Source organism: Hemicordylus capensis, chromosome 5 (assembly GCF_027244095.1).
Source record: "Hemicordylus capensis ecotype Gifberg chromosome 5, rHemCap1.1.pri, whole genome shotgun sequence".
Taxonomy (NCBI): domain Eukaryota; kingdom Metazoa; phylum Chordata; class Lepidosauria; order Squamata; family Cordylidae; genus Hemicordylus; species Hemicordylus capensis.
This window is the reverse complement of record NC_069661.1, coordinates 41,097,136-41,210,053: the sequence shown is the minus strand read 5'-3', so window position 1 is coordinate 41,210,053 and position 112,918 is coordinate 41,097,136. Positions and strand designations below refer to the sequence as shown.

General features: G+C 44.3%; 1 protein-coding gene and 1 non-coding gene across 8 annotated transcripts; one reads left to right on the top strand and one right to left on the bottom strand.

The window, feature by feature from the left end:
- Positions 1–388: 388 nt before the first annotated feature.
- On the bottom strand, positions 389–88,724 carry LOC128327611 (formin-F-like). 7 transcript variants are annotated; one of them, XM_053256605.1, is made up of 4 exons: positions 88,552–88,724; positions 72,056–72,204; positions 8,673–8,736; positions 389–5,967 (listed from the first exon to the last, which is right to left on the bottom strand). In XM_053256605.1, exons 3-4 carry the CDS (start codon positions 8,723–8,725, stop codon positions 4,755–4,757), a joined length of 1,266 nt encoding a protein of 421 aa, XP_053112580.1. In that variant the 5' UTR covers positions 8,726–8,736; positions 72,056–72,204; positions 88,552–88,724; the 3' UTR covers positions 389–4,754. The 7 variants fall into 6 exon arrangements, with proteins under 7 accessions (XP_053112580.1, XP_053112584.1, XP_053112582.1 ...); XM_053256607.1 differs by having other exon boundaries at positions 389–5,964; XM_053256602.1 differs by lacking the exon at positions 72,056–72,204.
- A 21,655-nt stretch (positions 88,725–110,379) lies between these two features.
- On the top strand, positions 110,380–110,486 carry LOC128328647 (U6 spliceosomal RNA). Its single transcript, XR_008309356.1, has one exon. It is a non-coding gene; the product is annotated as a U6 spliceosomal RNA (small nuclear RNA).
- Positions 110,487–112,918: the final 2,432 nt, after the last annotated feature.

Genomic DNA, 112,918 nt, shown 5'->3' with positions numbered 1-112,918 from the left:
TGTGTCAGTCTTAATTTCACCAGCTTAACTGCACTGCCTGCATTTTTAATTAAGTGAAAGACAAGTATGGAAAATGGAACACAAGGAACAAGGAGGGAAAGGATTATTATAATCCAATTGAGACATAATTAAATGCAGAAATAAAAAACGACTCATTGCACTGCACAGAACCTGTTAGACTTGAGGTAGATGTTTGTGCCCAAAGCTCTCCTGTACCTTCTTCATATTCACGGGTTTTTCTTCTTTTTATAATAATGAAGTGGGAAAATGGCTGCTGATCAGTTAGTAAACCAGTCAAAATGAACCAAAAGGAGTCCCCCCCCCCTTTTAAAGCACCCTATAAACCTACACTGCAGCAAAAACTCTTTGTACCCAGACCCCGGCCCAAGAAGACACAGAGACATTTTTTAATGGGAGAAACGGGCCACGCTTTATTAATATTTAACAACAACAGGCATGGCGGCCTGAAACAAGGTGATTAATCACCAACTTAAACAGTGCGGGCACCTAGGCATGGGCTAGGATTCAAAACGTCCTACCCATTGCCCGCAAGGGCGACACACCCTGGCTCAGGAAAGAGGCAGGCAGCTCCTGCCCAATTCCTTCAAAGCCAACCCCCCCTTTTAAAGAGGGGATCTGAACAGCTTCGGATCTTGACCGCCCCGGACCGCACAGCCCAAAGGTTGGTGAAGCCCTGAAGCAGGTTTCTTGGCAATCAAAGTCTTCCCGTGCCGCACAGGCCACAAGGAAGCGATTGACCAATCCACCTAAAAAATGCCCAAGGGTGCTCACCTAAATCTATACCTCCTTACCCCACAGCCCGCACTGTTCCTGCCAACGTGGCCAACCTAAAACCTAACTGTCAACTGACTACAGAACGGAGTAGGCGAAAAAACTCCCAACCACAGCCAATAAGTTGAGAGCAAAAAATTCCTACTCGGCCCCAAAGGCGACCAGTCGCTAGACCTGCTCTGCATCAGGGAGGGAGGGAGGGGGAAGCCAGAAAGCGACTGAGAGGCTGAAGCGAAGAAACGCTCAGCCTCTCACGGAGCCCCGCCCACCACGGGCCAGCCAGCCAATGAAGGCTGCTCCTTGGGCCTCGTGACCCGGGCTGGGACAAGCACCCTCCCACCTGCACGAGGCAAGGGGAGGGGGATTGTACCCAGACCCCGGCCCAAGAAGACACAGAGACATTTTTTAATGGGAGAAACGGGCCACGCTTTATTAATATTTAACAACAACAGGCATGGCGGCCTGAAACAAGGTGATTAATCACCAACTTAAACAGTGCGGGCACCTAGGCATGGGCTAGGATTCAAAACGTCCTACCCATTGCCCGCAAGGGCGACACACCCTGGCTCAGGAAAGAGGCAGGCAGCTCCTGCCCAATTCCTTCAAAGCCAACCCCCCCTTTTAAAGAGGGGATCTGAACAGCTTCGGATCTTGACCGCCCCGGACCGCACAGCCCAAAGGTTGGTGAAGCCCTGAAGCAGGTTTCTTGGCAATCAAAGTCTTCCCGTGCCGCACAGGCCACAAGGAAGCGATTGACCAATCCACCTAAAAAATGCCCAAGGGTGCTCACCTAAATCTATACCTCCTTACCCCACAGCCCGCACTGTTCCTGCCACCCAGGAAGGTTAGCCATCGCTTGACCTTCCTGCCCCATATTTGCCTAAACTTTCAGCAAGAGCCTCACGGATATTGTGTAAATATAAATCACAACCGTTTTCGGAAAGATGCACCCCGTCAGGGCGAAAGAGCTCGGGGAAGCGAGCAGCCAAATCCGGCTGCCGAACCACCGACCCCCCGGCTGCCATCACCAGTCTGCCTATTGCAGCTGAAATTTTTCTGCGTGCCCGCTCTAGACTAAGACCAGAGCGAGCACCACGCCAAACTCTGCGTTGGAGCCAATTAATCCAAATCACGTATACACCAGGCATCCACCTGCGCAAAATAGCCAAATCCGATGAGGCTTGCTGAAAGATGGCGAGACCAGGCCGCCGGCCCAGATCATTCTCCCCAAGATGAAGAACAAGAATGTCAGGAGAAGGAAACCTGTCTAAATGATCCCTTAACGCTGGAAGCAACTGATTCCAGAGCATGCCCCTCATGCCCAACCAGTAAATTGAAGCTTTGCGTCCAAAACCCAGCTGGGATCCCCAGCGGGAGGTGCTGGCCCGCTTGAAAGCCCAAAAGACCAAGGAATGGCCACACATCAGGACTCGGACCGGGACCGCCGCCCCACCAGCACCTGTCAAGAAAAATATAACAAGTCAACAGTACATAAAACAACCGCCCGCTGTCAGCGCACGTAACGCCTGACCGCCACGGACCTCCATCTTCCAATCCTCTGGACGGCAGACTCATGCAGCCCAATATTCGTAGCGGTGGTGGCTGCACCGATACGAAATGAATGCAACGTCAATCCCTGGAGGGGAACCCCCGCAGCCCTCAGAGCCCTCCTCAAAACCGCCAGAAACTGATACTGCGTAAGAGGAGTCTGATCACTATGACTAAAAAGACAGCTCCCTGCAAAAGGGGCTAATCCAACGTAATGCCTCAAGGCCGCTACGGGGCACACACTCACCTCCCTGGCCGCTACAAGGCGAACTGTCTGGCCCCTGCCCCTCTGATCCGTCTTAGAGCGACGAAGGAACAAGCGGGCTTCCCCTTCACCGAATGTTAAATCGGAATATTGCAAGCAGCGGTCCCGGGGGGAGGACCCACTGCGAGGGAGCAGCTCGCTTGGGCGAAAGGCCCCAAAGAAGGCAACTAAGACCGCAGCCCTAAACAACGACACCTCCCATGGCCCCGAGCAGCACCCCACCAGGCGGTCCAATGTGGGAGCCACCAGATCCAAAGTAAAAGGGCGCCTGGAATCCCTGGGCCTGGGTTCCGCCCTGGTCCAACCCTCTAACATACGCCGCACCCGAGGGTCGGCGGATGAGTCACCAACCCCCCGAACCTGGGCTTCAAAGGCTAGCGCGGCTAAATAGCCCCCCAGGGTGGACACCGCACGCCCCGCCCTATGAAGGAAAACCAGAAACTGCTGGATGTGTTCTACAGGGACAGGCCAAACATCCACCAAACCTTCAGACTCCCGAAAAAGTGAGAAAGCCTCCAGCTTGGCTGCGTAGCTCGCTCTGGTGCTAGGCGCCAGAGATGCCGCTATGGCCTGCTGTGCTTCCGCCCGCCAAGTTCCCAAAGAAAGGCCGGCATGGGTTCCGGGAGTAGGGCAGCCTCGGGTGCTAACTCTCTGAACCTGTTTAACTGAAAACGAGACAGAGCGTCAGCTATGTCGTTCCGTATACCCGGGACATGGCGGGAGCGAAAAAGGATGTTAGCCCGCAGACACTGTAAAACCAAAGCCCTAACTAAGCCCATGACCCTCGGTGACTGGGAGGTCTGGGTATTGACAATCTGGACCACCGCCAGGTTGTCACACCAGAACAAAACTGAAGAATTGGCAAACTCAGCTGACCAAATATGCACGGCCACCACAATTGGGAAAAGTTCTAAAAAGGTCAAATCACGAGCAATCCCACGCCTAACCCATTCCATAGGCCACCTAGCGGAACACCAACGTCCCCTAAAACAAACCCCGAACCCAATTCCACCTGCCGCATCAGAGTGGACCTGTAGGTCGGTTTCAAGTAGTCTATCCTGTCGCCAAAACGCGACCCCATTGAAGTCAGTAAGAAATGCTTCCCAGAGGGCAAGGTCAGCACGAACGCCCTCCGTAATCCGCACTCTATGATGGGGAGCCCGAACACCCACCGTCAAGTCACACAGCCGGCGCAAAAAGGCCCGGCCCGGAGCCACCACCTTGCAAGCAAAGTTGAGGTGACCTAAAACCACTTGCAGCTCCCTCAGGGAGACCTTACGGGCTCGACCCAGGGACCGAACCATGTCCAAGAGGACAAACAGCTTGGCCTGAGGCAGCCTGGAGCAACCAGCAATGGTGTCCAGCTCAATTCCTAAAAAGGAAAGGCATGTGACCGGCCCTTCCGTCTTGTCCTGTGCTAAGGGCACACCCAGCTGGTCCGTCAGCTCCATGAAGGAGCGCAGTAAATGGTGACACTCCCCAGAATTCCCTCTGCCTACAAAAAGAAAATCGTCTAAATAATGAGCCGTGTAGGAGAGGCCCGACTGCCCATTCCAAGAAGGAGCTAAATGCTTCAAATGCCGCGCAGGAAATCGAGCAGCCCATAGGCAAAGCCCGATCAAAATAAAAATTACCTGCAAAAGTAAAACCCAGCAACTCGAAGTCATCCGGATGCACTGGCAACAGGCGAAAAGCGGACTCAATATCGCATTTCGCTAAGAGGGCCCCTGGGCCCCTGCTCCTAACCACCTGTACGGCCTCGTCAAATGAGGTGTAACGTACAGAACATAGGCTATCAGGGATGCCATCATTTACCGATGACCCCCTGGGATGGGAAAGATGATGAATCAACCTGAATTCACCAGGGACCTTTTTAGGAACCACCCCTAATGGCGAAACCCTAAGGCCCGGGAAGGGGGGGCTAGCAAAAGGCCCCATCACCCGGCCCGTGGCCACTTCCTTTCTAATCTTCCTAAGTACAATCTCCTCCTTGCCCACCACCGATCTTAGGTTGCGGGAATTACTTAAACCCCTACGCGCCGAAGAGGGAATCCAAAACCCATCCCGGAAGCCACTCAACAAATACAAAGCCGCTGAACGGTCTGGATAATCCAACAACAACCGTTGCAGCACCCTTAACCTGACAGGGCTAGGACCCTTTATTCGAAGGGGGTGGGGGAGGGGCACCCTTTTTGTTGTTCCCTTGTCTAAACTTACCCCCGGAGCCCCCGAACTTGGCCCTAGGACAGGAGGAACTTGGGTGACGTGCCCCGCAGACACCACAGGCATGTTTAAACCGACAGGGGGAACGGGAGCACCTGCCATTGGTGTTGAATTCCCAGCAAACAAGGTGGGGTTGAACCCACTGTTGCCCCGTACCCCCCGCAGGTGGAACCCCGGACGGTTTAGAAAGCAAATGCCCACTGTCCGACCTGTCTCCCTCTATCGGCCGGGCTGGAGACATAGTAACCAGCCATAGCTCCTGCAAAGGAGCATCCCAGGGTAAGGTGGGATCCAAAGCTGCCCGCATTCTAAAACTCTCATCATATCGCACCCAGGAAGATCCGGAAAAGTCGGAGACCGCCCTGTGAATAATGTCCATGTATTTAAGAAGGGCAGGACCCCTTGCAGGTTGGGCCTGAACAATAACCCCCATATAAATCGTGAAGCCGGAAAGCCAGTTGTTCCAAGTTTTCTCAACTGGTTTCCTCTTGGTGGCTTCATGCTCCTTACAGGATTCCCCCTCCTTGTGCTTAACCTCGGGTTCCCTAAACAATAAACTAAATATGTCTACATATTCCCCCTTCAGAATTTTTTCCTTCGTAGAAGGGAGCAAGTGATCGCCTAGCGGGAGCCCCATACCCCCATAGGGCGCATGTTGTGGAGACGGCACAATACCCATTGGGTAAAAACCTGGTTGGGACCCCATAGTGGTAACTGAAGCAGGAGCCACCCCTGGGGGCGGGAGCGACCCACCGGGAGGCCAATTACCTGACCAAACCTGCTCCGCAGCACCTTGTAAGCCTGACATAACCCTGGGAAAAACCAGCGGGGAACCCACACCCCAAGATTGTGTATATGGGGGCCAGTAGGAAGCTGGGCCCCATCCACCCATGGCAGGCATCGGCCAGGGAAAGGAAGGCCACTGGCCGGTGCCGCCAGGTGGTGTAGGTGCAACTGGCTCACCCGGGGGCAAAGGAATAGCCGGATCCGTTGGCAGCTGGCCAGCCGGTGCTGCAGGCGGAGGTAGCAATGGTGAAGGCTGCTCCAGCGCTGGGACCTCAGATGCAGGAGGCGGTAACGCTGGTGTAGCAGGGCCCGGTCCGGCAGGGCTTAGCCCCCCCTCAAGTGCGGCCAACCTACTAGAAAGAGATGTTAGCAGCTGGCTTTTCACAGAACCCCTAGTCCGACGTGGGACCTTAGGAGGAGGCACGCCACCCCCACCCGCAGGACCAGCACCCTTATCGGAAGGGGCTGCCTTGGCCTTTTCCAAAGCCTCCATTATAGCAATTAACCCACGGATGAGAGTCATCTCTTCATCCTCTTCATCCGAAGACGATTGTGGGGGAGCAGGCCTCTTGGGCTGTTTGACAGGGCGCCCCCCTTTTTTACCCTTGGCCTTCCCCGGCATCTTCCTGAATAAAGGTGCACCCACAAGGATAGATCCCACAACAAACCACCCACAGAAAACCAGCACAAAACCACCACCTTTTTTTTTTTTTTAAATAATTTGTAAATTATAGCTAGAAATATATAACGGAGAACAAAAAGACCCTTAGTCACCACCCAAGCCTACAAGCCCACTCAGAACAGGGTGGGAAGGCCAACCCCACGCCCCTCCTAAGCAGGCCCGAGAAGCCCCAAAAGAAAAGCAAACCAAATTGCAGTGGCACGAGACCCTTGAAGGAAAATAGGCTGCCTTGGGGGAGAAACACCAGCCCCAACCGCCCAAGCAACCCCCCCAACGCCCAACAAACCGAAGGGCAAAAGCCCTGGTGGAGAAGCGCCCAAGATGTGCCGCCGCGGGCCCGCTAGGCCCCGAAACGCTGCAGCCGCGACCGGGCCGAAAGCCTCCCAAGGAGGTCCCCAACAACTAGGGGGACCACTGCCGCCGCCGACCCTGTAGCCCCCATGACAGCTCGCTGCCGAAATTGCTCCCCGCCCGCTTGTCGGGCGCTCCCCCCACCTAGCCTCCAAGGAAGGAGCTCTGCAAGCGAGCTCCTTCCCCCACGGAAGCCAGAAAGCGACTGAGAGGCTGAAGCGAAGAAACGCTCAGCCTCTCACGGAGCCCCGCCCACCACGGGCCAGCCAGCCAATGAAGGCTGCTCCTTGGGCCTCGTGACCCGGGCTGGGACAAGCACCCTCCCACCTGCACGAGGCAAGGGGAGGGGGATTCTCATGACCCGCTTTACTCTTTCCAAATAAGGAATTTCCTCCTCTTCCTCCACCCAACAAATCTGGACTGCCAATACGCTAAATAAATCATAAGCTCAGGTTGTTTGTGTACCATTCGCATGAAAACTGGGACGCCCTAGCCTTGTGATCATGGAAATGTCTGCCAAGCGTATGATGTTTGCCTCTTCAGACAAAGGATGCCTAGCCATGAGAAGCACAGTGAAGACAAGTCTTCCTGGTACATCGGCACTGGGGATAGGACTTCCAGAAGCACTCTGGGATGCTGTACATGGTTACAGCATCCTCTCCCCGCCAATTGTGTGAACAGGGCTAGAGTACATACAGTAAACAAAGAGCTACTGTAGTTGTTAAGAAAATTCAGTTAGAAAAAGGGGTGTGGCTATAGTTGGGGCGAGGAGCAGAGAGTTCCCCCTTTTACCAGGATGGGAGGCTGCAAGCACCTTCCAGCTGCCCTCCCTCCTTCCAACTGACTGCACAGGCCTCCCGAGTCCTGCCTTTCTGCTTCCTCCTCATGGAGGAAAGCAGGAAACGGGCTGCTTAGCAGAGAGGCAAGAGGTCCGATGCAGGGGAGATCCTAGCTCCATGTTATGTCAAATAGGAGGGAAACCACCCCAAACTGTAAGGACCATCTCCACTGAGGTCGTTTCTATTGTAGAGCTGGCAGAGTTTCTCCTTAGCAAGGAATTAACCTACGTAGGCACAACAAGCCAGCCATGCCCCCAGAGATGCAAAAACTTTCACAAAGGGAACCACTGTCATATATGTTTGCTTGGATGGACAAAATGTGTTGGTACCCAAGAAGTGTGTGCCGAAGGACGGCAGTCACGAAACCAAAAATATAAAGATGTGATTATTGTGGGAGTTTGGCTTATAGAATGCACTTGACCAGCTACTAGACCTGTGATTATTGCCTTTAGAGCAAGTAACATTATGTCCTTTCAGCTGAAACTGCTGAGAACTGAGATGCTGACGTTTGGATCCTCATTACTGTTAGGTTTGAAATGTTCATTTTTCTTAGCTATCAACTCATTATTGGTTAATTGTACAATTGCACCAGGTGCCATACTTAGTGTGGGGTCACCATTGCACTTCCCTGAAGTGAAATATACAATTATTGTAGGTTCCATGTTCTGGAAAAGTTGAGGGGGCAACCAATGTAAACAATTGGATCACTTTTAAGAAAGGAGTCCCACTCATGAGTAAAATTTCATTGCTCAGGATGAGAGTTAAGTTTATTGTCAAGAATGACAATAAAACTAAAATGAAGCAAGGGTGATTTCCTCCCTATTAAATCTATTTTTAAAGGGTTTGTGGAATATTTTTTCTGGAATGCATGAGGATTTAGTGTGAAATAATGGCTTGAGTTCATCTGCTGTCTGACTCTTTGAGGAGGAAAAAAACAGGGGACTGGCAATGAAAAAGGCTGAAGTGAGATATTTAAATATATGGGAGAGATTCAGCAGGTGTGGATAGCTGTCACTGCTAATTGTCTTTGTAGGCTAAACTTTCCAAGGAAGGAGCTGGTTATGCTGACCTTTGAATCTCATCTTGAGCAGCTCATCAATGTTCATGGGAAATTGTACATACCTCCACTCCTACCTCTAAAAGGCTGGAGAGCTTGTACCGTGTGCGGGAATCTGAGAACACCTACCTTTTGAAACACCCATTCATTGATTGTGCCATGGCCTTGAAGTCAGGTAACATACATACAACATCTGTGGATAAAGAAGGAGGGAAGTTAGACCTCATGGGTACAAAAGTATATTCCACTGCTTGTTTTTCTGCCAAAATAGCTAATTATTCTGCATGCATGGCAAAATATAACCATTGACTTTGGAAAGCACTACAAAAGGAATTGGACACTTTATCCCCAGAAGACTTCAAAAAATGATTCAAGGAAACAATGGTGAAGTCTTCTGTGCTTACATGCCAGCAATTCAGTACAGCAAAGCATCTGGTGGAAACGGAATCCAGATCCATGACAACCACCATCTCAATAAGAAGGCATGCCTGACTGCATACTGCATCTTTACAGGTGGGTATGAAGGAGAAGATTGAAGGCCTGCCTTTTGATGGTAGGGGTCTCTTTAGTGAAGAGGCAGACTCCACTATGGAGAAGTTTTTAAAAATCAAAATTTACAGCCCAATCTTTTACTGTCCACTTCATCCTACTCCATTCCTGATCTACTGAACCAGATAAAATTCAAAAAATCATTAAGGTAGTAGGTATCAACTATCATGCCCTACCAACCAACCTGCTTTGGTGTCCCCAGGATCCATGGGTAACAATGGGGCAGTTTGAATTCCCCATTGTCCCCTATGGGCAAACCACTCAAACCAGTTCAAGTTGGTTTGTAGAACTGAATGGTCAGTCAATTGGTTCAAATGAACTGGTCCACAAACCCCACAGTCTGGTTCAAATTTGGCTGAAATTCGAATTGAACCGCGGAAACTGTTCCATGTGCACCCCTACTCTACATGTGTGTTGGTGTGCAAGCAAGCTAAATGTCCTGTTCTGCCAACACTCTGCAAGCCACCTGGAAGAGAAGAAACATATCACTGATCCTCACCAATGTCCTTTCTTCCAGATCACTTTCAGAGTGCTGGCAGAGTGGAGACATTCTGCCCCATTTCTGCAGCAGCACACACGCAGAGAGACTGGAGGAATCCATCTGATTTATGTATTTATTTATTAAACCACTTCAGAAACTTTTGTTGAAAAGTGGTATACAAATGTGTTGTTGTTGAGTAGAAGTCCCAGTGGCATCCCCACAGTTCCTCTTTACATGTGCATTTCATTAGCCAGGATGTGAGCCAAAGGCTATATAAACCTAAACATACTTAATAGGGAGTAAATCCCACTGAATTAAATGGGACTTGCATCTGAATAAATGTGGATAGGATTGCACTGCATATTTAACACTTTTAGGTCCATTTATTTTAATGGGGAAGATTTACATATATGCTTAATACTTAAATTAAAATCTACTAGATCTAAGTAAACTATTTTGGTTGGATTGTACCCATGATTTGCAACCAGTCCTGTTCTATATATACCAGTTATTAATTCTGCAAATCTATGAAGATTTACTTGAGAGTACATCCCCTAGAATTCAGTGGAATTTATTTTGGAGCAAACGTGCACAGGGCCATATGTTTAGTTACTCTTTAATTCTTCATGATAAAAAGTTATTTGTAGCTTAAAAGTTCTATACTGTCTGATGCAGTGAAATAGATTGTCTTAGACATTTTAGGAACTTAGAATCAGGCCTAAAATATATGAGATTTTTTTCAGTTTTTATCTTGCATTTTCAGTATTTGTCATGATTGAGTTCAGGATTTATTTTTTTTTAAAGCATGAAACACTGAGAATCATTCACTGGTTGCCACAGAAGATCAAACTCTCCAAAGTGACTTCTTGAAGCACCATTAAGAGCATTTTAAGAGAGTAACACAGCATATCCAGTTCATGCTGAGATCATATTATCACGATGAAACAATGCACAGTTATTTTACATTTAGACAGCACTGGCACATGTAGCCTTTTTAAAATAAAAAAGTTCTTTATCCAATTAGACATAAAGGAGGCATATACTTTATTTAAAAGCTTGTGATGAGATCCCAGAAGAAAAAATGTTTATAAGACTATAAACACATCCTAATGTTTAAGATCTAGTTTGTTGCTCAACAAGATGTAGGACAGAGTTTTCTTCCCTTCACCAATACGTATGAAAATCAGGTGCTCATATCCATCTAATCTAGATTTATGTATGAAGCCTCTCTGAAGGAGGTTTATGGGCCTATTTATTGATACCAGAATCAAGCTGTTGAGTGGATGTGTAAAAGCATCCTGAAATGAGAACTGGGCTTGGTTAATGCTAAAGGAAGAAGGTATTGTAATAATAAATGCTACATGAGAAGAAATAAAAACAAAGGATAATAAACTCACACTAACAAATGATGGCAAATGCTTAAGGCCAGCTGTGTTCTAAAAGCATGGATAACTTCTTCAGATTATCACTCTTTCTAAAGATATGTGAGAAGCAGAATAGTAGACTTATAACAATACAAGTTCTTTCCCCACACAAATCATTCTGAACTGGCATAGCCCCAAGGAAACAGACCTGTTTTATAGCTGATTCCCTCATAGACACACAAAAAAAGCTTAAGTAGATCTAACTAAGAGTTTGTTCAGGAACAACTCCATTTTCTCTTTCACCTTTCCCTCCTTTTTCTTTCTCCACCCGCCACACAGTCTACAGGATCCCCACAGGGATAAATTTCTAATTAACAAAACTTTAAAAATTGCTAAATAGAATACAACAGGACTCATTTTGAAATGTTCAGAGCAGCCCACAAAAAATGAAATATATGAAACAGCAAGTTTAAATAGGCTGAGCTATAGGACTTCTCCTCTAGCCCATACCTGGCAGAAGCATAGCATAGCATAGCATAGCATAGCATAACTCTGCTCTTCTGCATAAGTCTAATACATGTCACAAGAATCTGTAAGGTATTTTATAGCTGCTTCTCTCACAAAAACAAAGTAATCTTATGTAGATTTAACTAAGAGTTTTTTCACAAACTCAATTTTATCTCATTCTGCTTTCCCTTCCTTTTTCTTTCTGACCACACACAAACACACACACACCACTCTATAAGATCCCCACTTGGACAACCTTGTCAACAACAAAACATAAAAGATTACTAGAGATGTGCATGGAACCAGTTCAGAGGCCCTTTATGAACCTCTGAACCGGTTCGAAAATCCAGCAGTTCAGCCGGTTCGAAGGTGGGGTGATAACTTTAAGGACTGGGGAGTCCACCCCTCCCCTCCGCCGCCACATTTCCCCCCATTGGTGCTGTCATTAAAATCGGTCCCATGGGGCGGCAGTATATTTCCTTGCTGCCCCAGTACGTCACGATCTGGAAGTGGCCAGAAGTGTCCACTGCGTGTGCGCATGTCGCAATGTGTGCAAGAGAGAGCGTGATGTGCTTGTGCACATTGCAACATGCACATGTGCAGCAGATACTTCTGGCCACTTCCAGTCTGTGATGTACTGGGGCAGCAAGGAGGTATGCTGCCGCCCAGCGGGACCAATTTTAATAACAGCGCTGGCAGGGGAAATGCAGCAGGGGGTAAGAGCACCCTCCCCAGTCCTTAAAGTTATCCCCCTACCTGTGAACCGTTAGTCGCCAATTCTATGAACATCCCTAAAGATTACTAGACAGAATACAACAACACATCCCCTCCTCTTTAAAACAATCAGAATTGAATTGTTTTAAAAATCAGTGACTTGAAGTCTTTAAGTCTTTTAGGTGGTCCTCTATCATGCACACTTCTCCTAATTCTTGGGTTCTCTGGAACAGGAACTGTTAGTGATGCTTTTTCTGGTACAAATGATTGTCCCTCACTTTCATCAGCTTCCTCTGTGAGGTCAAAACTGGAGTCTAGATCAAATTCCTCTCCAATTCCTCTCTGGAGATCAGACTCCCTTCCCTCTTGTCTCATAGCATGCATGCTTGAAAGTCTCAGACTGTTCCATTTCTTTCCACTATCCAATATGACAGAATCTCCTTGGATTTCAACTATTTGTTTTGGTCCAGAATAGCAGGAACATCCCTTTCTCACTTTATAGGGCAGCCATACTTGAACAAAGTCTCCCACCCAAAATGTTTGCTGTTTCGCACCCTGTTTCTGATCCACATACATTTTGTATTTGTGTTGCTTCTCCCTTAACCAACCACAAATCTCTGACTCCTCAGAGTGAGATGGCATGGAAAGCTCTATCAGTTGTTGCCATTGTGTAAGTTTGGTGGTAAGTTTGGTGCTCTCCGTAGTGATTTGCCTGTAGTAGAATGAAGAGTAGAAACATGCTAGAGCTTCTTTTTCAATGACAGAATATGTCTTCTCTGATGCACTCTGGAAACAAAGGCAACTGTAACTCCCCTGTCCCATTATTGCTGAGTCAAGACAGCACCCAAACTATATTCAGAAGCATCAATAGTTACAATAGTATGCCTGCTGGTGTCAATAAAAAGTGAGAGCAGGGTTTTCAGCAATTGTCAGTTTGATAGTCTGAAAACAAGCCTTGCAGGATGCATCCCAGTTAAATGCTACATTCTTTTTAAAAAGAAGATGCAATAGAGCAACCTTGTAGGCAAATTGTCTAACAAATTTAGAGTAATACTCACAGAGTCCTAAAAATGATCGAAGTGCATTCTTGTTGCGTAGCTCTGGTGCTTCCCAGATAGCTTTCACCAAGTCTGTTTTGGGATGTACGCCCCTCTGACATCCCAAGTGCATCACTGAGTGTTTGAAAAACTGACATTTATCTGCAGAGATAGTAAGTCCATGTTACTGGAGTTTTGTCAGTTTAGCATCATGCTTCTCAATGGTTTTGCCATACACTAAAATGTCATCATGAACGTAAGTGCTGCCATCCATAGTCCCAAAAATTGCACAAATCATTTGTTGAAATATCAGAATTGCAGAGGCTAATCCAAATGACAGTCTTTTGTATTGAAAAAGACCTCTGGAGTAATGAAGGCTGTGTATTTGCAAAAACATTTGAGGAGAGGAATTTGATAATAGGCCAAGGACAAGTCCATAGTTATGAAAACTGGGGCTTCTTTCAGAGTAAGCAAGGTTTCACTGATATTGGGTAATGGATGACATTTCACTACCATGTTGGAGTTCACATATCTTAAACCTATGCACATTCAAAGTGCACTGTTTGATTTCCACACAGGAACAATGGGAGAGACCCATTCTGATAAGCCAGCGGGCTCTATGATGTCAGCACGCTGTAGTCTTAAGAGCTCCTCTCTACGTGGCTGGCGCAACGTTATGGGTACATTCCTCACTTTCTGCTGTACAAGTACTGCACTTGCCTTGATCTGAATTTTATGTATGAAATGTATGGCAGTACCAGGAGTATCAGAAAGAAGTCTGAGCAGTCATATCACCATATGGATGCTGCATCAGCTGCACTACGGGCTCTGTGCTATTTCGGTCTAACACTATCCGTAGATCTTTCTGATGTTTCCAGCCCAATGTTGAGACTCCTTTTTGTGACACATACACTTTCCTGTCTTCAGTATATCCTTTGTATTCCAGGACAGGAGTGAAGTATCCATTTATGGCAGTAGGGGAACCTCCATATCCCCATGGGTGGATGTCTGAAGGATGCAAGTGCAGATCTCATGTAGTGAAGAGTTTATTTTAAAGCATAGGGGAAATGATAGTGTACGGAGCACCAGAATCAGCCAGCATCTGCACTTCATGGCTATTAAGTTTAACTTGACAATGTGGGAAAGAAGTCTCTGATTCTGTCACACTTAAACCGCTGTCAGGAAATGGTTCATCTACTTCATCCTTATCATATGGTGAATCAGTAATGGAGAGGACAGAAGACTTGCCAACCTTAACAAAGCATTCCCTTTTTTGCACCTGTTATAAGTGACCTTCTGTGCAGTGCAGTGAGCAAAATTGGCTTTGTGGGCAGAGTCTCCACATTGGTAGCTCCTCCTTTCTTTTGCTGCCACTTTCTGGAGCAGTGCCATATTAGAAGTTAGGGTTTGGAAGGATTTAGATTGAACAGCCTGGATTTCAGGAGTGGGTTTTTGGTTACCAAAGAGAGTGATTTGGCACAGGGAAGAGCATTTTCCACCCTCCTAGCCATCTCTACTTTTATCCAAGGTACGTTTCCGCTCCAATAGCATTTTTTCCACGCAGTTTGGAGCATTTTGTTTTCATAATAATCTGATCCCTGATCAGTTCATCAGTATAACTGGCAAACTCACAGGTTACACTTAAGACACATAATGCTGAGACATAGTGATTGATAGATTCACCAGACAGTTGGGATCTAGAATAGAACATGTAATGTTCAGCAATCATATTCAATGTAGGGTTGAAATGATCATCTAAGGCTTGGAGAAGAAAGGACAAATGATCATATGTTCTTTGGCCTTCAGGGCCCAGGCAGTGAAGCAATATAGCCTTCTGCTTTGCTGGAGTAAAATCAGGGGTCTATATGGTGAGGAGATAATTGCAGAAATAGGACCTCCATTGTTTCCAGGGAAGAGCAGGTTCTCCTGATGTGGACAAGAAAAAAGATGGTGGTGGGATCTGAGACATGCTGCAGTGGGCATCCAGTGAACAACAGAGTCCACATTTGTGAAGGGAAAAGTAGCTTCAGGGGTTGTGCAGGTCAGGAAGCTCAAGAAACCACCAGCAGCAATAGTAGAAAACAATTCAAGAAATGTAGGCCCAGTAATGCAATGCAATGAAGTTGCAGGATCATTCATACGCTTTGCAGGCTCACATGCTTAGCTGGTTCAAAATCTTATCACCAAGTATTTTATAGCAGCTTCCCTCATAAACACAAAGTAATCTTATGTAGATTTAACGAAGAGATCATTGAGAAACCACTCATTTTTTTCCTTCTGATTTCCCTCTCTTCTTTCTTTCGTTCCCCACCATCACACTCTCTACTAGGGTTGTGCGTTTTGGTTTTTTTCTGTTTTGTTTCTGGCTCGAATCCCAAACACCTCCATTTTGTTCTTTGTTTGAAATCAACCAATCCGAAACACCTCCATTTTCTCCTTTGTTCAAATCCAACCAATCCGAAACACCCCAATTTTGTTCTTTGTTCGAAATTGCAAAATCCAAATCCAAAACGTTTTGGATTCCAAGAAAATGGCCCCAGGGCAAAACTAGTGGGTGTGGGTGGGAGTGCCCAATGGATGGAAGCTACCAACCAAATTTCAGAGGAATTGGGCAAAGGGCTGATATTTGGTGAATTTTTGAAATTTAAGATTTTTCCCATAAGGAATAACGGAGGTTTCAGAAAAAGTATAGTTTCACATCGGGGGGGGGGGGGGGCTGGCCCAGAGCAGAGTGGGTGGGTGGTAGTGCCCAGTAGGGGCAAGGAAGCTGCAAGAATTATTTTGAAGGAATTGGGCAGAGGGCTGATTTTTAAAGATTTAATGGAGTTTAAGCATCTTTAAAATTCTTCCCCATAGGGAATGATGGCGATATCAGCAGCCCCATGACTGCACTTGGGGGGCACTGGGGTGGCCCAGTGTGAGTGGTGATGTAGATCACATAGGGTGCCAACCACCATGGGGTACTGGGTTCTATTGTTTCTGAGATGTTTTGAGTGTAGATTCTCTGGTAGCATATGAGAGTAGATTCATGGTTTGACATTGAAAATCTCATATGTTACCAAATAATCTACACTCAGAACACCTCAGAAACCAGCAACCCATGGGTTAGCAACCCATGGGGGTGGTTGGCACCCTATGTGCACTACACCATCACTTGCTCCCGGCCACCCCAGTGCCCCCCAGGTGGAGTTATGGGTCTGCTGAAACCTCCATTATTCCCTAGGGAGGAAAAAGCCGCATAAACTTCAACAATTCCTAAGAAATCAGCCCTTTGCCCTGTTCCTTTGGAATCTGTGTTGTGGTAGGCACCCCTTGGGGCACGACCATCCAACCCACTGTTTTGCCCCTCAGGCCCCCTTTCTGCCCCGAATCTGCCCCAAAGACATGTAAACTTCAGAAATTCTTTAAAAATCAGCTCTTTACCCAATTCTTTTGGAATCTGGGTGGCAGCAGGCACCCATTGGGGAACTACCACCTGACCCACTCTTCTGTCCCCAAAACCCCCTTTCTGCCCCAAATCCACCCCAAATAACATCGACATCACACATCAATAAAAGCAGGGCTTTGCAAAGAACCAGGCAGATTTCCAAAGGTTATGCACATCCACATCTTCACCCCCAGAAATGCAATTGATCTACACACAACAGTGTGAAACAACAAGAATGAAATGCACACTGCCCCACTGGCCAATGAGGGTAAATTTTACCCTTAAATTTATTTAAAAGGAACAAGGAGGCAATTGCCTGCAGATCAGCCCATGCTTTCGCTGGCCAATCTGCAGGCTGGCAGGGCCAGAAATTCAAACAGATGTCAAAACTCAAAATGGAGACTGAAGGAGAAAGACTTTTTGCAATTGCAAAATGGAGTTCCAAAACTGCCGAAACAACAAAACTTGTTTCCGATACAGGGATGTTTTTTTTTCGGCTACAAAATTTTCTGTTTTGAACATTGGGTGTTTTGTTTCAGGTACAAAACAGCCGAAATGGCCTATTTGGGGCACAAAACGTTTTGTATCCGAGATGAAATGCACACCCCTACTTACAGGGTCCGCCCTGAGACAAGCCTTTCAACAACAAAACATAAAATATTACTGGATAGAATAAAACACAAGGGCTATGATTTCCACATCCCCGTTTCATGCAAAAACAAGAAATAAAATCCATGTTATATCCTGCCTTTGCTCCTCAAAGAAACTCAGGGCAGCATCCATTATTCTTTCCCCCACCTTTATACTCATAAGAACTTTGTGCAGTCAGTCAGGCTGGAGGAATAGTCTCGCCCAGTATTACCCAGTGAGCTTCATGACTGGTGGAGATTTGAACCTGGGCATCTGCACTCCTGGCCAAACTCTATAACAATGAAACATTATGTCTCTCTAATTATCCTCCGTGGCATTTTTCCCTTTATGCAACTTGCCGATTATTCTCTACTATTTCCTTATAGTTTGGTATGACAACAATATAAGTGAAGAGAGAGATAATGAAAGGGAATGGGCGTTTGTGCTTGTTTGTGAGGAAGAGGCTAGGAGTGAAGATGGGGAAAGCAATCAGCGGCGATTCATCCAGACTTCATCAAATTCATCATTAAGCAGAATCTCCAACTACGAGCACCGGCATTAATAGTAATGGCGGGGCCCTACACACTGCCTAATGACATTTTGATAGACTGCCTTTCTGTAGTTAGAGAGCTGTCCTGAGATTGGACTGCATAATTTATGTTGCCAGCAAAGGATTGCCTCACAGTTAGTTAAACACCAAGGCCCTTGTCTTGCCGGACTGTGATTAACTGGAACCCTGCCCACAGAGAATCAGTGCCTGTTGATAGAGCAGGTTGTCTAAGGCCAGTGACATAGCACATTGCTCACTGTCGTAGTCTAATAGCTTGGTTATTTATGCTGAATCATCCTTCCTCTTTTTAGAAATGGAAACTGGGTGGCAAGATTGCAGGGGTTTGGGGTGGCATAATCATCTTGCTATACCCGCATAAAACAAGATGAAAAATACAGGTGAAACTCAGAAAATTAGAATATCGTGCAAAAGTCCATTAATTTCAGTAATGCAAATTAAAAGGTGAAACTGATATATGAGACAGACGCATTACATGCAAAGCGAGATAAGTCAAGCCTTAATTTGTTATAATTGTGATTATCATGGCGTACAGCTCATGAAAACCCCAAATCCACAATCCCAGAAAATTAGAATATTACATGGAGCCAAGAAGACAAGGATTGTAGAATAGAACAATATCGGACCTCTGAAAAGTATACAGTGTACTGTGCTTGATTGGCCAGCAAACTCGCCTGACCTGACCCCATAGAGAATCTATGGGGCATTGCCAAGAGAAGGATGAGAGACATGAGACCAAACAATGCAGAAGAGCTGAAGGCCGCTAATGGAGCATCCTGGTCTTCCATAACACCTCATCAGTGCCACAGGCTGATAGCATCCATGCCACGCCGCATTGAGGCAGTAATTGCTGCAAAAGGGGCCCAAACCAAGTACTGAATACATATGCATGCTTATACTTTTCAGAGGTCCGATATTGTTCTATTCTACAATCCTTGTCTTCTTGGTTCCATGTAATATTCTAATTTTCTGGGATTGTGGATTTGGGGTTTTCATGAGCTGTAGGCCATGATCATCACAATTATAACAAATTAAGGCTTGACTTATCTCGCTTTGCATGTAATGTGTCTGTCTCATATATCAGTTTCACCTTTTAATTTGCATTACTGAAATTAATGGACTTTTGCACGATATTCTAATTTTCCGAGTTTCACCTGTAAATTACAAATACTTTAATAAGTAAGGGCCATGACTATTACAGTTTGAGCACAATATTTTGTAGAAGGGGGCAGTCTTGGGGAAGGAATGGCCTATACCTGCTTTATGTTATAATCTATGCAGCATATTAAACTCCTATAACGTCTCCTTTGTGGGAGGATTATGGGCATGCTAGGAGGAAGGAACACCCAAGGAGGGAACACCCCTCGTGCTTTCCTGTCACAAGCTGACTTGGCTTGCTTGATAGCATGATCTGGTGCTGTTGTTCTGCAGGCTCACTGAGAGCCAGCATGGTATACCGGTTAGAGTGCTGAACTAGGACTGGGGGAGGCCTGAGTTCAAATCCTTGTTCAGCCATCAAACTCACTGGGTGACTCTGTCTGGGCCAGTCATTCTCTCAGCCTAACCTGTCACACAAGTTGTGAGGATAAACATAACTATGTTGTAAGGATAAACATAACTATGTATACCACTCTGGGTTCCTTGGAGGAAGAGTGGGGTATAAATAAAAAAACAAAATAAATCATGCCATACTCCTTATTCTCTTCTCCAGACACACTGCAAGTTGTGGAAAGTAGGTCACTGTAATCAAGTACCCAGAAGTGGATGGTACTAAGTTGGCTCTATAACTCTTTGACATTTGAATAAATCGGGGTGGGCAAACTTGCCTCTCCAGCTGTTGTTGAACTACAACTCCCATTTTCCCCAGCCACAATAAATTGTTGCTGGAGATGTTGGGAGTTGTACTTAAAAAACAGCTGGAGGGTCAAGTTTGCCCACCCCTAGCCTCAGAGGTGTACCTAGGTAATTTTGGAGCCTGGACCTAAAGGCCTTTGGAAGCGCCCCTCCCCTGAAAATTAAGCATCATCATGCTCAGCCAGGTGACTACACCACCTGGGACAGACTAAAGAGGATTTGGAGGCCCTGGACTTTGACCCGGAAGTCCAGGAGTAAGAATGCCTCTACCTAGCCTACATGCTTTCATAAAATAGAACTGCAAAAATTAAACATAGTACTTTATTTGTGGCTGCCTAAGAAGATTGATTCTGAGAACATGATTTCAGTAGCAGAAACTCTGGGGCCATCATTAAAATCAACACTGGCTTGATAAAGAACTTGAAGGGCATAATTTAAAACAGTGTGATCCCCATGTTGATGCAACAGAAGATGGTGGGTGCAGTTAGAAATTGCAGAATTACTTGGCTTCACTCTAGAAATAGCTCGGCAGAACCAGATGGGACAAAGAGTATTTATAGCTTTACATTCAGAGAACTAAACTCCATTTTGGAAGGCTAAACAAACCCAACTCATTTTCAAAGCAGCCCTTTCTCAGACTTTGCATATGTGCATTTGCTGACATACCTCTCCTATGTAAATTGGACATCTGCCACTCGAACAACCACCTTCCTAAATCCTGCTGTGAATTGTTCTCTTAGAACAAGTTAAGAGCTTAAGTACACTGAAATTATTTATTTCCTTCCCTGATTGCTCAGTAAAAGGTCAATTTTTCCTGACCTTCTGTTAGTGACAACCTGAGTCCTTCACAGATTTATCCTACGTAATGTGCATCTTCTCCGCACCACACATACCCTTTCCCTGTAACCTAGTTTGAATAGCTAAACCTATTGAATAACTACAATAAGAGACAAAGGTTTCGTACTGCTATTGTCTCCTGGAAAGGAGTGATGTCAGCAGAATAGTTTCTTTGGGGATGAAAACCCAAGGGACTTCAGGGAAGAAGGTGGTCCCTTCTTCTTCACTTGGTTCCACCTTTGTTCTCCAAAGGACAAGGTATACGTCTAGCCATTTTCTTTTAAAATTTAAGTTGGACTTTTGGACATTTTTTCTATATCTTTCCTTAATTGAACTGTAAATTCTGATATCCTTTAATAAATATTATTTTACTATCTGACGGAGATAAGAAATTACTGCTTCTCTAACTGCTGGTTTATGTTGTCATGTTTTGAACCTGCATAAGGGGCTACATGCATGAGTTAGTTCTCTTACATAAACTTTCCTGCTAAGCATTGGTTTAAAAAATGGTAGGCAGGGGCAGGTGATTGAAGTTATAGAAGATACATCTCTGCACCCAACACTTCATCTAGGATATTCTTATCAGTTGTTCACCCAGAGTACATAGAACTTCTGGGAATCCTTGGAAATACCTGCTTTGACCAACAATCTTACGAGAAAACTAATGTACTGTACTTCAGAGAGTTCCAGCAACTCCACAGGCTTTAGCCATGTTGTGCGCATAAACAAAGACTTCTGGTACAGCATGGTGTAACTAACAATATGGCCTAGGTCTCTGGAGCCCTTGAGCTCTTTGAATGTGTCAGATTCTGGAACCACATATTTTCAGGCATTCCAGAATTTGTATATCATCTGGACAAAATGCTGCTTTGGGTCTAGAGTTATTTCTAGAGTGAGCCCAAGTGGCAATAATAACAACCATCATCATCATCATCATCATCATCATCATCATCATCATCATCCAGATCTAAGTGTTGCATGGATTTATAAGAAGGCCTTCGATTCATTGCCTCATACATGGATATTAAAATGTTTAGAGACAACTGGTGTCAGCAAAAACATTCAGAAATTTATAAAAAAGGAATGAGCATGTGGAATACACAGTTAACAATCAATGGTGAGACACTTGGACAGGTTAGCATCAGAAGAGGTATGTTCCAAGGGGACTCACTATCCCCTCTGTTGTTTGTAATTGCCATGACTCAATTTTCACAAATACTAAACAAAACAGACCTCGGATACCAAACATCTAAAACATCAAGTCAAATCAACCATCTGCTCTACATGGATGATTTGAAGTTGTATGGACAGTTCCAATCAGAAATCGAATCACTGCTAAACACTGTCCGTATATTCAGTAGCGATATAGCAATGGAGTTTGGACTAGATAAGTGTGCCATATTAATAATGAACAGAGGAAAAATAACAAAAACAGAAGGAATAGAACTGCCCAATGGAAACAACATCAAGAACTTGGAAGAGAAAGAACATTACAAATACTTGGGCATTCTTCAGGCTGATAACATTGCACACACTGAAGTTAAAAGAAAAATTGGAAGTGAATAAATCAGGAGAGTTAGAAAACTTCTAAAGTCCAAACTCAATGGTGGGAAAACCATACAAGTCATAAACACCTGGGCTATACCTGTTATCAGATACACTGCAGGAATAATAGACTGGACCCAGGCAGAGCTAGAGATGCTAGATTGTAAGACCAGGAAAATAATGACCATCAATCATGCTCTGCACCCCCGCAGTGATGTAGATAGGCTCTACCTCCCTCGCAGCTCAGGTGGAAGAGGAATGCTGCAAGTCCATCAAACAGTAGAGGAAGAGAAAAGAGGAAAATTTATAAAGGACATATATAAAGGAAATATATAAAGGACAGTGAAGAAGATGCACTTAAAATGGTCAACAATGAGAAATTATTAAACACCAAGGAAACAAAGCAAGCCTACAAGAAAGAACAAGTAAAGAACCAAGCAGAAAAATGGAAAAACAAGCCACTGCATGGTCAATATTTGCACTATATAACCAGAAAATCAAACATCACCAGGACCCGGCAGTGGCTCAAGACAGGGCAACTTGAAGAAAGAAACAGAGGGTTTAATACTGGCTGCACAAGAACATAAGGACATAAGGATCAGGCCCAAGGCCCATCTAGTCCAGTATCCCGTTTCGCACAGTGGCCCACCAGATGCCGCTGGAAGCCACAGGAAGGAGTTGAGGGCATGCCTTCCCTCCTGCAGTTACTCCCCCACAACTGGTACCCAGAGGTACCCCGCCCCCAAGGCTGGAGGTGGCCTACAGCCCTCCAACTAGTAGCTGCCAATAGACCTCTCCTCCATGAAGTTATCCAAACCCCTCTTCAAGCCATTCAGGTTGTTGGCTGTCACCACATCTCGTGGCAGAGAATTCCACAAGTTGATTGTGTGTTGTGTGAAAAAGTACTTCCATTTGCTGGTCCTAGTTATCCTGGCAATCAATTTCATGGGATGACCCCTGGCTCTAGTGTTATGGGAGAGGGAGAAGAATTTCTCTCTATCCACTTTCTCCACACCATGCATGATTTTATAGACCTCTATCATGTCTCCCCGCAGTCATCTTTTTTCTTAACTAAATAGCCCCAGGTATTGTAGCCTAGCCTCATAAGAAAGGTGCTCTAGGCCCTTGATCATCTTGGTTGCCCTCTTCAACCAAGAACAGGCACTAAGTACAAATGCAATAAAAGCAAAAGTCAAAAAATCAACAACAAATAGAAAGTGCTGCCTCTGTAAAGAAGCAGATAAAACAGTGGACCACCTAATCAGCTGTTGTGAAAAGATCGCACAAACTGACTACAAATAGAGGCATGAGAAGGTAGCAGCAATGATACACTGGAACATCTGCAAAAAAACACAAGCTACCTGTAGCCAAAAATTGATGGGACCACAAAATTGAAAAAGTTGTAGAAAATGAAGATGTAAAAATATTATCAGACTTCCTACTACAAACAGACAAACATCTGCCACACAATACATCAGATAACTGTAGTCGAGAAGAAAGAAAAACAAGTCAAAATAATGAACATAGCAATACCAGGTGACAGCAGAATAGAAGAAAAAGAAACAGGAAAAAAAAATACAAAGATCTACAAATTGAAATTGAAAGGCTATGGCCGAAGAAGACCAAAATAATCCCAGTAGTAATTGGCACCCTAGGTGCAATTCCAAAACATCTTGAAGAGCACCTCAACACCATAGGGGTCACAGAAATCAGCATCAGCCAACTACAAAAAAGAACTTTACTGGGAATAGCCTACATTTTGTAGCAATACCTATAACAACAACAATATTGATAACAAAATTCTGGCATCCCCGGTCCTTGGGAAGGATTCAGTGTCTGGATAAAACAAACCAGTCAATAACATCTGTTTGACTGTGCAAACAAGAAATAATAATAATAAACTTTATTTGATAGCTGCCCCATAACAAGTGGTTCTTTGGGCAGCTAACACAGCATTAAAACACAAAATAAGAACAGATAGCACATTAATACATACATTCAGTGTCTTCTTCAGCAGTCAGTCTGGAGATCCCAGACTGTGATAATTCAATGAGGCCCTTGAAGTTCACTATCAAGCTGTTGCTGGTTTATATGACAGTCAAAAATTTCACCTAGTAAATCAGTTTAACATCAACCTTACATATTTATCATGTCACTGAATCATGAACTGCAATGAACTCAGACAAAATCTAGTAAGCACCCAATCTGTTCTTGTGCTGTTCTGCTGTGGATAGAGTTGCAAACCCACCACTGGATTCTATATCAAAAGAATCCAGTCCTAATTCCAGTGACATGATTGGTCAGTCAGCCACTAATTGATGCAGTGTGAGCATGGCATCTATTTATCTCCACTTTGAGGAGATCCAGCCAGTGAAAAGACACTGTTATCTCTCCTCAGTTTTATATTTTTATTTTGAATTGTTTTTTTTAATTAAATCTATGAATACCACTTTTTTTAATGGCTGACAAAGAATTTGCTATGGAGGTGATTTATAGGAATCCACCCTTTAGGCAGATACAGGTAATGGGGTCACCTCCTTTGCTTTTGAAAATATGTAGGTCATAAGGGGAGCACATTGTAGATAGAAGCTTTTTTAAAAAAGAAAAAAGTAAAAGGCAACTTTGCTTCATCAAGCTATAATTACTGCAAGACTGTTTGTAACACTTTCTTGCAAATACACAGCTTAGAGTTTAAAAAAAAAGTGCAGTGATTTCACAAGATCTTAAAATAAAGCAAAACTGGTAGACAAGCCAGTCTACCAATTGTACCTCGTGTCATTTCATAGCTGGTACCCTCTATGAGTAAAACTCTTAGCTTAAAACTCTAAGCAGTACTATCTGCACTGGCAAGGTGTGAGGTGAAGTTATTTTCCATATGTTGCTCTTTCATCACAATTGTTCTAATAATATATTTGATTAGACACATCCTTGTACCAAAGATTAACCACTTAAATTTAAAGGTTTCATCCTTAGCAAAAAGGACTGTATATGTAACGATCAGCCAGTAACAGCCTCTCCTTTCCCCTAAAGAATGAACCAGAAGTGTACCCTTTCCTGACTGACAGGCTGGTGCTCAACCAATCAGCGCAGCAGGTGAGTGGGACCTAGATAGCAGGTGGCAGGAAGTGAAGGGTTCCTTTGTTCAGTTAGGCTTGCAACACAATGTATGGCCATGGAGTTTGGCTGCAGAAACAACTGCAGATCCTTGAGAGATCATTTGCAGGACTGCAGGAAGCGTGAGAATCAATAAGAATAAAGTTTTAAAGGAAAAGGGGGTTCAGCCTAGGGAACCATTTGTTAGTCAGATTTCACATCAGAAACATATATTTATTTTGTGTGTTTTGCATATCCATGAACCTGTTCTATTTTTGTTTTCCTGTAAGTCAACTAAGTTAAGAAAAGCTGAGCCTGTGCCCACCCAGCTAGGGTGCTGCAAAAAGACTCTGTAAACTTTTAAAGGTGCTTTTGTATTTTCCTACATCTCTGTTCCTTGCAACTGGGGTGCTTTTTGAAGTATACTTGCAACTACTGAGTGTTTCTTTTACCTGTAACTAAAAGCTGAGAGAGTTTCTGTAGTATTTTCAAAAAAGTTTATTTTTCTTTTGTTCTTTACCATTTTGAAAAGCCTCTCTGGGTGTATTTTAACTCAGGAAAGTGGGGGCTGAAAAGGGTCTGGTGCAACACACCTCAATTTGATTGTTCAGCTACCAAGTTTTCTCACCATGTGTAAGCTTGCACATGGAAAGTTTTCGCACTTTTCTAATAGTAAGAGAAGAAGAGTCTTCCTGGAATTTCACCCAAGTCCAGAGGAGGTTAATCTCTGTTGATAATCGGGTGTGGTGGCAGCATATTATCTACCAGGAGTCCAGGGAGGTTTTGCGGGAGAAACCTTTGTTTGTAAAACATGGAGGGGATGATTCAGCATTTTCCATCCCCTCACATAGGCTTGCTCTAAGACAAAGGCTTAGGAATCAAAATTTGGAATGCCCAATGGTTGGTCATTTTGTGCAGGCAGGACAGTCTCCCAATGATTTTGAATTTCTTGTTATTTATAGGTACAAACGAAAAGAATTTTCTTATGCAGATATTAAAACTGCTGTCCAGCAAAGGGAGGCATTTCTTATATATCAACTTCGGACTTTAGAGCCTTTTGGCCTAAATCAGGTTAATGATCTTTCCAGTTATTTATAGGTATCATGTGATGGTTTTGTTCCCTGTTTTATTTAGAGATTCAGATGTTGATTGGGGTATAGCAGAGTGAGGTTTAACATTGACAGAGAATACATAGATATCTTTTTGGGACATAAGTATTATATCCTCCGTTGGAGAATTGGAATGTTTTACATTTTTGGTCAGCTTTCACAGCCTTTTGTATTTTGGTTCCATATCAATTTAAGACTTTAAAGAACAAAAGCCTTGTGCTTCTTTTGAAGTTCTGTGTTGGCGTTCTCCACACACGTTCTCCACACATGGATTGTCAGTGTAATTGGCCATTTAGACACATGGTTGGATAAGGATTTCATTCCTGGTGATTAATGGGAGTGAAAACATCTGGCAGGTGCCGTATGGTATATTAAGCAGTATCAGTACCATTTGAAGTTAGAACAACCCTGTATTCAGTAGGAGTTCCAAGGTGAAACCACTGGTAGGTGCAGAGGCACTTATGAAGAGATAAATGTGAGTAGCAATAAACAAGTTAACCCTTTGAGTAAATATAGTAGTATGTTGAAGGCATTTTTATACGAAAATGATATATGTATTATTGTGATTTGGTTCACTGTAGATTTCTCCTGATGAAGTCCTGCCTAAGCAGGAAGAAACAGATTAAAATCTACCCAGGACACCTGTAGAGTAAGAATCTGAACAAGAATCTGCAAGAGTAAAGACCTAGAAGGACTTTGTGGGAACCATAAGGATTGCTTTCATTTTTATTCCTTCATTATACAGCAATCGATATGCACAAAGGAACTATTGACATATCTGACCTTCAAGCAACATCATTGTGGACTTATGAATTTAGAAATTATCTCTCTCACAATACTTTTAAAATTTTGTGTGTTTCATCATTGTATACAAATTTATTACAGGAGGTTCAACTGATATTTGTGTTAAAACATTCATATATTTGGTTAATTGTATATGTTATCAGATTTATTGTATTGCAATTTTGGTTAAAAAACCTTTTGGCATAATGTTTATGCAGAATTATCTCACATGGTGTGTGTGTGAATAGATTATTATACACGGTGCATACACTCTTAGCAAGGCGGGCAGGGGGGATAACCCAGCCAGTGTTTCAATGAAATGCTGGCTGGGAAGGATCCCTAGCGGCCACTTCTCCTGTGTCCACTTCAGATGCAAGGGATGTGGTCAATGCCTGGATGGAGTTATTCATCCCCATTGCAGTGTTTCCCAATGCCAGTCAGTGGTTCATTGAATCACTGACTAGGAGCTATTCTCTCTTCAAGGCAGAGAAAGGGGCTCCCAGTCAGTGATTCAATGAGCTGGGGAAACTTCACAACATGACTGAATAGCTCCATCCTGGCACAGACCACCTCCTCTGCATCTGATGTGCATGCAGGGGGTGTGGCCACTAGGGATCCTTCCCAACCAGCATTTATTTATTTATTTATTTATTTATTTATTTATTTATTTATTTATTTAATAAAATACATGAATTTCATTGTAATGCTGGCTCACTTGGTAATGTGTGTGCAGTAATCAGTGAAGAAGGGAGCCATTGGCAGGAATTTGTCCCATGGCCGCTGGTGAGCTTCCTACATGCCTAGCCATCTGCACTGTGCTTGCTTCTGCATTATTAACAAACTTTATTTCTATATTTCAAAAGCCTTTTTCTGAGTCTGTTGCTGCTCAGGAAAATACACTGACATCGTACTTGTGTCCATATTATGGTCTGTTTGTTATGCGCACTTGCACATTCTTTTCAATTAACCCCTGGTTTGTTCTAAAAGCATACATACATATGTTGGTTGTGCACACATGTGTGAGCAAGTGTAATAAAAGACATGTGGCAAAAGTCTTGCATCTGAGGAAAAGGTTCCCTCAAGCTTTCCTCAGAAAGTGCCTTAATTCTCCGATCTCCCATCCAAACCCTCTGATAATTATCTGGTCCTGAAATCAGGGTGCCTTCTGATCCTACATTCCCTCAGCTAGCAAGTGGCTGAAGACACTTGCCTTTGTAATGTCAAGTACTCAGTCATGAATGTAAAATGTGCATGTGGGGGGGGGGGTGGAGGAGAGCTTACTACAGCTTGACAGCATCACCTAGTAGGTCTAGAAAAGGTCTCTGCCAGTGTTCCCTCTAACAAAGATTCCCAGATGTTGTTGACCACAACGCCCAGAATCCCCAGCTGCAGTGGCTTTTGCTTGGGGGTTATGGGAGTTGTAGTCAACATCCTGGAATCCTTGTTAGAGAGAACACTGGTCTCTGCTCATCAGATTAGACAATACTTACTTAAACGGGACAATAGTCAATAGCAGCTCATACCGAAAAGCAAAAGAGAAGCTTCTGGAAGCATTATCAGAAGCATGTTACAGACCCATGCATGACTGCTTCCATATTACAAAGATGCATGTTCTTGGCTTCCCAACATTTCTTATGAGAATGCAAGTATGGAAAGCTAAGACTGGATACAGTACTTGGTATCTAGAAAATGAAGTGAATCATGCATAAATGTCTACTTACGTCCTGGAAATGCAATCGTCTCTTGCAGGCATGGCAGAGGGTAGCTAAAATGGAATTTCCCCTCTTCCAAAGGGAGTTACCCATATGCATGCTTACACCTTTGAAGTGAAAGTGAAAGCCCACTTCCATGGATAGCTCCTCACAGACATAAAGCTTTTTGACTGAAATGAATAGCAGTGCAGCAGCAGGCTTGATTATTCTAGTTCTGTATTTACTTAATTACTTACATTTATAGCCTGCATGCTTCAAAGAGTTCAGAGGAGTGCACATGGTTATGTTTATCCTCACAACCACCCTATGAAGTTGGTTAGGCTGAGAGATAAGTGACTGGCCCAGCGTCACTTAGTGAGGCTTTTCACATGCGAAGCCTGGCCAGGTTAGGGGGCAGCCCAGCCGAGACGAGGCTGCGTGTGTGAAGCACTGGTATTGAGCCCAATCCCGGCACTGCCCAGCACCCATCCCTGCTTTTTAAAGCCACTGTTCAGCTGACATTAAGCACACCTGTGGTTCGCTTAACCTCAGCAAGCAATTGTCTAGGTGATTGCCACCGGGTTAAGAGGCTTCCCCTAACCCACCGCCATTTCTGACAGCAAGCCGGTGGGAGAGGCGTGGCCATGCTGAGCACAGCGGCTGTGCTAAGGAGAGCAGCCACTGCACTCATAGCATGGGGCACCCTGGGATGTGGAAGGGGGAAAGTCCTCCCACTCTCTGCTCCTGCCATCACCGCACTGTCGCTTTTGTGGGCATGTGGCATGGCAGAGAGGAGGGTGGCTGCTGCATTGCCCAGCAGCAGCCATGAGGTCATGTGAAAGACCTCAGTGAGTTTCATGGAGATTTGAAATCAGGTCTCCTCAATCCTAGATCAATATTCCCCTAATGCCTTCCTTTTCAAGCCAGGTGAATAGAAGTATGATATGGTGTACTGCTACCACCATGCCAGTTTACATAGTCTGTCTCAGATCATCTGGGTCTTGCAAAGAGCTACAGAATCAGTCCCTGAAATAGCTCAAGCCATTTAAAAACCCTGCTTCATAAAATCACAGAGGGAAACAAAAGTATGAATCAGAGTTCTTCTACTGAAGAATACTTGCAGATTGGGCTTGAGCTTTTGGGAGGTGGTTGTTATGGTTTCTCATAGACCGACGGCAGCAGGTAAAAATAGACACTCATTGCAGCCCCAGGATATAATTCAGCTAGGAGAACAGAACTACAAACTGGTATCTAAGGGCATTGCTGTACTGGTCTTGAAAGGTACCCTATGCACTATACTTTCTCAATAGATTAAAATAATAAGTCACCATTGCTTATAAAACTGGGAAATGAGAATTATATGGAAATCTCCTTTGGGGTCAGGAGAATATTGTGAATCCATCCGGCTTTTAAGAAACACATTTGATCCCCGCCCCCCATATATGTACTCCTTTTTTTCTGATGAGCCAAAGCACCAGCTGGTGTAAAACAAGAAAACCCCATTGAGGCTTGCATGGCTTGTTGAAATGTGAAATATAATGAAGTAGGAGTGTACAAGAATTTTTCTCTGTTTCATTACTCCATTATTTGCCATTTTTTTTAAAAAAAAAAAATTCATTTTGTTCTTTCATTACAGCCACCATTCATTTTGTAATTAACAGTGACCACTTTTATTACTTTGTTGTTCACATAATGGAGAGGTCACCATTTAACACAGCAGAGTGGTGGGTCTTGCTATATTCAACAGTAAAGTTGAGCAGAAGTGGCAGAATCCTTTAAGTGACTGATGGCAGCCATTTTTTCCTCACAATGCCCTGGAACAATGCAACACTTGAGGCACTGTGGGAGGCAGCCACATGAATGAGGAGGTCTGGTTGCGCTTACCACTGCCTCATTTGGTGGTGACCCCACACTGGGCCTTCTTTAAGGTTGCCCCAGGGCTCTGAAACATGCTCCCAAATGAAATCAGAACCTCCCCATCTCTGGCTGTTTTTAAATGACCTTTGAAAACACACCTATTTTTTCAGGCTTTTAGTTTATACTGTTTTAAATTTTATTGGTGGCTATTTTAATTTTATGTATATGATTTTAGGTTTTAATTGTTGTTGGGTTTTAATTATAAACTGCCCAGATTTTTCATATGGGGCAGTATATAAATATGATAGATAGATAGATAGATAGATAGATAGATAGATAGATAGATAATATAAAATAGGTCTGCCAGTCCTTTTCAAGTTTAAAATGTTTAAAAGGGAGGAAGCCCCCACTCTGCCATACTACAAAGTTACTCCTTAGTTTAAAAATAAATTAATAATAATAATACAACGCTATTTTTTATTTTTCTTCAGTTATCCTAGACTATCGGAAAGGGCCTGATAACTAAAGTACCAAATCCAGTCAATAACATCTGGTAGACTGTGTGTAAATAGATGATGATGATGATGATGATGATGATGATGATGATGATAGTTAAAAAATGAACCAAGTGGAATATATTTATATCATTCATTTAGGAGCTATGCTTGTTTATTTCTTAACAAAGGATGAAGGATCCAAATCAGCCTATTGTTCATGCATTCTAAAACAAATGCACATCCTTATGATGGCATTGATTCACTATGGGGAAAATGTTATTTTTGCCATTGCACTGCTCTGCAAACAGTGGTAATCTTTTCACCTCTTTGTGCCATTATATTCCCTTCTGTTGTATACTGTGTACTGCACATAGTGCCATTTGGCCTTTTCTTCAAAGAGACCTATAGATGCTAATACTGGAATATTGTGGTGTGGAACAATTAACAAAACTTAGAGCAATTGATATGGCAGTGTACCACAATTTATATAAATGATCAGTGCATAGTGTCTAATTTGTAGTGTAGTCAACCAAGTGGGCTAAGACCATATGGCCCATCTAAGTTCAGGGTGTATTGCCTGCTGACAAAGAAAAAAGAATACACTGATCTGAAGAGAGTATGTATCCCTGTAGGCTAGCACCTCTTGAAATAAAAACATTCAAGTACCTGGGCAGGATTTGGAGGACTCAGAAGGAAGGCTTGTGTGCAACTGGAGCAGAGACCACAAAAACAGCTCTGCTCATACATGATATCAGGCCTTCCAAGACCACAATACAATTCGGACTATAACTATGCTACAGTCAGAATGCTGGAACTAACTTTTATGCAGAGCAGATAGCTGAAAAGTCATGCCACTGACTTCCCATAAAGTTACACCAATGCATTATATGGCTACGTCATCAAGCACTTAAAAAACATTTACCCATTCTACAGATGGGAAACATCTCATATATGAGGAGGTTCAGCTGAACATCACGTGAACAGATTGAGACCCTTCATGCATCTCCTGAAGCAAGACCAATTACTGCTGAGGACTACATCACCAGGCTGGGCCAGCAAAGGTCACTGTTGAAAGTGTAATCCTGTGCACTCGTAGAAGCAAGTCCACTGAAATCAGTGGAAATTCCCGGTGAGCAAACATGGGCTGAAAGCAATTAATTCGCACTTTCTATCATTGGCAGAAACAACCTCAAGAGAGTTGCCCCACTGGCTGCTTCTGGAGATAAGTCCAAGGAGAGGAAATCTGATGTACTCCATGTCCTTGATGTCCCAGGCCTCCCCCTCTGATACAGAAGTGTCCAAGTCTGGATCCTGGGCCATAACAATTGTTAGGACAAATTTGAATTCTAAAGGGATGTAGAACTTATTGATAAAACCATAGATTTCAATGCAAATGTAAATCAAAACCACCAATCCCGAAACCCACCAACACTTGGCACGATGCTGTACAAGAGTACCACATCCTATTGGTACAAAGTCCAGTTGCAATCAAGACTTTTTGAAGAGTTGCTTGGAAATGTATCCTAACAAGGTAACCTCAGGACATGCATGCATATGCTATTGGAATGGAGGGAATGAAGCAGAGTGGAGAGGAACAGAGAGGATAGGATTGAAAAGAAGGCAAGGCAAGAATCCCTATTAAAATGGCAGGATCATTTTTCATACTCAAAGAGAAAGGTTTATTTTGCCTGTCATTTGTTACTAGGTGCTATCATGTAGATGGGCAGGGTGTGAGTTATAATGCCAGGCTGAATGAAAGGAGCATGGACAATCCCTCATTTGGACAAAGCTAATGCCAGGTAACATGTAACATGAAGACACACAAACCAAAGACATGCATAGTCAAACAACTCTGACAAAGATGTGTTGGACTGAAGTACAATGCTACCGATTCATCATCACCAAGAGGGGTGAGTTCTATGCTCCTCAAAATAAATGCTTGCATGTTTGGCTGGTTCAGAAATAGAAATCAATCTCTTGCTTTCTCAACATGACATGATCTTATAGTCTCTTACCACACAGAGAGGTTATGTTGCAAACACACTTAGAGACAGAAGTGTAATTTACAAGAATGTGGTGAGCATCAATCTCTGGACAGATAGGGATCAATATACTTAAAGAAGTGTTTCTTATTGATCTGCAAACTTTGTGTACCTTTTGCACTGCCATCAACACTGTATGCATGGATCCAGAACAATGTATGCCAGGGGAAAGGATAGCATAGTAGGTAGTTCTTTATTGATCAGCTAGATAAAAGGTCATTTTGGAAGATTTATTTCCAGATTTTCTCCTTTTATGGATATGGCATCACATTTCACCAAGGAAAGTTATATATAGGTTTGATATTTTATGAGGATAAAATGTGGGAATAAACCCAACTTAATATAGCAGAATGAAGATCAGAGTGGTCGTTCTGTTTTTCAGAGCTTGCTCCCCCCATGTGTTACTGGCCCCTTGGGATTTTCAAATAAAACTTCTGCTCCAAAATAAAATAAAGTAAAAGTAGCAGTTCAGCCTTAAAGCACTAGGTTGAGTTTTGTACATACAGACATTAGAAATGAAGACAGGAGAAAACCTGACTTTGGATCAAATCACCTGTGAAGAAGAAATCATGTTACACATTGGCTACCTTCAGACGTAATACAGAACCTAAGGGACCCACATTCCCGTGCCCTCACACACATACACACACACACTCTCCCATCCACTTCCGGACATTTGGAAAGCTGCCTCTCTACAGTCAGTGAGACTGCAGAGAGGCGGGGCTGCTGGCTGTAGGACAGCCTGAACAGCTAATAGGGCTGGAGTGAGGGAGGAACTTCCTCCCTCAATTCCGGTTCCATGGAGACAAAACTGTGGTGCCAGTGTTCAGATGTAACGCTGGTGCCACAGAACTGGAAGTAAGGATAGCAAAACTCAACTCTGTCCGAAGGTTCAGAGTAGAGTTTGAGAAGGGAAACAGAGGGCCCCTTCTTGCCCTTAACTTGGGTTTCTTCCATTCAGGTATGCGGCTTGGGAAACCGGAAGTGAAGGGACCTCTGGTTTCCTAGTATGTCCGAATTCAGCCTAACAAATCAGAAACAATTTCATCTGATTCACAGAGGCCCACTGCTTTGTTTCAGCTTTCCTGAAATCACTTTATATAGTGGTGTACAGTGACATTGACAAGCCTGAGCTACAGATCGGAACTCTCCTAGTTTGAATATTGTTATACCATGAATTCACTGGATGGCCTTAATTAAGCCCCTCCCTCTAAGCTCCAGTTGCAGTATAAGGATGGTGGCTGACATGATGCACAGCAGATATGATGACTTAAGAAGAGCTGCAGGTCTGAGGGGAGTCTCTAGTGTCCCTGCAGCAACAGCCCATTCTGCATCAGAGTGGACATTGTGAGGGTTGATGGGAAGCAATGTCCATTTCTCTCCTCCAAAAGACCTTTCCACTAGTAGGAATATGTTCCCAAGGGTTGCACACCCTCAGTAACACACTCCTGCAAATGGAAGGGGCTTTTGGAGGGAGGGGAGAGAAGTAAAAAGTGCTCCTCCATCCACCTCCATGCCTGCTTAACTATGGAATGGGCTGCAGGGACACTAGAAGCTTCCTGTGGACCCACAGCCCTTCTTAAGCCAACATGCTGCTCTGCATTATGTCAGCCAATACTCCCCTACAAAAGAGGATTCACGTGAAGTGTTTTGAACACTTAAAGCACTGTACAAAGTGGTATTTTGTATTGTGGCTCTGCCTGTTGTGTTTATTGTGCCTGTCTGAGAAGACACCATAACTAATTTTGGAAGCTGAGATTAGTGCAACAACTCAAAGATTAAGAACCATGGTTCAATCAGTTTCTTGTAGCCAAGGAAAGAAGGACTCTTCATCATTTGAAAATGTCAAATGCTACAGCGTTAGTCCAAACAGGACCAAATTGCCTAGTTCCCGCCTGCTGCCTACTGTTGGCCTAAATTGCCTCCTGTTCTTGTCAAAAGAAGCCATTTGTACCCAGAGATAAATAAGCCAGTCCTGACCTTTTCTTCTAAGACTAATCTACATGCCACCATTCAGTTGATCATGATGTGTCCCCATACATACAAAGAGGACTCCTAGAGTAACTGAAGGCTCTGGATGGAAGAAAACACATGGGTAGCTTTCACAGACTGTATTTCTTGCATTATGAAGAACTAGCAATGGGCGAGAAATCTGGCTCCAGCTTCAGAACTGTGCAGAAAAGATCCAGTTTCTTTCCTCTCCTAATCAGGGAAAAATCAGAGCATTTTCTGAACAATTTCAAAGCTTGTAATATTACCTTTCTGCTCCCAAAATGCTCTGCACAGCAGCTCCCCACCTTTAAACAACAAGCTCACTGCCCTTCACCTTTTACTTACAGATCTGCCAGATGTGCAGCAGCAGCATTTCCCTGACCCACCCTACATACAAAGAGATATCAGAGTTTGTTTTCCCCAACTTACTCCTGGAAAAACCTTTTGACACATCTTTTTATCCAGGGCAGGACAGGAGATACTGCCACTGCTACAAGTGCTCACCCTGGGGGAACTTGTAAATAAAGCGTGGGGGGGAGTTGCTTAAGAGTCCAGGGCTGGTAGGGAAGGGTGACCCCTTTTGCAGATTAGGGATGTGCATAAAACCGGTTCTCCCGGTTCGGTTCGGATCCAAACCGGGTCCGAACCGGACCAGGGTGGTTCGGTTTTGGTTTTGCCGAACCACCCCCCCGGTTCGGTTCGGATCCGAACCGGTTCGGATCCGAACCGAGCCGGTTCGGATCTCAAAAAATAGCTGGTTTGAAAGGGGACCTTGTGTTCTACCTGCCACCCAAATTTCAAGTCGATTGGACCTTCCTCTGATTTTTGGCGATTTTTTAAAGTTTTAGTGACTTTGGGGCAGTTCGGGGGCATAGCATGGGATCTGGGCAAAAAGAGTGGGGTGGGGTGGTAGTTCCTAATGGTTGCACGCTACCACCCCAATTTCAGGGGGATTGGGCAAAGGGCTGATTTTTGGTAAATTTCTGAAAATTTCATGTCTTTGGGGCAGATTGGGGCATATTGGGGCAGAAACTGGGGGCTGGGGCAGAATAGTGGGGTGTGGTGGTAGTGCCTAATGGGTGGAGCCTACCACCCCAATTTCAGGGGGTTTGGACAAAGGGGTGATTTTTTGAGAATTTTTGAAGTTTTAGTGACTTTGGGGCAGTTTGGGGGCAGAAAGTGGATCTGCCCCAAAATAGTGGGGTGGGGTGGTAGTGCCTAATGGGTGGAGGCTACCACCCCAATTTCAGGGGGATTGGGCAGAGGGTTGATTTTTTGAGAATTTTTGAAGTTTGGGTGTCTTTGGGGCAGATTGGGGGCAGAAAGTGGATCTGCCCCAAAGGAGTGGGGTGGGCTAGTAGATAGTGCCTAATGGCTGGAGGCTACCACCCATCCCCAATTTAAGAGTGATTGGGCAGAGGGGTGAATTATGGTGAATAGAAAAGGTGTGAATTCTCATTCTATCATAGCAAATGAGATATTTTTCAATTAAACAACTCTCATGACCCCACTTTCACTTTTTCACACTTTCCTTTACTATGAATAATATGAGGAAGTAATCAATTTAGCACACTTCACCTTATGAAGACAAACCTCATACAAATAAATTCACCATAATTCACCCCTCTGCCCAATCACTCTTAAATTGGGGATGGGTGGTAGCCTCCAGCCATTAGGCACTATCTACCAGCCCACCCCACTCCTTTGGGGCAGATCCACTTTCTGCCCCCAATCTGCCCCAAAGACACCCAAACTTCAAAAATTCTCAAAAAATCAGCCCTCTGCCCAATCCCCCTGAAATTGGGGTGGTAGCCTCCACCCATTAGGCACTACCACCCCACCCCACTATTTTGGGGCAGATCCACTTTCTGCCCCCAAACTGCCCCAAAGTCACTAAAACTTCAAAAATTCTCAAAAAATCATCCCTTTGTCCAAACCCCCTGAAATTGGGGTGGTAGCCTCCACCCATTAGGCACTACCATCACACCCCACTATTCTGCCCCAGGTCCCACTTTCTGCCCCAATATGCCCCAATATGCCCCAAAGATATGAAATTTTCAGAAATTTACCAAAAATCAGCCCTTTGCCCAATCCCCCTGAAATTGGGGTGGTAGCCTGCACGCATTAGGCACTACCACCCCACCCCACTCCTTTTGCCAAGATCCCATGCTATGCCCCCGAACTGCCCCAAAGTCACTAAAACTTTTAAAATTCACCAAAAATCAGCCCTTTGCCCAATCCCCCTGAAATTGGGGTGGTAGACTCTACCCATTGGGCACTACCACCCCACCCCAAAATTTTGCCCCTGGGCCCCTTTTTACCTCCCCGAATCGATTCGGATTCAGATTCGGATTAAATCCGAATCCGAACCAAATCAAGGGTGATTCGGGTGACCCAGATTCGGGCACAAAACAGAACAGGGGTGATTCGGTTCGGGTCCGAGCCAAATCACCCGAAATCCCAAATTGCACACCCCTACTAAGCACACACACAGAGAAGAAGCAGGAGGCGGAGTGTGGATTCTATGATAGCATATTAGAGTGGATTGATGGTGTCTCATTGAAAATCTCATTTGCTATCATAGAATCCACACTCAATACCTCAGAAACAAGAGAACCCTGTACCCATGGGGGTGCCCCTACCAGAGATCCCTGTACCCCATGGGTTAGAAACCCATGGGGGTGGTTGGCACCCTATGTGCACTACACCACCACTTGCTCTGGGCCACCCCAGCACCCCCATGTGCACTTATAGGGCTGCTGAAAGCTCCATTATAACTTATTATGAGGAAAAACCTTAAAGACGCGTAAACTTCAAAAATCACTTAAAAATCACCTCTTTGCCCAATTCCTTTCAAATAATTCTGATAGCTTCCTTGCCCACCCTAGGAACTACCACCCACCACACTGCACTCTACGACACCCCTTTCCCCCCGACGTGAAGCTATACATTTGCTGCAATCCTAATTATTCTCTATGAGGAATTCAAAAACACTTAACAATTCACCAATAATCAGAGAAGTGTCCAATTGCCTTGAGATTTTTTGGGTGGTAGGCACCCATGCCTGTCTACCACCCACCCTGCTTTTGTGCTCCTAGGTCCTCCACAACAGGGGATATGGACTGGTTCGGGTCCCATTATACTCAATGAGAAAAATAATTAAAAATATTTCAAATATTCATAAAAAATCATAGGGGTGTCTGATTGCTTCAGGGTTTGCATGGTTGTTGGCACCCATGAGTGCTCCACAATAAGAAATAATGGCCTGGTTCGGGTCCCATTATATCCTATGAGAGAAAAATAAAAATATTTTTCAAAAATTCATAAAAAATTGTACTAGTGTCCGATTGCTTTGGGGTTTGGGTGACAGGTACCCCTGGGTGCCAGCTACCATCTGACCAATTTTCAGCTTTCCGAACCGATCCGAACCGGTCCGAACCGGTTCGAAACGAACCACCCCCAGTTCGGTTCGGATTCGAACCGAACCAGGGGTGGTTCGGTTTGATCCGAACCTCCGAACCGGAACCGGTTCGGACCCGAACCGGTTCGGATCCGAACCGGTTCACACATCCCTATTGCAGATGGAGAGCTTTTCCAAATGGAGATGCATATTTGGAGTGAGAAGGATTTCTTTCTCGTTTTGTGACCACCATCCCACCCCAAGTCCCCAAATTTATTTTCTGAGAATGAACTCTGAGAACGTCTCTGAAGAACATGTGAAATTGCTTATAATGAGCTGGAACACTAATCTATTTTGTCCAATATTGCCTATTCTGACTGAAATCAGCTCTCCAGGGTCTAAGGCAGAGAGAAGCTTCAGGGACTGAAACTGGGACCTTTTGTATGCAAAGCATGTGCTATATTGCTGAGTACGTGGTTGTATTTTGCAAAGTGTATCATTACCAGCATGAGAGAGAACTAAGCATCCTGACAGAGAGTTATACACATTACAAGCACATTTATTTCTTTTCAAAGAATCACAGGAGCAGCCAATCTGCTAAAGCATGGTGAGCAAGAATTAGCTTACACCTTTGCCACTGGAAAGCACAAGACAGCTGTTTATCTTTGGGGTAAGAATTTTCTTTTATTTCCTTGGTCTTACCAGTTCCTTGGCTTTCATGACACATCATTAACTGAATAGCTGACAAAAACATACAGGAAGAACCTACAGGGCTTTTGGTAGTGAGTTTTTTGTTTTTGTTTTTAGCCTTCTGTCTAGATGCAAATAGAGAGATGTTCTGAATAATGCATCAATGTGTGTTTTGCAGAAAAGAAACATAAAGAGCTTCCAGACCACTTTTGACTACCATGTTTGGGCCATGTTTTCTTTATCCTACCACTGCTAGCTTTCTAGGCATTTCTGAGTCTTTTGTTCTGAGATGACATCTGGAGGGGTGACGCTGACAAAAGAGGGGGGAAATGGCAACACAGGAGGATGGTTACATTTTGAGAATCTGTTTACATTACACTTTGCTTTATTGCAAACGGTATATCATAGTCAGTTGAAGATGACAGGGCAGTTCTCAAAGAAAAGGTCACATCCTATGAACAGTTATTTAGGAGTAAGCCACAATTAACTCAGTAAGGGATACTTCTGAGTAAGCATGCATAGAATGTAGTCAAGGATTTCCCATTGGATTCCATGTCTGTGATCAGTGGTGTTTTCAAAGATTTGACTGACTGACTGTTTGATTTATTTACCACCTTTCATCAAACGTATCCCAAACATCTTTGCAAGTCATTGCAAAAGGGCAGCAAGCTACAGTCACAGCAGATCAAGTACTAGAAGTAAGAAAGTCAGAATGCTTACCTGTAACAGTAGTTCTTGTAGTGGTCCATTGTCCTTCACGCTTTGGATGTCTGCACCTGTGTAGACAGGACATCAGTACCTTCTAGAGCTGTAAGTTATAAACTTTTTGGTTGTAGCCCTACCCCCTTGGTGACACACATATAGCCCCTCACAGATTACCTCCCTCAGTCCCTGACTGCCGTGATCATACATAATAGGTAGGTGACCACTACAGCGGGGAGGAGGGATGGTCATATGAAGGACAGTGGACCAGTACAAGAACTACTGTTACAGGTAAGCAACCTGACTTTCTTGTTAAGTGGTCCTATTGTCCTCCACACTTTGGAGATTAGCGAGCTATTCACCAGGACAGGGGGGTGGCGGAGGGGAAATACTGAAGAACTGTGTCAAGGATTGCTGTTCCAAACTGTGAATGGGTTCTTGAGCTGATGTTCAAAGCATAGTGGCGCACAAAGAACAAGGGTCCTTTCCAAGTTGCTGCCCGACAGATGGCATATACTGGAATTCCATGGAGGTAAGCCATAAAAGTCGCCACTGCCCTTGCAGAATGTATTCTAATGGAGGGTGGTAGTGGTTTCTTAGCAAGTGTGTAGGCCTGTTTGATGGCAGAAGTGATCCAGGCTGACAATCTCTGGCAGGAGACTTGTTTTCCTTTGTTTCTCCCAAAGAAAGATACTTTAGGTAAATATCAAATATCCAGCACTTCTTTCTTATCCTGTTGGAAAGATATGAAAGTGGGGCTCAGCCCTGAGAGCCCTAAGCTCTGATACTCAAAAGGCAGAGGTAACTGCTAAGAAGAATGATGTTTTAATGGCCAAGTATTTTGGTAGGCATGTAGCCATCAGCTCAAATGTTCATGAGCATAGAGAGAACCAGCTTGAGATCCCATGAAGGGGCTACCTTGGAGCTGGGGGATACAAGTGGAGCAATCCTTTGAAAGTTTTTCTAACTAGGGATGTGCACGGAACCGTGGAGGTGCAGTTCAGAGCTGGCAGGCGTGGCACTTTAAGGGTGGGGGAGGGTGCACTTACCCCTCCCTCCACTTTTCCCCCTCGGTGCTCCATTTTTTCCAAAGTCCATGGGGCAGCAGTGTACCTCCCTGCCGCTCCTTTCCCTGTTCTTGGCTGGAAGTCGCCGGAAGTATCAGCTGCACGTGCGTATATCGTGTGCATGCGTCACGTGCTTGCATCACATGCTTGCACATTTCAGATGTGTGCACGCGATACGTGCGCACGTGCAGCCGATATTTCCGGTGACTTCCAGGCCAAGAACAGGGTAAGGGGTGGCAGGGAGGTATGCTGCCACCCCATGGACTTTGGAAAAAATGGAGTGCTGGCAGAGGAAAAGCTGCAGGAGGGGTATGTGCACCCTCCCGCACCCTTGAAGAGCCACTCCTGCTGGCTTCGAACTTTGAGCTGGTGCAGCTTTCAAGCTGGTTTGGAGGCCTCTAAAATGACCTCCGAACCAGTTCGTGTGCATCCCTATTTCTAACAGGGTCCAATGAGAAAATATAGACATGGGGAGTGTGGGCCGCAAAATGAACTTTCAGCAAGACTGCAGCAAGATGAACTTTCAATGATGGAAAAGCAGGTAAGAAAGAAGTCCAATGAGGCCTCTTTGGGGTTGACCCCTTTGAAGGTCACAAAAATGGTAAATGGTGACCATTTTGCCCTGCAGGAGTTTTGCATCAAAGGTTTCCTGGCAGCAGAGATGACACTCAGGACCTCCTGGTCTCAGATCACTGGGTGGTGATCCTCCAGGTTGTGAGAAGACGACTCTTGCTCTACTGACTCTTGCTCTCTGGTAAGTAGGTTGGGATGGCTGGGTAGAGGTAGATGCTGACCTTCAGCCATGGCTAGCAGAGTGGAGAATCAGGCTTGTTGAGGCCACTAGGAAGTGATGAAGATGCAATCTGTGGCTTCCTCTCTGATATTGCATAGAACTGTTGGTATGAAACATGTATAGGAAATGCATCGCCCAGGGAGTGGTATCCTTGGCCCGCTCTGCTGCAAATCTGTGTGTATTGTTTGTTTTTCCTGGTGGCAAAAATGTCTATGCTTGGATAATCCCATCTGTTGGAGAGGCCCTACACCACTGAGCAGTCCAATGTCCACTCATGGGATTGTGTTTGTTGTGTCTGACTCAAGGAGTCTGCCCATATATTTTCCTTCCTTGCAATGCATATTGCAGAAGGCCAGATCCGATGATGGAGGCACCACATCCAGACACTGATGGCTAGGTGTGACAATGCTGGAAAGTGTGTGCCGCCTGATGGTTCAGATAGGACATCATGATCACAATGTCTGTCATAGCCTGCACCGAATGGCCTGTTAGCAGTGGCTGCCTCATTTGAAGGCATGCCAGAGATAGGATGCTGGATGCCATGAACCCCAGCATTTCTTGTACAGACTGCGCTGGATGAATGTGTAATGTTAAGATCTTGTTGGCCATGGCCCTGATAGCTGCTATCCTGTGGGAAGGCAAGGATGCAATAATCTCCAGGGAATCTAGAATGGTGCCCCAAAACTCTATGGTCTTGGAAGGAGCCAATGTTGATTTCTCCCCGTTAACACACAATCCTAACTCACCTAGAAGGGTCAGCTTGGGATAGATATGTTGATGCAATTTCTCTTTTGCTCTTGGCAACCAGGACCCCGTCATCTGAAATGGGAATAGATAGACAGCCTGTTGGCAGAGGTGTGCCACCACCGCCGCCATGCACTGTTCTTGTTGTAGGACAGGGGTAGACTGTATACAACATGTTCTAGAAAAGGGTGGAAGCATATGGAACTCTATTGCAAATCCCTATCGAATTATAGTCATCACCCACTGGTCTGTAGACTCTTGTTGTGGTGACCAAAGGGCAGGACCTTGTATTGGTAAGTTCTCTTCCCAATGCAGAAGTGTAGGTACTGTCTGTGGTGTGGCCAAATCAAAATATGAAAATAGGCGTCTTTAAAGTCTATTGCCATGAACCAGTCATTGTGAAACAGAAGCTGTAAGTTCTGGGTGAGAGTGGCCATCTGGAACAGACAGGAGGAAATAAAACCGTTGAGGCTGCAAAGATCTAGAATGGGCCTCAGACCTTCATCTCATTTTGGGATCGTGAAGTACCTTGAGTAAAATCTCCTGGCTCTGTTGGTGTGCACTGGTTGAAAGGCACCTTTCTTGAGAACTGATCGAACTTCCTGTTGTAGGGCAGCGGTACACTGTATACAAAGTGTTCCTGAAAAGGGTGGAAGCATATGGAACTCTACTGCAAATCCCAGTCGAATTATAGTCATCACCCACAGGTCTGTAGTAATTGCCTACCAAGCTTCTGCGAAAGGGAAGAATCGTGAGCCATTCATAGTGTCAGGCCCTTTTACTGTAGGCTGGCTTGGACTTAGGAGTGGTATTCTGCAATGGGGTAGTTGACTTGCAAAAGGAACTGTAAGGTTGATACCTGTTCCTTCTGAGATCATGTTGGCGGAACGGCTGGTCAAATGATCTCTGTTGAGAGTATTCGGTACAAGGGCTTTGCTGATATGGCCATGCGTGTCTCCATAGTGCCAATGCCGCTGCCATTGCCCTAGAACTGCAGTCTGCCCCATGGAGGGCAAAGTGCAGTTACTGCCTGGTGGTCTGAAAGCCTACACATAAAGGTCATAGCTGCATCCTTTTGGTCCAGTTGAAGCTGCCAGATGAAAGGTTCAAGTTTTTCAAAGATAAAATGGGTATACTTAGGCATACACCCCTGATAGTTCAATATGCACACCTGAAGGCTTGCAGTGGCATATAGCCATTTACCAAATGAATCTAGCTTTTTGCCATTGGGATCTGATGGGGTAGATAATAACTTCTGTTTGGCCCCTTGCTGAGAAGTCTCAGCCTAACTATTGAGTAAGGTTTGGGATGCAAAAACAAGTAAGGCACATAACTTTGGTGTACTCTACAGACATTTTCTAGTTTTCTTGAAGTTGAGTGGAGAGATGATGGTTTGGTCCAAGCCACTTTAACTATGTCTGTAACAGTGGGCAAAAGTGGTAAGGATAGTGGTGCTGCTGCAGAAGCAGACTCAATAAGGCCAAACACAGGATCTGCTGTCTCATATTTCAGTTGCTGTGTCTCTAAGCCCAAGGCTGATGCCATACACTGGACCTGTTCAGAGTATAATCCTCAGAAGAGGACTGGTTCAGAAGAGGATCAGCAGGGAATTGGTCTGGGTCCTTATTTAGAGTCTGAGTCAGATAAAGCCCCATAGGGGCATCAGCCTTTGTATCTGGCACAGCCTTGATTGGTTGTGGTGGCACTCCAGTGCTTCTGGCTGGCTGTCTTTTTTAAGTATTAACCCTTGCTGTCTTTTTTGTCTCACATTTCTGTGCCTTATTTTTACTATTAAAGGAAGGAGAGCATGAAAGAAAGTCTCCCATTCACATACAAACCAGGGTGGACCCCAACCAGCAAAGGGGACAACCCATGCTTGCTTCCACAAGACCAGCTCTCCACCCAGCTGGATTTGGAGCTATGGCACCTTGAGCTACAACTGTAGTGGTAAGCCCTGTCCCTCTTTTCAGGTCCCCAATAATTGTGCCCATGGTGATATACAGCAGACCTGGGTTCTATGCACATATATTGATAATGTGGTCTGTGGCTGTCATTAGCACAATATTTTGGGTAGTCTTTGTAGCGAGATCCAGGCAAGTAAAAAGACCTGTCGCTCTCCCTCTCCAACTCTCCAACCCCCCTGGAATGTTTACTCTTACTGTGCCTGTCCCAGTCATCATATTCAAGGGGAAAGTAGGGTTTTCTACATCTGTTGGAAGCTTTCTGTTTCAGGTTCCCAGTCAGTGTTAGCCTCCACTTCTGAACCCATCTTGGGTTCCTTGTGCTCCTTCTTGGAGTCAGCCTCGCTCACAGGCATAAGTGAGGTCACCACTGATACTGCTGTTGTCTTAGCTGGGGTGGGGTGCTTTTCACCCCAGCTTGGTGCACTGGCTTCCCTTGTTTAGCAGGCTTAAGCCCCAAGGAGGAAGCCTCTGGTGTTGGCAGTTCCTCCCCCTTTAAGAGGGAGTGTGGAGCTTGAGGAGGAAGCCTTTGTTGCTGGCAGTGCCTGCCCCTTTAAGCAGAGGTGCACCTAGGTGATTTTGGAGCCTGGACCTAAAGGCCTTCGGAGCCCCCACCCCTGCAAATTAAGCATCATCATGCTCTGCTGGGAGACCATACCACCCAGGACAGACTAAGGGGCGAAGGATTGGGGGGGGCAGAGGCTGTGAGGCCCTTCAGCCCCAAAGTCCAGGGGTAAGAGCGCCTCTGCCTTTAAGAGAGGGCGTGTGGGGCCTGTCTTTGGTACTGGTGCTGGCTGTGACTCATTCTGCATCAGCTGCTTGGATTCCTGAGAGCACAGCATATCAGAACTGGTACAGTGCTGCTGGGATACCTGGCTAGTAGGTGGTTTGTAGGGCTGATGCAGCATGTAAGACCCTCTCCCACAGCAGAACACAGAGGTGGGAAGCGCATTTGCATCGGGCCTGTCTAGTAAAGCCCCGGCAAATAGTATAGAGGTTAGTTGGGTAGGACTCTCCAAGGCACACTAAGCACTCCTTGTGCCTGTCTTAAATGGAGAGTTTAACAGAGCGAGTGAGGCAGCTCTCAAAAGATACTCAAGCAGCCTTGAGAGGAGAGGCATGGATTCCACCCCAGACCGTGCCTGTTGCTGTAAAAAAAACCAGCACATCAAAAATGTGATCAGAGATGTTCATGCAATGTGATCAGATATTCATGCAACCCTGTACAGACCATTTACCATGCCTAGCCCTTGGTATTGGTCACAGAGCTTTTAATAATATGTAGCAAAGAATGGTTACCAAAGTGGTAAAAGGATCCATACAGATAAGTTTGTTCCTATGTACAGATTTCCTTGGATGCGGGCGTGAGTATCATGAATAATTAATTTATTGCATTCACTACCAGAAGATGGATGATTGCCACTAGCTTAGATGGCTCCAGGCACAGAGCAAGGCTGGCAGCGGCCTGTGCTCTGCCCTCGTGACTGACATCAGGCACAGGGGGCGTGGTCTCCCTCCCAAACAGGGCTGCATGGCCCCATTTTGAAGGGAGATTGTCCCACACTGCGTGCCCCTGTTTGGAAGGAAGATTGGCCCCGCAGCATTGGCAGCGAGGCCAGGAGTGGCTCTCCCTGACTTTAAAGGCAGGAAGAATCACTCCAGCCCATGCTGCCAATGCAGTGCCGGCCAATTTCATTTCCAGATGGGGCCGCGCAGCTCTGTTTGGGAGCAAAATAACGCTCCCTGCATCTTATGTTAGATGCGGGCAGCATGTCAGAGCTGGAAGGCACAGCCCGACTGGCGGTGGCCTGGGTTCTTTGAACCTGTTTGCCCAATGGTGCCCCCACCCCGGTTGGTTCTAAAAGATGATTAGACAAATTCATTGAGAAGAGGTCTATCAATGTCTCTTTGGCATGCTGGCTACATAGAGCATCCATGTTAGAGACATCATGCCACTAAATACCAGTTGCTGGGGGGACAAAACTGGGAGGCACTGCCTTTAAGTCTTTCTTGTGGGTTTCTGGGTGGTGTCTAGTCAGCCACTCTGGGAAACAGGATTTTGGACTAGATGTCCCTTTGGACAGTCTAGGATAGAGGCAGGCAACCTTTGGCACTCCAGCTATTGCTGAATTACAACAGCCATACAAATTATGGCTGTGGTGATGTGAGTTGTAGTTGAACAACTGAAGCAGGGGAAGGTTGCCTTACCCTGATTTAGGATATATACTTTATATGAGATGTGAAAACTCTAGAGGAACTCCTAGAGGTTCTGAAAGATATGAGTCTTATACTTAATGGCCGATTTTCTGGTATTGTAATATATGCCCATCTTTTCCTGATCCCAACTGTCTGCTTGCTTTTTAGGAATCCAAGTAGTGAAATATAATCTGTGACTGCACACCTCTCATCCCGCATTTGAAATCTCTAAATACATATAAATGTATTTACATACAAAACTGTGCAGATTTAGAGAAAATGGTAAATTACTGCCCAGCTTTTGGAGGAGTTATAGATTAACTCTGGCTTCCAACATTTAATATAAAAACGAGCTCACTTAATTCCTAACACACTCTGGGGTGCTAATGCCTTTCTGCAGCAGTTCAGCACCTTTTGTCACCATAGTATGTCTCCAGGAGTTTTGTCTAAAAACAGAGGTGCTATTTTGATCTCTCATACATGCAGCAGTCCATTTATTTTTCTTTCAATAATTTTAGTCTCTCACTGGGGGTGGGGGGACCTCACTACTCTATAAATTATTTAGGAATCCTTACAAAAATAAATTAAACCCACAGGGTAAACATTCTTTGGTGAAATTTGTTGCATGTACAGACATGAAATAATAATGCTTAGCATTTAAACACATTTAAAACTTCAAAGCAGAATGCAAATATTAACTATTAAATCTCCCTGCTGTCTTCTCCTGAAGCTTTTTAAGGCTTTAAGAGAAGCTCCAAACAGAATTATGTTTTCTAAACTGGAAGAAGGAAACCCAGACTTCAAATTACACAAATATGGAGTGCGATCATTGACAGAGTTTGGAGATCTGTAGGGTAGCCTCATCTAAGTAATTATTCTCCGTTTTGCATATAGAACTGAGGTTGGTAGTTTTCTTGGAATAGTCCAAGGACATATGGCTATAATGGGCTGTGAATTGGCTTGTGCCAAATAGGAGAGATCATGATTTACATATATAAGGTCCCTGATGTGTCCAGTTAAAGGATCACAGAAAGCAGGGCTGGGAAGGATCTCCAGAACCCTGAGACAGCCACTACCAGTCAGAATATAATAAAGTTGACCAAAAACCACCACAATTTTTTGCTGCCTCTGTTGCAGATGGCAAAAGTTGTGGGACTTTGGGGAAGTTTCATAAGGGGGAATGAAACTACCACGGATATGTTTGGAGGGGGAGTCTCCCCTTTTGAAAGAGATTTGCCACACCTCAGCTTTTGTTTCCTTGCAAAATACACCAGGGAATGATGCAATGATCACATCATTCCAGATGTGTTCCAGAGAGCAAAATGGTGTCCAGCTTAAGCTTGCCACTGGGGAAAGCAGCAGCACAATGTATTGCTGCTGCTGCCACCACCCCAAAGAAAAATTAAAAAGGTAAGCCCTTCACACTCAGAAAATATTGTGGTGGTTTCATGGCCCCCACAAAACTACCATTAATTGCTATGGGAAAGGGGTGATATTTGTCACTCTCCCCTTCCCTCTTAAGAATTATTTCAGAGGGCGACTCCTGAAAAATATGCCACTGAGGGATGTGTGATCCTCAGGGATATATTTATAGAAGGCAAAATGGGCCTCAGAGGGAAGAAAAGATTGACAAAAATCAGCCCTCCTCCATAGCACCAATGTAGCATTAGCAGCATTAATGCTGTGTTAGTCTAGATGTCCACCACTATAATATTACTTTGGTTAGATAATATTATTTCAATGAGAAGGAATTCTGGGACTCTATCATTACTGAAGTTTTCAGAAATCTGGATGCAGTTAGACAAGGTTGTCATGAACTTCATGTTCCAAACCCATCAAAGGCTGAGATGAAACATGTGGTGTTTACAAGCTTTCATCCCAACACTCTGTATCAGGTTGTCATACCAAGGTATAAATGATGTATGTGTCTGAGTAAGGTTAGCATCCATCCACAATAAAGAGACATGTAGACTCTCATTTCAATGAATCTGGGCCTAATTACCAATAAGAGCTCCATGTGCTTCTAAGGACAGATGTGTATGTTAAAGCAACAGTCACTATTTGAAAACCCTGATATCTACTTGAAAATAAGGCCTGAAACTTTCAATGAATATTGTTAATGGAACTGCTCCCATGAACTTGGTGGGACCCCGAGCTATGTTTTAGGCTTGTTGGGGAGCGGGGGGATTAATTATCTTACATGGAACAAATTTCATAATAAATATGTTCAAAGCTTCGGTCATGAAAAGAACTGAATGAATGAAGAACTTTAAAGTTCAAAATAAAATGAAGTTTATTGAAGGGTTTAAGAGTACAGGAAGAGAAAAATAATGGCAATAATATTTGACTGATATAGATTAGCAACAAACCAACCAGGACTAAGTTACGGCTCACAAGGAGTTAATTTGGCTTGAGTTTTCAAATTAGGTTCACTCAAGGCTAGCGAGAGAGAAATGAATAGTTTTGGATTTTAGGAGACACGAAGAGAAAGGTAAGCAGAGTTTTTAGGATAGGGGTTATTATACTACCTCACTCCTTCCAAGATAAATGTGTCAAAACCTTGCAGCTCAGTCTCTAACCAGGGGCTTCTCTTCTCCAGGGCAGGAAGGCAAGAAGGCAGGAGCAGGGATCCAGAGAACAGGCAGGAGTCCAGGAACCAAGAGTAAATCCAAAAATGAATAGGCAGCCACGGGTCTGTGCAGCCACAAATGCTGGGCAGACCAGGTTAGGAAAAGCTGGTGTGGAGGTGGAAGTCAAGGCAGGGCAAAATGGAAGTGCCAATGCCAAGATATGGGGAAAGGAATGGGGGTTCCGAGGTACACAGAAGGCACTGGTGACCCAGAAGACACACACATATTGCTGATGTAATCACCAGTTATAGGCCAATTCTTGCCTGAGGGCATTATGCTAAACATACCTTGCAAGGGCAGACAAAAGGGACAAAGCACAGGACGTGCCATTGTGCTATTCAAAAGTGAAGAGTTGACTTCTTCTTGGAAAAAAGTGAGTTTCTTGGACAAAGTTTCTTGGACTTCTTCTTGGACAAAGGCTAGGGAAGGTCTGAAAAGAGCCATGTAGGGAGAGGCCAAATGAACACATCACAGTTTATCTCTTGTGTCCGTCAGAATATCTGTGAGTAACTAAAATGTAAACAAGCAAACTTCCAGTGCCATTAACATGCTTGTTAGCAAAAGGAGATGACGGGTTGCTTTCTTATCACTCCTTCCTGAGGAGGTGTTCTCTTGACTTAATTTGCCATGCCAACATGGGGAGAATACTTGGCTTATTCTTTAAAGAACAGCTCTTGGTTAAATCACTTCTGCTTCTGCTTCCCACTTGCTGAGTAATCAGGGGGTGACCACACGGGAAGGCCCTCCTGCATTCTTGTGCTTTGACCTTGACCTAAGAGTTCCTTCTCCCAAGCTGCTTGGCAAAGTGACATGTTCTTTGAGTTAGCTACAGGCGAAACAAAATGGAGATCTCACAATCCCTTGAGGTCCAGGGTGCAAACAGTGGTGACTACAGGCTTGTGGTTCCAAATATAGAGGGGTGCTCCTCGGAGAAGCCCCCAAACAGGCTCTTGTGGTAACAATATCATTTTGAAGCAACTAAACCCAGCTGCAACAGGATATGGTACTGCTTCCATTTATTTCTCTTAAGATTATTTCAGAGGAGATTTGATGAATTGTGGGATGGTGCAAAATGATGAAGTTGTACCTACTGGATGTGATAAATCAGGACTCTGGGGATGGCAACATTTATTAAGGACATATGTGTTGATACTCAAAGGCCACAAGAGAACCTCTGCTTGTGAATAACATTCAGTGCCAAAGTCAACTATCTTGCTCAATATTTGGCATTGCAAATTAATTTTCAAACAAGGAGCCAGATAAGCTTTATTAGGTTTGTGTCCTTAATGCTGTCTAACATCACATGTTGATTACTAAGTGATTGGATTTCGTACAGGACAGTCCAAATAATTTTGCTTTGTGGTAGACATATCTCCATAGAGTGGAAAGTAATAGAGGTGGTGAGGTTTTCGGTCACTACTAAACAACATATTTTACAGCACTCCCATCAGTGCTTTTCTAGAGAGTTCAGCCTATAGCATTTTCTGTTCTGGTCTACTGCACAGGGTGTATGCAAAGGTGTTCTAATCCAAGAACAAAGTCTAGAGATGGATTGTGGGCAGCAGCGGGGGGCATGAAGTTTGCATGATCAAAGTGCCAGGTGGGTTTGATCCCTTCTCTGCAGGCATTGTCGGTTTCTCTGCAGCCATTGTAGGTTTGTCATAAAGGCTAATACTATGGAATAGAATATTGCTCTGCACTCCCCACTTCCTTAGGTGGTGAGGCGTTTCAGGGCAGCACTGCTTGGGTTTGGATTTCTTTAGATGAGATAGCACTGGAATCTTAAGGTGTCTTTGTAATATACAGACAGGGCTTAAATGGAGGCAAAGTAGCCCTCCTGGAAGGCAGAAGATACACTACTCTACATCTGAGAGAGGTACTCTCAAGGTGCCTTCAGACAAATTCCAGCGCATGCGCTCTCTCTCTCTCACTCGCTCGCTCTCCCCCAAATCTATTTTTTATACATGCACACACACTTGGCTGTACCCCTTAGGTAAGTTGTGTGTAACATCCCCCAGACTTTGATGGGTATCCCATTGAAATAAACACATGGCACTGAGGAGACACAGAGACAGGCACCTAGAGCACCTGTCTGATGGGGGAATCCCCCAAGGCACCGCACTCATCACACGATGCCTTTTGGAATATGCTGAGCCTGGGGAAATGAATCCCGGCCTCTGTTGGTCTGCACTGCTCCCAGCAGCACAGGTCATGTGGATGTGCAGCTTGCACACTGAAATAGTCAAGAGAGATTGTCTGCGGGAAGGTAGGTTGAACCCTGCCTTACGCCCACCCACCTGCTGAGTCATGTGAATAGACCCAGTGTGTGTAGCTGGTTGTAGGTGACTGCCATCTATTGCCTAAAGTGGAACTGAGGGCAAACTGAATTTCCATTAAAATGTCATCTAAAGCACTTAGAAGTGAATGTGGAAGTTCTTCTGAAGACAAATCATCTGAAATTTTTGAAAGGAGCATTCAAATATACCAACATAATCTAATCAGCAGGGTTCCTCATATTGATGACCAAGATTGCTTGGTCATCACTGGATTTCACCTAGAGTTAAGAGAAACTTTGAGATACTTCCTCAGAAAATTTGAGAGTCTCCCTTCATTCATCTGAGGAACTTCCAGAGAAGAAAAAATAATTTCAAAAAAACATCAGCACATTTTCTCAGGTGAGGAGAGTTTCAGATTCCTAAAGAAAAATTTAAAAGCAATATATTTAAAGAAATACCAAAGACTCCATTCCCCCCCCCCCGATTAGCAACATTTCTCATGCAAATATCATACATCCTAAGTTATGAGAGACCCACGTACATAAACTGTACTTAGACAAAAATGGTTGGAAAACCTGATGCAATTCAACAGCCTGCTGTTCTAATCAGCACATTAGGTCTAATAAAAGGTATCTGTTTTATAGCTGCTTCTCTCAGGAACACAAAGTAACCTTACATAGATTTAACTCACAGATTATTAAGAAACAACTCCATTTTCCCTTTCTTCTTAGGGGTATCTTGGGATCCCCAATGCTTCTAAAGGGGAATCCTTGCTGGATTCACCTTTACAAGCCTCCAAACTGGTCGAACCAGGCCTGGTTCAGCTCAAATTCAGAACAAGCCTCCTTTTTTGCAGGGGCTGTCTAGTTTGAACCAGTTGAACCAGGCCGATACTAATCAAACTGGGTTCAGTTTGAACTAGTTACACACACCCTACTTCTCCTTTCCCTCCATTTTCCTTTACGACTCCACCCACCACAGTCTCTGCAGGATCTCCACTGGGACAAACTTCTAAACCACAAAACATAAAAGATACAGGATACAATGCAAGTACCTTTTGAACCATTTTGGAAACTGTTTTTCTTTGGGGCCAACACAGCAACTACTATTGAAATACTTGCAAACTAGTAGCACTTGAAAAAACTTTAAGTAGGAAGCAAGTGAGGCTCAATTCAGGCTTAGGGGCTTATATGAAGAGCAATTTTTTATGAAAATGAACAGTCAGGAGTTTATAGTGATATACTGTTCATTCCTTATGAAATTCCCAGTGTGCAAGGGCTATAAAACTGGGATCATGTTTTAACAGGGTAGCAAATATACATGATCTTCTTTTAACTGGCAAATTGCAAGATTTTTAATGGATCCTATCAGGCTTCTTGAGGGCAACAAATTTATCTAAGTGCTCATTAACCATCAACAAATAAAATGAGAAGAGCTTGCCTTGTAATTATTGCCACGGCACTTGCCATTATTAGTATGTCCCTACTGTTTTGAAAGAAAAACAAAACCCAGGGAGCTTCTGGCAACAAACACATTTTTGCTAGAAAGTTTTGCAGAGGGAATTCTATGCTACCGAGTTAAAATGGATTTCTATTTATTGCCAAAAGTAAAGCTTTACTTTGAAAATTCCTAATGGTTTGGGGTGATCAAATTTGGAGATAATTGATATTCGCTTTCTTCAAGCCTCATGGTGAAAACTGGGATTATCCATAGATTTCATAATACCATTTAAAGACTGGTAAGACTCCTCCTGCTAGCCATGCACACTTTTAATGTGCATTGCCATTTAAAGCCAGCATGGACAGACTCCCCGGTTGCTGGATTCATGTTCTTTTTAATGAGAAATCTGAGGGACACCAACAAGATTGGGAGCAACAAAATAGTGGTAGGAGAAGAGGCAGAGCCAGAGCCAAAATGGTGCTTCAGGGGATTGAATCTATTATCTACCATACTCAGTGAACCCACTCCATATGAGATGACCTCCATATACAAGTTCAGATCTACATCTGAGTTAATCCAGATCAAGGATTCTAACTTAGGAGGGAAACCCCTTTTGTTGTTCCACCCTTAGTAGTTAGAAATCCTCATTAATTATTACAAATCATCTGGTAATCTACTAGCAGATCCTTATCTACCTTCTGCTCACCACTGGTTTACAGAAAGCTACAGAGCCAGAATCATTTTGGATATTAAAAAGCCTCAGTGAGTGCTAATTTAATTCTGTCAGCATCTCTGCCAACATGTGCAACTACTAGGTCCACATTGAACAAATGATGCTCAGGATGTAACTGGATGTTATGAGTGGCACATGGCTGCCTCCAAACCACTTCTCCAATGCATTTGTTCAGTAACATCCTGAGTCATTTTTGGAAGGGTTGTATATAAATCAAATAAATAAATAAATAATCTAAGAAGAGGAATGGGTGTATGTTCGGCATTTCCCTGCCCCATGCAAGCATAATGAATAATCTGGAATGAGGGTATAGAAACTATGCACACAGTGACATCCATCATTTAATGTCGTCAGCTAGACATTACTGAAGAGACAAAGGAAAAGATGCAAGTTTGTGGCAGCCACAAAGCCCCCACAACATCTAATTAGGCCTTCACAATCTCAGTGTTGAAGGTTCACATTTGAGTTTAAAATTCAAATTTTTCAAGTTCAGATGTTATTTCTCCTTTAAAAGGTTTCAGCTAGGTGCTACCATGGATTAAGTGACCAAAGTTTCCAGGAATATCTTTTCCTTACTGCTAGGCCTACTGCAGGTAAATGTGCTGAACATCCCTTCTGGATCAAGCCCAAGGCCTATCTAGTTCAGCATCCTGTTTCACACAGAGTGGCCGTTTACACACTCTCACTTGCTGTTGTTACCCTGTAACTGGTATTTAGAGGCATCTTGCATCTGAAGCTGGAGGTGGCCTATAGCCACCAGATTAGTAGCCATTGATAGACCTGTCCTCCATGAACTTGTCTAAGCCCCTTTTAAAGCTATCCAAGCTAGTGGCCATCACCACATCCTATGGCAGAGAATTCCATAGATTAATTATGTATTGTGTGAAAAAGTATTTCTTTTTGTTGGTCCTAAATTTCCTGGCCTTCAGTTTCATGGGATGGCCCCTGGTTCTAGTGTTGTGAGAGAGGGAGAAAATTTTCTCTCTGTCCACTCTCTCTACTCCATACATAATTTTATACACTGCGATCATGTCTCCCACTCTCCCTGTAGTCACCTCTTTTCCAAACTAAAAACTGCTGGGAGAGATCATCAGGAGGTTTGGTGCTGGGTGTTATCAATATGCTGATGACACCCAGATTTACTTTTCCATGTCGACCTTATCAGGAAATGGCATATCTTCTCTCAGTGCCTGTCTGCAGGTGGTAATGGGCTGGATGAGGAATAACAAACTGAAGTTGAATCCAAATAAGACAGAGGTACTGACTGTGGGGTTTCGATGGTTTAGATCTGCCTGTTCTGGATGGGGTTACACTACCCCTGAAAGATCAGGTACATAGCTTGGGAGTGCTCCTGGACCCAAAGCTCTCCTTGGTTTCTCAGGTTGAGGAAGTGGCCAGGAGTGCTTTTTATTAGTTCTGGCTGATACATCAGCTATGTCCATTTCTAGAGGTGAATGACCTTAAAGCAGTGGTACATATGTTGGGTAACCTCTGGACTTGACTACTGTAATGCGCTCTGTGTGGGGCTGCCTTTGTACGTAGTCCGAAAACTACAATTGGTACAGAAAGAGGCAACCAGATTGGTCTCTGGGACAACACAAAGGGAACATATAAAACCTGTTTTAAAAGAACTGCATTGGCTGCCAATATGTTTCCGGGTGAAATACAAATTGCTTATAAATTATTATCTATAAAGCCCCTAACAGCTTGGATCCAGGATATTTAAGAGAGTGCCTCCTTTGTCATGAACCCTGCCACCTTTTACAATCTTCTGGAGAGGTCCAGTTACAGTTGCCACCAGTTCATCTGGTGGCGACTCAGAAACAGACATTCTTGGTGGCTGCCCCAGGGCTTTGGAATATGCTCCCTGCTGAAATAACAGCATCTCCTACTCTGCTTGTTTTCCGGAAGATCCTCAAGATTCTTCTGTTCTCACTAGCTTTTAATTAGAATTTTAATAATTTTAATAATTTTATATTGATTTTATTAAAAATTAAATTAAAATGTTTCATTTTTAAACTTTTGATTGTTTATTATTTGTTTTAAATTGTTTTTAGTATTTGTTTGTTGTGAATCGCCCTGAGACCTTGGGTTAGGGCGGTATAAAAATGTGCTAAATAAATAAATAAATAAATAAATAAATAAGTTTTATGTATTTTGATCAGTGATCTTTTAATATTACAATTTGTACACCGTCTTGAGAAGTGCATATCAGGCAGTATAAAAATATGATAGATAGATAGATAGATAGATAGATAGATAGATAGATAGATAGATAGAATAATAAAAAGCCCCAGATGCTGTAGCCTTAACTCATAAGGAAGGTTGCCCTCTTCTGTACTTTATCCAGTTCTACAATGTCCTTCTTAAGATACGCTGACCAGAATTGTACACAGTACTCCAAATGAGACTGCACCATAGATTTGTATAAGGCATTATAATTAGCATTTTTATTTTCAACCTCCTTCCTAATGATCCCTAGCATGGAATTTGCCTTTTTCACAGCAGCTGCACACAGTTGACATTTTCAGCGAGCTGCCCACCACAACCCAAAGATCTCTCTCCTGGTCAGTCACTGACAGCTCAGACCCCATCAATGCATATGTGAAGTTGGGGTTTTTTTTGTCCCAATATGCATCGCTCAACACTTGCTAACATTGAACTGCATTTTATTGCGAACTCACTCAATTTCTAGAGATCCACTTGGAACTCCTCACAATCTGTTGTGGATTTCACTAACCTAAATAGTTTAGTGTCACCTGAATATCTGGCCACTTCACTGGCTGCCCCAAATTTTTGATCATTTATGAAAAAGTTACAGATCCCTGAGGGACCTCACTTCTTACTTCCCTCCATTGTGAAAACTGTTCCTATACTGTGTTTTCTGTCCTTCAACCAGTTACCAATCCTTACATGAACCTGTTCCCTTATCCCATGACTGCTAAGAGCCTTTGGTGGGGAACTTTGTCAAAAGCTTTTTGGAAGTCCAAGTATACTATGTCAACTAGATCACCTTTGTCTACATGCCTGTTGACACTCTCAAGGAACTCAGAATTAGTGAGGCAAGACTTGCCCTTGCAGATGCCATTTTGGTTCTCCTTCAGCAAGGCCTGTTCTTCTATATGTTAAACAATGTTGTCCTTAAGTACGCTTTCCATCAATATACGCAGCATCCACATACTGTACAAGCACTGATTCGCTGTGGCCCTTGGCATCCCTGGAAGTTTCCCCTGCACTTTGCACTCTTACTGGCTGTTGGGTGGCTGCATGTGCTCATGAGGGGCTGAAGAAGATGGAGACTCACAGAGGTGGATGGAGCCTGCACAAAAAGGGCAGAGTGCTGTGACCCCATCCCCTGGGTGCAGGCAGGTACTTCCCTGGCAAAAGCTTGGAAAATGTGGATGAATGGATGAGCCCTCTGGATGAATGGATGAGCTATTCATGGGGAAGAATGGATGAGTCCTCTGTTGTCACTGTGGGGGCAGTGGCTGGTGCTGTTTGGAGGCAGATGGCCTGGAGGGCCTGCTTACCCCTTGCGCAGCTGGAAGGGAGGCCATCTGGCTGGCCCTAGGCCTCTTGTCTTGGATTGGGTGACCAATATCCACAGCGGCCCCAGGGGTGATGCCCCTGATTTCCAGCAGGACCGAGGCAAGCATGTTGTAGTGGGCCATTACCCAGGGCTCTACTCTGGACATCTTATTGTGTATGGTGACCTCTTTGAGGATGGTGTGTGTGTGTGGTGCTGCTGCCTCTCTCTGCACCTATTGCAGTGCAATGGTACCAATGGGCAGCCATCTGTTCAGAGTTCCATCCGTAGGTAGACTCATTCCGGAAGCATTTCTGCAGCTGGGTCTGCACCCCATCTTTGATCCAGAGCTCGACAAATACCCCTGTCTCCACCTTAGAGGCGTCTGTGGCTTGACTGCTCCCCATGGGGTCTCCAGTGGTGCATCCACCTATGAATAGTATGGGCAAGGAAGGCTTCTGAGACTCAATGGCTGTTTGGACCAGGTAGGCATCAACAATAAACTAAATGTTGTGAGCAACCAAACTCTGGTCATGCGGCTGGGAATTGAGGCGGGTGTATGCAATTGGGGCGGGTGTATGTGGGTGCATGCGGGTGTATGGGCTGCCCACCACATGCATGCTTGTACAGTACTGGATGTTGGCAGAAAAACATGGTGGGTGTGGCCATAAAAACAGTGCCCACATAGCGGAATAGTCCCAGGTGTAGGGATATTGCTCTTGAGGCTCCATCCTTCGTATCAATTGCAAAAAAATCAACAATAGCATGATGGAGCACATCAAACCATGGGACAGCTGCAGGGCATTATAGAAGGGCAAGAATGAATGTGGAGGGCATCACTGACAAATTCATTGAGTGCTCATAGGGAGGAAGCAGGTGTGGGCTTGAGAATGGCCAAGGGTGGCCTTGGAGAGATGGCAGCTCCACATCTGTGCCTCATTCTTTGAGCAGGATAAGGTGCCTCTCTTTTACCAACCCCCTCATCAAAACATCCCTGCTGGTTCAGAAGTCGATGAGCAACCTTCTTAACATTAGTGAGGCTCATGGAAGGGGGGGGGGACAATGAGTACATCATTGTATTTATACAAACAAGATACACTCCATTATGTAGTTAACCAACGAGGGGAAGAACAGGTGTGTTGGAATCAAGCTGTGCACTACCACAATGACAGCCCACTGGCATTCTACAGCCTCACTTTTGCCAGGTTGCTCTTTTCCATCATAGAACTACATTGGAGATGCAGCAAGGGCAACCTGTGCCCCAGTCTTTTAACAGCAGAGTACTATGCTGTTCTGCTTCTTGAGAAGAGAGTCCTCACCTTGAGTGCACTGGCACCTCTGCCTGCCACCTGCTATCTGCCCAGGGTCCTGGCAAGGGTGGCCACTGTTGATGCACACCTGTGCAGCAGGTAACACCTTTCCTATGCCAAGCCTAGGCTGTGGGTGGGAAAACAGCATGGGCTATTCTGAGAGGGGCATTGCACCAGGCAACCTTTGTGGCACACCACTATCAATTTTAGGGGGTCCTGCTGGGGCACACAACTGCAGTGCAGTGCAATGGAGTGCATATCAATTTATTTCCACAGACAGCTGCCTGCTTGGCTCAAGAGGCATGTGCTTCCACAGGTGGGATGGCCTTCCCACTGTCCACCATCCCCATCTTTCTCCCCCCCCCCAAAAAAAGTCCCTTGACAGCGGCAAGAAGCCAGGAGTACTCTAAAAAGATGTGTCTCTTTAATGTGTCACCACACACGTCACTGTTGCCAGGCAGAATGGGGAAGAGAGGTGAGGATGGAAGAGAGGTGAGGTGGGGCATGGCACTGTGGCCAAGAGATGGCCAGCGAGAGCCACGGTATGCACAGAGCAGCTGCATCCCTGGGTGGGTCTGCACCGCTACCTCTATGGTTTGAAAATTTGCACAAAATTACAGTTATGGCGGTGCCCGGGTTTGAATGTAACCCTTTGATGGCTGCAGATCTGGGTGGCAAACCTTTCTGAAAACCAAAGGTTCAATCTGGAGTTTGGTGAGGCCAACCACAGGTTGCTTTCAGGCTGAAACCAGAGTTTCACGAATTCTGACATACTGGAGTTCTAACCTCTGCGCCATTTAACTCTGGTTTCTAGGGATGTGCACAAAACCGGTTCGCCCGGTTCGGTTCGGAAACCTGTTGTTTCTGGGGTATTCTGAGTGTGGATTCTATGATAGCAAATGAGATTTTCAATGAGACACCATGAATCCACTCTAATATGCTATCATAGAATCCACACTCAATACCTCAGAAACAAGAGAACCCTGTACCCCGTGGGTTAGAAACCCATGGGAGTGGTTGGCACCCTATGTGCACTACACCACCACTCACTCTGGGCCACCCCAGCACCCCCCCAAGTGCACTTATGGGGCTACTGAAAGCTCCATTATAACTTATTATGAGGAAAAACCTTAAAGACGCGTAAACTTCAACAATTTACCAAAAATCAGCCCTCTGCCCAAATCCTTTGAAAAAATTCAGGTAGCTTCCTTGCCCCTACCTGGCACTACCACCAACCCCACACTGCTCTAGTCCACCCCTTTGCCCCCGATGTGAAGCTATACATTTGCTGACACCTCCATGCTTCTTTATGGAGAAAAACCTTAAAGACGCGTAAACTTCAAAAATCACTTAAAAATCACCCCTTTGCCCAATTCCTTTCAAATAATTCAGGTAGCTTCCTTGCCCACCCTAGGAACTACCAGCCACCACACTGCACTCTACGACACCCCTTTCCCCCCGACACGAAGCTATACATTTGCTGCAATCCTAATTATTCTCTATGAGGAATTCAAAAATACTTTAACAATTCACCAATAATCAGAGGAGTGTCCAGTTGCCTTGGGATTTTTTGGGTGGTAGGCACCCCTGTCTGTCTACCACCCACCCCGCTTTTGTTCCCCTAGGTACTCCACAATAGGGGATATGGACTGGTTCGGGTCCCATTATACTCTATGAGAAAAATAATTAAAAATATTTCAAATATTCATAAAAAATCATAGGGGTGTCTGATTGCTTCAGGGTTTGCATGGTTGTTGGCACCCATGGGTGCTCCACAATAAGAAATAATGGCCTGGTTCGAGTCCCATTATATCCTATGAGAAAAAAATAAAAATAATTTTCAAAAATTCATTAAAAATCGTACGAGTGTCCGATTGCTTTGGGGTTTGGGTGACAGGTACCCTTGGGTGCCAGCTACCATCCTACCAATTTTAGGGTGTCTGAACCAGTCCGAACTGAACCGCTGAACCGGAACCGGTTGGATCCAAACCGGTTCAGATCCAAACCGGTTCTCACATCCCTACTGGTTTCATGATACACCTGAACTCGGCCTCTGTATACCTGGAACTTTGGTTCAGGCCCACTGTGGCTACCAGCCATGGTCAAGCAGGTTGCAGACCCCATATGTTACTTGGTTAGCTTGACAAATGTCTGGATAGTGCATGAACATATAGATCATTTGCGACAGTGCCTTCCAACTCAGGAAGGCAACTGAAAACTAAACCCAATTTTGGAGAGCTGTCTGAAACTGGTAGTCCTCAAGGATCTGTGGTGGGAAGAGGTAGTGTAGTTGGAAACTTGGCTGAAGGGGATATATACAAGATCTGAACTTTCCACCAACCTGGGAAAGGGGAGTGGTCTTTTGCCAGAAATGACTGCTGACTCTACCCCCAGAAAGTCAGTTGTCTATTAAGCCCTGACTGTTTAATGACCTGAGTGTCAGTGACAGGTTCCAGCTTATTTGAAAGATTGTTGATATTTGCTTGTGTTTTACTGTTGTTTACTGATATCCGTAAAATCTTAAAGTGGAGAGACCAGACTAGGAGCCTAGGGGCATCACTCTATAGAGTTTGCTTGTTAGTTTTGGATTGTCGGGTTTGTTTAGAAAAGTGCTCGTACCTTTACCTGACTCATCCCTTTCGTGTTGCATGTTTTCGTGTTGCGTGCTTGAAGAATAAAGCATGTTCTGCAGAGCTTTGCTTGCAGTACTCTTATATATCACAGTCATTTATTGTGGTTCTTGATTACAAAGATAATTATGGCTCAGATCCACACCAACATACTACCAATATCAAACACATGTTCAGTGTAATCTTATGATTGCTTACTCAGAAATGTTCAGTGGCTTATTCCCTAGTAAATGAGCTTAGGATTGTATCCTGACCTATTTAACAATACCAATACACTGCTAGTGAGGGTCTCCTGGCCTGTCCCTGCTTGCCTCTGCTCTATGACCCCTGCTTTGACTCTTCAGGTACTTCCTGTAAGTGAGTCAGTCTTCTTCCTTTCCTCCTAGAGAGAAGATGGAAACATTTTTTCTCTCTCTCTTTCCCTATCTATTCATTATGTACCTGATAGATAGGATAGGTCTTTCCTATCTCAAATGTACAGTACTTCACCAATAAATCAATTTAGTTTAGACTCTACAGTGATCTCCATGCTTGTTCCTTAAATAGCTGCAACTCTGCACTCTGTAACTGGAGTAGTAGCTTCCTTGGTGCTTTGCTAAATAATCACAAACCCCAACAGAGACATTGACAGGCGAGAGAGGCACCTGCACAGCGAGCCTCTCCAAATGTTTGCAGTATGTTTACAGAGCAGTGGTGTAGTGACATTGGTGGTGGCCTGTGTTGAAATAATTGGATGGGCTTGAACCACTGCTGCCACAGCCTCTGTCACTGCCACCATCCGGATCATTGTTTCCAATCTTCCATGGTTGGGCAAGGTGATTGAGTAGGTGGCATCCTCTCAGCTCCAGGCAGTCTTGGAGGAAAAAGATTATCTAGACCAGTGATTCTCAAACTTGGGTCCTCAGGTGTTATTGGACTTCAACTCCCATAATCCCCAACCAAAGGCCACTGAGGCTGGGGATTATGGGAGCTGAAGTCCAATAACACCTGAGGACCCAAGTTTGAGAATCACTGATCTAGACCCATTTCAAACTGGTTTTCAGGCAGGCTATGGAATTGAGACTGCCTTGGTTGACCTGCTGGCTGATATCCAATTGGGTATTGATAGAGAAAGTGTGACACTCTTGATCCTTTTGGATTTCTCGGCAGCTTACAATACCATTGACCATGGTATCCTTCTTGGTCTTCTGAGGGAGTTGGAATTGGGTGGCACTTACAGTGGTTCCGTTCCTACCTCTCTGGCAGATTCCAGACGGTGTTGCTTGGAGACGGTTGCTCTGCAAAGCAGGAGTTCACGTATGGATTTCCACAAGGCTCCATATTGTCTCCAATGTTGTTTAACATCTACATGAAACCGCTGGGAGAGATCATAAGGAGATTTGGTGCAGGGCAGTGTTCCCTTTAAGGTGTGTGCATGTGTACGCGCTTGCAAGTTTTTTGATGTCTGCTCAGTTAATTTTAGATCCTGCTCAGGTTAGGACCCATTCCGAATGCACATACGCACACACTGCCTTGATACTGCTGCTGATTAAAAAGAAACTCATTCCACACACAGATTAAAAAAAATTAGAGAGAACACTGGTGCAGGGTGTCATCAATATGCTAATGACACCCAAATCTATTTCTCCATATCAGCTTCATCAGGTAATGCCATTCCTTCTCTAAATGCCTGCCTAGGGGTGGTAGTGGGCTGGACAAGGGATAAACTGAAATTGAATCCAAATAAGATGGAGGTACTGACTGTGGGAGCTCAGAACTCGAGAGATAGTTTAGTTCTGCCTGTTCTGGATGGGGTTACACTCCACCAGAAAGAACAAGCATGTTGCTTGGGTGTGCTCCTGGATCCAAAACTCTCTCTGGTTTCTCAGAGTGAGGTAGTGGCCAGGGGAAGTTTTTATCAGCTTCAGCTGATGTCAGCTATGCCCATCACTGGGGGTAAATGACTTTAACATAATGCTACATATACCAATTACCTCCAGGCTTGACTACTGTAATGCACCCTACATGGGGCTGCCTTTATACATAGCCCAGAACCTTCAGTCGGTGCAGAATGCGGCATCCAGACTGGTCTCCCGGATAACCTGAAGAGACCATATAACACTCATCTTAAAAGAACTGCACTGGCTGCTATGTTTCTGAGCGAAATTCAAAGTGCTGGTTATTAGCTATAAAGCCCTTAACCGCTTGAGTCCAGGGTATTTAAGAGAGTGCCTCCTTTTTCATGACTCCTCCTTCCTATTAAGATCATCTGGGGAGGTTGGGTTACAAGTACCACTGGTTCATTTGTTGGCTACTCTTGACTGGGCCTCTGTGGCTGCCCAGGGCTCTGGAATGCACTCTCTGTCAAAATCAGAGCTTCTCCATCGATGGCTGTTTTTAAAAAGACCCTTTAGACACACCTGTTTTCTCAAGCTTTAATTAATTAATTTTAAATGGTCTGTTTTATATAATAAAACTTTATTAATCATTTTATCTCGTTTTATACTTGTTCTGTTTTAACTTATGTACACTGCCTAGGGATGCATATGTTAGACCAGGGTTTCTCAACGTGTGGGTCCCCAGATGTGATTGGACTTCAGCTCCCATAATCCCCAGCCCCCGTGGCCTTTGGTAGGAATTATGGGAGTTGAAGTCCAATTACATCTGGGGACCCACACGTTGAGAATCCCTCTGTTAGACGGTATAGAAACATGATACAGTGATATTACAAGAAGCATCAATAACCTGCGCTATGCTGATGACACCACTCTGATAGCTGAAAATGCGGATGATCTGCAAGCTCTAGTAATGAAAGTCAAGGAGCACAGTGGAAAAAATGGGACTACAATTAAATGTAAAGAAGACTAAACTAATGACACCAGGTACAGCAACCAGCCTCAGAATGTATAATGAAGACACTGAAGTGGTGGATAGCTTCTGCCTTCTAGGATAGACCTTCAACAGTAAAGAATCCTGCAATCAAGAAATACGCAGCAGACTAGCACTTGGTAGTGTTGCAATGAAGGCCTTGGAAAGGATATTTAGATGCTTGCCATGACGTGTCTATACCTACAAAGATTAGAATCATTCAGTCAGTGGCTTTTTCCATGACACTCTATGGAGGCAAAAGCTGGGCTTTGAAGAAGCAAGACAGAAAAAGCATTAACACATTTGAACTTTGGTGCTGGAGAAGACTTTTGAGGATACCATGGACAGCCAGGAAAACAAACAAATGGATCATAGAACAAACCAATCCAGGATTTCCACATTTCCACAAATGGCCAGGCTCAAATTATCGTACTTCGGACACATTATGTGAAAACCCAGCTCCCTTGAGAAGTCCATAATGCTGGGGAAAGTTGAAGGAAAGAGAAGAGGACGACCAGCAGCAAGGTGGATGGACTTGATTACAACAGCAATGAATGCACCACTGAGAGACCTTAAACACCAAGCTGAAGCCAGATCACCTTGGAGAGAATCTATCTATGTGGTTGCTAAGAGTTGACACCAACTTGACGGCACTTAATCAATCAATCAATATTACATAACACCAGTTGGAATCAGGCAAAAAGAATGAAAGCTTCTATTCTGTGAAAGAAGCTTTTACACTTTGATGATTTATTTAAAATTAAACCCACACAGTTATAGACATATGAAATGTGTATACACACATACAGTAAATGAAAGACTTCAGACCACTCTTTAGTCTTGATTTTTTTCTGTATCTATTCCATAATATGGTGAAAAGGAGCAAAGGTGGGGCAGTGATGTGTCTATTTGGCCTTGCATAAATGTACAGTATGGTTTATTATTCTGTATGCTTCATTTTTGAAAGGCTGCCCTAAAATACATTGTTTTAGTCCAATCATGAAAACACTTAATCCCTAATGTTCCATTTTCTAGTTCCTTAGAGGAACCAGTGGGATTTTTTTTTTTTTAAAGATCAGTCTATTTTCAGTGTGTACTGTAATTCGTTTACTACTATTTCATCTCTATTGTGCCATCTAGTGGCTAAAGAAGCTCACTACTCATATTTTGGATTTTTCCAAAAATCACATTGACAGGTTTTTTAAAAATGGTAAATGTACACCAGGCAGAGCTAGTTGAAACCAACTCCACACCATACAGCAGAAATGGTGAGTCTTCCAGTCTGGGTCCATATCTAAGGAATATAATATCTTCTTTGTGTTCAGAAGACATCCATCTATTGAATTTCTTCAAAGACTGTTCTCTCATAACAGAAAGGCACAAAAGCACTAGTCTATAACATGGCTGACTGAGTTGGGAAGCACAGGAAGGCAGGCATAAAGATGTAAGGACATACCACAAGAGAACCACAGGTCATCAGAAGCTTCTTATGGCATGTGCTTTAATGACATTATTATTATCTTTGGAAAAAATTCTTCTAGCACAGAGACCAGTTCAAATGTTAGCTGCAACCAGCTCTGTTACTATGGTTTGGGTTTTGTTAAAGGAAGAATGAAATGCACAGTAAATATTATCTACTTTTCATTCTCTTTTAATTCTTTTAAATGCTATGAGACTATCAATTTACGGATCATCCAGGGATTGTGTTGTCCCTCAATACAGCAAGGCAATGTTACCCACTGCCATTTATAAGTCTATATAGTAGTCCTATATAGACTACTGTGATGTACTTTGCATGGGGCTGCCTTTGAAGACTAGGAGTTGGAGGATATAGGTGAAGCAAACCTTTGAAGAAAAATATTTAACAGGGTCTAGTGAAAAAATATGAACATGTGGAGTGTTAGCTGCAATGGCAGCCAGGTGAACCTTCAAAGAAGAGACTGAAAGGTTCAGACTTTTAAATTGTAAGAATAAAACTGAAATATACATGGGGGAGGCGCTCTCTCTCTCTCTCTCATTCTCTCTCTTTCTCTTTCACTCTAGCCTCAGAATGACAACCAAGGCAGAGGGTCCTCTGATGTCGCTATCCCGGTGATTGAGGGGGCGGGGTTACCTCCAAAAGTCTCTATAGCTCTAGAAGGTTTTCCGGGGTTTGTCTATGCAGGCGCCGACGTCCATAGTGTGGAGGACAATAGGACCACTACCAAGAACTAACCTCACATACCTTTCACACACACAAATCTACCCCTGGTTTCCCCCCACAAGTTATTTTCTTTTCAGCAACCTACTATATCTTGAGATCTGGGTCTCTAAAGACTGCCTGCTCTCATGTGAACTCGCTCAACTGTTCATCACCCACTGATGCCTTTCTCCAGATGCCCCCACCATCAAAACTTAGAGCCAATTGGCACTGGCAACCAGATCTTGGTTGCAACACCCATTCTTTGGAATGCCTTGGATGCCAGGAAATCTCACCTGGCATCAAATATCTTAATTTAAGAGCTTTATACTCACCCAGGCCTTTTAGTCTCGGTTAGACTACTGTTTGTAGAATAGCTTGTGTTGGCCCAGTGTTTTACAGTTTTTAAAATGTTGTTAAGTATTCTTGCTGTTTTACTCTCCTATTGTTGTTTTATCATAATTTTGTATTATGATCTCTAGATTGCTTTAACTTTGCTTTAAGCCACCCTGGGAATTTTTGAACTGAAGGGCAATGTAATAAATTTCTCAGATAAATAATCGTGTACGATAGAGATCTTCAAATATAAATAACCTCACTGTCTGAGGCACAGCTTCCCAGCTTCTATTTTCCCACCACTTAACAAAGAGTGATATATAATCATATCACCAGTTTATTATGGACGGTATGATCAAAAGATACAGCCCCCAGCCTATTCAATAAGCAAGAATATGTGCTGAAAGTGCACCTGTGGTGATGTTCTTTCATCATGTCTGGAGACTGTTTAGAACTTGTTTAAACAAATAATTGGAGCACGTGCGTAGGTGCCATTCAGAAGAACAGCCCCCACACAGGATAAATGGATGTACTGGGAGGGTGTCGGGACATAGGAGGAGAGCTGGTCTTGTGGTAGCAAGCATTAATTGTCCCCTTTGCTAAGCTGCCTTCTACCTTCTAAGTAGAAGGTATTATAATGGTCTGCCCTGGTTTGCATATGAATGGAAGACTACATGTGAGCACTGTAAGATATTCCCCTTGAGGATGGAACTGCTCTGGTAAAAGCATCTGCATGCTTGCATGAAGAAGGTCCCAAAGTCCCGCTTGTTGGAAGTGAAGGACTTTGCGTTGTCTCTTGTCTCAAAGACAGTGGAGGACAGACTAGTGAGTCAGAGGGCTAGAGGGTCAAGACATTGGTCATCCCTTCTCTACTGCTCTGACATTATCCCTTTGGAATGTAGATTGCTACTCTTAGGGACTAACTTCCTTCCTTCGCGCTTTGCACTTTCCCCTCCCTTTCTCTTCCTGTTCCTTCTACCTTGCAATATGCAAGCTCCTCTCCCTGCACCTTGTGTGCAGAGATGCAGAATCCATCTGCATCCAGATAGATAGATAGATTAGAGATCTTAACTCCTCTCTTTCCTATCTAGAATGGAGTTCTCTAATAAATACCACTTATATTGATTTGAAACTATGAACTGGCTCCAAGTTACTCTACTCTCAGCATACATGCATGCCTAACTAAATTCCACTGTGTTGTGCCTCTGTGAACTCTGCTATAATGGAAAAGGGTTTCTCCTACTAGAGAGAATTCCCAACAGGTTATGGGAGCCCAGAATTTTGAGCTGCATGTACTGCAACTAAACAGTTAAGTCTGTTCCAGGAGATCCAGTGAGATCTAGCCATGGACACTTTGAATTGCTAATCTACAGCAGCTGCCATTTTAGGGAGCTCAGTGAGGATGGCTACTTACCTAGAGGGAAAGCTCAGGCTGACTATCCTGAACCCAGACAATTACTTGGAATGGAAAACTCGACTGAGGATTTCATTGCGAGCCAAAGGACTACAGAAAGTCACTAAAGAAGACCCCGCTGCAGATGGAACCACAGCTGCTGAGAAAACTGCTAAAGAGATGTGGCAACTCAAAAATGCTAAAGGTCAAGCTCTGATAGCTTCTTCCGTGAGTAAAAATTATCTTTCTACCATATGTGATCTTGAGACCTCAAAGGAAATGCTAAGCAAGCTAGATTCCTTGCATATGAAAAAGGGGTGGGCATACACCTTTAACTTGAGAAAGAAAATGCAGAATCTCCAGTATAAAGACGGAGACTGTTTTGCCACGCATGTTGCTGCTATGGGACTTTTTTGCTGCACTTAAAGCTGCAGAGGAGGAATTTACAGAGAATCAGAAGCTGGAAGCTCTGTTCCTAAGCATGCCACTTAGCTATAGCAATATAATCGGCCAATTGGAAACCCACACCGCTCTAACCTTTGAGAGAGCTGTGGAAACTATCTCTTCTGAGGCAAGCAGAAAGGAAGTTTTGAATTCTTGACATGAAGGTGAATTGGCAAATAACTTTGCTCTTAAGGCAACAATTGGCCATTCCAGAGGAAACCCAAGTTGGGCAGGGAATGCTACAAGAGGAAACCACATGGGCCCCCCACATTTGCATACAAAGAGGTCTGGCTCCATTGCCAAGAGAACTCAGTCCAGAGAGAGAGGTCACATGATCGCCAGCAGGGAGACTGCTCCTGGAATGAGGCCAACTGGGACTAATGCCTTTAGATGTTTTCTGTGTAACCAATTTGTCCACAAGGTGGTGAACTGTCCCGAGAATCAGACAAGGAAAGCTGACTTTACAGAAAGATATTCAGATAAGAATTTTAGTGTTTCCCTGATGCAAGGCGATGAAAAGTTTATTCTGGACACAGGTTCAATGCTCCATATTTCAAATCATTTAGGTTTCTATACCGAACTGCTTGATATTCCTGAAGAGATTGTTCATTTGGGCAATAATACTACAATTAAAGCAAAGAAGAAAGGCGAAGGAATTTTGTATTGCAAGTTATTGGATGGATCAGTTAAACAATTTTTGTGTGAGAGATGTTTTATATATCCCTGACTTCTCAAGCTCCTTGCTTTCAATATCCAAGCTAGAGAAACAAGGCTGTGAACTGTATATTAGAAATGGACAATGTGTTGTTACCTAGAATGGAGAAGTTTGCCTTGTAGGCGCTGAATGCAAAGGCCTGTACAGCATGCAGGAACATCATGTATCAAAGACAGACAGAGAAAGACCAGCCTGGTCCAAACCTGAAGCATGCCAGCCCAGTGAAGTGAACCTTGCTCAGTCATGCTCGCATGAAAACTGCTTGCAACGGTGGCATAGACGCCTGGGACACAGGAGCTATGAGTCAATCCAGAACATGAAGGAAAGGAGATTAGCTGATGGCATTGATTTTGTACCGTGTGTCATTGTAACTAACTGTGTTTGTTGTCTTGAGTCCAAAGCAGTTAACAAGCCATTTCCTAAGCAGAGTGAAAGGAAGACCAGAAGACCCTTGGAGCTGATCCACAGCGACATATCTGGACCACTACCAGCAGCCATAGGTAATTTCAAATATTTTCTCACATTCATCGATGATTTCACATGACACACGATTGTATTTCTACTAAAGGATAAATCACAGATGCTCAAGAAACTCCAGGACTACGTGGCCATGGCAAGCAACAAATTTGAGCGGAAGCCAAAGATCCTGCGCACAATGGAAGAGAATATATGTCCAGTGCCACACAGCAGTTCCTGAGAGAACATGGAATCGTGCATCAAACCATGGTAGCTTACAACCCATCGCAGAATGAAGTGTCAGAGAACAGAAGCCGCCTAGACATGGTAAGATGCATGCTTGCTGGTGCACACCTCCCACAGAAACTCTGGGGAGAAGGCATCATGTCTGTTACATACATACAAAACAGAATGCACACAAAGCCTGTAGGAACAACACCATATGAACTTTGGCATGGTCATAAGCTGTCCATGACGCATTTGCGTGTCTTTGGAAGCACGGCTTACTCATACATCCCAAAGGGAAAAAGGACTAAGTTAGGGGTTAGGGCCACAAAAGGGATTTTTGTAGGCTACTCAGCACAATCCAAAGGCTACAGAATTCTGGATCCTGACACCAACAAGATAACCATAAGCAGATCAGTGTATTTTGATAAGAATGAAAGAGCTACGTCTTCAGAGGGGGCCTACACCGAAGCAAGCAACCAGACCAAACACCCTGATGACTGGATTATGCTTCCTGTTCTCAGCGGAATTGAGGAAGAAGAGACAGCAGATCCAGATCCAAACACACTCGACACAGAGACCTCCAGCGATCCACTAGACGCACCTGAGATAATAGAAGGGACCACAAAGGGTGAGGTGAGGCACTCAATGCGCTCAGCCAGAGGTGTTCCAGCTCCAAGACTGTCCTACCTCACAAGAACGGCGAAACAACCAGAACCCTCATCATGGGAGGAAGTGTCCCAGCTACCACAACCAGAAGCCCAGAAGTGGAAACAAGCTGCAATTGAAGAGCTTGAGGCTCTACAGAAAAACAAAACCTGGACTCTTACTAAGTTACCTCAGGGTAGGAAAGTTATAGGCTGCAAATGGGTTTTCAAACTCAAACATGATGCTGATGCTGAGATTCAGCGCTACAAAGCCTGATTAGTAGCAAAAGGATATTCACAGAAATATGATTATGACGAAACATTTGCACCAGTGGTCAAACACACCACAGTAAGGACTCTTTTAAGTATTGCTGCTAGCAAAGGAATGCATGTTGAACACCTAGACATGAAAACTGCATTCTTGCATGGCGAACTAGAAGAGGACATTTACATGCAACAACCACCAGGTTTCTTAGAGAAAGATAAAGAGGACCTTGTATGCAAACTGCAAAAGAGCATTTATGGTTTAAAACAGGCTGCCAGAGCATGGAACACAAAACTAAATGATATGCTGCTTCAAGCAAACTTCTAAAGAAGTGAAGCTGATTCCTGCCTGTACACGAAATGCAGAGATGGCAAATGGACTTACATTTTGGCGTATGTTGATGATTTGATTCTTGCCTATGAGAATCCAGATGACAGCAAAGAAATAATGCATCATCTGAACAGAGATGTGGAAGCCAAGCAACTTGGCAACATTGCACACTACTCAGGCATTCAAGTTCAAAGAGAGAAAGATGGAAGTTTCCTCATCAACCAAGAACAGAAAATTAAAGACCTGATAAACCTGCTCAGACTGGAAGATGAGTATCCTACACCAACTCCAATGGAAGTGAACTACATAAAGCAAGAAGATCAAACTGAGCCACTCTCTGACAACCATAGATATCGTGAAGCATTGGGTAAGCTTCTATATATCAGTACACTCACTAGGCCAGATATTAGTACAGCAGTTGGCAGGGCCGGCGCGTCCATTAAGGCGAACTAGGCAGTTGCCTAGAGCGCCAAAATGGAGGGGGCGCTGGCGCCAAAAAGTCCCCCCGCCGGGACAAAGCCTCCTTCCCATGCTCCGAAATGCTCGTTGCCCCTTCAGAGGCGCGCGCCCTCCCCCATACCCCTGGGCCCTCTGCACGTGCTCAGAGGCGCCCCTTCGCCCCGAAGGAGCCTTGCCCTCAGGATCTGGATCCGGGCACAAGAAGAGGCTGGCTGGGCCTCCCGTCCCGTCAGCCCAGCGCTGGGCGGGGGTGTGTCCCGTCGGGCAGGACGGGGAGGGCGCCACCTCTCCACCTTGAAAAGCCCCTCCCTGGCCCCGCCGCTGCCAGAGCAGCTGCCGCGCGATGAAGCCGGGCCCGAGGAGCAGGGGGGCGCGCGGAGGCGGCGGCGGCGGCAGGAGGCGCCTGGGACAGCCCTGCCAAGAGCACCCCGTGGCGCAGTGAGCGGCAAGCCGAGGTGAGCGGGCTGGGAGGAGGCTGCTTGGCGAGAAGAGGGCGCGCCGGGGGAGCCCCATCGCGGAGCCCCCGGCCGCGCCGACCCACCGTGGTCCGCTCCCGGTCCAGGAGGCGGATCCGCCGCCGCGCGCTCTAAACTTCTTGGCGTCGGGGAGTCGTTCTGACTTTCCAGCGTGTGCAGAGGGCCTTCCCCGGCTTGGCTCGGCTCGGCTCAGCTCCACTGCAGGCAGGCAGCCCTGCGCAGATAATAATAATTTTTAATTATTTTTAAAGCAGATAATAACCAAGCACTTCTGATATGAGAGCTGTGTTGCACTAGAAAAGCTTTAAAGAAAAATTAATAATATGGCACTAAAATCAGTCCACTTGGATATAATTCATGACCTTTATTTAGTGTTTGATGATAGTCATTGATTGATGACTCTCTCCCTCACTTCCTATCATCTATCTATCTCTTTCCTTCCTTCCTTCCTTCTCTCTCTCTCTCACTCGCTCTCCCTTACTCCTTCACTTCTTGTCTAGCTATCTGTCTATGTATCTATCTCTTTCCTTCCCCCTTCCTTCCTTCCTTCCTTCCTTCCTCTCTCTCTCTCACTCACTCTCCCTCACTCCTTCTCTCTCTTTCCTTCCCTCTGCCTTTCTTTCTTTCTCTCTCTCTCTCCCTCACTTCCTATCATCTATCTATCTATCTATCTATCTATCTATCTATCTATCTATCTATCTATCTCTTTCCTTCCTTCCCTCTTTCCTTCTTTCCTTCCTTCTCTCTCTCTCTCAAGCACTCGCTCTCCCTTACTTGTCGTCTATTTATCTGTCTATGTATCTATCTCTTTCCTTCCCCCTTCCTTCCTTCCTTCCTGGATATAAATGTTTGCTTTAAGTGAAATGCAATTTGATGTTTCTGTACCTGACTTGGCTGCTGGCTTGTTGGAACACTGAGAAGGGGGTACAGAGGCTTATTGGAAAGTTGGTAGCCCTGGTGTGGTTTCTTGTGCTATCAAGTTGGTTTTGACTCCTGGTAACCACAGAACCCTGTGGTTTTCTTTGGTAGAATACAGGAGCGGTTTACCATTGCCTCCTTCCACGTAGTATGAAATGTTGCCTTTCAGCATCTTCCTATATCACTGCTGCCTGATATAGGTGTTTCCATTCGAACCAGCAACCTTTTGCTCCCTAGGCAAGTTACTTCCCTGCTGTGCCATTAGGTGTGGCTTGTATTCCTTGTCAATCTAGGAGTAGGCAGTTGTGGTGTGTGTGTGTAGGATCTTGATTATGGAAGTTGGCTGAGTGTCAGGATGGGACAGGTGTCTTGTGTGTGTGCTGCAGTAGTATTTAGGAACATAGGAAGCTGCCATATACTGAGTCAGACCATTGGTCTATCTAGCTCAGTATTGTCTACCCAGTCTGGCAGCGGCTTCTCCAAGGTTGCAGGCAGGAGTCTCTTGCAGCCCTATCTTGGAGATGCTGCCATGGAGGGAACTTTGGACCTAGATGCTCTTCCCAGAGTGGCTCCATCTCCTGAGGGGAATATCTTCCAATGCTCACACTTCTAGTCTCCCATTCAAATGCAAACCAGGGTGGACCCTGCTTAGCTAAGGGGACCAGTCATGCTTGCTACCACAAGACCAGCTCTCCTCCTCCACAACATAGGAGTATATACTGCATGTTGGCATCTGATGTAGGAATCTGCTTATGGTGGGCAAACATGTGTTATGTATGCACAGTATGTTGGGGGTGTGGCGGGGGGGCACCAGAAGGTGATCTCGCCTAGGGCGCAAAAAACCCTAGCACCGGCCCTGGCAGTTGGCTTACTTTGCAGAAAGACTGCATCACCAACAGTCAAGGACTGAAATGCAATTAAGAGACTTGTTAAGTACCTAAAGGGTACTGCACACTTTAAGCTCAAGCTACCAGCTAACAGTCCACCAAAACTAGAAGCATACATAAATGCAGACTGGGGTGGAGTCCTAACAGAAAGGAAATCCACCAGCGGTCACATAAATTTCTATGAAGATGGAGTCATAAGCTGGTCAAGCACCAAGCAAGACATAACAGCATCATCGACCACTGAAACAGAATATGTATCAGCTGCACAGGGCTGTCACGAGATACAATGGCTGTGTCAACTACTGAAAGATCTAGGTATAGATGTACCACAGCCCATACCAGTGTATGAAGACAACCAAAGCTGCATTCAACTCTCCAAACAAGATGTAAAGAGGCGTACCAAGTATATTGATGTGAAGTACCATGTAGTGAGAAGTCTGCAAAAGGATGGACTAATCAAGCTGATCTACTGCCCAACAAATGAAATGCTTGCAGATCTTCTCACTAAGCCACTACCAAGACCCTGCTTTGAAAAGCTGAGAGAGAAAATGAATCTTGTGGACTGAGTCACGAGACATCGAGAGGGGGTGTTGGAAGTGAAGGACTTTGCGCTGTCTCTTGTCTCAAAGACAGTGGAGGACAGACTAGTGAGTCAGAGGGAGAGGGTCAAGACATTGGTCATCCCTTCTCTACTGCTTTGACCCTATCCCTTTGGAATGTAGATTGCTACTCTTAGAGACTAACTTCCTTCCTGTTTTGCACTTCCCCCTCCTTTTCTCTTCCTGTTCCTTCTACCTTGCAACATGCAAGCTCCTCTCCCTGCACCATGTGTGCAGAGATGCAGAATCCATCTGCATCTAGCTAGATTAGAGATCCTAACTCCTCTCTTTCCTATCTAGAATGGAGTTCTCTAATAAATACCACTTATATTGATTTGGAACTATGAACTGGCTCCAAGTTACTTTACTCTCAGCATACACGCATGCCTAGCTAAATTCCGCTGTGTTGTGCCTCTATGCACTCTGCTATAATGGAAAAGGGTTTCTCCTACCAGAGAGAATTCCCAACACCACTGGCATCTCCAGATGGAGCTGAGAGAGACTCCTGCCTGTAACCTTGAAGAAGCTGCTACCAGTCTGTGTAGACAATATTGAGCTAGATGGACTAATAGTCTGACTTGATAGAAGGCAGCTTCATATGTTCCTATAACAACCACAAAGGATGTTGTGATGAACAGCATGGCCTCTTCCTTATCACATGTGCTGGGGGCCATATCAATTGAATGCAAGCTGCTCGCCGTCCACATCGGTGGTGTGGCTGCTTTGCCCCAGCCCCTCCCCTCAGAGCACGTGGGGACTGGGAGCGGACTCCCATTGGTCTCGGCCACTTCTGGGGGAGGGGCCAGAAGGTCTGAAGCTGGCAGCGCACCTGCGCCGGCCTTCAGTTCACCTCTGTCATTGAGCCCTCCCTCCCATCCTGCGGATATAGACTGGGTGTTAGCTGGTCGCCATTTGGGGCCGGGCAGGAATTTTTTGGGTTTACACCTGATTGGCTGTTGGTGTGCGCCTTTTTTCTCCTGCCTCAGGCTATATCTATGTTAAAAGTAGCTAGCCAGAGCAGTGTGTAGGGGCCTCGCGTTGCAGACGGGCAGGTTCAATGCAGTGGGGAACAGCTAAGAAAATGGGTGTGGCAACTTAGGTAAGCTTTTAAGTCAAGGAGGAGGAGCGGATCCCTTGAGGCTTGACAGATGCTATGCAGGTGACATCTTTTCCGTATGGCTGTGCAGCATTGGAGGGGTGGTGTTTGATAGTCGAAACCTGACCTTAGGTCAGCAAAGAAGGGCACCTACGTTTTAGAGCGGAGGAGTGGCCTAGAGCCAAGGTGCTATTGCCACGGTCATTTAGGTGATGGTGGCCATGGCTGTGACTGGCCAGCTAGCTACCGCACTGTAGGGGGATGAACCAATCCCAGCTAATATGCCTGTATGCACAATACATCTACGCCTCAATAAAGAATTGGCCAATTCCACCATAGCAACTTTTCCACATCTCCTTGGGTCTGGGTGCAATGGCCTAGTGTTGATGAGAATACAAATTACATTAACTTGAATTTTTCTAAGGCTTGTTATGATTATCAGTGGAGCTGGAGTGCTCAGGGGTGAACATCCATCAGCTACATGAAAAAGGAAAGGCTAATCTTTGCCCACCCAGACCCACCCAGGGTTAGGTCTACAGAATTCATGGTCAGCTTCAGCTTAGCTTAACTGAAAGCAGTGAAATTCTACACTGCAAGGCAGGATGGCCTAAATGTGTCCATGACCTAAATCTGCATTGCAGATATTTTAATAATAAATCATAGTTTCCATGAACTGACTGCTTTCAATATTGTCTAGCTGGTGCTTTTAATGCACAAAGTGCTTTACTAGATTGACTGCTCTCATTAAAAAGGTGATGTGGCAGAAGCCGTTACTATTCCTACATTTGCACATGAAGAACCCCTACACAAACACAGCAGCTTCAGTTAGGTGCCAATTCAAATAATATTGCTAGTATGTTTGCTGTGTGAAGCTTGAACAAATGTTTGTAAACACACTGGAACATGTGAAGGACCCACACTGGAATGCTTTGCCCACATGCTGTGCAGAGTTCTGTAGACATTTTGCACACCACGGGCACTGCCGCATGTTCCTCAAGCAATGTTTAAGAAGTTTTGCAAGAGCACTCTTGCACTATTACTTGAATGTTGCAACGGGAACACGCAGCAGCATCCACAGTGCACAGAATTCCCACAGGAAACTGCGCAGTATGTGGGCCTCTGATTGGCTGCACTTCCCTGACACATGACCATGATGGCTTGGATACTAACTTCTGTTAATGGGAGTTTAGGTACTACTATCAGTAGTAGTAGTAGTAGTAGTAGTAGTAGTAGTAGTAGTAGAATCTCCCTACAAGACAGCAGAAGAATGCTTCAGTTTCCAGAGAGCAATCCTGGCTCCCAGAGTGCAATCCTGCATCCCAGGGTGCTTCAGCTTGCTCTTCAGCACTCCCATTCCTTTCTACAAGTTTAAGATTGTTCTCACAACTACTCCAGGTAGGGCTGGGGAGAGCAGGGGGAGGGAGGCAGGACACAATCTACAGGACACAATTCCCCCACATGATCTTTGCCACTCAATGATCACTCGTGCTGCATGCCCACACGATTGGTGCATGAGCAATCAGCGAGGGGGATGGGGGAAAGCAAGGGGAAAAGGGATGGGGGAAAGCAGACTGTGGCCTCCTGCATCCCACAATGCACCGCGTGAGGAGAGTGGTGCACTGAGGGATTTCCTCATTGGCCAGCACTCTTGCTGTCTGGCTCTATGAAAGCTTGGGCTGTACATCTGTGGTACATTTTGTGCAGGCAGTCTGAACATTCATACAACCGAGGAGTGGTGTAGCATGCACCCTTCTACCTCACTAAAAGCCCGGGTACAAAACCCAGACTACCCTGGTGAAGAGCACTGGGATTGGAACCAATCCTGGTGCTCTATACCAGTGTTTCTCAACTGCTGGTCTGTGGACCAGTGCCAGTCCATGAGGAGTTGAGTGCCGGTCCATGAGGAATTAACACCCGCCCCCCCCAAAAAAAAACCACACAATTTTGAGCCAGTAGGGGGCCACTGCCACTGGAAGCTTTCCAGGGGTAATTTCTAGGCAGGCAGCTCTTGCTAGGGATGTGCAAACTCAAACTGGTTCGAATTTGAACTGGGGTGGCTCAATGGTTCGAATTCGAACCAAACCAGCCATCAGGTTCGAGTTGCAAGTTTGAATTCGAACCAAACTGGGGGAGGTTTGTTTTGAACCGGTTTGAACGAGTCTGGACCTCCAAACGTGGGTGAGGTGGTAGCTGGCACCCATGGGTACCTACCACCCAGACCCCAAAGCAATCAGACACTTGTACGATTTTTAATGAATTTTTGAAATTTATTTATATTTTTCTCTCATAGGGTATAATGGGACTTGAACCAGCCCATTATTCCCTATTGTGGAGCTCCCATGGATGCCAACAACCCCCAAACCCCAAAGCAATTGGACACCCTTACGATTTTTTAAATGAATATTTGAAATATTTTTAATTATTTTTCTCATAGGGTATAATGGGACCCGAACCAGCCCATTATCCCCTATTGTGGAGCAGCTAGGGGCACAAAAGTGGGGATTCTGGTAGGCACCCAGGGGTGCCTACCACCCACAAAACCAGCAATCGGACACTCCTCCGATTATTGGTGAATTTTAAAAGTATTTTTGAATTCCTCATAGGGAATATTGAGGATTGCAGGAAATGTATAGCTTCACGATTGTATAGCTTCACGATTGCAGGAAATGTATAGCTTCACATCGGGAGGAAAAGGGTGTCCTAGAGTGGAGTGTGGTGGGTAGTAGTGCCAAAGGGGGGCAAGGAAGCTATCAGAATTATGTAAAAGGAAATGGGCAAAGGGCTGGTATTTAAGTGATTTTTGAAGTTTATGAGTTAGAAAATGAGAGTGGGTTCATGGTTTGTCATTGAATATCTTATATGCTACCAAAGAATATACACTCAGAACACCTCAGAAACAATAAAACCCAGTACACCATGGGTTAGCAACCCATGGGGGTGGTTGGCACCCTCGCTCTGGGCCACCCCAGCACCCAAGTGCAGTTATGGGGCTGCTGAAACCTCCATTCTTCCCTATGGAGAAAAACCTTAAAGCCACTTGTGGGGTGCTGGGGTGGCCCAGAGTGAGTGGTGGTGTAGTGCAGGTATTCTCAATGTGTGAGTCCCCTGATGTAATTGGACTTCAACTCCCATAATTCCCAGTCAAAGACCACTGAGGGGACCCACACGTTGAGAAACCCTGGTGTAGTGCACAGAGCATGAACAGCTATACATTTGCTGCAATCCTCATTATTCCCTATGAGGAATTCAAAAATGCTTTTAAAATTCACCAATAATCGGAGTGTCCGATTGCCTTGGGATTTTGTGGGTGCCTACCAGCCACCCTGGGTGCCTACCAGCCACCTCACTTTTGTGCCCCTAGCTGCTCCACAATATGGGATAATGGGCTGGTTTGGGTCCCATTATACCCTATGAGAAAAATAATTAAAAATATTTCAAATATTCATTTAAAAAAATTGTAGGGGTGTCCTATTGCTTCTGGGTTTGGGTGGTTGTTGGCACCCATGGGTGCTCCATGGGCTGGTTTGAGTCCCATTATACTCTAATGGGCTGGTTCGAGTCCCATTATAATCTATGGGAGAAAACTATAAATAAATTTCAAAAATTCATAAATATCGTACGAGTGTCCGATTGCTTTGGGGTTTGAGTGGTAGGTTACCATGGGTGCCAGCTACCACCCCACCCACTTTTGGAGTTTGAACCAGTTCGAATTTGAACCAAACCAGGGGGGTTCGAGCAAAACCAAAACCAAACCACCCCCTCCTGGTTTGAACCCGGTTCAAATTCCAACTGAACCGGGCAAACCGGTTTTGTGCACATCCCTAGCCCTCGCTGCTGGGATAACATAATCCCAGCAACGAGGGCTCCCTGCCTAAAACTGAGCTGTGGAGACCTCCTGGCAGTGGCAGCCTCCACTGGTTTAACATTGTTTTGGGGGGTGCCTGGGGATGGGGGCGAGCAAGAGGGCAACCCATTTACTAACTGCTGATCTGGGAAACTGTGCACAAATAATTCACCAGTCCATGACTCCAAAAACATTGAGAAATACTGCTCTATACAAGCAGCCCTACCTGGGTAGGACTATGCAAGCCCAGGTAGGATTGCTCGTGTAAACAACCTTATTGTCTCACAAAGAAGCCCCCTCTCTTCCCCAAGCTGCTTTCTTTGTTCTTTTCTCATTCACACATCAGCCCTTCCAATCAGGTGAAGGATAGTTTATGTGTGTACCCTCTTTGAAGACACTGATGGTTTTTCCACCTTCTAGGATAAGGATACTCCAGAGCAGACTGACTTCTCAATTAGTAGTTACCTTAAGCAATATCAATTGGCCTCTTAATCTATTAGCCTAGCAAAGCAACAGCTGACCAGCATTCATGACTACAAACTCAATCCAATATTCTACCATGGAAATCACCACCTGCATTAACCGTAGTACATTTTGTGCATCTTTGAGTAGTTTATGCCTCCTGGTGAAACCAGAACAAAATATGCTGATTATTATTTAATATTATCCTGTAGTTCAAATTAGGGCTTAACATGAGGAAGCAGACAGCTAAAACACGTGTGTGTGTGTGTGTGTGTGTGTGTGTGTGTGTGTGCGCGCCTCTCTCTCTCTCTCTGTAGAATATATATATATATATTCTTGGCAGAAACATGTGGCTGTGAAATCCCCATCTTGCTTATTTGCTCTTTGACAATGACCAAGCAGAAATTCGAGAGGGACTTTTAGAACAAAGTGTGCCTTTGTGGCACATGTCAAAAGAGCTTTATTACTGTTTTGATCCTGATCGCTCACTAGATAAAAGGAAAGGTCTTTGTGACCCACACAATGGCTGCAATTTGAGACATCATGGCATGTAATAATGCCATAGTAAGAAGAAACACTATTCTCCCCTCCCCCAGACACACACACACTGCCTCACTTTCTTGCCTCTTTGAATTATAACTTTCATGACTTTTGTATTGATTTCCTCTATGACAATGGCCCCTACAAAGCTGGTAAAAGAGAGGATTGTGAGGGAAGCAGCATCTCTTTCCTCTCCTGCTTTCATACTTTTCAGATTTTTAAGTGTTTGTTCATTTTACAGAAGAAAATTAGCAAGGACACATATTATTCAATTAAAAAGAAACTGTAATGAAAATGATTCAGGGGGTGATGGTCTTGTGGAGATATTTTTGAAAAATCAGAATGAGGGAGATAATTAGCTAACCTCAGAGGGTCCTTGTTGTTGTTTTAAATAGGATACACTGCCCAGCACTTTCCCTGTTTTTCTGGAAGCAAAAGTAGAAAGAATTCTAACTCTTGGGATAGGAATGATGGTCAACAGGATAACCACACAGCAACCCCAGCCATCTTTACATGGATGGTGGAGGAGGGAATACTGTGCTGATCTTCCATTTCAGGTATGCAAATATCTACTGTGAGCATCTTCTAAAGGTGACCTGCCTCCTCTGCTACTGAGATTCAAGCCAGTTTTTAATAAAACCCTTGTAAGTTGTATTAGTATGTTTGTTTTTTGTAAGTTTTTGTTTTGTTTTCTGGTCTTGGACCATAATCAACTTGTATGTATATTAACTAAGCAAAGAGGCATGCTGGTGGTTCTCTTCTTTTTAACAGAAGCAACTGTCCCTGAAACACCAGCACAGTTTCTCTTCAGTGGCTGTTGTTGAAGTCTTATTCATCTTTCCTTTTAAATCAGGAGCCCTTGGGGGACAGGGAATCATTGCATTCGTTTTTCTATGTAAGCTGCTTTGAACATTTGTTGAAGAGCAGTGTATAAATATACATGATGATGATGATATGGATTCCAAACTTATTAGCTCTTCCTTATTGCTATCAACTAAGGTCGTTGCCATTCACAAATGGCCCTGAGAAAAGAGAGTTCTACTTGTAGATTTGCTTCAATCAAATCTTAATTACTAAAGGTAAAAATGACAAGAGCAACTCCTTTTTTCTATAACAGATCTTTTCAGACTACAACAAAGCAGATGGAAGGAAAGTGAAAGTCCTGTGGAAAGATGTTCAAGTCGTTCTTATGCATTTATTTATTATTTTATTTTATTTTTACATTTTATATCCCGCTCTTCCTCCAAGGAGCCCAGAGCGGTGTCCTACATACTTAGGTTTCTCCTCACAACAACCCTGTGAAGTAGGTTAGGCTGAGAGAGAAGTGACTGGCCCAGAGTCACCCAGCAAGTCTCATGGCTGAATGGGGATTTGAACTCGGGTCTCCATAACTCCATAACATAAGTCCATAACTCTAACCACTATACCACACTGGCTATCAACAGATAGAAACAGATTTTTGAGTGTTTCTTTTCTCTGCTGCATTAAGTAAAAATGTTGGCTGCACTGAAGCTAAAATAGAATTTGAAAGGGCTCTTATGACCTCTTTAGTCATTGAAGACATCAAGCTGCCTTCATTGAAGACATCATTGCCTTCACTGAAGACATCAAGCTGCCATCTACCCCTACCCCTAGCAACAGCTCTCCAGAATTTCAGATGGGGTCTTCCCTAGTCCTGCCTCTGCATGCTAGGATTGCAATTGGGACATTCTGCATTCAGAGCACATCCTTTGCCATTGAGTATGACCCATCTAAAGCCACCTAATGGCACACCAGGCAAATGACTTGACTAGCAAGCCGGTTCAAATCCACACTGATATGTTTCCCGGACTATGGGAAACACCTATATCAGGCAGCAGCGATATAAGAAGATGCTGAAAGGCATCATCTCATACTGTGAGGGAGATGGCAATGGTAAACCCCTCCTGTATTCTACCAAAGAAAACCACAAGGCTCTGTGGTTGCCAGGAATCGACACCAACTTGACGGCACAACTTTATGACCCATCTACATTAACCCTAGGTAGCACCAATCTCCATTCCCAACCTCCCTGCATGGGAGAGCTCCCTACAGATGCTACTCCCCTCCCCCATATGCATTTATTCTACATGAATGAATGAGAGAAAAGGGCGTCCATTGCATTCAGTAAAATAATAATAGTGATTTAGCTAAACTGCCAAATCAATAACACCCACACATGCAGGGACCAATTCTTCACCACAATTAAAGAAAAAAATACAGATTAACTACTAAAATATATATGATCGCTACAATTCTTTAGTTTCTCACAGTTAGGAAACAATTACTTAAGGATGACCAGATATCTCCCATATCATCTCGTATTGTTCTATGTGGTTTCACTCTGCCCTACAATCCACCTTGCCTGGTGTCCAGTTCAACTTGGAGAATTTCTAAAATTGGTTTTGGAAGTGGCACCCCTTTTCCCACCATTTTCTGTTCACACTTTTGTTTTCTTGCAGCTTACTGATGCGCAACAGTGCATGTGTGATCATATAATTGCAGCAACATGCCTTTTAATCAACATTATTTTAAATCAATGCATATAAGTGCATGAGTCGCTTGCAAGAAACAAACCCCCAACTTATGCGCAGCAGCCTGAGGAACATTCTGAAATCACCACAGGCAAGCAGCTGTTTCCGCTATTCTTACCCGTTGTGAGTTAAAAACAACTACATGCAGTTTTCCAGACTGGCAATGTTTTGTGGTGAAATATCTTGATTAAGTTAGATTTCAACCAGGAATGCTTCCCTCCCCGCCCGCCCCCCGCCCCCGCCCCATAGCTGTGATATTCCCGTTTATCTTGAAAATGTGTCAAAACCTCAAAGTTCCAAACATTTGGGTTAAGGAAACATATGTTCCTTGTTGCTATTTTTTGTGGAAAGAAGGCATCAAAGTATTAGAAAGATTGCCAAGCAATGAACGATTTAACTGTTGCAAATGGAGACCTTCAGCTAACCAAGTACAATGTGTTCGCAAGTAGAAAAATATTTTCCTTCTTTGCACTGTCATGGGGGCTTCACTGCAGTCACCTTGATAATCTTGTGCATGGTTTAATATTCACTGTAGTTCACTAGGCTCCTGCTGTGGAGATTCTACCACATGCAACCATTGTTTGCAGTTACGTATAACAGTATTTCTCAACCATTTTATTGCAGAAGAACTATCTGAAAGGATTTCATTATACAGGCCAAAAAAAATGGCAAGTAAAATATACTAGAAAGTTGCAGCTGCAGGCCTAAGTCTCATCTCACTTTTTGTGATTTTGGCAAAATGAAAGAAGCAACAGTTGTCAAAATGGGAAGTGGACCAATTTCCAATGGGACCCAGTCAGGACTAACTTAAAATGGAGGCTGCCATGGTGTATGTGTAGGGGAACAATGGCAGTTCAGTCCCCAAATAGCAAAGCACAAACCAGTTTGGTGAGAAAGCAGCAAAGCAAGAGGTCTTGAGACAGGTTTTTTTATTAGTATGGAATAACTCCAAGGATTTTTTAAAGAAAAGGTTACAAACAAATGTGGAAAAGTCTGCAAAAAAACAATATACATAAAGCCACAAGTAAGGTTGCCACTAACCATCAATTGTTGGAGCATGCTCAGGGGCCTGACTTCCAGTGCCAGGATGTCTATGCCAACACTGAGCATGTGGTCCAAAGAAACCATTTTTGGCATATTCTACCCTACTTGCAGTTACAAACCAAACATTGGTAACCAAGATTTGAAGTATGTTATAGATGTTGGATTTGGTACCACAAGTAGGATAGCAACTGCTAGCATAGGTAGGTTCCGACAACACACCCAGTGTTGGCATAACTGTCCAAACACCGGGAACTGATAGTTCATAGCAAACATTTGTTGAAAAGTAGTAGTAGTAGAAGTAGAAAAATTAAAGCAGTCCTAAGTACAGGATTAACACCATTCAGCTCTTATTATCCTCAAATTTCTGAGCAAATGCCGGCCAGCGCTGCTTATGCAGCATGGCCACGAGCTGCTCTCCCTGCCAGGAGAGTTAAGGCAGGGAAAGCAGCTCCCAGCCATGCTGTGAACACAGCACTGTTGGTATTTGCTCTGAAACGGAGTGTGCGGCCCCGTTTCAGAGCAAAGCCGTGCTTCCTCATCAGTCACAGGGGGCATGGGGCTTGCTTCCCCCACTCCCCCAGGCAAGCACACATGGTGGCGGTGGGCAGCCGAGTGTGTGAGGCTGCCCACTGCTCGCTGGCACAGTGGGGCCCATCCATACGTGGGGCCCAGGGCTACCACCCCAGTTGCCCCATCCTAAGGTCAGGCCTGCTTAGATCTGTACCTGGCTGCTAACAGAAAGCACCCCTAAGGCAATTCTTCCTAATAACCACACAGAACATAAACACTTTAAGCAAGTTTGTGATTTCCCCCTCCCATTTAGATGTCTTGGTATTTTTTTATTCTTCCCATCTTAAGAATGCTGTAGGATCAACTGGACTGTGCATTTCCTATCTTTGTAGCATTTAGTATGATGAACACATTTGCCTTTAGTCTGAATTTACTAAAGCTGCTGTCATTGAATAATAACTAATGTTACAGCCTTGGATATCTTGTTTTCCTCAACAAAGCAGCTTTTGTGCAAGATGAAATCTATCTGATGACTTCTTGTTTTAGAAGATGCCATTAATCCAAAGTAAATGGGTCTTGCTTGGCAGCCTCTTTGGTTTATCTCCAGGAAGTGAAAGTACACCTTGTAAATGACAACATTACTTTAAAAATTGGATTGTTTAGAACATTTTTGTATTCCCCTCCTCTGTTTTCCCTTCTTGTGACTGCCAAAAGACCTACTTCTTTAAATGTTATGATACACTGGTTTCTTCAGTCCTCTTATCAGTATCACTTTGGATGGTTTCATTAAATGGAAGCCTGATGGAAATTACTAATAAAAGTGGATCGATGAGTGAAATGGATATCATTAGAGGTTGTCTTTGTTTGTGTTTAAATTCTAACATAGTTTGGAATGAACTGGATGAAATTTTTTACCAAACACACCATAGCCAAGAGCCAACTCTGCCCTACTAATGTCATAATTTTAATGCAAATATCAAATGATTACCCATTCCTTTTCTAACTCATCTTCTATCTCTGTGAGTGTGGTAGGAAGAGTGAAGATGGGAGTGCATAATGAAAGCCATGTAACTCATACAGCTATTGTGAATTATTATTTTTTTTACAGTAATGAGTTAATTCCATTCTGTTCTTGTCCAGTTCAAAAAGAATCAACAATAAACCCAGAATCAACAATAAATCCTCAAATCAACAAAAAAAAATCCAGAGTTAAAACTCAATTTGTCTACTATGCTACTAGCTGATAGCTACTATGCTACTAGCTGAATAACTTACCAGTTCATTCACTGATATTGGAATCTGTTGTTAACCTTGCATTAATTGGTTGCTGGTGTTCAGCCTTCTCAAGTAATTGGTGGTTTTTTTTACTATACATTAAGATTGCTGCCAATCATTAGATACTAGGCCAGAAAAAATGCAAGTTATGAATTCTGCACACAAACACTACAGTGCACCCCAGCTTTACACCTTTTAGCTAACAATGCTTTACAAAGTATCATAAAACCATGGCTAGAAGACTGAGAAGTCTCTCTTCATACTGACTTTTCTCCTTTGTTTGGGTAAAGGAACCACAAGTCTGCTATCTCATGTTGTATTTATAAACCATAAGACGACTTTGTGTGCTTGTATTGAGCTGGCATAGTAACCACAGTGGAGGGTCGTAGCTAGATTTGTAGTGCAAAGTACATTGTATAGTGCTATGTAAATGCATGTGCATTGTGGGGCCACTTGGAATTCTGTCCTGTAACAAGGGGCATATCGGGACAGTTTGCACCATTTTGTACATTAACCAAGAATGCATGCATCTGTGTTGCTCCACAGTATGTAGGTAAGCCAGCCAATCAGCCCAGATCAGAGAAGCCTCTTCCACTCACTGAGTGACTGCCTGCCATTTTTCTCTCAGTCACCTTAGCCATTGATTACTCATGGGACTATCCCAACTTTACACTGTTGGACTGATAGTGAGTCAGTTCCACATTATATCCAGATTGTCCCTAGCAACATAAGGGTGTATTCCATAATGTTTACATTACACACTTTTAACAATGCTCAGATTGGGGGTGAGGGGAGTTGTAGTAGTAGCAGGAACTAGCGCGCGCGCTCTCTCTCTCTCAGCTTTTATTTTTGATCAATAGGAAGCCATAAAGCAGGCCGACTTGCAAAGAGGAAGTATTCAGTGGAAAAGCCCAGGAGTTCAGGCAAGCCCTAACAGTGATTTGTTTCTCCATACTGAACAGGCTACTTTATATGACCAAAAAAAAAAAAAAGCTACAAATCAGGTCTGAAAAATCATAGGAACTCTGAAAACATTGGAAGTCAACAATTTAGAAACAACGTCATCGGAGTGCTCCATATAAAAGAAGAAGAGTGATCAAGGAAACCAATGCCAGAGAAATGTAATAAACAATGGTGATGTAATACCTTGGTAAGGAAATAGTCAAACCATCATTCACCTTCATACAATCTCCTCCTTGTTCTAGAACCATGGACTTTGAAATGTGATAGCAATGCATTTGCTTTGTTCCACTCTTAGCAGTTCCCCTTTCTGTCTTTCTCCATTGCTCTGATATGCTGAATAGAATACCAGGGCCCAATGTCTGTTCTCCCAGGGCTACTGAAAATTATTTTGATCTAAATTTAGAAGATTGGAGAGTACCTCATTCGGTTTTAATGAGCCCCAAAGTTCTTCTCTATGCCTAACTCCAGAGAACTTCATCTGCAGCTCTTGTGATGTCATAGGCACTATCCAATAGGAGTCTATTGCACTACAGCAGACACCATATCCACAGCCAAACACCCATGACAGCTACACTTGCTTGACCAAGAGTCACAGCTGCCAGCAATTTCAGTCAACAATTTGAGTGTTGATGAACAGTGATTACCCATAGTGAGCAGTGACCTGGAAATCTGTCCATACATTTACTAGCATTGTTATAGTAATACATTTGCCTCTGATACAAACTTTGGTCAACATACCCTCCAAAAGTTTGTTTTCAGTATTTCAGGGAATATACGCCCACCCTTGAGATGAGCTGCTTTTCTACATCCCAAAAATAAATACAGGTCCATCCTGAAACCAGTGGAGAAAGGAAAATTTGAACTTATGGACATTTCCAATCTTGAGGTGGCAAAATTCCCACCCAGTGTTTGTTTGTTTTTTGAGGAAAGCCTGGCAATCAAAGATGGAAGTATGAGTCAATATCCTCTAGTTTATGATGAGATTTGTTGTTGTCCAAAAATTCCAGAATCATACTTTTATTTTATTTTTTATTTTAGTCCAGTTAGAGGTTTTTCTTTTCCCCTTACTTCAATGTTTCTTATAGCTGTGTGCACCTGTTAGTGCCTTTATACCACTGAATGTTCTTAGTGCCTTTATACCACTGAATGAGGAGCTGGTCTTGTGGTAGCAAACAGGAATTGTCCCCTTTGCTAAGCAAGGATCACCCTGGTTTGCATTTGAATGGGAGACTACGTGTGAGCACTATAAGATATTTCCCTTGGGGATGGGGCCGCTGTGGGAAGAGCATCTGCATGCTTGCATGCAGAAGGTCCCAAGTTCCCTCTCTGGCATTTCCAAAATAGGGCTGAGAGAGATTCCTGCCTGCAACCTCGGAGAAGCCGCTGCCAGTCCATGTAAGAAGAGGCGCTCTTATCCCTGGACTTCAGGGCCAAAGTCCAGGACATCCACAGCCCCTGGATGCCCCCCAAACCTGCTTAGTTTGTCCTGTGTGATGTGGTCACCCGGTGGAGCATGACGATTTTTAATTTGCAGGAGAGGGCAAAGGCCTCCTAAGGCCTTTAGGTCTAGGCTCCAAAATTACCTAGGTGGACCTCTGCATGTAGGCAATACTGACCTAGATGGCTCAATGGTCAGTATAAAGCAGCTTCCTATGTTCTAGCGTTTTGATATAGTTTTCAGTTGCGAGGGCTAAGGGGCTTTCTTCCAGGCTCTTAGCTTTGTCTAGGAGCTAAGGACACAGGTGAAACTAGGGGTGGGGGGACCAGGGCAGATGCCCTAGGCACCACAGGAGGGGGGCTCACCAGTGCCATGCTGCCCCTCACCTCCTCCCCAATTCGCAGATTTAAAAATAAATAAATAAATAAATTACCTGTAGTCCCTTCGGGGGGCTTCCTAAGGGCCATGGGGGTGGTTTCTTCTGGGGTTTCTGCAAGGGTTTCCCCTCCCCCCCACCAGCCTCTTAGATCACTGCTGCAGCCTGTCTCGGGCTAATTTTCAGGCCTGTTTGGGCCTACAAAGATCAGTGCGGTGGCCATTTTGGAGGTCGCCACACATGCTCAAAAGGCCTCTGTGAGGCCTGGCAAGGCACAGGACCTCGCAAGGACCATTTGAGCATGTGCGGTGGCCATTTTTTTAATTTAAAAAAGGCTGTTCAAAACAAAAATATCCACCGCACATGCTCAAATGGCCTCTGCAAGACCCAAGTCTAGATTTTCCCCTGATCTAGGGAGTCAGAAGTATGCAAAGTTGTTGGCAAGGGACCCAAGCATTTAAAAAACAGATATAAATGGCACAAAAGTAAGTGGACAAAACATCCCTTAAAAAGACAATGTTGGTTTAATACCTTGTAAGCTGGCAAAACTGAAGGGTGGTGGGGAGAGGCAAGGAATAAAATAGAAATATTCATTCGCATGCTGTTTAATTCTCTATACAGAGCTCTATCTTTATCTGCATATTTGTCAAGCCATCTGATTATAAGGTTTGTGGGATTTAAAACTTGGAAAGTGCCTGCCTTTAACTTGTGTGGTGCTTTTTAAAAAACTGAATATCATACTGTTTTGCTGTTCTGTGGCTTGTTACAACTTCCACCTTCTTCCTGATCAGGCTTCTGGATCCAAGCCTATTGTAAGCTGCTGGATAATTTCAGATAGTTTTGGGCCCCTAGGATTTCCCATTGCAGCCATCTCCCTTTAAGGCAAAAGCTGTTTGGACAGGAAAAACAACATCCTTGAATTTTTTGGAGGCAGCAACCTGTAGTGAGGTATGCTGAGGTGGCAGAGCATTTGCTAAAGAGAGCTTTCACTGCTTAGCTCTATGGAGGCATGCCCAGCACATGGATGTGCTGCGTTTCCTTAGGAAGGCAACTGGCACATATATACCACATGTGTGGTTGTATGTGTGTGTGTATGCATGTATGTGTTGCTTACAACCTCTTTCTCCTGAAAGTGTCTGAACTTGTATTTTTGAGCTGATATTATGGTAAAGTTATCTGAAAAATGGGTGTCAGATGTTTGGACAAGGGCGCAATTTCAGTGCTTGCCCTAGGTGCTATTTTCCCTAGATGCGCCTCTAGCTGAGGAAGCCCCTCCCCTTAAGACACCTTGCCTTGAATCTGCTAGCGTTAACTTAGAACATTCTTAGAAATTCATCAAAAAACTATAGAATTCCTTTGGATGATGCAGCAACCGCAGTACATATATCCTGAAGGCAATTTCCTATTCCTGCTGATATGGTCTGAGGTTACTTTGGTACAAGGTGCTGAACAAGTTTTCATTTTCAGGTTGGCAATCAATTTGAAGCCGGCTGAATATTTGAATTCCTTTTTCTTCATGAAGGATGAGGAGGAATTTATGTACACATGCTAATGGGTAGTAGAGGCACATGGTCAGCTTTTTTTCCCCCTTCCCCCCCAAAAGTCTTGCCTTGTCTCCTTGTTTATCCACACACATACACACACTTTGTACAGATCAGTTCTGACAAAAAAGAGAAAGAAGATATCCAAGAAGGTGTCAGTGATACCATTAAACTCTCAAAAGGTCCTTAAAAGGAAATATGCAGTTTTACAGTTTTACTGCGAAGGCCTGTTGTCAAAAACTTCGACCCCAGCAAGCAATCTAACAACCCATCTTTTCTGCTGGGTTGTCTGGGAGGAAGGAACTAGGAAACCCCGTCATTCATGGGGGGATGAAAAACAGCAGGGAAATTCATGGGGGCAGAGTGCTTACCAAAAGAGAAAATAGCACAGTCAAGGAGATAAATACTGCTTCTGCTTTTCTGCTGCACAGTTTTGTCATTTTTAGAACAAAGATTTCCACAGAATTTTTGAGGGGCATCCATTCCTCCTGAAATTGCCATCCCCATTTCTGCCAATTTAAATATTAGTGGCAGAACTAGGGGGCATCTCTATGCAGTCCTACTGAGAGCCCTATAGGAAAGGCTATGCCCCTAGCCCCAGCTCTTCTGGGTCTGAAAGCATACCATTCTGATAACTTTCCTGTTGTAAGTAATACAGGCTGTGAGACACAGCCCATTTTTGTGGCAAGCTTCTGAGACCATGTAATATCTGCATTTTTGTAGGAAATAACCCCCCGCCCCCGCCCCGGTTATTGGGTTAAAAAAATTATTTATTTATTTATTTATTTATTTATTTATTTATTTTATTCCACAAAAACTGCAAGTTCTCTGGGTGGTTCACAAGACCACCAAAACAACCAGTAAAAAGATTAACATGTTTCAACATTTGAAATTGAAAAAGTTAAAACTATTAAAACACAATTAAAACAATATCAATATTTAAAGAGAGTGCCCTAACCTCGATGTTTGCACCTTGTCAGTGGAAAGGTTTGGGGCTTTAACTTTTAGTTTTTGTCCAGTTTGGGCCCATGAGGGTTCAAAATGTCCTGAAGAGATCCACAGTATATTGAAACAATTTGCAGAAACATAATGGTAAAGGTGCAGAACAGAAATTCACATGCACTTTTTTCAGGTTTACCTTGAGGCCTACTACTCCGGTCGGGCTTCCTTGAGGCCTTCTCTGTTTCCCATTTAAAACAAACAAACAAACAAACAAAACCTCAGCAGCATTACTAGCTGTTTAATGGCTCCTACCTGTGTCTTTCCCCCCATCTTTCTTTCTTCACAGAGTCAGAGCAGACCCAATGGAGGAGGAGGATACCGATTTTGCTGATGGACCCTGCCAGTCAACCAAGGAGAGGCACTTTCTAAAAGTAGAGCACCCCAGAACCACTGCAGAATAAGCCAATTTAGACGGGTGGGTTCTGATAAGCACGAAGAATTCCCCATTCCAACAATGCAAAAGCTCCTTTCAGTCATTAAAAAAAGGAGGCTGTGCTTGGGAACAGCCTCCAAAAGCTTACCGGAAGTTCCGGTGTGTCAATCATTCAACCCTCCCAATGCATCCCGTACTTACTTAGAGCATTCATCTGAAGAGGTGCTGGGGCACAGAAGCGCCTGTCATCCTGTAAATGTGAGAGATACGTCATGAGAAGTTGAATGTCTGGCACAGGCAGAACTTCCAGTAAGCTTTTGCAGGCTGTACAGCCTTCTTTTTATGATGTCTGAATGGGACAAGAGAGATGTGAGACTGCTATAAAATACCCTATTGAAAAGGCTGCTTTATGATTTCCAGTGTTTCATTCTGGACATGGTGAAGGAACATCATTTTAAACAAACACATAATTTATTTATTGCATGTCTATACCGCCCCATCCAAAGGCTCTGGACCATCATAACATTATGATTATTCACTCTACACTGTATGCATATACAGGTTGGTTCTATCTGTACTATACATACATACAAATCGGCTGTCATGTGCAATGTATATAGATTATATACACATTGAACATGTGAATAGGACTCAGAAGCCTACCAAATGTGTGTGTGGGATGGGATGGGGTGGGTAGGTGTTGGGGCATAGGAGAAATGGAGACAGGGCGTGGGGTCGCCACTGTCCGGCTGAGGCCTGGGAGCCACCTGCCGCATCCCCCAAACTGGGCACTCTACCAGCAGTTCTCTATTGCCATTGAGCCACATGGTGATTCCAGAGAAAACAGATAGACCCCCACCCTTTAAGGGAGGCCTATTCTCATTGGCATCTGGAGCCACACTGGCTTGGCAACAATCATTAACTTGCACCATGCAGTGAAGGCTGCTGGCAGATGGCTAGGAGCCAATGGCGGCGGGTGGGGGGGGGCAATGGAAGCAAAAAAGAGGAAAGGAAGAAGGAAGGCGCATCACCACTGTTCCGTGTAAGAGGGATTCTCACTGAGATGCTGTTGACTACAATTCCCATAACCCCCAACTGCGACGGCTTTGGCTGAGGATTGTGGGAGTTGTAGTCAACAACATCTGGGAATCCCTCTTACAGGGACCACTGGGCATCACCCCTCTTGCCCCAGTGTCACCTCCAACATGTGTTTGTGGGGGAGAGAGAGAGAGAGCACAGCTGGAGATGGGGGAATACTGTGTGTTAATTTAAAGATTCTCTCCAGGGCAAAATCTGATGAAAAGGGAATTGTTTTCACCACTAGATGTCACCCAAAGCTTAGAAATGTTTAAAATATAAACAATGCCTATCTATCTTCTGAACAAGCACTATTCAGGAAACGGAAACATGAGTTGATTTCATTGAATTATGATTTCATATGAATTATGATACTTTAAGAAAATAGGTCCAACAGCTCTTCAACACCCACGAACATCCAGCCAAAGTCAGGCCATTCAAGTCTCATTGACTCCATATATTATGTCATAGAAAACAATACAATGTAGAAGTGTTTAACATTAATAGGCATGGTTCAGCCAATCTGCAAACAGCATCTGGATTTCTTCGCTCCATGTGTTAATTCAGTGGCATTCGCTGTGAAATCATCCTGTGGTTTACATTTCATAACTAAGGGTCAAGCATCATGCATCCACTCCAGTCCATTTTGCAGCTTATTTGGCTCATGAAATGAAAATCACACAAGTTCCTACTATCCTTTCTATATAAAAACACAATTTAACATGGAGGAGTGATGTGGCCATCTTGGACTTCTCTAGATGAATGCTTCTTAAGCATTATGGTTTAGCACATTTTTAAAAAAACCTAAGATAGTTTTCAATAAAGCCTAAAGCAAATTACTACATAAGGGTTGAAAGGAAACATTTTGAGTTTCTAGTAGAAATAACAAGGTTATCAACAGAGATAACAGAGATGTTATTTAATAACAGCCTTGGATCTGTGGACCAAGGGAAGTCAAACCACAGACTGATGTATCAGGCAGAGATTGCAGGATAATTATTACAATACTAGTAACTTTAAGCCTGTTAAATTAACGGGTGCTAGTAGACCGCTATTGCGTCCCGCATAGTCCCTGCTTTGCTCCCTGCCCGCATGGTCCCCGCTTTGCTCCCCTTTCGGCCGCTTTTCCCAGGCCAGAAACCATGGCTGGTCGGGGAGAAGCGGCCGCACCGCGTCCTCGGCCGCACCACGTCCTCTGGCCCTCCTCTGGGTGAGGCGGCAGCTCCACCACCGCCTCGCCCGCACCGCGTCCTCTGGCCCACTCTCCCTCCCTCCCTTCTGCCCCACACTCTTGTCTCTCTTCCCCTCTCTCTCACCACACTCTCTTACTCTCCCTCCCCCTCCCACCCCTCTCTCACCCTCCCCTCCCTGTCAGCCTCCTGCCCTAGTCCCTCCTGCCCCCCTGCCCATCTCCCTCTTGCCCTTCTCCCTCTCTTGCCCTTTCCCCTCCCCTGCCCCACTCCCTCTTGCCCTTCCCCCTTCCCCCTGCCCCACTCACTATAGCCCTTCCCCCTCCCCCCTGCCCCACTCCCTCTTGCCTTTCTCCCTCCCCCCTGCCCCACTCCCTCTTGCCCTTCCCCCTCCCCCTCTTGCCCTTTCCCCTCCCCCTGCCCCACTCCCTCTTGCCCTCCCCTGACACACTCCTTCTTCCCCTCCCCCCTGCCCCACTCCCTCTGGCCCTTCCCCCTCCCCCTGCCCCACTCCCTCTTGCCTTCTCCCCTGCCCCACTCCCTCTTCCCTTTCCCCCTGACCCACTCCCTCTTGCCCTTCCCCCTCCCCCCTGACCCACTCCCTCTTGCCCTTGCCCTTCGCCCTGCCCCACTCCCTCTTGCCTTTCCCCCTCCCCCTGCCCCACTCCCTCTTGCCCTCCCCCTCCCTCCTGACCCACTCCCTCTTGCCCATCCCCCTCCCCCCTGCCCCACTCCCTCTTGCCCATCCCCCTCCCCCCTGCCCCACTCCCTCTTGCCCTTTTCCCTCCCCTCTGCCCAGTAGAGTCGTGCGCTCCGGGCCCCACCGCCGCCATTCCTCCTCCCCCCGCCACCAGCCTCCGTGCCGCTGCCGACCTCCCCGGCCGGGCCAAGGCCCCTGCCACCGCTGGCCTCCCCGTTCTGGGTCGGGCCGGCCGCCGCCGCCTGTGGCCTCCGTGGCCAGGCCGGGCCCGCCGCCGCCTCTGTCCTCCCGTCCCAGTCTCCTGCCAGGCCACCGCCGCCAGCCTCCACGGCCGGGCCCTTTTCCGCCAGCCTCCGCATCGCCGCTGGCCTCCGCGGCCGGGCCGGACCCTTCGCTGCCAGCCTCTGCGCCGCTGCCGGCCTCCGCGGCCGGGCCCTTCGCCGCCAGCCTCCTTGCCGCCTCCGGCCTCCGCAGCCAGGCCGGGCCCTTTGCCGCTGTTGTCTGGGCTGCAGTGCCACTTCTTTTCAACCCGACCAACATGGCGGCCAGTGTCTGCATCCGAGTATCTCTCGGCGTGTTCTGCGCAAGCGCACCACACATGCGCAGAACACCCAAAAAAGACACGGACGCAGACACCAAGCATTTTATTATATAGGATGTGGGCACATGCAATAATATGGTACAAAATAACAAACACAACTTAAGGAAATATTGGTGTTTTCAGATATCATGAGTAACCTTGCTTTATTTCATGTAACTGTGGTGTATGTCCAAACCCATGCCAGTGGCCGAATGCACACGTAACACGAAAACGCGGGTCCAATGGACCTGTGGCTCTGCTTCCCACTCCACCCCACTCTCCTGCTCAAATTTGGACATAATGGAGAGCAGGCAGCCTGCAGTCAGTGAGACTGCAGAGAGGAGGGGGAACTGGCTATGTAGACTTCCTTCTTGCATGAATGACAGTCCACACAGCCAATCACGGCTGGAGAGAGAGAGGAACTTCCTTCTTTAACTCCAGTTACAGGGAACACAGCCTGTTACATCACATTTGGGTGTGATTCAACCTTTGGTTGGGGTGATGAAACTCACTACAACCCAAGGATACAAATTAGTGTTAGGGGTGTGCATGGAACCGGCTGGACTGGTCAGGTCCGGCACCCTTTGGACCCCCATCCGGTCAGGAGTGGTTCTCAATTTTTTTAAAAAAAAAAAAAAAATTTAATTACCTTCTGCTCCTTCAAGGGGCTTCCTAAAGGCCGCGGTGGGGGGGTGTCCATGAACATTCCCCTGCCCCACACCAGCCTCTAAAATTACTGCCACGGCCCACCGGAGTGTTACTTTTGGCCCGTTCGGGCCTCCATAAATCATCACAGTGGCCATTTGGGAGGCTGCCACACATGTGCAAATGGCCTCTGAGAGGCCTGATATGGCCCAGGGCCTTGCAGAGACCACTTGTGCAAGTGCGGTGGCCATTTTTTAAAAAATAAAAAAAAAGGGCTGCCAAAAAAAAATTGGCCGCCACGCATGTGCAAATGATCTGGGCCATGCCAGGCCTTGCAGAGGCCATCTGTGCATGTGCAACAGCCTCCAAAATGGCCACCACAACAATTTATGGAGGCCTGGACGTGCCAAAAAATAACACTCCGGCTGGCCGCGGTGGTGATTTTAGAGAGGGTTTGCAGACCCCCCTCCATGGACAATAGGAAGCCACCCAAAGGCACAAAGGTAATCATGTTTCTTTAAAAAAATTGCGAGCCAGCCAGGTGGGCGGTGTTCGGTACCAGTCCGGATAGAATCGGGCGGTGGGGTTCGGTTTGACTCCAAACCCCTGGACTGGTTTGCACATCCCTAACTGGTGTTTTAAAAAGTAAACCCTATGTTGCTTTCCACATGGAATCAGAGTTTGCTGCATTCGGATGTACAGGTTTGGGAACATCTGGCCCCTTAAACACTGGTTTCACATTATGTGCAAATATGTCAAATGGCTTATTTCATGCAGTCAAACCACAATCTGGACCCCAAGTGTGAAGTTGGTTTGTTTGTCCGAACCATGGTCTTGTGTGGTCTGAACCCACGAACATGTTTTAATTTCATTTCTGTACCTCTGCCCTCACAGGCTCTCACATTGAGAAGGGAAAGCTGTAAAGAGAAGGTGCTGAATTTATTTTATTTATTTATTTATTTATTTGAAACATTTGATATACCGCCCACTCTGGCTGGTGTAAAAAAAACATGCAAAACAAGACAGCATTAAAATTACATTCTAAATAAACTAAAGTAACTAACGGGTGGGGGGATAGATAAACTACAGGGTAAAAGCCTGGCGAAAAAGAAAAGTCTTCAATAAGGATTTAAAAATCGACAAAGAAGGAGCTAAACAAATCTGCTGGGGAAGGGAATTCCAGAGAAGTGGGGCAGCAACTGAGAAGGCCCTTTCACAGGTTCTAGCACCCCGAAACTCTCGGAAATGGGGGACCAACGAAAGGGCCATCTGACCAGACAGGATGTAACTAGATGGAAGAAGCGGGTCTGTAGGTAAACAGGTGCCAACCCTGCCAAGGCTTTGAAGGTCAAAACCAGGACCTTAAATTGAACTTGGTAGCGAAAAGGCAACCAGTGCAATGACTGCAGGAGAGGTGTTCCCTGTTATATTTTCTGGCACCCATAAGTAAATGAGCCGCTGCATTCTGGACCCATTGTAGCTTTCCGATCATCCTCAAAGGTAACCCTAGATAGAGGGCATTACAATAATCTAGGCGGGAGATAACAAGGGCATGGGTCACTGTCATTAATGCTTGCCAATCAAGGTAAGGGCATAATTGATGAATCAGATGGAGCTGGGCAAAGGCACTTCTGGCTGCAGCCTCCACCTGCTGTTCAAGCAGGAGGTGTGAATCCAAAAGGACCCCCAAGTCACATACAAGCTCCTTCGGGGGCAGCGCCACCCCATCTAAAACAAGGTTCACATCTAGCTGTTGGCTGGTATGAGGGCTGAGGAAACGTAGTTCAGTCTTGGTGGGATTTAGTCTGAGCTTATTTTGATTCATCCAGACCTTAACAGCTTCCAGGCATCGAGTAAGCACAGAAACAGCATCTCCAGAATGGTCTGGGATGGCAATGTACAGCTCAGTATCATCAGCGCATTGATGAAATCTCACCCCAAACTGGGAAATGACCTGACCCAGCGGCTCCATATAGATGTTAAAGAGGACAGAGGCAACCTTGGGGAACTCCATAAAGGAGTGGCCATGGGTCAGAGCATCTGTCCTCAATGCATACCGACTGGAAACGCCCGCTAAGGTAAGAACGGAACCAATGTAAGATAGTGCCCCCAATACCCAACCCACGTAGGCAGTCAAGGAGGATAGCATGATCGATAGTGTCAAAAGCTGCTGAGAGATCTAGAAGGAGCAGGAGAGGGGCACTACCCTCATCAAAGTCCCAAAGAAGGTCATCTACAAGAGAGAGCAATGCTGTCTCTGTGCTATGCCGAGGCCTGAAACCCGACTGATAAGAATTAAGATAGCCAGTTTCCTCTAACACCCTCTCAAGCTGGGCACATACAACCCTCTCTAACACCTTCGCTACAAAAGGGAGGTTGGAGATCGGCCTATAGTTGTCAAGGACCTCAGGGTCCAGGGAGGGTTTCTTCAAGTGAGGGCGAACTATCGTCTCTTTAAGGGCTGCTGGAACAAAACCCTCACATAACGAGGAGTTAACCAACTCCCATAGCCAAGAATTAACATTCCCACCAGCTGTTCTAACCAGCCAGGAGGGACAAGGGTCCAAGCAACACGTTGCTGCACCCATACCTGAGAATCGTGTCCATATCCTCGACCAACTCAAAGGTGTCCCATATAACATCACAAGGCGGAATCTCCTCTATCTGATCAGATCCTACAGAAGTAGAGTCCAACTCTAGCCGAAGGTGGGTGACTTTATCAGCAAAGAATTGACCAAATCGATCACAGCGGCCAGATTGAACATCTACCGGCTCCTCTCTCCTAAGAAGGGTGCGGGTAATCCGAAATAAGGCTGCTGGACGAGAGTCAGCTGATGTAACAAGAGCGGAGAAATAGTGGGATTTCACCACTCTTATCATCGTAGAATATTCCCGAATATAGGCAAGTAGTCGTATTTGGTCATCTTCGGCACCAGTTTTCCTCCAACGGCGTTCCAAGCGTCTTTTGGTCTGTTTCATCCCCCTAAGCTCCTCAGAGAACCGAGGGAGCCGGAATCCACGAACCGTAACAGGACGCTTGGGAGCAATTTCATCTAACGTCCTCGTGGCCTCAATGTTCCAAGATTCCACGAGCTGTGATGGAGAAACGCCTACCAGATTGCAAGAAATGTCCCCAAGAGCGACATTGCTTTGTTTCACAAATATAGTGAAACAAACCAAGATTTGGTAATCTTCTGTGCACCAATCCAGGTTTGTTAAATAACTCTTAGTTCAAATAAGCTATGGTTCCACACAATTGTCTGAACTTACTATACAACCATTTCCCATTTATGCTAGGAAGGTTTATTATAGTACTGAGTGTCCATATACTGTAAGCCTCATATAAATAGGTAGATTCATTTCTGCACAAATGAAGCAATTGTTGCATTAGCCATAAACTGTGGAGTGCCTTCCCTACAGAGCTCTAGCGCTCTCTTTTTGCATGTAGGCAGGCTCTTAAGATATACTTTTCAGCCAGGCTTTTGACTGTTAGTTGCTGGTGTCTTCTGAATTTGATGAACCAGTCTACTCAGATGCTGCTATTTATTGTATACATTTAATGCATGTTTTTATTTTGATTGTATTGATTGAACATGTGGTGTTTTTAATACATTGTGAGTCACTTCGAATGTTTTAGAAAAAAGCAGGATAGAAATTTGTTAAATGAATGAAATCAAATGTTCTAATTCAGATGTTTCAAAAATTTCTCCACATGGTGCATCCTGAGCATCTCTATGAAATGCAGCTGCATGGGGAAAGCTGCATATGGTATCTTCTGTACCATATTGCATGTGCTCACATATTGCAATGGGGGGAAACTGGACCTGTTTACAACTAGTAAGATGTGTACAGAGACATTAGTTTTGGGCAGTATATACATATGATAAATAAAAATAAAACTCTCGCTCTCTATGGTGAAAAACATGAGTGTGATGACTGACAGATGCATGCACCAAAAGGTTCAAAACTACACAACATCACTGGCTCCAACATGCTTCAGTTTCCTTTGGCAGATAGCAGTCAGGGTGGATTACCCCACAGATCATGGCCACTGTTGAGGGTAGAGGGTTTTGAATCACAAAATTGCAAGGGATGTTGGAGGTCTTCTAGTGTCCAACGCTCTGTTCAGACCAGGAAACTTCTACAGTATTGGCAGATGGTTATCCTGTCTCTGTTTGAAACCCTCCAATGAAGGTGAACCCACCACTGAAAAAAGGAGAGTGTTCCACTGTCAAACAGCAATTTTAATTAGTACTTCCTTTCTATGTCTAAACTGAACCCACTTCCTTGTAATTTCAATCCTAGTTCTGCCCTTAAAGCAACAGAGAACAAGCCTGCTCCAGCTCCTCCATGATAGATTTCAGATATCTGAAGAAAGCGATCTTATCTCCTCTTAGTTTTCTTTTTTCCAGGTGGAACATACCCATCCTTCAACAGTTCCTCATAGGTCTTAGTGTGGCTGCAACAGAAATCTCCTTTGCTTGGCAAATAGCAACCACAGGGAGCCCCAGATTAAAACCTCCCTACCCCATCTCTATTTTTTGTGTTGGAGTGTGCACATTATTTTACACATAAAAGCAGCACCCTTTTCCCAGGAGCTGATTATAAAAGGCTGTTGGCATGTGGCATTTCAATTAATGACTGTTTATCAGTCAGTCAGTCCTTTTTATTTGCTAAAACCAAAGGTCAACACAATAATGACGGTTTATTTGACAGGGATTGGCTATGGTTTCCCTAGAGATCTCTGCTAAAAGGCGATTTATTGAATGCTCCTTCAACTACAGAAGCAGAGAACACCCAGATCCCCGTTGCTGCCACTGAAATGCTTCCTGAAAACAGAAATGAGTGGACCTGCTGTAACATTATTTCCTAGTTCTAAAAACAGTGGTGGGTTCATATCTTTCTCCAACCTGTGGCAGTCTTCGCTGTCTTCAACATCCCTATGTCAAAATACACCACACTGACAAAGCGCCTTGGAAAGGGCAATGGAAGGGTTATGCCTTTGCCTCCCTTGCAAGAGATAAAATGCTCTGGAAAATACTGCTTATACTACTGCATGGCCTTTGGGTCCATAGTCTAACTTGTTTATTTTCACAGGTGAACACTGAGTCTATAAGTCCTTTCACTGCTGTGCTTTAAGTAAGGCTGGCTTGTTAATGGGTGGATCTGAGCTTTCCTGCTTGTTCATGTTCATCAAAAGGTGCCTTCTTTCTTGTATCATGCAACAGCGAAAAATGGAGATGCTGCTCAGCTTTCACTATGCCCTTTATAAACACCTCAGTGAGCTCACGCTGCATCTCTTTTCCAGGATTCATAATCACTGTCTTTGTAATCTCTTGAACACAGGCCATAGTTACGGCTTCTATTGCCCATTGTTTTGACGTTGCCAGGGCCCATAAAGAAGGCAAAACACAAAGCAAGATAAGAAAACATATTTTTCTTTTCTTTTTTTTAGACCTATAGCATTTGAACATTTTAACATTCATTACAACACTGGTATTAACTCCACTTGGAAGACCTTGTTGAACTGTACTCATAACTGGCAGTGATATATAGTACAGCTCTATTCAGAGTTTATAGTGCCCAGTAACAGCCTGTACTAACAAGTTGGGGGGGGAGGAAACAAGCCCCAGCTGCATGGATACCAGCAGCCACTGTTTTGCTGCCTTCTAGCCATGCCCCAGCTGTAATTGAGCCAGATAAGCTGGTCATTCATCCTATAGGGGAGGAAAATTCCCAGCCTTGGTCATTTCTGGGGTTGAGAATTTCCCTTCCCTGCCAGATGAATGAGTCACCTTAAGTGGTACAGCGGGAAAATTCTTACCTAACAAGCAGAAGGTAACCTGTTGAATCCTGCTGGTACTATATCAGGCAGCAGCTACAGGAAGATGCTGAAAGGCATAATCTCATACTGCAAGGGAGGAGGCAATGGTAAACCCCTCCTGTATTCTGCCAAAGAAAACCACAGGGCTCTGTGGTCGCCAGGAGTCAACACTGACTCGACGGCACACTTTACCTTTAATATCCTCATTTCCCACCCCTTCAACTTGTTAGCATGGGTTGCTACTGAATGTACTGAATTGTGTTCAGATGTCTGTACATGTACCTGTGTTCATTTTAAATGTGGACCTGGGTACAAGCACCCCAGAATGTAGGATACAGAGAAGAAGTATACTGCTGTTTAACATAACAGGGGAATAACTGTTCCTGCATACACATACCTGTGGAAACTTGTGGATACTGCATACCTGTGGACACTGTGGAAACTTAATCTGAGTATACCAAACAACTTGAGCACACCAAAGAAAGATGACTTTAAAAAAAAAAAAATCCTTTGACCAGCCAATTTTCATTGCTTATAAGCTCCATTTCAAAAATTCTTTGCCACCTGAAGCTGACTGTTCAATACACAATCCCACAGTGCCCTTGGGCATGTAAAACTTGTTAAGTTCTTTGGATCTCGGCCAATAAGCTTATTGTATTTCCGTACACAATGAGCCATTCCCTAAAAACACGAACTGGAGGTATTGCAAACAGTGTACAGTTTGTTTAACACAATCTGTGATCTACTTCCTCTTCCATCTATAAAAGAAGGCTGGGGGAGTAAAATGCAATCTGTCTTCATCTATGTCCGTATAGGTGAAGAGTCAGTTTCGGGTTAGTTAATGGGTGCGGTTTCCTTTGTTTTAGTACAGCAAAATTCCAATACTTGGCTTTCTGGAACTCTAAGGCAGAAATCAGAGTGCCAGGGATAACGGGGAAGAGCTACAAGATAGGCATTCTGTTCATAAATACAGCTGAGCTTACATATCTATAGATTAAATAAGTAGGAATTGTAGATGCTTAGCATTTTGGAAAACTAGACCTAATGCCTTCTTCCCTTAAGATGAGTGCACAAGTTCAATGATTTCAGAGTGGCACACCTTAAAAGTGATAATCCATGCTCACATGCATTACCTAGTTTATGCATCACCAAATCTGTCAGGAAGACCACATCCATATGGTAAATTTACAAGACCAGCTGTACCATCTGGCTCAGGTTTCCACACAGAATCTCCCAGTTATGTAGGAAGATTTAACGCCCACAATTATTTCTTATATGAGCTTAAATGAAACTGAAAGATGTGGATGGCACTATTGCTGGTCTGGTGCCATGGAATTATCTCTCCATGTCCCTACTAATTTTATAAAGTGTAGGCTTTTCTGTACTTTGACCTATCCCATCAGGCATAGTATATTTGCACATGGAAAGCAAGAGATGCTTTACAAAGTGCAGGAGACTCTCATTATTCATGGGGTTCCATTCTCGCTTACAACTGCAAATACAGAAACTGTGAATAATGAAACCTCAACTCTATGGGAATCTGGGGGTTAGGTTCTTGCACCAAAAGAAGTTGCCAAAAGTCACACAAAAAATGTGGAAGGGAAGGAGAAATAAAAGTAGTACAACACAGTACCTTACTTTGCAGCAATGCCAACCCCCCATCAGACCTCCTTCTCAGCTGATTTTTTGCTGATTTTTAGGCTTATTAATTATTATTATTCTGTAAATATGAGCCACAAAATGGCTTTGCCCTACCGCCAGACAGGAAATGCCATCAGAAGTGGTACCAGAAATCACTTCTAGTGGACCAGGAACTGTGGATAGGCAAAAATAGCCTATTTTAAATACCACGGATTATGAAACTGGGTCTCTAAGACCCATCCACAAATATGCAAAGCCGTGGTTGCTGAAAATGCAGATGTCACCTGTATGTCTAAAAGCATAGTTTCCAACAAACGATAGGCAGCGATGCCTACTGGTTTATTAACTTGACTCCTCATAGATGATTATAGACTTGTTTAAAAGTTTAGAGTCTACCTTAATTGTTCATCAGAATTATCTTCATAATAAATTTCACCCATTCAAAAGCATGTCATGCCCTGGTGGAGGATGATGAGGTGGAGCTGTTTGAGTGAGTGCAGCACAATAGGGTTGCGTGCGTGACAGCTGGAATGAGTGTGGGAAAGAGGGAGAGAAGGGTGTACTGTAAGTGGCCTGAGATGAGCATATCAGGAAAAACAAAGAATTAATAAGTTAAGAGAGTTAATTTGTAAGCTGTTTCAACCTCTTTTGATAATTTAAACTTACAAATTAACTCTCTTAACTTATTAAGACCACTTAATAGTCTAATAATAACCCTATTGTGCTGCTGTCGCCAAATTTCAAAAAGGAGTTTCCTTACAAGGATGCAGCGATCCACGGAAAGGATCCATGATTCTGCTTTAGAGCTACAGGAACCCCCTCTGGTTATTACAAAAAGGACTGCCTTGAGTCCTTCCTTCCTAACGACCTTCCTTAAACAAGAGGTAGCTAGTCTTCTGAAAGAAAAGTTTTTAGGGGGACTGTGGGATGCTGCTCTCCATTAGGAATTTTTTAAAAATGAAGACTGTCTCCTTTTAATGTATTGTATGTATTTTTATGAACATAGTATTATCATTTTATAGTATTATCATAGTATTATCATTCTAAACATAGTATTATCATTTTATGCATTTATATTTTTAGTATTTTTGTACTTTTAGCATTCACATTTTCAACACCCTCATGCATTCTAAGTATATTGGTTCTTTTAATGTTAATATGCATCATCACATATGTAACTACCTTCCATTTCCACTTTTATTTATTCGTATTCACTAACATGTATTTTTACGCTGGTCTATTACTGTAATAAAGGATGATGATGATGATGATGATATTGAAAAAATGAAGACAAAATTCAGATATGCAATTTGCTGATTTAAAGAGAGAGTTAAACAGAATTTATAAGCTAAGAGAGTTAATTCATAAGCTGTTTTGCACTTTTTTTTAATAATTCAGACTTTGGATTCTACTGTCTCAGTCTCTTCTCTAAAATAACCTTTTAGGTATAGTTCAATGGTAGAAAACCTGCTTGGCATGCATAAGGTCCAGATTGAAGTGTTCTTGTAACCTACTGGGTATTTCATTTACCTGTAACTAAAAGCTGAAAGAGCCTCAGACCGAAGCAGTCGGTATCATTTGAATAACCGCCCCCCCCCCTTGCATTTTGCAAGCTTCTCTGAGTGGATTTTTAACTCAGGAAAGGGGGAGGCAGGAAAGCGGTTTCTCTGGTGCAAAACATGTCCTCAGATGTTCAGCAAATACCAGTTTTCTCATGTGTAAGCTTGCACGTGGAAGGTTTTTGTACACTTTTCGAATAGCAAAAGGAGAGTTATCCCTGGGATTTCAACCCAAGCCCGGGGGAGATTTAAGTTCTGTCAATAAGTGGGTGGTGGTAGCAGCCTTAGAACCTACCAAGATTACAGGAAAGTTTTGGGAGAAGCCTTTGCTCAGAAAGCATGGAGGAGATGATTCAGCAGTTTTCTTCCCCTCACGTGGGCTTGCTCTGAAACAAAAGCCTTTAATCTGCTACATGGGTCGTCTTGCCTATCTTATGCTTTAAACTGAAGAGACCTTTGCAAGTAGCTAGGGTATTGCTGCCTTGACATATGCCATTTCACTCCTCGCTGAGCAACTCAGCCAGAAATCACTTGCAGGCCAGCCTGCTTTGGCACCTGTTCAGGAACAAGTCCAAAAGAGATCCCGGCAACCATCTTAATTTGAATCAAATGCATCTTGCTATTGATGCTAGGGTAAGTCTGCTAATGGCAGCCACTCATCCAAAAAGAAAGGACATAAAAGATTGATCTTCAGGCAAGGCAGTTCCACAGATTCAAGGGCACAGAAGACAACAACGGAATGTCAAGTGATCCATCTTCCTTGAAGGACAAAACTCAAGTGTCAGTACTAAAGAGTTTGCAGTTCATGCCCCAACCATACCCTGCTGGGCATTATGCAAAATACCAGTGTTGGAAGAGCCAGTTCATGCTAAGCAGATCTGGATCCAGATTATACAGGGTCCAAAGTAGATGAACCAGAAGCCCCATCTTATGACAACACTGGCAACCTGCCCCCTGATCTCCCAGGACTCACCTTCCACTCACCTTCCACAAGGTGCATTCTCAGGAAAAACTATGTAGATGTCTTCTCCTTGCTTGATTATGAGGATATCAACAATCATTTTGAGGTGATGTGCTGGGGATACAGGATGACTACGTTTAGCAAATTTGCTAACTCACCATGGTTTATGACAAACGCTTCAAACACAGGGAGGCCAATAATGCATTCACAAGATGGGATAAGAACCACAGCATATGGAGTGATGACTGTATTAACAAAAACTACCAGGTTGTGGTCCAGGTGGTGAATCAATTCTGGTCCAAGAGGCACCTAATCAGAAACTATCTGTTGCTCTAATTGTCCACTAATGACTCCTTTACAGCTCCAAAACTATACTTGTTTTAAGGCTAGAAAGTAACCAAATTATGCCATGCAGAAAGAAAGAAAAATTGGGGAAGGCTCCAAAATAAGCACAAAAGTTTAAATATTTAGCTTTCATTTCAGTTAGGCCTGCAGTTCTGTTTGCACGTACCTAGTAGTTCTGTACACAGTGACATTTACTGACAAGTGAACATGCATAGAAGAATCCGTAGATGCTTCAGGGAGAAAGGTGCTCAATATGCTCTCACACACAAATCCTAAACAAATTCCCAAGTACCTCTCTCTCTCTTCCACTCAAACAGTCAAAACAAAGGAAACTCCATGTGGGAAGATCCCAAATTGTCTTTTTTAAAAAAAATGTTATGAGTGAGAACTTAGTTTAACCCTTCCTTCCAAACTTCCCAGTCTAAATAACCTATGGGGTGATAGATGAGCATACTACTATTGCTATCATGAGATATGGGAGTCAAGGACCCGATTATACAAAAGCTACTCTCTTCCACTTTAACTTCTGACTGCATCAGAGTTTTAAAGTAAGTTCAGGGATAATGAGTTGTCTGAGCAAAACTAATTGCACAAAGAAGGCCTTGAAAACTAACATCCGTTCACACTACCATGTTTGAAGTACAGTTATCCCCCCCCCCCCCCCCGCAACCGTGAGGGTTCCATTCCTGGAAAACCTTGCCATTGGCAAATTTGTGGTTGGAGAGCCATTGGAATCAATGGCAAACAGGAGCTTAGGGGAATCATGGTCACAAAAGAACCCCAAAATACAGTAAAAAATAGAAAGGTTGCCTCTGACCCCTGGAAATTGCCCCCTGACCACCAAAATCCCCCCCCAAACCCCAAATTGCCAAAACATCTCGCCAAACCACAGATACTCAGGTTGTGCTTGGCGAGACCAGTCACAATTTCCCAGTCGTGGATACTCAAATCCACGATTGGGAAACCCACGGTTGGCGAGGGGTGACTGTACAATAATCATGACTTCCCCCTCAGTATTAAAATGATAAAGAAGCCTTTAAAAGGTAACTATGTGGGTTTGTTATTTTAAGCTTCTAACTATATCCTAAATATTACTTGTTTTCCAATAATTTTTATGGACATACCCTGCCCACATGTGATAGTCATAAAATAATTTATGCTCAAGTGCATCCAGGCTGTGATGAATTATGATGTTAGGATTGTTTTAATCTGTAATTGTAACTTGATTTTATGGGGGGTGGGGACCTAAATGTTTAACAACAACAAAAGGGCATAGGAACATAGGAAACTGCCATATAGTGAGTCAGACCATTGGTCTATCTAGCTCAGTATTGTCTTCACAGGCTGGCAGCGGCTTCTCCAAGGTTGCAGGCAGGAATCTCTCTCAGCCCTATCTTGGAGAAGCCAGGGAGGGAAAATCAATAGGACTCTTCAAGGCACAAATGCAAGGACATTAACAAATAGATCTGAGGGCCAAACTAGATACTAAATGCATCATTGTCTCATTTGGTTTAAAAACAACAAAACTTTTAACACAACAGCTGCATCGGGCTGGGGAAAGGGGTAGGCAATCTGCAGTGGAACGTGGCACCTGTAGTTTTCCTGCCAAAAACAGAAAGGGGGACCCCAAAAACCACACCAATCCCCAAAACCACAACCCCAAACCCACCGCCCCTTAAGGTGCCATTGCAGCGAAAGGCATCTTGAGGGGCCCACAACAATTTGGGGGAGGCAGTTTCTGGCAGTAAGATGGCACAGAGAAAGAGAATTAAATACAGGTAGCCCTCATTATTCACAGTGGTCAAATTCTTGCCTATAGACATGAATAAGGAAACCGCGAATAATGGTAATACAAAATCCACAACTTGGGTCAATAGGAATTGGGGGGGTTAGGTTCCTATCAAAAAGGGGGGGCTAAAAAGTGGGGAGGAGGCAGAAATAAGAGAAATAAAGTACTGTACCTTGATCTCCAGGTCTCCAGCTATGCCCCCCAAACCACTGCAAAAATGGTTCTGCAAAATGTTCTGCAAAAAATCATGGGGTGGGTGTGTGCGTGTGCACACACCACAAAATGGCTTTTGCACTGTAAAATGGTAGCTGGAAATGACATCAGAAGTCATTTCTGGGTCATTTCTGGCCACTCAAACAGGCAAATAGGTGAATCTTAGCCTATTTTTATACCACGGAAAAAGAAACTGCATCTCTAGATACACAAAAATGCAATTGTTTAAACTGTGGGTAATGAAGGCCACCTGTACCCTTTACCTCCATGTCATAATTCTAATCCAGATTCGAATCCTGAATGGCTCTTTCAAAGTTTTTGTTTTGTTTTTAAATCCAAATCTGGATAATGATACATGTCCATCATGTTATATTTAGCCCAAAGTGTTGGATAACTGTCCGACAGCCACTATACAACAGCAAACATCTGTCCTTTACTTTTTTTTGTATTCACTGTTTTTTGTATTCTCATGAAACCAACTCCAAAGTAGCTCTACAAATGGCACTCTTGCTTATTTGAACTTCTTTTTATACGGTCATGATGAGTCTCTCTGAGACTTCTCTGATAACTGGAGTTACAATTCATTTACTAGAATGATAAGGTCAATCTCTCATATTCAAAATATGTATTACTAATTCTACACTAACACTACAACACTCAAATTATGCAATCATGAAATATAAGACAATTGGTCAAATGAATTATTCAAATCTAATCTATCTATCTTCCTTCTCTAAGGCATACCCGTGGCTAATCCCATGTGTGGCTGGCAGCTCTCACGAGACTTTGCAAGCAGAAGCACTGTGGTGATTGGGTAGTGGAGATTCCATATGCAGATAGGGAAGAGGAGCCTGTGGCACTGTGGTGATGGGGCAGTGGGGATTCCATATGCAGATAGGGAGGAGGAGACTGTGATGGTTACGGTCAGTTGAAATGCAACTGTTAGTGGTCTGAAAATGTTCTTGATCGTAGAGGAGAGGAAGATAGATAGATAGATAGATAGATAGATAGATAGATAGATAGATAGATAGATAGAGGGCAGGGATTTGTGAAGGAGGAAAAGAGAGGCATCGTGAGGGAGGAAAGAGCCCCTTCAGGAGAAAGAGGCTGCTGTTGTGCGAATTAGATGAGGAAACAAGATGAACAAGGTCTGTTAACTCAGGAAGGTGGGGGGGCGGGAAAGAGGGAGGGAAGAAAGACAGAGGGGAAGATGGAGTGGAAAAGAGAAAGAAGGAAGGGCAAAGGAGCGGCCCGAGCCTGTCATGGCCTGAGGGGAACAAGCAGCCATGGCAGCATCTATTGGCAGCAGCAAGGAAGGGCACAGTCAACCACTGCTGCTATTTGGGGCTACTGCGGCCATTTGCGGAGGCAGGCAGGCAAGGGACGGGCCCAGGCCTTTCAGCTGCCTGAAGGGAACGAGCAGCCAAGGTGGTGGTGGCAGCAAGGAAGGGCCTGGTCAACTGCTGCTGTTACTCCTGTGGGGAGGAGAAGGGGGTCTTGGGTAAGGAGGTCTCCGGGGATAAGGGGCTGCAGCTTGGCCAATAGGCACCACAATGCTGCAGCCGTGACCAAGAGGGGTGAGGGGGATAGAGTAAAGGGCTGGGGGTGGAAGCAACCAGATGGAGGATGAACAGGAGTGTGGCTCAGGTGGGGGAGGAGAGATGTCTAAGGTGAGAGGGGCCTGTAGCAGGAGGTGAGGGAAGCAATCAAGTACAAGGGTGCAGATGCTCTGCGTTGGTTAATGTATCGAAGTTCAAAATGAATTGACTTGTTCTTAATATTCAGCACTAGCTTTTAATAGGAAGGAAAGATCAGTGGGTAAGGAAGTAGGGTTTTTAGTATCTAAAAGAATTATAAAATTAATTATTATAAGCCATTCACACTACAAGATGTATTTATCATTTTGTGAAATACACTGGAGTTGTGTGGTAAAATTCATTTTCTAGATCGTATTAGGTGTAAACCTCAGAATCTGCTATTTCAATAAAATCAATTTAAGAATGTATAGTTATGATCTGTCCATTAATTCACTTTCCAAAATCTACATTTGATAATTTGTTTGGTAAAGAAGGGACTACCACTACCAATGGACAAATCAATGGAAATTTGTATGAGGGAGATCAGGTTTAAGGTGAGGGAGATCAGGCACATCTCCAGTTACCACTGGTACGTCTGGTGGCAACTGAGAGGCGGGCCTTCTCTGTAGCTGCTCCTGGGCTGTGGAATGCACTCCCGGCAGAAATCTGTAATTTGAATTCATTATGGGCCTTCAGGAGAGCCCTCAAAACCTATCTGTTTGGCTTGGCCTTCCAGGGTTACTAATTTGTTATAAATGTTTTTAACCTGCTGTAACCTGGTTTTCCAGGTTTTTTAAAAAACTGTTTTAAATGTTTTAACTGTTAATTGTTTTATGGTGTTTTACAGTCTGTTTTTAATTGTTAATATGTGCTTGCTTCGGTAGCACATATACTAAAATTGGAACAATACAGAGAAGATTAGCATGGCCGCTGTGCAAAGATGACAAACAAATTCGTGAAGCGTTCCATATTTTTTTTAACCCCTGCTAATTTGGCAAAGAGGCACCTTTTAACTTGGTGATTTTCTTTATTTAGTAGGGGGAGAGTAACTAGCCCTATCCACCCCCAGCATAGTACCTCCAGTAACTGTTGCTGGTGTCTATCTTGTGTTTCTTTTTAGATTGTGAGACTTGTGGGGACAGGGATCCATCTTTCTTATTTTATTTGTTTATTCATTTATTCATTCATTTATTCATTCTCTGTGTAAGCCACCCTGAGCCATTTTTGGAAGGGCAGTACAGAAATTGAATAAATAAATAATAAATAAATAAAATAAATATTTGTAATAGCTAATTTACATAACTAGTTTCCCTATAGGAACAGCTAATGCATGCAGGGAAGTTTTTGGTTTTTTTTTAGAGTTTCTCCAAGAGGATTAACCCTAACTTCTGCTAGTCAACATCCTCACTAATGTTGCACACAAAGCATATGTGCAGCACTAGCACCAGCACTTCTGAACCATGGATGCTTGCATGGGGATGCAATTTTCACTGATCACCTCTCTCCTCTCAGAGTCCTACTTCCAGGTTCCACAGAGCACTTATGTGGGGGTGGGGGGAGATTGGAAATAATCACACAACCCACCTGAGCATCCACATTTCAGAAGCGCTGACACTAATGCTGTGGACATGCTTTTATATATTACATGTAGATATGCTTTTGGTATATGATGTTATATGACAAAGGGGAAGGGGCAGGCTGAATAGAAAAAGACACAGGAAAGAAGAACCATATTCTAATATTATTCCAACCAAAACCTGCTATAAAAACCTATCATGGCTGTAGGATATAGAAAAGAATACATTTGAGAGTATTTTGAAGAAATTCCTTGGCCGAGCTAAAAAGAAAATGTGATAAATATGAACAGTATGATAAAGATGCAAGGCCTGGTCATTAGAATGAAAACAGCATTAAATCAATGGGTAGCATCCAGACTATTCTTATGCTAGTGCAACAGCATTTACACTAGCACAAGGTTGCATCATACAGTTCTTGGGCAAAGGACTTCACCTCTTTTCCAAAATGGTTCTTGCTTTAGTGCAAGCTCTTGTGCAACCTCTTGCAAAAGCTGATATACATGCAAAGAGGGAACTCTTTGCACAACCAGCCACTCCACCTTTGCAGAAGCCAATGTGTGAGCAAATGATTGTCCTACCCAGTATTTGACCAATGTAGGAAAAAAAGCAGTCCTACTGAGCTTTTCCTCCTACCGTGATTACTCCCACACAACCAAAAATTGGGTGCACACACAGCTCCCAAAGTTTTGGTTGTGTGAATGACCTCAATATGTCTTTGTAGTTATGGGGGGGAAATAGTATGCACTCCTACTTAGGAACTATCTACATAATAGATAATTCCCAATTAAGTTTTGATTTAATTATTTAAATCATGAATCATATAAGTCAGTATGTTGGTGATGCAATATGCATATTAGCTCCAACTTTCAACAAAAATACCTCTTATTGCACAAAAAAAGAAAAACCCTGGTAAACATAAAAACATAAGATGTTTTGGTGTAACACCATCCTCAGCTACATAAACAAATGAGCACAGATGGAAACCTCCTCTGTTCCCTGGCTGCTAAATATCTTAGACATTATAACACTCTGTTCCCTGACTGGTGGAGGAATAATGAGCAATGTGGGTGGTGGGGAGAAAAAAGGGGAATCATCTGATTCTTCTCAGAGGCAAATGCACTTTATGGCATCGGCCAATGCCTCCCGAACATTAATGTCAGGTCTCAATTTCTCTATAAATAATGCTTCCTTGATTTTCCTTCTATGTAGGTTCCTTTCAATCCCCAAAATAGGTATTTGAGTAGGCACATTTGGCCTTCACGAACATCTAGCAGATATGAGGCATTGTGGACAGAGAACGAAACCCTGGTCATTGCACATGAGGATTAAGCATGAAGGCCAAATGGTGCCGATGTCAATGCTTATTAGCCTCTGAGAAGGATCAGGTGATTGTTGTTTGTTTGTTCAATTTCTATATTCCCCTTTTCTTTCCCCACCCCGCAGCTCATTATCTCTCCACCAGTCATGGAACAGAGTGTTATTACCTCTAAGGAATTGGACAGCTGGGGAACGGAGGAGGTTACCATCTGAGCTCATTTGTTTATTTAACTGAGGATGGTGTGTTACATGGAGATGTCTTATGTTTACCAGGTTTTTCCTTTTTTGTGCATTAAGACGTATTTTTGTTGAGAGTCATGACTTAAAATACAAGACTAATATCCATATTGCATTACCAACATACTGACTTATATGATTCATGATTTAAATCCATCTTGATACTGAAGTAAAACAGAAAATTGGACTTTGCAGCAATTAATCAGAAATGTAAAATTCTGATTTAAAAATTGCTCAAAAATAGTGAAAAATATCTCTATTAAAAAGCCAATTATT

Bases quoted from the DNA above. Each gene is read 5' to 3' on its own strand.
- LOC128327611 (XM_053256602.1), bottom strand. From the start codon at position 88,585: ATGGCCCTTAGGAAGCCCCCCGAAGGGACTACAG. The intron at 8,737-88,551 runs GTAATTTATTTA...CTTTATCCACAG, and splicing joins GCCCCCCGAAGGGACTACAG to ATGTTGTATGTATGTTACCT. The intron at 5,968-8,672 runs GTAGGTGTTCTC...ATCTCTTTCTAG, and splicing joins ATGAATGGGTGTTTCAAAAG to TAGGTTGGCCGCACTTGAGG.